The sequence below is a fragment of the Labeo rohita genome, chromosome 17 (genome assembly GCF_022985175.1).
Source record: "Labeo rohita strain BAU-BD-2019 chromosome 17, IGBB_LRoh.1.0, whole genome shotgun sequence".
Classification (NCBI taxonomy): Eukaryota; Metazoa; Chordata; class Actinopteri; order Cypriniformes; family Cyprinidae; genus Labeo; species Labeo rohita.
Genome location: NC_066885.1, coordinates 14,880,968 through 14,998,882, shown reverse-complemented (window position 1 = coordinate 14,998,882; position 117,915 = coordinate 14,880,968). Strand labels below are relative to the sequence as shown.

The 117,915-nt window shown below is 35.8% G+C and overlaps 6 protein-coding genes across 7 annotated transcripts; 3 read left to right on the top strand and 3 right to left on the bottom strand.

Moving 5' to 3' along the window:
- Positions 1-3,345: 3,345 nt before the first annotated feature.
- On the bottom strand, positions 3,346-21,725 carry slc18a2 (solute carrier family 18 member 2). The gene is made up of 16 exons (XM_051132532.1): positions 21,606-21,725; positions 21,168-21,341; positions 19,243-19,579; positions 18,279-18,337; positions 17,990-18,073; positions 16,758-16,850; positions 15,963-16,052; positions 15,710-15,753; positions 12,193-12,253; positions 11,653-11,748; positions 10,838-10,916; positions 9,526-9,577; positions 9,018-9,081; positions 8,571-8,690; positions 7,563-7,696; positions 3,346-4,881 (listed from the first exon to the last, which is right to left on the bottom strand). Exons 2-16 carry the CDS (start codon positions 21,298-21,300, stop codon positions 4,777-4,779), a joined length of 1,551 nt encoding a protein of 516 aa, XP_050988489.1. The 5' UTR covers positions 21,301-21,341; positions 21,606-21,725; the 3' UTR covers positions 3,346-4,776.
- Positions 21,726-22,940: 1,215 nt separating this feature from the next.
- On the bottom strand, positions 22,941-27,699 carry kcnk18 (potassium channel, subfamily K, member 18). The gene is made up of 3 exons (XM_051133929.1): positions 27,296-27,699; positions 26,934-27,059; positions 22,941-24,324 (listed from the first exon to the last, which is right to left on the bottom strand). The coding sequence occupies exons 1-3, from the start codon at positions 27,516-27,518 to the stop codon at positions 23,492-23,494; spliced, it is 1,182 nt and encodes a 393-aa protein (XP_050989886.1). The 5' UTR covers positions 27,519-27,699; the 3' UTR covers positions 22,941-23,491.
- Positions 27,700-32,216: 4,517 nt separating this feature from the next.
- Positions 32,217-55,201, bottom strand: sgms1a (sphingomyelin synthase 1a). The gene is made up of 6 exons (XM_051133431.1): positions 54,967-55,201; positions 39,290-40,156; positions 37,550-37,667; positions 36,825-36,978; positions 36,471-36,637; positions 32,217-34,621 (listed from the first exon to the last, which is right to left on the bottom strand). The coding sequence occupies exons 2-6, from the start codon at positions 39,928-39,930 to the stop codon at positions 34,442-34,444; spliced, it is 1,260 nt and encodes a 419-aa protein (XP_050989388.1). The 5' UTR covers positions 39,931-40,156; positions 54,967-55,201; the 3' UTR covers positions 32,217-34,441.
- A 2,799-nt stretch (positions 55,202-58,000) lies between these two features.
- Positions 58,001-72,969, top strand: minpp1a (multiple inositol-polyphosphate phosphatase 1a). The gene is made up of 5 exons (XM_051133426.1): positions 58,001-58,677; positions 58,935-59,135; positions 60,246-60,343; positions 66,264-66,394; positions 71,769-72,969. Exons 1-5 carry the CDS (start codon positions 58,089-58,091, stop codon positions 72,127-72,129), a joined length of 1,380 nt encoding a protein of 459 aa, XP_050989383.1. The 5' UTR covers positions 58,001-58,088; the 3' UTR covers positions 72,130-72,969.
- Positions 72,970-73,267: 298 nt separating this feature from the next.
- papss2a (3'-phosphoadenosine 5'-phosphosulfate synthase 2a) lies at positions 73,268-88,759 on the top strand. The gene is made up of 12 exons (XM_051133422.1): positions 73,268-73,510; positions 76,805-76,919; positions 77,534-77,769; positions 78,056-78,194; positions 78,282-78,400; positions 80,675-80,788; positions 81,084-81,195; positions 83,302-83,507; positions 83,766-83,901; positions 84,477-84,745; positions 85,764-85,993; positions 87,554-88,759. The coding sequence occupies exons 1-12, from the start codon at positions 73,484-73,486 to the stop codon at positions 87,693-87,695; spliced, it is 1,845 nt and encodes a 614-aa protein (XP_050989379.1). The 5' UTR covers positions 73,268-73,483; the 3' UTR covers positions 87,696-88,759.
- Positions 88,760-92,404: 3,645 nt separating this feature from the next.
- ptena (phosphatase and tensin homolog A) lies at positions 92,405-109,168 on the top strand. Of its 2 annotated transcripts, XM_051133424.1 has the most exons (10): positions 92,405-93,151; positions 96,444-96,528; positions 97,210-97,254; positions 97,340-97,383; positions 99,433-99,672; positions 99,805-99,945; positions 100,686-100,754; positions 104,454-104,620; positions 105,019-105,342; positions 108,060-109,168. In XM_051133424.1, exons 1-10 carry the CDS (start codon positions 93,067-93,069, stop codon positions 108,243-108,245), a joined length of 1,386 nt encoding a protein of 461 aa, XP_050989381.1. In that variant the 5' UTR covers positions 92,405-93,066; the 3' UTR covers positions 108,246-109,168. The 2 variants fall into 2 exon arrangements, with proteins under 2 accessions (XP_050989381.1, XP_050989382.1); XM_051133425.1 differs by lacking the exon at positions 100,686-100,754 and having other exon boundaries at positions 92,406-93,151.
- The last annotated feature ends 8,747 nt before the right edge of the window (positions 109,169-117,915 follow it).

Below are 117,915 nucleotides of genomic sequence, written 5' to 3'. Positions count from 1 at the left end.
AAGGAGTAACATTTAAATGGTAAGCTTTCTAAATTAGTCATAAAAATGACTACACTTTTTATGTTTTTGTTTTTTTTTTTTGGCTTCTTGTCTAGTTGCTGCTGCTGTTGTAAACCTGTGCTTCTCAAATACAATGCCACAATCATATGCGCTTGAAATATTTCTCCAATTATCACAGTAAAAAAAAAACAGTAAAATAAAACCCATCACATTCTCTTTGGCAAACTGTGGTTAAGCTTTTCTGGGAAAGCTGTTGTTGTTCTTGAAAGCTGTGTCATGTTTTAAGGCGCTATTGTAAATAGCCTAGTAATGTAGGTGACTTTAAACCCTGTTCTTTCTCCCTGAACTTATATAGTGCTCAACATGTGGGTTCATCCTTTCTTTTTGTTGTTGTTGTTGTTTTTGCTTCATGTAAATATGATTTCGTTTGTGGGTTTTATTTATGGTGGAGGGCATCTTCCGACAAAGTGCACAGCTTTTAAACTTGCTGCAAGACCTTTACGCACTGACATATCATATTTGCTTATGCACTTGAGATAAATAAATTATTAGAATTAAAAAAAGTTCCTCTGTAATTTTTGCACCTTCACATTTACTCTGCTCTGCTGTAGGCTAGATATTTATCACAGTGAGTGTAGAAACAAGATGAATACTGGAACAATATTAATTTTTGTTTCAGTCATCTGTGATTTTCACTACACTTTATAAGCAAGAAACCAGTTGCGATGGTATGAAACCAGAGAGTGAGTGATATTTCAAAAGATGTGATTGCAACAATCAAATACGTCTGTCTTGCCTGTCTTTAATGGAAAAGTAGCGGATTAGTTCACTTCCAGAATAAAAAATTCCTGATAATTTACTCACCCACATGTCATCCAAGATGTTCATGTCTTTCTTCAGTCGAGAAGAAATTAAGGTTTTTTGAGGAAAACATTCTAGGATTTTTCTCCATATTGTGGACTTCAGTGGTGGCCAGTGGTTTAAAGGTCCAAATTGCAGTTTAAATGCAGCTTCAAAAGGTTCTGCACGATCCCAGCTGAAAAATATGAGTCTTATCTAACGAAACAAAAAAATTAAATAAAATTCTATACTTTTTACCACAAATGCTCATCTTGCACTAGCTCTGCGATGCGCATGCACGTCTACACACATTACGTAATCGATTTGGAAAAGTCATGTGCGGTTAGTTCTTCGTCTGTTTACTTCAGTTCAAAAAGGTAGGGTGGGGCGAAAAACTCTTTGTAGTGTCATTTTCTTCTCCAACTTCAAAATCATCTGACATCATTGTTTTGCCACGTGTGCGTCATTACATATTGTGTTAGTTCAAGCTAATGCAAATTGAGCATTTGTGGTTAAAAGGTTTTTTTTTTTTTTTTTTGGAAAATTACCAATCGTTTCGCTAGATAAGACCCCTATTCCTTAACTGGGATCGTGTAGAGCCCTTTGAAACTGCAGTTTGGGCCTTCAATCCGTTGATCCCCATTGAAGTCCACTATATGGAGAAAAATCCTAGAATGTTTTCCTTAAAACGCTAATTTCTTTTTGACTGAAGAAAAAAAGACATGAACATCTTTGATGACACAGGGGTGAGTAAATTATCAGGAAATTTTCATTCTGGAAATGAACTGATCCTTTAATAAGACATTGGGAGCAGGTGGCATTTTGTTAGTGGTGAACCCGTTAACGAGATTGCCACACTGAAGAATCAATAACAGGAAATAACACTCTTAAACCTTGATCCAATTGAGTAAAGCAAAACACATTTTTTAAATCAATAGAACAACATATTAAAGTTCGATTTGATTGGATTTTCATTGGATAACGCAGTCTTTACCATTACTGTATGAACTCAAATGATTTGACAATCATGTAAAGTCTGTTTCGTTTGCAAAATGATGGAGATCATTGGGGGAAAACAAGCATTATGTCTTTCAAACATTTATTTTCTCTTGTGGTCACACACATTACTTTCAGAGCTCTAAAGCTGATGTAAAACCTAACCACCAGATCAAACACTGGATATAAAACCATCAACCCAACCTTCCAGTTGATATAGTTTAACACAAACAAGACATACCAGTCTGAAGGCACACACTGACATTGGCACATACACTAATTTCTGGAAACAGTTTGAAAATAAATGACATAATACTCTAAACCCTTACTGGGTAAACAGGCTAAAAAACGACATTGATGTTAAAGGACACTGCTGCAACTCAAACACTGGCATTTACCAATCTGATTAAACCTGTGTAGTTAAGATACCTTGTTTTAGATCACTGTGGAACCAACCTGTGGAGCGTCACACCGTGTTTACACCGGATGCTACAGTTGATTTCGTTGCAAATCATTCAAACTTTCTGTCAGTATGTCATGAACAGAACGCGGCATTAGCTTACTGTCGAGTGTGGACAGCATCACTTATTATAATAGGTTTAATAGTATTTTGCCGCGCCGCACCGATCGTGTCCGGTGTAGACACGGTGTCATTGGCAAATTTTGTCTGCTGACTCACCCACGTTTGTTCTGTCCACAACTGCAGTTGTAATAAAAGCAGATTGGGAGCAGGGTACCGTTCCTCTCATCCAACACAAACATCCTCCAGTTGTGCAGATACTTAAAGCTGAGCTAACATGATTTTTCTCAAAGGCTAGTTCTGTTGCGTTAAACTGATTGTAGCTTCAGAGAAAAACATGCAGTGTATCAAATCTTTGACTTTATTTTCCTGGATGTATCCTGCAATAAAAGAACGTTTCTCTCGTACAATGATGCCAAGAAAATAAAGGAGAATCAAGCTATATTGAAGACTTATTTAAAAACTGTTTTACCTGTACTAATCAGATAATTTACCACAGAAACCAACTTGTTCAGCCCATATGAAAATGCCTGATATAATCTATTGGATAAATCAACGATGGGAATTAGCCATGTTTTTAATATTACATTAAGCTGTCATTTAGCATATGAACAATCCACCTTATTCCTCAACGCGAAGTAAGCTTATGAGCGAGATTTCCAGTTCATTATTCGCTATAGGGAAATAACGAAATATAACAACGTGCGGTAAACGGTAGAACCAGTGTGTTCATAATTAAGATAATACATTAAAATAATATGGTAAGACACACTAGTTTGTAATATCAAGCAGCAAAACGAGCTGTTTTGTACAGCTAAAAATAGCTGGACGCGGATGAGACCGGAAGCCAGACCAATAAAATTTACAAATGGCCAGTATTACGGAAAAATAAGGTGGATAGGGTTTGTGTACTGTAGGACTGTTTGCGATTTCTGTTTTTCAAAAACATTTATAGATACGCCATTAAAAGGTGTTTGCAGCAGGATGTCTGATTTTAAGGCATAGAATGCGTCTTTATTTAATAATAAATAAATAAATATACAAATAGCTAAAAAGACCTGCACAGACCTCTGACTTGATAAGTAAGCTCACTGCCTCACACAAATAAATAAACTAAATGGATACGAATTTATAGACTTGATAAACCCTAGTAATTTTGTATATGGCTTTAAGATTTAAGGAGCTCAATTTAAGGCTATGTTTTATTTCACAGCCAGTTTTCAAAATGAAGATCAATAACATTTCCTAGAAGCAAAAAACAGATAAATGAAAAGTCTAAAATGGGAAAGAGCAGTATTGAGGCATTCTTTACAAATGAACGTAGTAGCATTACAGCACATTCAAAGGACTTACTAAAATATATAAATATATATATATATATATACTATATACACTTTAAAAGCAAAATATAATCTAAAGTACCTAAAGCATCTGGATGCTTTACAGCAATAATTTACTTGTATTTAACTAAACTGAAACAGTTTGTCACCATGTGTAATCAAAAACTTAGCTGTGGCTCATCTTTGTAGTACAGTACATCATTTTTAGCGGACATCACACAAGTCACACAAACAGAACGGGACAGGAGGACTTGTTGACATCCTGCTTGATTATCTGATGCTGTCAGACCTTTTGCTTTTTCATGACAAAACAAAAACATGGCACATATTTTGAAAAGGACAAACTGCACACTTCAGTGCAAAGTAACACTAAAAACTCTTCTCAAAAGCCTAAATTAAAACAGCAGTGGAATCAAATAATGTACCAGATTGAAGAAATTAATCTGAAATGTCGAAATTCAAGTTTTAATTTGCCTAAAAAGTTCTTCAGCTGTTCTCTATAATATATGATGTAGTTTGAACTGATTACGATACGAATAGCAACATTTTAAGGCCCATTTCAAGGTGTTATAATCCATTTATCTGACTCGAATGCACCTTCACTGACATTTACGCCTATGAAAAGACTGATAGATACATATATGAAGACCATACTTTCCTACCACCACATACAAACGATAAATATCCACTACATATCTGTCCATTAAGTCTTACTACCCTGTCTGACTTTTAAATGAGAACATATGAATATCATTATATCGAATAAAACTGTAGTTAATGTTTTTCTTTTATCCTCTCTCAAATCCCGCATTTTGAATTGCACACAAATGTTATCCATATCGATAAGGCTGTTGGTTAGATATTTCCCCTCTCCCACATTGAGAACAAACAGCAACGAGAACAACTTTGGTTTGCTTCAGAAGAACATGACCGTCACGACCACAGGACAGTGTGGGACAGATATGGGACATTCTCACAAATTAGCATTGTTGGTTTTCCTTTAAAGTCTGTTGTTTTCCTCTTTCATACAACAAAATAGATACTCTGGGTGACATACATGGCCGAGGGCTTTGATGAGGACTATTCAGGGCTCTCGGGATCAAAATCGTCGCCCATTTGGTAGCTGGAGCCCTGGGTGGAGTAGGAACGGGTCTTCATTGAACAGTTAGAGTCCATTAAAATGGCCTGGGAAAGACACAGAGATAAGAAACAATTATTGGTGTGCGGGACACCTAACAGCCTATGCCGTCACATTTATTTGCAGTGATTTAATGTCACATACAAACCACATCAAAACAAATATACTGTGTGTTTACACAGACTCAGCTTGTATGTATTTACACAACACCCTTAAAAAGGAGGTGTTAAAAACAACACAATATTTGTTGTTCTTAACACACCTTTATGTCTAGTTCAGGACAACACATTCTGTGATACTTATAACTCAACCATGTGCTAATCCTGCAATTAACGCAACTAATTTTCTACACACTGATTTGTTATAGTTTCACAATTTTTGTCAGTTATGTACACAAAATAACACAAAATGTGTTAAAATAGTCAACGCAAAAAAAGGTGTTCAAACTTAGTTCATCCTTTTTGAGAGTGCCTATGCCGGAAACAAAGTATCACACGCTCCGATGTTGATTATAGATTTGTTTGTGCTAATGATTGCGTGAAAGATTGATATGAAATAGCAGTGTTAAGACGGAACGGAAGAAAACTGTTGAAACTTTATTCTGGAATTGCAAAATTACTTGTCTCATTTATATAAATGTAAAATTTTAGAAATGTTCATTCTTTGACGCTAATAATCCTCTGTAAGACCTGAAGTTATGAAAGACCAGCAGTGACAAACAAAAACAATATTAATAATGATTAATGTTTTTTTAAACAAATGTAAACAAATACTTATCAAATTAATAACCTGTCAAATTGACAAACAGATGTACTTATAAATAAAATATTACCATGGAACATTATGCAAATGCGATTTATTTATAAATTATATAAATTATATTTATATTATATACAAATTAATAAATTGCATTTCAAATTTACAAAATAAATAAATGATGAATCAAATAAATAACATTTAAATTCATGTTTAGAATGTTAGATACCTATGTAGTAATCTATTTTGCAATCTAGTCTATTCTATTTATATGTCAATTTGTATGTACATACAAATCAATTTGTATGTATTTCTTTAGTTTATTTTTAGATGGTACTCTGTTAGGATTAGTTCACTTCCAGAATAAAAATGAAAACTAGTTTTGAGATGCACGTCTGCAACTTCACACATTATGCAATCACGTTGGAAAGGTCACCCGAGGTTAGTTCTTTGTTCTTTGGTTAAAAAGTATAGAAATTTGTACTTTTCTTAGAAAGTAACTGATCGTTCAGTTCAGTGTAGAGCCTTTGAAGCTGCATTGAAACTGCAATTTGGACCTTCAACCCAATGACCACCATTAAAGTCCACTATATGGAGAAAAATCCTGGAATGTTTTCCTCAAAAACTTATTTTCTTTTCGACTGACATGAACATCTTGGATGACATGGGGGGTGAGTAAATTACCAGGAAATTTTCATTCTGTAAGTGAACTAATCCTTAAATCCAGTTGGCTACTGCTGTGGACAGAATTTTTTATTTAGGTATCGAAGTATTGAACAAGAGGGCTAAATTCAAAATTCTCAATTAGTGATTTGATTTCGCACCCGAAATGGCCATTTGTGACATCATCAGTTGTGGGCGGAGCTGGTCTCATTAACAGTACGCCACTGCTAGTGAGAGATGGTTGGTTTATTGCACTGCAAATGAGGCTTTGATAAAGAGTGTGTAAGCACAGAGGCGTACAGATCTGGCTTGTGTGCGTGTGCATGTTAGTGCTCTTCAGGAACAGTGTAGTGCTCCTCTTGAGAAAGAAAGACCATGATGCTTGGCTTTGATCACGCAGCATTTGAGGGCAAACGCACGAGTCTGTTCAGATCAACATCACTCTTTGATCTTAGCTTAAGGGCATCCTGCGCAGTTTTTATTTGTATCTATTATGTAACATAATTTCCTATTGCAGTCATATTCTATCATGTCAGTGACTTGAAGTTAGAGATGCAATCAAAAGGATAGTGTGTGTGAATGGCAGGTGGAGAGTGAACATATGGTTATTGAAGAGAATATGAAGAGTTCAGATGCAAAAGCCTCTAAGTGCCGTTTGAAATGTTCTTCTAAAAACAGTATTTTTTACAGGCTCACTTTAATAGCAATAAATAGGTTCTTTTCATTGCCATTAAAGTGAAATAACCAAACATAAACATTGGAGCCTGAGAAAAATGCAAATTTTAGAAGAAAATTTCAGATGGCACTTAGAGGCTTTTGCATCTGAACTCTTCATATGGATACAGTCATCTTTTTTGCATCAAAGTGCAAAAATCACAAATTAAAACTCTCCATGTTGAAGACAACATGAAATCAAAATGGAAACTTTTTCCTTTAACATGGTTATTTTTGTAAATGATTGGTGCATGTTATTATAAAAAAGTTGTTCTTTCACTGAAATGACTAAGCATTATTTCAAACATGACTTTTTATCAAAACATGCATTTGGCCTGGCTGTATTCTGGTTTGTAACAGCTATCATCCGATCCATTTCTTATTCATAAAATCAAGTCTCTACAGTTTTTCTCATTGAATATCTTGTTTTGGGTGGAAACTGTCACATTTTGGAAGTAAAATGGATTTTGAATGAATTGTAAATATATGCAATTGAGCTATAACACTGCTTTAAGATTTGTGTTTGAGAGTGAGTAGACATTACATAAAATGATTGTATGTTGAAAGTGATGAATGACATATTGTGGAGTCTGACCATCTTTTCCTCGTTGGCTGGAGGATTTCGCAGGAAATAACAGAGAGGAGCAAACAGGATGTCTACTACACCGATGATGGTCATGAGCCAGGGAAAGCCGATGCTCCTTGCGATCGCCCCGCCTGCTGATGGACCTACAAGACACACATGAGTGTTAAATGCTGCTAATACATTCCTCTAAAAAACTTCCAAGTAGAGATTCAAATGAATGAAAATTAAAGTATTTGTTCACTTCCAGAATAAAAGTTTCCTGATGATTTGCTCACCCCAGTGTGACGCAAGATGTTCATGTCTTTCTTTCTTCAGTCGCAAAAAATCAAGTTTTTGGAGGAAAACATTTCAGGATTTTCCTCCATATAGTGGACTTCAATGATGGCCAACGGGTTGAAGGTCCAAACTGCAGTTTCAATGTAGCTTCAAAGGGCTCTACATGATCCCAGAGTCTTATCTAGCAAAAAAATCCCTCATTTTCTTAAAAAAATAAAAATGTATATACTTTTTAACCACAAATGCTCATCTTGCACTAGCTCAAGCTCATGCATTACATAGTCAGGTTGGAAAGGTCAAGCATGATGTAGGTGGAAGTACTGACCCAGTGTTTACAAAGCAAATGTGCAAAGAAAATCAAAAAAGGTTAAGCAACAATGCTGGACAATTTTGAAATTGGAGGAGAAAATTAGATGGAGATCTTCACTGTACCCTATATTTTTGAACCGGAGTACACAGACAAAGAGCTAACCGCGCATGACTTTCCAGCGTGATTATGTAATGTGTGCAAGTGCAAGTCAGCATTTGTGGTTAAAAGGTATATAAATTTTCATTTTTTTTTAGAAACTGACATTGCTTCGTTAGATAAGACCCTTATTTCTCGGCTGGGATTGTCTAGAGCCCTTTGAAGCTGCGTTGAAACTGCAATTTGGACTTTCAAACTGTTGGCTGAGTAAATTTTCAGGAAAGTTTTATTCTGGAAGTGAACTAAATTTTTAATAACAGAATTGGAAAAATTACCAAATGCAAAGCCCATGCAGAAGGCAACGTCAGCAATGGCGTACACACTTCCGTACACAGACACGTGCCTCAGATCTACCAGGTAACCCATGATAGGCATCATAGAGGAGTCCACCATACCTGCAGACCACAAAATATGGACTATTTCATACTCTGATGCCACAAGTGAAAATACATCAGTTTTGCATTTTCTGAATGTAGCACACACACATATATATATATATATATATATATATATATAGTGTTATTAGCATATCAATTTACATTTCATTTCAGGTTTAAATTATTTATTTAAAATGAGAAGCATCTCTACAATAAGTATGTTACGCTAAATTGAATCTGTTTTATAATTAATGAATTGAACTAAACTGATCAGCTTGACTTGACATTAACATACTACAATAATATTTTAGAAACTTCTAATATAGATAAAGGAGTGTAGCTCACCTATTGCAAATCCAACACCAAAGTTTGGCACAATAAGTCCGTATATGTCTTTTGCAAGAGGCACCTGTTGGACAATTAGAAGACCTCAATACAGGAAGCTGGTGCATATACATCTTATTAATTGTAAAATGTAAAAAACACAAATACAGTAAAACATTCTATAAAACAGAACATTGTTTTTGTGCCTTTTCATAACCTTTTTAACCCTGATGTTTCTTTCCATAAGCAAAATTCCAAATGTGTACTTGACTCTCATCTGAACTTGTTTTCCAGTCTAATCTGATAAGCGTCTATAAGAGAACAGACTGTCTGCCTGCTAAGCAGGATATGTTCAGGGCAAAGAGAGTCAGAGATTTCAAAATAAACTTTCTTTCCAGCCCTCAAACACACTACACATATTAGGCCACAACAGTACTGAAGTGACAGAAAGATAAGGTGTTGAAATATTCACGGGTGTGGTGTGGAGAGAGGTTAATCTCTGACAGGGATTTAGTGGAAAAGAACTTACACAGAGAATGCTGATTCCAACCAGAAGCATCCCTATAAGTGAGCACAGCCATCTACAGAAAGAGAGAAAGAGAAAAAAACAACTGAAGTTGAAGCCAACAAATGTCTGCTGTTCTGAAGCAGAGGTTGCTGGGGACTGAGACATTCAGTAACAAACCTAGGTCACAAAGCTTGAACAACAGCACCAGTTCTAATAGAGACGCATAAAGTTCGTAAAATGTCACAGTGCAAAACCGCAGTCCCTGCTGAGTTTTTTCATTGACAATTTAAAAGCCTTGCCAGCCTGTCTTTTCTTAGAAACATCTCCAGGCATTTTTAAGAGAATTTCATATGTGATATAGGAATGCAGACAAACACACATCCAAGGTCCAAAATTAACACTCAAAGTGCCAAGTAATAAATATTTGGTCTGTACCTTAATTAGAAATAATACCATAATAAATAGCCTACCGGTTAAATTGTATAAAATGACATTTTGACCCTGTATGGCTGATGGAAGTAACCCAGAAAAGTATGTATAAATTACATACTTTATAAAAAACATATTAAAAAAGTTTGGGGCCAAAAAGATTTTTTGAATTAATTTGATCAATTCATTCAACATGGATGCACTAAATTCATATTATTAAATGTGATAATATTTTATAAATAATATTTTTAAAAATAAGACATTTTATAATGTGACGTAAGATTTCTATTTTAACATAAATGCCTGTTTTATCTATCTATCTATCTGTATTAAAAAAAATATATATATATTTAATAATTTTAAAGAAAAAAATGCACTTTACTTAAAGCCTTTATGTATAATGCATTAAAAAAAGGCTATTAAAGGGTATGACGCATTATAATTCATAATTTGTGTTGTAATCTTATTGTGAATAATTATAACCATATTTAAAATGCATAGCGTAACAATGAATTAATAAGTGTTGTAATGTATTAACTGTGGTTACAATTATTCATGAGATTGTACAATGCATTATAAGGTGCATTACAGGGCATAATTAATGCATTAAAACTACTTTTATAATGCATTATACATAAAGGGTTTTCGAAGGTATGACACGGTTAATTTCAGACCCTTTCGGCATATGCCTCTTACAAGTGCTTATGGTTCATTTTAAGTAGTGTGTATACTATAAGCAAACAAATAAACAGCATGCTGAGGGTTATTTTTAAAAACACAATTACAAAACCTGGCGACAGAAACTCATTTAGAGCTGTTTCAAAACAGAGGATGCTGATAGCAAAGCGGAGGAAGATAAGGCAAGAGAAGTACAGAAAAAAACACATTAATTTCCCTCTCCTACCTCCCCATTTTGTGAGCCAAAACGGCAAAGATGTTGGTCCCTATTAGATATGAGATGCTGGCTGGCACGAACGCAACCCCTAAAAGGAGAGAGGAGAAAGAGAGAAAGAGAGGGGAGAGCTCAGATAAGACGACACATTATCAGTTTGATCTCAAAGCTGCTGTTCGTCTCACAGACGCTGTTATGAAGCTGCTTCTCTCATTCTCCCGCTCCTTCTCTTTCATTAGCTCTCTTGCTTTCCTTTGCCTGCCAATGACACCTCAATATCCTGCCAGACCAAAGACACTCCCTTTCCCACCCTCACTCTCCCTGTTTCCCTGCTTTCCTTTCTCTCTCTTTCTCTTTATTATCTGTCACAGCTTTGTAAACAGCAGGAAAACCATGGAGAAACCCAGAAAACACTAACTGTTTAAATTGTGTTTATAGTCTGGATTGTAAATCTGTTCTGAAATTGTACTTTACAAATATATTTTACAATTTACAAAGAAGGTCAAATTAAAATAAATTAACAATTCTATTAAAAACTAAATATATACATATATATATATTTTTTTTCTTCATGCCAAATTTTATTTCCTTTTAATTTTGCTGTAAATACAACCTAGATGTTTTTATTGATAGTCTTTAGCTTTTTACTAATATTCAATAAATAAATCATACTTTTTAGGCTTTATTAGCTGTTTTTTCCCTGGTCCATAACTTCACTGTAAATTCTGACCTATTTCCCATCTGTCCCACAGTAACAGTTTCTGTGAAAATATGGGAATTGAAGAAACGTGTAAGTGTGCACATTAACAAGAAGTACATTCTCCAACCTAGTTGCCATTTCCTGGGACACATAGTCTCCATCATCCAGATGGGCAGAGCTGGCTCCAGCATAGCAATGGCCATGTTAGCAAAACAAATGGAACCTGAAAAAGAAAATAAGGAGGGTAAGTGGATTCATCCTCTGAAGAATTCTTTCTTTCTGTCCATCTCTCCCCCCTCCCTCAGCGCCCATTCTTTTCCTTTCTCAGATATAATAAACAGCATCATCTTGCCCGTGCACTCAAGCCACTGTAATTGGAGAGGAGGGGAGGCAGAGACAAACACAGATGTGTTTCTTGACCACTTCACTCTCTCTCTCTTTCTCACATACACACACACACACTCACAGAGAGATGACCCTATTAAATGTGTCACATCACCTAGTGTCACACATAATTGACTAAACCATTAGTTCAGCATTCAAAAACACACAATTCTGAATCTATTCTTATCAAAAACATCTGCCTTTAAAAAGATAATACGGTTTGCAGTTTTATTTTTGTTAGAACAGCAGAAATGAACAGTTAATTTGTGTTTACTGGTCTGACCTGCTGCGATGAGGATGTATGGATCCTTCATGAGGGTAATTAGTGATGTTCCTTTTTGGCTCTGGGAAAAAAAATTTCAAACATGAGTTAATTAAAAAAAGATTTTCAGTTTTTTTTTTTTTTTTAAATAGCAAACAATTTAGTCTGAACATCAATATTACAGTGGGAAAACAACAGCAGACACTTGCCAGTCAAAATTTATCATACACTCTTAAAAATAAAGCTTCCAAAAGGGTGTTTTTGCAGTGATGCCATAGAAGAACCATTTTTGGGTCCCTAAAGAACCTTTCAGTGAACAGTTCTTAAAAGAACGATTTTGAGGAACATTTTAAAAATGTAAAGAACCTTCCTTCATTTGAAAGGTTCCATGAATGTTCAAGGTTCTTCATAGAACCATTGATGCCAATAAAGAACTTTTGTTTTTAAGAGTGTATACTGGGATCATTGTCTTGTGTCAAAGCAAACAAATCCTGGATACCACAGTTATCCATTCATTCCTAAAATCAAAAGAAATGTTCAAAAGATTTTTCATCTGAAGTGAATGCCACAGCTTTCTGAAATTTTCAGAGTACTTTACTTATTAGGATATAATTATTTAATTCCATTAACAATCCTGGCGTCACTCAGGTCAGGCATGTTTTTCTAAAAGGATGTACGTCAGGGCGTATAATTCTATTTGAAAAATCTTGCCCTAGTCACCACAACGGCTCCCATGGAGATGGGCTCTTTGAGAGTCACACAAAACAATATATATCATGCCCTGTACGCAGTCTGTTCCCTTTATGACACCTCTAAGCGATCAGTGCAAAGAAGATCGCAGACAACTTTGTGAGTAACAAAATATACCAGTTTTAACTCTCCATATTGATGTGGGAATTGTGGCATCTCTAGTGCAAATGCCTAGGCTACATACTGAAGGATTCAGAAACATTCTTTTTCATATGCCTTTAGGTATGACTGTATTGCCAAAAGAAAGGTAAAGCATATTAGATTACGCTTATACTTTTTATAATGTTAAAGGGGACATCAGATGTCCATTTTCCACAAGTTTGTATGATTCTTTAGGGTCTTCATGAAATGTCTGTAACATAATTTGGTTAAAATTCCTCAATGGTCATGTAAAACAACGCCCTTTTACTTTCTCAAAAACAGCTTTGTTCACAGCGAGCCGTTTTAGTGCATGTCTCTTTAAATGATAATGAGCTACAGGTCACCCGGCCCCTTTCTCTTGCCATCAGAAACAAAACAAATCAACTGCGTCCTCTTATGTTCACTTTTACATTCAACTACAAAACACCCGCATTGCTTACCAGACACTGTTGTTGCTACAGCTGCTTAAATGCGGAGAAAATAGCAGACAGCGCACAGCTTGCTGAGGGCGAAAATATGCTAATATGGGAAAGTATGTCAGTGGTTGTGGGCGGAGCTTGAACAGTATGATGTCATATTGCTTAGAAAATCAAAACGGCTAAATAATTGAGACTGTTTAGGTTTTTGGAGATTAAAAAAAGGAGTGAATTGATTTTTGTATCATTGTAGGGTGGTTTTGTCCGCACACTGCTAAGACACATTTATATGCAAACACTATGTAAAAGTGAATTTTGCATGCTTTTGCATGAATGGAAACCTATTTGAAAACAATCATTCTTTAACATTTCATCAATCGATTAATGATATTTCTATCATAACAATGTGTTGGAAGAAATGCCCGTACTGATGCTCTCTCAGTGGATTTCTTTTTTGGAGCAGTCACCAGGCAACGACTGAAAATTACCCCCCCTCATTAAATCAGCACTTCTTTACTCCACTTCACTGCACATACTGCTCCTCTGCAGACATGTTATCCCACTCAAAACACCCTGTCACATTGCCAACACCCTGCCCTAACCAGGTTAATTAATTCTGCGAATGGTCTCATTGAAGATCACAGCCCCCAAACAATTAGTTGTCACTCGCGGCCATTCTTGCCCATAATCCTGTTGGATATTGACACTCTGGGGGCCTTGTGAATGAAGAACCTGTCTGAGCATAACTACGACCTGATGTCCAAGCATTATTGATCTGATTGATTATTGATTTCAGATGACAGGTCCATCACCTTCTGGTCTTAATTGTGGTATGATGACAAAAGAAACTAACGTTTTAACCAATGTACTCGGATCTATTGAAAATATCATCTTTATGTCACATAATTGATCATGTGAGAGCTTTTTGTGGTTTCTTTCATAATCGTAGCTGACAGTCTGCAGAAAGTGCAGAAGGATATTTGAGGTCAAATTTTTGTTACTGTCTTAAAATGTTAGGTTTACTTGACTTACTCTTTCACATCATTAGGCTACATTCACACTGTCAGTTTTTGGGATTGACAACCGCATTTATTTACAGGTGTGAGTCTCGAAATGTCCCGTTCACACAGCATCTTACAGAAACGTCTCGAATACTGTCTGTATGATTTGTAGTTATGCCACAGAAGAGTCATTTTTGTTTTTTTGTAAACAGGTCTTAACAGAACCTTCTTTATTCATTTTGTACAATACAAAGGTTTTGTTGATGTCAAAGTTTCTTCATGGAACCATAAATTCCAATAAAGAACTTTTCATTTTAAGAGCGTAGCAACATTTACCATTAGATCTCTTTTTAAGATTATTTATTGCTGGAAAACAGAGGGTTAAATGCTTCCTTCCTCATGAAAGATGGCAAAATCTCACATATCACCCAAAAACAAATAGCTACATAAATACACACTCAGTCCGTAGGGGCACTTGGGGTCTCTGTAATAACTGATACCCATCAACCCCATTGATCAAAGTCAGACATGCTTTGATTGGATCAGCCACTCCACTGTACACTTCCTATTACTGTGACACAAACCAAAGCATTATTCCAAATACACTGTCCCTCTACAAACACTGCTATCAACATGCACTTCAATCTACACATACGTACAGTGTAATCCATAAAACATTTTTTAAATCCCAAATACATATTGAGGTTTAAAAGCACCCAGTGTGAGAGACCCAAACTCCCCTTGCAAATCATTCTAGCCCTGTTACTGATAAGACAAGACCAATCGTAGTACGAACTAAACACACGTCATCCCCAAAGCTGATTCTCTCAGTTTTTACCCACAAGAGAAATACCAAGTAAAGATTTATTGTAATGTGAAGCTTGTTGGACTTACATTTTCCCATTAAATTACAAAAATGAGCAAAGCAATTACAAAAGTGAGCCTAAATCATGATTAACAGGCTGTGCAAATCTATTGCTAGGTCATAGTAAGCCTTTTGATCAGAATATTATGACATTTTAAATCCCAAATATGATTGTAAATAACAGTGATCTATAAAACCCAAGTATTCACACCTAAACACACATTCTTTGTCAAAATCCTCACACAAATGCTTTCAAATGTAGAGCTTGACCTTTAGGTGAGCCTTTACCTAATGCTATACATCGCTACTAACTAGTATCAGACAGTTAGATCAGATCAGATCAGGAAGGAAAGGACTGTACTCACCTCTGGTTCAACCTTAGAAGGCTGAAGTACAAATAGCTGCAGAGCTGCTCATGAAAATGAAAAAAAATAAAAACAATCAGATATGAAGCCATATTCTTCAGCATCAGAAATTCAGTTATAATGAGTTTCTGTCACCAGCGTTCAATACCACATTTGTATCACAATAACATGAAGCTTTGCTGAATCTGTCATTCACATTGTTTTGATTGGTAAAATGTTGGGAAGTTTAAACAACAGAGATTGATGAACTCACCTCCATCAAGCACCGCCAGTACAGCCAGGATAAGGAAAGGAGCCGTCTTGCCGACAAACTCATACATGACGCTGCCAAACGGAGGGCCAACTGCACAACACACACACATATACAGTATACTGCATACTGATACATTTCAAAGTATCTTTACTTTGAAAACTCTTGACATTGTCAATATGCTTTGAATTAATACAGGGCATAAATCCAATACTAATTGCCCTGCAGAACAGTTTACACAACCAAGGTTGCCAAACCACAGTTAAACAATAAAGAGTTCTGAAAGAACAAACCCATTACAAGTCGGAAACTATCCAGACTAATATTTATAGGTTTTAACTGAAATCATTGTGCTCCATTTTTCTGCTGCTCTTCACTTGATTAACAAGTACAGTATTTGTGCGCTTTAATGACGACAGCAAAATGTAATCACTTAGGATGCACTGTTTTGCAAGATAGCTCTTATCCAGTGGATCAAACATTTTTAATGCTTTATTGCAATTATGAATAAAATAATGGACTATCAAGGATTAAACATCCTGCAACAGTGGTTAAAGCATGATATCATTAACAGGAAGCACTAGGTTCAGGCCCCACTTAGGGAATTTCTTCTGACCACTGCTCTTGGGTTTTAAAGATGCCACTTAAAGTTATCTCCCAAACCTTAAACTTAAAGGCACTTAATGCATAACCCCCAACTTAATGTTTCTTTCTTCGCCTGGTGTGCATTTGTACCTGTGCAAACCAAGTTCTGCAGATCAAAATGTTAAAAAAACATCCTAAACATACAGTACACACCCAAAACTCCCATGGCTAGTCCTCCCAGGGCAATTCCTATAGCATTTCCTCTTTCCTCATCATCTGTGTAAACACTTGCCAGCATCCCCATACCTGCATAGTGATACATAAAAATAGTTAGTTACAGAGGGTAAAGGTTTTTTCTTGTCTGTTGTCTGTATTAGTAGACATACACTACCAGTCAAAAGTTTTTGAACAGTAAGATTTTTAATGTTTTTTTTTAAAGAAGTCTCTTCTTCACAACAAGCCTGCATTTATTTGATACAAAGTACAGCAAAAACAGTAAAGCACTTTTGATTAATAGCAATCCTTGCTAAATAAAAATATTAATAATGTTACAAAAGCTTTTTTATTCCAGGCAAATGCTGATCTTTTGATCTTTCTATTCATCTAAGAATTCTGAAAACATGTATTCAACTTTTATTGTATAATAATAATAATAATAATAATAAATGTTTCTTGGTCAGAATATTAGAAAGAATTCTGTAGAATCATGTGACACTGAATAAGTAATGATGAAAATGTATGTTTGATCACAGGAATAAATTACATTTTAAAATATATTCAAATAGAAAATATTTATTTTAAATAGCAAAAAATATTTCAAAATATACTGTGTTTGCTGCTTTGGATCAAATAAATGAGCAGAAGAGACATTAAAAAACATTAAAAATCTTTTTTTCTCAAAAACTTTTGACTGGTAGTGTATGTCTGCTTCTATTATTATTTTGTGCAATATTTTACAATAAAATATTTAAGCATTTATTTTTAGCATTCATCAGTGTGACATCACAAAAAAATATTTTTATGCTCCTTTTGGGATGTACATTTAATTTTGCTTTCAGTCTCTTTCAAAAGACTGAGCCAAATGTGATTGCTCACAATATTAGCCCTCAAAATTCTAGCAATAAACCAAAAAACAAACTCAATAAAATATGATTTTTACAATTAAATAACTAATCAGGATTTTCAGGAGCCAGTTTTGTAGTCTAGATTCAAGGCTGCATACATTTTTGAATGGAAAACAGGGTGCATTTTACACAAGCATTTGAACACCATTAACATTACAGTGGCTTTATGCATGCAGAGTTTTTAGAACATCAAAGTCAAATGCGTTTTAGTGCACTCAGGTTTACAAATTGTGCTCTAAATAAGGCATCATATAGCATTACACTGCAGTTTTTGATAGTATCCTTTTGTGTTCTAACATAAGGTTGCACAAAATCTGTTACCCGCCACAGAAGAACAGGAAGAGCCGACACCTTGTAGAGATCTGGCCAAAAACAGCAACGTATAGCTTGATGAAAATGCAAACACTTCCCATAGAGTAAAACGCAGACAGGAGAAAAAGAAAAAATAGACAGATTTATACATAGAAATACACAGTTTGTAGCTAGTTGTCATTCTTTAAAATCTTATATTGTATAAATATATATGCCATCTTCTCCACCACTTCCTATAAAGACGCTTAAAAATTAGATTAATGAAAAAAGTGTTAGATATTATGCTTTATGTACTCACTTAGGGTTGACACAAACATGATGCAGAAACCAGCAAACATCGGGATCTGGTATCCTATTCTGCAATTATAAATGAGAAATGAATCAGGAATGTCTCAGCTATGGAACTTCACTTACATTTGACCACAAACATTGAACTTGTATTGCTGGCATTGCTCTCATAAGTAAAATTAAGTTGTTATTTTTCTATCGTAATTAAAAGATCATATACATAATGTGTTTTTGTTCAGTTCTGCTTTACATTTTGTAAATTACACTTTGTCTATCACTAACAGTGATGCACATTGCTACCAAATAGGTGACCCTGGACCACAAAACCAGTCATAAGGGTCAATTTTTTTAAATTGAGATTTATACATCATACATTATACATCAAATCTGAAATCTGAGGCTGCAAAAAAATCAAAATATTGAGAAAATCGCCTTTAAAGTTGTCCAAATTAAGTTCTTAGCAATGCATATAACTAATCAAAAATTAAGTTTTGTTTATTTATGGTAGGACATTTACAAAATATATTCATGGAACATGATCTTTACTTAATATCCTAATGATTTTGGCATAAAAGCAAATAATCAATAATTTTGCCCCACACAATGTATTTTTAGCTGTTGCTACAAATATACTCATGCGACTCATGACTGGTTTTGTGGTTCAGGGTCACATATTATAGCTGACCTGTCCCAAGATTTTGCCACGCTCTAGTGGGATCCGTTCAATGCAGCGGTGCTGAATTAAACTGGACTGGCCAATACGGAACATGTAGAGCGGTGACTCCACATGCACGAGTGATCACACTACTGCTGATCACTCACCAGACAGACGCAGAAAGAGAATTGCACTGCAATATTCACCTTACTTACACTCCATTTACACACACAAACACATCATGCAATCTCATGCTCTTTCTGAGAGAAATGCTAGTTGCTGTGCTCTCAAAGTTAAACGTCTGACTTTACCAACCAACCTGTTGGTGAGGGGTCCTATGAAAGGGTTAGTAATGAGCTGTACCGTTGCTTTAGAAGCAAACAACAGACCCACTTTCACATTCTCATTCAGAAGCTGGTCATCTGCTTTGGGGCAGTCTGACTTATTTTGAGGGGGCGCAACAGAAGTAGGAGCTGGGATCATTGGGCCAGCCGTGCTCATCTGTGGGCTGAAGCCGGTTAGGCGTGTCGTGTTATCGTACAGAGACACAATGCTCTGAAATGTTCCAGATGGGGTCAGAGGGGACATGGAGTGATTCCGGACAGACTGAGCAGCCTCGTCGTCTACTGAGTACAGGTAGCTTGGAATAATAGGCACTGCGGAGGAAAGAGAAGATATAATAACCATGAGACAGAGATAGTGATATCATTAATTTGTTTATACATGGTCTCCAAGGTTTCACAGTAAGCAACCTTTGTTCTACTATCAGAACATATTCAGAAACTCACAAATCAGTCTTAAACAACTAGAAACACTGTTCTATCATTTTCCATAGAAACGGAAGTTCAAAGATTTATCTAGCTTTGTAAGACCACATTTGACCTTTCTCGTGAACAATTGGGTTTGTTAGATGCGTTTGACATTATCATGCGTAAATAACCCACAGGGACACCGTGTGCGATAACGCTCAAAAGACTCTTCATTCAACACTTGAGCCAGAGAACGACAGGTTCAGTTTTCGCCTGGTTCCATCTGTATGTACACACAGGCCACATTCATCGTGTGTATTATTTCCAGCTTAATTACGGTGCCCGTTTCTTGGCTCCAGCCACTGGAGCAGTGTTTACACGGGGAAACAATTGTTTAGGACAGTTTAATGTATTTTATTTACTACCGTAGGCATATTAAGCAGATTTATCAGATATCAGAAGACTGCAACGGACTGTTAGGACAGCAGAAAGAATCATTGGTGTGCACCTGCCCAACCTTCAGGACTTATACATCTCCAGAGTGAAGAAACGGGCAGGAAACATCATCCAAGACCCTTCTCACCCCGGACACAACCTGTTTGCACTTCTCCCCTCAGGCAGACGCTACAGATCCCTGAGCACTAAAACATCTAGACATAAAAACAGCTTTTTCCCAAATGCCATCTCCAGTTTAAACAGATAAACATGAACATTACCTGGGTTCTATATTTCATTTCTGTATTTCTTTCTCCATTTCGTGTCTCTTTCTGTAGTTTTATTATGTAAATACTCATGCACATCTCTTATTTATATAGCTGTATATAGAGAAAATAATGCACAAATCTGTACATAAATCATCTGTTCCAGATTCATACATTATTATTTATTTTTAAGTTTTTTATTTTATTTAAATGTTGTATGTATGTATGTATGTATGTATGTACCAGGAGCACCTTAAAAAACCACAACAAATTCCTTGTGTGTTTACGCACACTTGACGAATAAAGGCTAATTCTGATTCTGATTCTGATTATAATTGTACTTTTAAAGCACGTTTTTTTAACTAAAACTAAGTTTTAGAAATAAGTACAAAACTGCTTTAAATCCGATTATTAAATGGATAAATCATTATAACATATATGCAAAATCATTTTTTTTCCAATAATAATAAAGATCCGCCCTGTTAATTATTTACGTGCAGTAATTAGCATTTGTATGCGTTTGAATTTCGTTTGAATTCACATTGTTATAACGCATACATAATGCCAAAATATATCAAATATGAAAATATAGGCTATGAATATATAAAATGGTATGTTTTGTGACTATTACATGTATTTTAGATTATGACAAGATAATATATCAAAATATATTTTATCATAAAAATGCATCTTGTTTGCATGAACAGTTTATCATTGGTCGCCGTGAGGGATATGTGCTCTCGGCATCATATGTGCCTGCCCATGTAACAGGTGTGAACAACAGTAGCACTTACCGACCACCGTCAACAGCATGTTGTCCAACAGCAAAGCTATGAAAACGATCAGCAGAATCAGCCTCCGAGACTGTCGTTCTTCTCTTAGCCATGTTAATAAACTAAAATCTCTAAGAGCATCAAATAGTCCCATTTTAATAAAATCCAATTGCCAGAGAGCGAGTGAAAAAGATCCTGCAACAGAACAAAAATACTGTCAAAGGACGTCAGTGACATCAAAACATTTGAAAATGTTTAATAATACTGTACAGAGAGAAACCTGTGAAGATGATTACTAATATGAGATAAATATGTCAAATAATAAAGTAAATTTACACTTTTATGCAATTATAAATATAAGCACTGAAGCTCTCTGAGAATAATAAACTATCAACAACAGTGATGCTTTTTTCTACGTCTAAATATTTGCGATGAATAATGTAGCCTATCAATTCTTACCTTATAAGCACATTTGCATTGAGCTTTGCTGTCAGATCCCGGGTGAAAGGCACGCTGGATGCGGAGCGTTTTAGTTGCTTGACTGGTGTTTGACGTCACGCTGTTTCACAGAGAACTCAGATGGGGTGTGCTGTGACACGGACGAATGAAGCATCACACAAAAATGAGAAAGGCAGGAGCACTTTATCTACTGATTTTATTTTCATCTGTTTAACCATCTGTTAATGCATTTAACATCAAGTTAAATATAGACTATTATTTTTATATTAAAATGATGCAAGTCGTACGTGTGCTTTAAGATTGTGATGCTTGACTAGTGTATTTTAAAGAGGTAAAGTTGCAATCACTTGCTGAGTTTAACACTGAACACCAGCAGCTTGACATTGGTCAGATATTCAAGTGTTTCAGCGCGTTTTACCAAACGGATGAAATCGGCAGCGCTCGTCTTCAATATAGTTTTACAACAGCGTCATCTTGTGGCGGAGAATGATGTGGGATGTTACATTTATGCATTTGGAAAATGCTTTTATTCAAAGTGTCTTACAGAAAAATCAAGCTTTTGTATTACCATGTGCTTACCTAACAAAAATATGTTCTAAGATCGTTTTGCTAATGTTTCCATTAAGTTATGAAAACATTAGGCTACTTCTGAATGTTCTCTAAACATTCAAAACGTTTAAAAAAATAATTGGTGTTGCGAACGTTAACAGAACGTTCTGTTTGCAAACAGTAAGGAAATGTTACTTTTGAGTGTTCTCTGAACATTCTAAAAACAAGTAGTAACATTGTAACACTGCAAAATTGTTAGACGAACATCCAACTAAAACGTTTTTAAAAAATGATTCAATGATTCAACGTGAAAGACGCCGATGGGCGAGACTTCCGGTTCATTAGCCGCTATTAGGAAAATAACGAGAAGAATAAAAACGTGCAGTAAACGGTAAACCTGTTTGCACTACAAACAAGTGTGTTCTTAATTAAGATAAAACATCAAAATAATATGGTAAGACACAAATTTGCAATATCGAGGAGCAAAATAAGCTGTTTTGTACAGCTAAAAATGGCTAGACGCGGATGAGACCGGAAGCCAGACCCGAACGTTTTGAGAACAATATTAGCCAAAGTTCCGAGAAGGTTCCCTGTTGTGTGTTCCCTGCGAATCAAACTTTTAATTTCAGTGCAGCTACTCTAGCACTAGTTGAGAAAGAAGAAAAGAGACGTGGATACAGATATTTTTGTAAGCATACAAGCTCATCAAATTGCACAGAAGGATTAATTTATTCACATGGTTTCACAGTACATGACAGTTGATAATATTACATTTCACAGCCAAAATATTACAGGTGCTCAATCATATATTTACATGCTAGCTTTTGTATTAGTGGACAAATTAGTTTACATACACACTCAATTTTAATGCCAATAAAAGTGATGCATTGATCAGAAAGTTTATTCTTGGCATTGAATGAAAAAAGAAAAACAAAACTGGTAGTGTTCTTATCTGATATTTTATGAATACCCAGTATGTTAAACAGTACATCTTGCATGAACATAAATGAATGCCAAGAATAAATGGATTTGTTAAGTGACTTGCATTACTGACAAGCTACATGTATAAACAAAAATAAACAATGTCTCATGCAATTCTCTTCAAATTTTCCTTGCAATTTGGCTGATATAGTTAACAGGAGTGTCTCAGCCTTTTTCTCCTACATGTTTAGTGCAGCAGGACTGTGGTTTATTTCCCTTCAACCCACTATATCAAACAGGCAGTGATATAGGTATTAAAACACATTACCATCTTGTGCTGAGAATGCTCATGCTTTCCTGTAGTAATTTTAAGTGCTGTTAGCAAAGCCACAAAAACTAAATGCTTCTTCCCGCCTTCAGTTACTATCTGGGTCGTTGTGTATTCCTACCTTGCCCATGCTAACACACCGTATGCCCCGCCTGTAAAAGCTAACAATTTGCGATTGGCCGAGTTTGAAGGCCATACTCATAATAGCCATGCCCATGATAATGAACAAAAAGGTAACCATGAAGTACTTTGGGTGTTGAGGCACAATGTCACCAAAGCCAATGGTGGTCAAGGTGATGAAGGTGAAATAAAAGGCATCAAAATTGTTCATCTGCTCTTCCCAGCATCTCAAAATTTGACTGCAGACCACCATATATGCAAATACCACCAGCAAGATGACCAGCAGAGGGACTTTAAAGCGTTCCATCTCCTGTCCGATGCCAATGAATAATTTGGAATTGGCTTTTGTGTGTACCATGCGGTTGAGATCTGGGCACGAGCAGGATTTTGTCAGAGTGGCTTTGGGCTTGAAGATCTCTTCAAAAATCATAAGGTCAAAGATCTCTCTGTTGTTACGAATCTGTACGGAAGAGCGTTTGAAGGATGACTGGGTTTTTATTACCTGTTGAATGTTCTTTGTCTCGTGCACCATAACATCCTGGCTGAACGTATAGGTGGCATCAGTATCAGCACCTTGAACTTGTTTTGAAGGCGATGCCTTTTCATGCCTGTGAATGCATAAGCGATGTAACTTCTGCTGCCTGACGAACAGGCTGAGGCGAGTGTACACTTTAGAGAGAAGAACAGCTAAGATATCACCCACATCTGAGATGACTAGCAGCATGAGAGGGATGCCCACCATCGCATACACGATACAAGCCACCTTGCCTTTAAAAGTTACTGGATACATTCTTCCATAACCTGTTAAGCAAAAAAAACAGAACAGAACTGAAAGTTAGAAACTGTATTTCTTACAGAATTTTCATTTTCTTCACCCACTTAACCAATAGGTCTCAGTACTACCACCTGCTGGATGTCGTTATCAGTGCATTAGTAATGCAATGTGCTAAGTACAGTAGAAGTTAAGCAAAAATAAATAAACAAATGAAAAAAGGACCTCTCTCTTAATTGTATATATGCATATATATTACTACCAGTCAAAGCTTTTTGAACAGTAAGATTTTTAATGTTTTTTTTTATTTTCTTCTGCTCACCAAGACTGCATTAATTTGATCCAAAATGCAGCAAAAGCAGTCATATTGCGAAAAGTTTTTACTTTTTAAAATAACTGCTTTTTATTTGAATATATTTTAAAATGTAATTTATTCCTGTGATCAAATCTACATTTTTAACATGATCCTTCAGAAATCATTCTAATATGCTGATTTGCTGTTCAAGAAACATTTTATTATTATTATTATTATCAATATTTAAAACAGCAGAGTACATTCTCTTTCTAGGATTCTTTGATAAATAGAAAGATCCAAAGCTCAGCGTTTATCTGAAATAAAAAGATTTCGAAATATTATAAACTATACCATTCAAAATCTTGGAGTCACTGAAAATAAATTATAGAAATAATACTTTTATTTAGCAAGGATGCTTTAAATGATCGAAAGTGATGATAAAGACATTTATAATGTTGCAAAAGAGTTCTATTTCAGATAAATGCTGTTCTTCTGAACGTACTATTCATCAAAGAAACTTGAAAAAAATCTGCTCAGCTGTTTTCAACATAATAATAATAAATGTTTTTGAGCAGCAAATCAGAATATTAGAATGATTTCTGATTTCTGAAGGATCATGTGACTGGAGTAATGATGCTAAAAATTTTTACTTTGAAATCACAGGAATAAATTACAGTTTAAAATATTTAAATAGAAAACAGTTATTTTAAATAGTAAAAATATTTCAAAATTTTACTGTTTTTGCTGTACTTTAGATCAAATAAATGCAAGCTTGGTAAGCAGAAGACACTTCATTAAAAAACATTAAAAATGCTGTTTAAAACTTTTGCCTGGTAGTGTGTGTGTGTGTGTGTTTATTTTTTCTTTTATCTTTTATTCCTTTTCTTTTATTCATTCCCAAAGCCATGCCCCTTTTTTGCTGTCCCTTTTTGTCCAAGCATGAAAGCCAAATGTGTTATTGTCTGGGTAGGTGATAATATCTTTTTCTCATCAGAGCAAGTGTCAGAAAGGTCGATGTAAAAAAGAATAAGATATAAAAAGAAAGTAAGAGAAAGAAAGATGAACTCATCTCAACTGATCCGCCTCAGCTGCCTCAAAGCCAATGCTCATTAAGGTTAGCTGCTGAGATAATTAAAGATACGCCCTTCCTGAACAACATAATGGACATCCACAGCAATAAACTGCTGTGTTAGCCACTTTTGCATAATGCTTTTCTGTAAGATATCCTGAAAGATTGAAGTTTACATTCAATTACACCCTACACCCTAGTTGAGTGCTTTACTGAATTTCCTTTGCCTCCCTGTTGTTTCCTGTTCCATCTACAGTATACAAGTATACCAACGTCTGCTATGGGACTATGTAAGTTTGGTGAACGGGTTACAAAATAAGAGGGCGGATTGCTTACAGCAGCATCAAATGCACACAGCTATACAAATTACGATACTAAATTCAACTCACTTAACTGTAGACAGGGTTGCCAGGTTTTCACAACAAACCCGCACAATTGCTACTTAAAACTAGGTACGTATCATGTTCTGGGGAGGTAAAATACACTTTTTAGCGGGATTCCCCTGGTAAATATAGCATTCCAGGGGATGAATATTCAATAATCGGGCCGTTTTAACCCACGGACATTAAAAACAACCAGCAGCAACAGTGTTAAAGTAGCCCGATTCCGTGGGAAAACCGCGGACTTAGCAACACTGCTGTAGGGGCTCCAAAGTCTCAAAAATACACAAAACTACAAACAGTTGTGTAAATAACTTGATAATGACAATTTAAACCTTAATATTACTATTTGTTTACTTATAGCTGCCTCGTACTTATAGCTCTTAATCATATATTTCAATATTTGACAAGTACATAACGGTAGAGGACCATAACCATATGATCTACATAATTTATCTCTAGCTTAAACCTAGCTTTTGCCCATTGCATGAACATCACAACACAAACTAAATTTAACTATGTTACATCCTCCATAGAAGTCTTATCCTGTTTACACACACTGATCTTAATGGACATGAAAACGCATGATTCAATTAATAAAGTAAAGGGTAAAAAGCACAAAGTAATTCCTAACATGCTGATGGCAACACCTGTTTTCTGTCTTATCATGGTTAGGCTGGTTACTGTGGGCAACGGTGCAAATGTGTGTGTGCACTGGAGAGAGACTAAAGCCAAAGGTCAGATCTTCTCATGCAAATAACAAACTCAATGGTGCACTAAACGCAACAACACTTTGAGACAAACAGACAGACTTTAAGATATCTTGGTTCAAGTTAAAATACCATAAAACAGACAACTTTACAAACTTTGAAGAAAAATAATAAGACTACTCACCTAAAGTAGTGAACACTGTACAGGAGAAGAAAAGGGAACCGTAGAAGCTCCAGTTTTGATATTTCTCCTTTTCCTCACAGAATTTCTTCAGAATGTCTTCTATTATTTTTTCCTGTTTTGAGGCATCTAATAATGAAAATGCTAGTTTACTAAAACGTAAGCTTAAAATAGAATGTCATTTAAATACATCAGTGTTCACATTACAAGTGTACATTAGTTAAGCTACATTTTACACCATACAGTATTTTATAAAAAAAAAAAAAAAAAATAGAATAATATACGCAGTGAAACTATACATAGCCTATACATAGGCTACAATAGGCTAAATTACAATTTATATATGTATAAGCTCAAAATAAGACCTGTGTGATTCTGCATTGTCTCCACCACTTTTCTCACCACCGCCGTGATGTTCTCCGGCTCCTCGTAAGCATTGCACTCAATGTTTTGAAAAATTACCGCTCCTAAAACCGCATATAAAATGAGTGATAAAATGAGGAAAACATGAGGAAAGAAACGCCAAAACAGTTTCGCGCATCTTCTTTTTGCGTCTGACTTTGGTTCCTCTTCTAGCTCCACGGACATCTCTCAGTTACTCAGAGGCGCGGTAATGGCTGAGGAGATGAGTGTGTCTTCTCATGGCAGTGTGGTCAGGATCCGTGTGGACACCACCCTGCTGCAGAAACAAGCCACAGACATAAACTGCCTGTTCAACTTAATGTTTAATAGTTTAAACAGTGATCTCGCAGCTGTACGCCCTCAAAAAGTATTCGTTAAACTCTTGTAGCCATACAGTTTACCATACAGTTCTACGAAGAGACAACAAGCAGTATATCTTATCTGGGAAGCCCATTGTGAACGCATTGGGAGCGACAGGTGCAGATGTGTGAAATTTTAGCCTGAATGCCAGAGCTGCCCTTGAACCGTGCTTGGATATTTACGAGTCGTTCCCAAAAAAGAAAAAGGGTGTCTTTTTGTCCACATGAACATATGAGCAAACATTGTTTTTGGGTTGACAGCTGTGATGTGTAGCTCTGTAGTTAACTGTTGAATATCACAGTAAGCTACTTGTTGACGTTTCCATAAACGTTTTTTTAAGGCATAGCTATATCCATAGTGTATATATCCGTAGTATATATATACACACTACCAGTCAAAAAAATTTAAACAGTAAGATTTTTAATGTTTTTTTTAAAGAAGTCTCTTTTGCTCACCAAGTCTGTATTGTCTAATTTTGAAATATTTTTACTATTTAAAATAACTTTTTTTCTATTTGAATATATTTTAAAATGTAATTTATTCCTGTGATTTCAAAGCTGAGTTTTTAGTATCATTACTCCAGTCACACGATCCTTCAGAAATCATTCTAATAGGCTTTTCTGATTTGCTGCTCAAAAAACTATTATTATAATATTTATCCTTAAAACAGATGAGTAGAATTTTTCAGGTTTCGATGAATAGAAAGTTCAAAAGAACAACATTTATCTGAAATAGACATCTTTTGATCAATTTAAAACATCCTTGCTAAATAAGTATTTTTTATCACCTCCCCCCTCAAAAAAAATAAAAAAATTACTATATACATATATATATATATATATATATATATATATAAACAAAAGCTTTTAATGTCAAATAAATGCTGATCTTTAGATCTTTCAATTCATCAAAGAATCCTGGAAAAAATACTTAACTGTTATAAATATTGATAATAATAATAATAAAAAATGTTTCTTGAACAGCAAATCGACATATTACAATGATTTCTGAAGGATCATGTGACACTGAAAACTGGAGTGATGGTGCTGAAAATTTAGCTTTGACCACAAATAAATTACATTTTATAATATATTGAAATAGAAAAAAGTTATTTTTAATAGTAAAAAATCCACAATCCATTTTCTATCAAACTTTTGCCTATAATGTATATATAGAAATTGTATTAAACTTGCATGGTAAAATATTACAATGCTCATCACACACCAAAATGATTTTGTTAGTTGTAAGATGATGTTGGTTATGTCTCCTTCAGTATTTCATTGCCTGTGCAGTTTAGGTGTGGTCTTTTACAAGTATCTTCACATGTTTGAATTATTTATGACCATTCTGCCATGCACTTATCTAATACATTTGACTCTTGTGCATCTTCAGGGTTTCGCCTAGCAGGGTCGTATGAAAACTTCAAGATGCACTTGATGGGTCACTTATAACTTATTAACTCGCAATGATTCAGTTAAGGGGAAATGCTGTAAAGTCTGACTCAAATCAGACTACACTTAAGACTATACACATATCTATGTCTGGACACCTCTGCTCTCACTTTCACTTAACATCAGACTGAATCTTAAAACAGAAGTAGTGTGGCAGAAGACTACACCTCCCATATAAAGAAACCCATGTTGTCTCTTTGTATATACCTGGTTTTGGAATGGTATACTAGCAGTCAGATGCTTTGACAGCTTCATTGCCTGGTTAATGTTAAATGACTAAATATTTATGCAGAAAGCCAGAGTGTTGGCCACTCACAGATTCCAGATCAGCTACTGGACAGACGCAGCTTCTTCATGGCCATCCTGGAAAATAATGATGTCATTTTGTTGGTCTCATGAGCTCATGTAAGCAATGGGATTCCTCAGTTTGAGACCAGTGCTCTATACTTGTGTTTGAGTGTTTCCCATCACATGGGTCAGAAACTGTTGAGTTATAAGATAAGGTATTTTCACCAGCTGTCTGAACAGACTAAATTACTGACATATTATTCAAAAATAATATAAACGATATAAAAAAATCATATGCTAATGAGTTTTTTTTTTTTTTTAAATATTGCTTTGAATTAGTCAGCATTTGGACGGCACACAAGTAAACATGAAGGCATGGAAACCCATTTCTCCCACATAATGAAACTTTATTTGATAAAGTCATAATTCTAAACATAATTCTGACATCAAATAGTCAAAATTAAATGATAAAAAGTCATAAATTACATAAAAAGATGTAATTATGGAATTTGTCAAAATTTGAAATTATTACATAAGTCATAATTACACAGTAAAAAAAATGTTGATGTAAAAAATCTGATTATTGGAGTATATTTTACAAGACAATACTATTACATTCTTCAATATTTCATGCTTAAGTGTTACTTGCCTGTTATCTTTGAAATTTACTAGCAAAAACTAGATTAACTAGGTGGAAACTATCACAAATTATGATATAAAAAGTCAAGATTATAAGATAAAAATGTTAAATTATTACATAAGTCAAAATTACGACATTAAAGTAAATTATGACAAAAAGATAATTATTGAATAAAAAGTCAGAATTATTTATTTATTTATTATGTAACTTTTTATGTCATAATTATGCGATATGTGACTCTGGTGTCCCCAGAATGTGTCTGTTAAGTTTCAGCTCAAAATACCTCACAGATCATTTATTATATCATTTTTAAAAAATGCCTGTTTTGCGTGGAAGCAGAAACAGTGTTTTCCTGCATTCGCAATGCAAATGAGCTGCTGCTCCCTGCTCGCTTTGTTTCACAATTACAGTGTATACGTTTTTCGTTATTTACCTCAAAAGAAAGGAAGTGAAAAGTGACAATATGCCCCTATGTAACACTGTAACATTACCATATGAGAGCATGAAATGTTATCTGATCGAATGAAAAAAATATACAAGACAAACTAAAATATTTTGTCAATAAAATAAAACAATTAACTTTTTCAAATTAAAAAATGGCGTTTTTTAAGAATTAAAAAAATTCTAATTTTTGAGGTTCACATCGCACCCAGGCGTGGGACGGCCCTGATGGCAAAACACAGCTATACAGTATAGTTCAAAACAATGTGGGCAAATAGATGAAACACATTCAGACATTAGAGAAACACTCCCCTCCCTCCAAACACAGCTCTCATAGAACACGAGACACATAAACGAGCCAAAATGCTTTACATTTCTTGAAATAATAATTTTTCAACATTAAACATCGATTGTCAGTCTTTATTCACCTGTTTCTTGTGGTTTTTTATTAAAATCCATAAAAGTAAATAGTGAAAACTACATTGCTAATGTCATAGAATAGTATAGTTTAATATGCGCTGGGCAGATTGTAACGCAGTGTTACAACATTCCCCATCAGTGAGACTGGAATATAAAACTGGTTAGTGTCTTTTGCTGGCTTGCCAAGCAAATAAACTATCTAGACTGACAAATAACAAATTGGCGATTAAAATAATAGCATATTTGTCTCATTTTAAATGGATACTAAAAACTGAGATGAAAAACAATCTTCAAAAGGCTTTTGAATTTTGGCACACTTTTTTTCTCTGTATAGTGTTGCTATGGCAAGTAGTAAATACTGTAAATTCGGTTATGCTGGCGTGTGTGGAAATATTTAAACCATGTGTGTTACAATTAACCCCACGCACTCCTAAGTACTAAACAAGTTCTCTTTAATGTCCTATTGCGCTTAAACTGTCCTTACTTCTGTGAAGGCAAACAGCTGGGAAAGAAATCACATGTTTATATTAGATCCATATGTTAGCAGGGTAATATACAGAAAATAAATAAATAAATCCACTGCTCTCTTGTCTCCTCTGAGGCTGGGACTCAAAACAGTGTTCTGTGCTTGTCTGTGCAGCCAACAACAGTTAGCATGCTTTGCTCGAAATTTTACCATGGCGTTAGAACCGGTACACCATTGTTGCTTACAAAAACAAAATGACAGCACTGTGGGTGGAAACAAAATATTATAATAAGTTCCCCTTTCTATGTCGCAGGGGAAGCAAAATCTGAGCGACTTTTACAAGCTTGCAGAGAAAGGCTTACCAAAACAAAGTTACAGAGATGTCCTTTTTCACATTTTCCAGGTTGGTAGGTGCACCGGGGAACCGATCATAGTTGGAAAAAGTCAGATTTTCATGATACGTCCCCTATAAGTAAATCCTGAAGGCAGTTTTGCTGTTAGTAAACCTAGCTGCAAGATAAGGTGGCAAATATGATAAAAAAAAAATACAAAGATAAAGAATCATTAAATGTGTCTGACTTAATGAATATCAAAAATATGATGTACTTGTTATTGTGGAACAGTCAACATCTGTTTAATATACTGCCAGCATGAGTGATGCTATGACTAACCATCTAGATCTAAAAAAAAATTCCTTGTCAGGCAGTATTATTTCAAATTCTAGTATCTAAAATAAGAGCTGATGAAGAACAGCAGTCATCTAATTGATTCTTGAAGTAAAGTAATGGAAAAAAAAAAAAAAAAAACAGAACAATACAGAATATTAAAATTTTTATTCAATATCTGCCCCACTCCTGGTCTCATATTAAGAGATTGTTTAGCACAAATAACCTGGTTTACATTAGACAACATAAAGTAATTTGACAATGCTGGATTTATGATTGACAATAAGGAAACAAAACAACAAAAAACATCAACATGCATTTACAGATATTTTATCAGAAGCCAATGCTCTGTTCACTTCTCTCAGCTAAATTAACAGCTTAACAATCTGGATTTCCCAATTAAATAAACAAACACTTTATTATTTAGAACTTAAAATCTTTTCGAACCCAACACTGGTTATTAATGTTCCATTTTCTCAAAAAAATGAAATTAAACAATAAAACTCTGTGGCAAACAGCAGCCATTCATATCAACACTAAGTGTTACATACATTACAGCTGCATATTGGTACATGTCGCACATTCACAGGTCTGATTCCACTGTCAGTTTCATTTGAAAGAAAGCATACAGTAAAACCATCAATCAGGCTGTTACTTGGGGGAATAATAAAATAGTGTTTTTACGCTCCAGGTCAATGAAGTGCGGTGTGTCGGAGAAGTGTGTATCAATTTAAAGTGCTTCTGATTTTCCTTCCAGTTTTAAACTGTGCAGTCACTGATTGTACATTCACAGTTCAGAGACTCATTCAGTCGTTTTACAGGCCTGTCTTGTCTATCATTCAGTCTACCTGTTAAAAATAACACCAGTTTCTATTTGGTTCTTGCTCTAGGACATGTACAACACTTCTGGCGATTGAGCAAGAGACTTGATGATTCCCTTTGGCTAGCGGAAGCATAATTTGAGCAGACACACTTCACATTAAAAAAAAACAAAATAAAAAAAAACGCCCTCGAATAGCTTCTTTTACTAAACTTTTATCATTTAAAACTACACGTATATTGGGGTCATTTACTTTGACAGATAAACATGTTATGTTGTACAGCATACAACAATACTACATGTTATTTAATGTACAGATTACCTCATTTACATACACTTACATTATTAGTTTCATGTGTAATATTGTAAACATTTAATCTGTATAAATAAATCTTTTCTGTCAATTAGGATGGTTTCCAAAGCCTAGCTTTGAAAACTTTGTTCTCATGGTTCAAACTTTGGTGGATTAAATTAGCTACAAAACACAAAGATGCATTCTGGCACACATCTGCACCGCTTTTAGTTGTTTCGCTATGTAAACAGGCCCTACACAGACATCTTTGACCACAATCACTGTGTTTTGCATGTTAAAAACAATTACACAATACCTTTTTTGAAAGCAAAACACATCCTGTATAAACAGCCCTTTAGTCGTGGCAAAATTTGAGTGTTTTTTTTGACAGATGAACACTATAGCTTCACTATTTTTCATTCATCTGTATTTTGTTTGCTACACCAACTGACAAAAGTGTAAATCTCCAGTAATGAATAACTGAACACAATCATTCAAATTAAAACACTGGGAAGTGTGTGTGCTCAGGGTTTGAATCGAAGGATTGTTGTAATGTGAAAGGCAGAAGTGACCTTCCACATTCAAAGCTTCTATACAAACATACTGCCTCTCTTAATGATTACAGGCCAAACAAAACTTTCAGACATTCAGACAGACAACATAGCAGGTTAACACACTGTAATAAATGTTTAAAGCATCTACATTATGAATGTGTGTGTATATTACATGTGTATGTCCTGTATGTTGAAATATATATCTGTGTATGGAAGAAAGGCACTATAAAACACTGAAGCTGTACGGGTTCCAGCTTTCAGGAAGGTACAAATCTAAAAAAGATATTCTATTTGGACGACACTTGTTTTTGGAAAATAAACCTGCGAAAGATTTAGAAAAAAGTCTTACTCCAGAATTAATAAAATTATTACAAAAAGATGTTTTTTAAAAACAAAATCTGTTTCTATAAGGGTTCCAGTTTATTCAATACAGTTTTGGCAGGTAAATGAACTTTAAACGACATATTCTGCCAGACCAAGTCTGTCGAGGCCTGGCCATTTTTAACTATTATAAAGAGCAGCAAATCAAATCCAGTTGTTAGGTGCTCTGCTCTACATATACATACCTGCTAGGGACACTGAAATGTTTCAAATACTACAAAATGATCGGTGTATATGCGTCACAGTGCTCAACCAGTTTTGCAGGGCTTGACGGGAAGAGAAGTTTCTCTTTTAGAGTCTCACAGAGCTCCAGCCAATCGGGAGCCATGGGTCATGACTCACGGGAGTCCAGCTTACTGTATTTAACCCGGGCGCTCGTCATTGTTCGCAACAAGAACGGCAGCTGATAGTTTCGAGGCACAATGCCACGGACGTTACTCTCAAAGTACTGGAATGGGCCGAACCACCAAACACGAGAGAACAGGTTGCCAGTGGAAATTTCCTTTAGAGCCTATAGAACAATAGAAGAGATTAAGTTAGGACACAAAAGAAACAACAGTTTTCCAGTTCTTCCGAAATATATCAAATGCAGACGTTAAGGTACATTCACACGGGTGTCAGTGTTAAAGCTTGGTGCTGACGCGACTGTCATAGTGACAACAGCCAATCATATTACTTTTCTGGTGTTGCATGAACACGATTGGCTAGCGCCTGCGCTATGGTATTTGAATAAGGTGAACCGATTGGCTAACGCATGCACTGGCGCATGAAAAGTTGATACACAATTCAGTTTGGTAACGCATGACGTCAGCAATTCAAAGTAAATGAGAATCGTTAAAGGGATATTTAACCCAAAAATGAAAATTCTATCATTAATTACTCACTCTCATGTCATTCCTAACTTGTAAGACCTTCGTTTGTCTTTGGAACACAAATTAAGATATTTCTGATGAAATCCAAGAGTTTTCTGACCCTGCATAGACAGCAACGCAAGTACCAAGGCCCAGAAAGGTCCATGTAGCAAGGACATTGTTAAAATAGCCCATGTGACATCAGTGGTTCAACCGTAATTTTATGAAGCTACAAGAATACTTTTTATGAGCTTTCTTTGCACACAAAAGTATTCTTGTAGTTTCATAATGTTATGGTTAAATTTGGAAGCCCATTTCCACCACTGAATTATTTAAAAAAAAAAAAAAAAAGGTTATTGTGTTATAAAGTCAGAACTGCAAAATATAAACTCACAATCGACTTCTTTTTCTCGGAATTGCATAATATAAACTTGCAATTGCGAGTTATAAAGTCCAGTTTTGAGGGTAAAAAAAAAAAAAAAAAAGACTGATATGTTTTCAGAATTGCGAGTTTACAATTCTGCCTTGTAACTCGTGTTACAAAGTCACAACTGAGATATAAACTTGCAATTCTAAAAACATATCAGACTTTTTTTTTCCCCCTCAAAACTGGAATAAAACTCAGAATTAAGTTTATATCTTGCAATTATGACTTTTTTTTTCTCAGAATTGCAAGTTTAAATCCCGCAATTGTGACTTTATAACTCACAATTGCAAGTTTATATCACACAATTCTGAGAAAAAAGTCAGATTTGCAAGTTTATATCTCAATCCTGACTTTATAACTTGTAATTGCAAGTTTATATCACACATTTCTGAGAACAAAAGCTAGAATTAGAGAAAATGTCAAAATTCCAGAAAATGTCAGAACTGTGATACAAAAAGGTCACAATTACCTTCCTGTTTTTTTTTTTTTTTCCAAATTTTTATTCAGTGGCAGAAACTGGCTTCCATAGTTGAACCACTGATGTCACATGGACTATTTTAACAAAGTCCTTACTAGCTTTCTAGGCCTTGAACATGGTAGTTGTGTTGCTGTCTATGCAGGGTCTGAAAACTTTCGGATTTCATCAAAAATATCTTGATTTGCATTACGAAGATGAATTAAGGTCATGCGGGTTTGGAACAATATGAGGGTGGGTAATTAATGACAGAATTTTCATTTTTAGGTGAACTATGCATTTAAATCCGATGCCATGTGTGAATGCACCAATACTTAGTAGTGTAGACAGTTACTTTAGCAATTTTTTTTTTTTACTACTAGCTTGATTAATATAATTAAAGATTATCCATGTATATGTATATGTATATGTATTAAAGTATTTTTGCTTCATAATCTCTTGAATAAACAAATAATGTTTATGGTAATGTATTGATCACAACAAAAATGTTTCATTGCAGTTCTATTGAATTTTCTTTTCAAGAAATGCATATAAATATTGATTACCACTTAAAATATATCCTAGAAAAATGTTGATTTAAAACTGATTAATTTACTACATAAAGTACCTGCTGATTTGCCATTGTATGATACCACCAAAAGAGGCGTGTGGTCATGTAGTAGGCCACCACAACATCAACGGTGTAGTGATCATGAGCCAACAGGATGCAGAAGATACCGATTGCACTCAGGCACCAGCAGATCCAGTGATACCACCAGAACCTCCGTGGAGAATCTGTAAAAAAGCATCACTGATTTTAAGTACTTTTGTGTATTGTATAATAATGTATTTTTCTGTATCCATGTTATTGCCCTTCATGCCCACTAGATGGCCATACCAACAAATCACAACAATATTCAGAGGCTAAAAATTACATTTTAAAGTATGTTTGACATGATTGTTTATAAATACATGTACTCACACTCTTTAATAAAGAGGTATGTTAGTGTTAGCATCACTGTGTGTCCACTGTACAAGTAATCTCCACACAAAGAGTGAGAGCCAGTGATTGACAGGCCACCACCAGCCATCATTTTCATTACCCGCCGTGACTGCGCCTCCCAGTCACCGAACAGCTGAAACACACACAAGCACACGTATAAGCACTTGCAAGCACAAAAACATTTACGTCATCTTTTATTACTTTATCCTCTCTTACAAACTTTGACCGAAAGGAATAGTTTACTCAAAAATAAATATTCTGCCTTCACTGCATTTTCTAGGGTACTGTTAATGCAGACTTAGGAGGGGTTTTTTTATGCAATGAAACCACACGTTGACCAAAACCCCCCCCCTCTATTTAAGAAACTTAAAGTGGTGTACACTACATATGTGCTATACCAAGTTTTACAAGCACTGTGTGAAGAGCAAACCAAAGTATAGATCACTAGCCACAGATACGTTTTGCTGCAGCTCTGAGATATCAGTTGTGCATCTGCATATTTATATTTAGAGGCATGAATGAGATCTGAAACTACAGCAAGATGTTTTTTGATGCCATATGTTTTCACAGCAAATGTGGTTTGAGCACTTGACCCTGTTTACACCTGTATTTACCACTATTAACACATACTAGAACAACATTAACCTGAATAAAGCTCTAGTTTCACTGACAAGCTACAGGCATTGTCGCCCTTCAACAGTTACCTTTGGGGAGCATTTGAAGTGCATGCCTGGCACAGGTAATGTCGTAACGTACATGGTCACGCATCTGTACAAATATAGAGTTCCCACAATGAAAAAGAACCGGCGACCGACTATGGACCTGCAAACGGAGAGAAATCAGGGTCAAAAAACAGACAGATCATAGCATAGGTCACATTGTTTATGGATCTCAATGCTGAAGAAAGCATTCTGAACTGTTTATGAGTCACGACAAGAAATGATTTAAGTTGAATGCTCAGCTGTTTAGAAGATTATGCCATGAAATCAATTTAGCAAGCTGTGATAAGCTTTAGTTGGTGGATAATGCTGTGGTCTTCAACCTGAGGGCCAGGGCTCACTAGGGGGCCTCATCAAACTGCCAAAAAGGAACTCAAGATGACTTAAAGGAATAGTTGACCCAAAAACGAACGCCACTCTCGTGTATGCGCGTATGACAGTTAACAGAAGCTAGAGATTACAGTTTAGAAATTTTTATATATGGATATTTTTCTTAAACAAACACATCGATTTGCTTCAGAAGGCCTTTATTAACCCCCTGGAGCCATGGGGAGCACTTTTATGATGGATGGATGCACTTTATTGGACTTTTGAATCTCAACAGCCATTTACTGTCATTATAAAGCTTGGAAGAGCCAGGAACTGTTTTCATATAACTCAGATTGTATTCGTTTGAAAAGAAGGAAGTCATATACACCTTTCCTAGCTTGAGGGTGAGGAAATCATGGGGTAATTTTCATTTTCAGGTGAACTATCACTTTAAAATGATTTGAAAGAAGAGCTTTAAAATTGCTTTAAAAGCTCTTGAGATATTAAGTAGAAATATTTTCTAATTATGCCAAACTCTAAAATATTTGTAATATAGTATATAATATTTTATAATATATACACTACGAATAAAAAGTGTTTGAGCAGTATTTTTTAATGTCTTTTTAAAGAAGTCTCTTCTGCTCAACAAGCCTGCATTTATTTGATCCAAAGTACAGCAAAAACAGTAAAATGTTAAAAATGTTAAAATATTTTTCATATTTAAAATAACCGTTTTCTGTATGAATATTTTTTAAAAAGTAATTTATTCCTGTGATTTCAAAGCTGAATTTTTAGCTTCATTACTCCAGTCACATGATCCTTCAGAAATCATTCTAATATTCTGATTTGCCGCTGGATCATTCTATTCATCAAAGAATCATGAAAAACTGTACTCAACTGTTTTAAATATTGATAATAATGATAAAAAATGTTTTTTTGAACAGAATCAGCATATTAGTATGATTTCTGAAGGATCATGTGACACTAAAGACTGGAGTAATGATGCTGAAAATTTAGCTTTGATCACAGGAATAAATTACATTTTAAAATATATATTCAAATAAAAAACGGTTATTTTAAATAGTAAAAAAAATTCACAATATTAGTAATTTTGCTGTATTTTGGATCAAATAAATGCAGGCTTGGTGAGCAGAAGAGACTTCTTTATAAAAAAAAAAAAAAATAATAAAATTAAAAATCTTACTGTTCAAACGCTTTTGACTGAAATATTTTATTGGGTAGAAACTGTATATTCAAATATTCTTATCTTTATTGCTTATCCAGTACATAACAATGGCTGGAAACGTCATGCAAGTTTTTTTAAACAATAATTATAATTATTGTACTTTCTTTTTTTAATTAACAGGAACTAGGAGTGTAGGTTAAAACCACTTGCAAAATAATTAAGGAACCAACCTGTGTTTAAGCAGAAGCCACTGTGTAAACCACAGTCCCACAAGCAGCATGCCGTTGATTTCACAGATGGAAAACGCCCACTCCACACGATCGAACAGATCAAAGAATTTATCTGGCAGGGGCGGAGACTCTTCCTTGGGTGGGACACGCTCGTGCACCACTGAGATCACAACTGTTGTGGTGAGGAAGCAGAACAAAGCGTAAAGGAAGGCCACGCCTGTTTTGAACCACTCTGTGGGATACGGCGTACGCTCCTGCTCAGGCAGCGACGGAATCAAGATGCGAATCGGCTCCGGATGCAAGCCGTTCTTTGGAATGCCATTAGGGATCTTGCCGTTGCTCACACTGCCGTTGGCAAGGGCGATGCCAGCGTGGCCGTTGGCATGGTGACTTTTTTCGTGGTTGTTGTTCTTGTGCGCCTTCATGTGGCTGGTGAAGCGCAAAGTCTCTATGCGTTCCAAAAGCTGTCGACCACTGTCTCCTGTGACCAGAGACAAAGGCGAGGCCTTAAAGTCTTCCTCAGAGAGTTTTAAAAGGGCAGGGCCGTCCACATTCTGCAATGCATCCATGTACTCCTGCATGCCTTCGTCGGTCAGCCAATCAGAGACGTCACTGCATGTCCACAGCCTCACCTCCTTCATGTCTGGGTAAAAAAGAGTCAAAGGGCCGTTTTAGGGGTTTTCACTCAGCAGTTTGGTGCCCCGACAGCAGTCATAGTGTCTCTGGGACATTGGAGGATAGTATCTGGGAGGTCCAATTTTTCACCCCCTCCTCATTCGCGGTTGTTAAATTAAGGAAAATTTGAACATTTATTTTAGTCTCAAGGATGCTGAATGTCTTAGTGTCTGTGTGCACCAACGTATGGCCCTGAAAGAGAAAAGCACATACAAATTAGCAAACAGATCATGATTTGTTACTACAGAAAAACTGAGTAATTATTTGCCTTAGCAGCCCTAGAAAACAACTAATTTTTTGCTGACATTTACAAAAACGTGCGCATGTGTCACTAGCACATCCTGTTCGGCAGTGTGGCCCAACGACAATAACTGTGAGCACAGCATGCAGTCTGTGTGTGTCAGAGGAATATATAGATAGTATTCATTCCGTTTGCTAAGAGTGTTTTCCAACCATAGCAACTGTAGTTCAGCAGTCACAGCAGTAAAAAACAAACCAAAACAAACAAACCACATTTGTCTGAATCACCATCTTCATCTACAGCAGTTCTGCAGAAAACATACATATTTGCTTCTCCAGAGATCAGTGCTACTGAAAGTCAGTGTGATTATTACTCAATAAAAATGTATCAAGATTTAAAGGATTAGTTCACTTCCACATAGTGTTGCACAATATACAGGTACTTATAAAGTTTTGTAATACCCTGCTTTTAAAAACGGTACGATTCCGCATTTTACTAGTACTGGTACTTTAAGAATGCTTTTTAATAAGAGCCGTATTTCTGCCTGTCTGTTTTAGTGAATGGTGCAGATGCACAGTTTTGTTTACTACACATACGCCTGACGCTTGCAGTGTTTTCAGGCTCTGCCCACTTAATATATGAGTACATGAACACATTAACATAATCTCTAGAACTGCTCTGAGAGTCACTTCATGAGGAAAACTATCGTCACAGGAATAAAGACCCTAAAGGTCTTTACAGCAACCTGTTAAAAAATAGTTCGGTTTAACTTGACAGTCAGAAATATATTAATATATTACTTAACGTAAAGATAGTAGCACTACTACTACTAATAAAAATATTATTAAAACAATGTTTAAGGAATGTTTACCACAAAAAAAAAAAAATTACCAGAAAATTGTAAATACACAACACAGTACTTCTGAAAAAACAAAATAAATAGCCTATAATAAATTAATTTTTTATCAAATCTAATTATCCTTTATAAATTCATTAGACATGCTTTTGATTATTAGAATGTAATGAAACGATTAAAATAGAATCCAGAAAATGTACAGAAAACAGAGATTCACAAACAAAACTGAATTTGACAAAAATAGGGCCTTAAAAACATGTAATTTTTTGTTAAACTTTGAATAAATTGCTGTTAAGTTCTGCAACTTTCATGATTTCAATTAATTAGACATGCTTTTTGATAAATATGTTTTTAGTGTAATCATTAAAATAGATTCTAAAATAAAACAGATTTCATAGGGCCCTCTTTATTTCATTTGTGTCTTTGTTTTAGTTTGTTTTGTGCATCTAGGTTCTTATTATTAATAACAAAGATAAAATAACAAAAAATGACTATGTCATCATATAAATTCTTGTGAAAAAAAAAAATTACTATATCATGAAATAAGATTTGGCTTTTTAGTCAGGTGCCGTATTGAAGTCAACATTTTGGTATCGTGACAACACTACCCCCATGCCATCAGTGGCGATTTCTTTAAGACTGCAAGGGAAGCTCAGCTTCCCCTATAATGTCACAAAATTAATGGTCAAATTATGTACTATTGTATTAACATTTTATTGACTAAAAATGCGTTAGAAAACGTTCATCTCAAAGACGAGTTCGTTCAGAATCAGTTAGATATAGCAGGTCGGCTGACTTGATTTTCTTCTCATACATTCCCGTAGCGTCACAGTGCATTTCCCCGTTGAAGCCCAGCGTCCATTGACTTCAATGGGGCTGCTTTGAACGTTTTTTTTCAGTGCTTTGAAACTAGACGGTCATTGGATAAACGCTGCGATTATGTCACGCCCACGGACGCTCAGCGTCTCTGGGGGTGAATGAGGAGCAAATGAGGAGTGGGCTGGCCTGGACTCCGAGCTTCTGCATGATGATTGGAGGGTCTGTCGAAAGATTGCATCTCCTTTTGACTGACAGCGATTTTGTACTATAAGGAATCGCTGAAGCTATTCGCGCTCAGTCCCATCGCGGATTTCTCAAGTTCAGTCGAAATAAAACTGCTGCAACCTATTTCTTTATATTTGCTTGGCGAAATTGCTTGATTTTCATCATACATTTCACACAATTATACACCACATTCCTTGTTTCACTTTTACAGAGTTTAATATTTTTTTTAGATCGTTCATTCATTCATTCATGTTAATATTTAATGTAGTAATCAATATATATATATAGATTACTACATTAAATATTAACATGGAGGATGACTATAAATATATATATATATATATATATATAGTAATCTTGAAAAATTTTAACATAACATAATGAAACCTTATATTTCTATTAAAATACTTTAGAAATAAATAAATAAATAAATCTCCATAATAACCTTATTTAAATTGCAAAATATTTATACTATATAGTAGCATCTGACTAAAAGAAAAAATACATCATATTTTGCATAATAAAACTAAAGCTTTTTTTTTTTACGATTGTTTGCATTGTGACTTACTTATGACAATAAGGCACATTCTTGTGAATAAATAAATAGACAATTTTACGATGTAGGCCGAAAATGAGCTTCCCCTATTTGACAGACCAGTAGCCGCCACTGCATGCCATCCAAGATGTTCATGTCTTTCATCAGTCAAAAAGAAATTAAGGTTTTTGAGGAAAACATTCCAGTATTTTTCTCCATATATCAATGGGAACCAACAGGTTGAAGGTCCAAATTGTACTTTCAATGCAGCCTCAAAGGGCTCTACACGATTACAGTTTAGGAATAAGTGTCTTATCTAGTGAAACGATCAGCACATTTTTTTCTTCTTTTTTTAGAAAACTAAAGATTGTTTCTCCATACAAGACCCTTATTCCTTGGATGGGATCGTGTTTGAAGCTGCACTGAAACCCTTTCCCAATTGTAGTCCACTATATGGAGAAAAATCCTTGAATGTTTTCCTCAAAAACCTTAATTTCGTTCAGACTGAAAAAAGAAAGACATGAACATCTTGGATGACACAGGGGTGAGTAAATTATCAGTAAATTATCAGCAAATGATCATAATTATCATTATTCTGTAAGTGAACTAATCCTTTAAATCAATTTAAAATTAAATGGAAAGAAAATTATTTAAACATCTTCCCTTACACTATTAAATTATTATATATTTTTTAAATAAGTCGCTTATATTCACCAAGGCTGTAGTTATTTGATACAGTAAAAACTGTAATAACGTAAACTGTTCTTAAAAATGTAACAAAACCAGTCATAAGGGTCAACTGTTTAAAAATGTATTATACAACTATACATCATCTGAAAGCTGAATAAACAATCTTTCCATTGATGTATGTTTGCTAAGATAGGACAATATTTGGCTGAGTTACAACTATTTGAAAATCTAAAGGTGCAAAAATTAAATAAACAAAAACTATTGAGAAAAATCGCCTTTAAAGTTGTCCAAATTAAGTTATTAGCAATGCATATTACCAAACAAAAAATAATGTGAGATATATTTATGGTACAAACTTACAAAATATCTTCATGGATATGGTGTGTGTGTATATATATATATATATATATATATATATATATAAAAAGAGCAGCATTTAAAAATTAAAATCCTTTGTAATATTATAAATGTCTTTACTGTCACTTTCAATGCTTTTTTCTTTCTGAATTAAAGTATTAAGTTTCTTTCTTTTTTTGCATTTTTTTTCACTTTTTAAATACTTATCAATAGTTCATAATGATTCAAGGGATGAGTCATAAAATACATGACTCATTTTGAGTCATTTCCCCCCCCAATTATCACTTGCTTTTTGTAAAGTTTATAATGTTGCAATTCACCTCATAGCTGTTTGGTTTTGTTTCAAAGCTTGGGAAAATAGGAACATGAATAATACCTGAATAACAGGAAAAATACCTCCTGAAGCAACAGTGGGAGGCCACTGCTATGTTTTATTCTCACACATTTTTAGCTAATTGTAGAGCTGTGCAATCTTTATTTATAAGCTTTGACTGTTGACTGAGGACATACAGATAGACAATATATTACTTGTTACGTAATAATTACGCCACACACACCCTCAATGTTCTGATATGCGGATTACGTCTCCTACTTGCCAAGCTGTAACTTGTCTGTGTGTGTAATTGAGCATGCAGCAGGATACAAAGAGCAAACTTAGACTGAGAGAAAGAGAGAGAGAGACAGAGGGAGATTAAAAGTCTCTGACTCAACACTATGTTTAGAAGACCTTTGGTTATTAAATCAGCTTAGGGGGAAAAATTCACTCACACACATGCACACTCACAAAAAACGAAGACTAAACTAAGCACTGAGAAACAACAAGTAAATAGCAGCTTGGAAATGATGCCAAATAACCACAGGCCATATGTCAGATGACCAGGGAACCATTAGCTTTCATCCTTCAGCAGATCTATGTTGCTCTTAAAGAAATGACCTGTGGGTAAGAAGCAGTTTAGTTTTCCACAACATTTATTCTTGTTTATTTTACGCCCTTTTTGTGTCAGGCCTTAACCCTATGACGTCACTAAACCGGTTTTATTTTTGGCTCTGAGGATCTGAGACACTCACCAGTTCACGTTGTTTCCTTATTGTTTTGTTAGAAGTTATCCCATTATATATCCTTGTGTTTACTAGAAATAAAAGGAGTGTTTGTGATGGAAATAAACAGCGCTGAAACACTTCCTTCCTTGAAATATGTTTTTGCATTTTAAAATGGTAAAAGTTGAATTTTAACTTAGGCAGTTGTTGAATAACAAGAGGTCAAGTTGCAGTCCATGGCTTCTGAATCTTAGTACACATTTAAAAAAAAAAAAAAAAAATGTAGAAGTGAGCAAACAAGGGTCAGCTGAGTAAGTTCAAATGTGTTATATAAACATTCTTAAAATTCAGGACAAACAGCTCATTCTGTTTTAACTTACTGTGTGCAATATACATTAGCCAACATTAATCTATCTATAAAGCCTCTCTACTTGACATTGTCTATTTAATTGTCCTATAACAATGCATTTCTTTTTAAAACGATGAATTATTAACAATGAATGTTCAGATGTTAATTACGCATGCATCATTACAGTTTATACCAGTTTTTCCAGTTAATCATATAAACAATGAACTGAAACTGACAACATGAATCAACAAATCTCACCTTGGCTCAGTAAACCTGCTCAATAAGATTTTCTATAAATCCTCATTTAACATTACGGCTGATACTTCGTATGCAAACCAAAGAAAGGCACAGCCTTTCTTTCCCAAAGTGCGACGACATTTGATACGGGAAAAAAATTAACCAAGCAGATGTTGAAAACACCCACGTGTATAAACACAGGCTTCAGCATACACAGCTGACAGTACAATAATAAAAAAAACAGTGCATGACTGATGAAAACAGGAACACAATATTAAATTATAAAACGCAAAAATCCCTTTGCAAACACAAGGCTTTTATTTCTCACCTGCCTGTGTCCACTGTCTTCCTCTCTTTTATCAACATCAGAGGTTTTCTTCCTCATTCTCTTGTCAGAAAACTCCTTGGATTCAGTTCAAACATATTGTAACACTGTTTTAGCATTTACTGGTTTTCCAAGGTTGTCAGTCATATTTCAGTAAATCTTCTTAATGGCGGGCCCAAGAAAAGCATAAAACAAGGGTGATTCTTCAAAACACCTGATTACTTGAAATCTCATAAATGAAACTGGATTACGGATCTGATAATAATCTGCCTTGTTCACCCAGTTCACTGCTTGATAATTACTACATAAAGGAAATATGAAAACACTGGTGTTTTCACTGTGTTTCAGAAACAATCTCAGTCCACACTACACAATCGAAAATGCATGACCATTCATACAGGTACAACTATGGTCTGTTTACACTGAAATGCAACCCGGAGTTTTCTAACTAAAACGTGTTTTGCAGCGTTTTCAAAAGTCTTAGTTTTCGAGGGTCAAAAATGACCCTCAATGAGTAGTGTAAACTAGAGGCGTAACCGTAGCAAAAGTTAGGCATTTTCAAAGGAAAACACACTAGTTTAAAACCCTGAATGTTATAAACTTCATGGAAATGCCAAGGAAACGCATGACAGCATTCTATAACATTCCACAGAATTCTATGAAATTGAATTTAATTCAACGAAATTCCAAAACATAAAATTTATTATATATGACAGTTGGTATTATGACTATTTTATTACTGAAGGTGAGTATCACTGATACCAACATTACTGATTTGTCTAGGAAATTGTTCTTTTTTTCCTAATATTCAAACACTGACTACAGCCATTCAACTTTACAGTATAATTGAGAGCTATCAGTTTGAACATTTATTAGATTGCTTCAAACAATCCCAAATGCGGTTGCAAACGATCCCAGCCGAGGAAGAAGAATCTGGCGAAACGATCGTTTTATACAAATTATATACTTTTTAATGTCAAACGCTCGTCTTGTCTTGCTCTACCTGAACTCTGTTTTTTTCCCGGTTCATGACAATTAGGGTATGTCGAAAAACTCTCATTTCATGTTCTCCCTCACCTTCAAAATCGTCCTATATTGTGGTTTTACCCTTTTTGTTGAGGGTGTTTTATCTTCTTTGCATGTTCACTTTGCAAAGACTGGTTCGGTACTTCTGCTGCAATGTAGGATGATTTTGAAATTATTTTTAAAGTTGAGGGAGAAAATACAGTTGGAGTTTTTCAACATACCGTAACTGTCCTGAGCCAGAATACACAGAGTTCAGGCAGAGCAAGACAAGACGAGCGTTTGAAATTAAAAAGTATTTAAACTGTATTTTTGTTTTCTTAATGAAAATAACTGATCGTTTCGCTAGATAAGACTCTTCTTCCTCAGCTGGGATCGCTTAAAGCTGCATTTTGGAAGTTCAAACTTGGGGGCACTGTAGCAGTCCATTATATGGAGAAAAGTTTCTCCAACAACATTTCTTTACGACTGAAGAAAGAAACACATGAACATCTTGGATGACAAGGGGGTGAGTACATTATATGTGAATTTTTGTTCTGGAAGTGGACTTCTCCTTTAAAACAATCTTCACATAAGCCCATTAATTACCTGTGCCTTTCAGCAAGTAGGAAATATAAATATAGGAAACAAAAATTGAATAAAGTTATCAAATACTAAATTAAATGTAGACGAATCCTTGAAGCTACAAAAGTGATTGATTTCCTCTTTTTTTCTTTTATTCTTTGATTACCAGACATCATAGCAGCTGGTTTATTAGCTTATTTGGGTGCTATTACTTTAATTTTCTTTTTTTTGATAATCGTATTTGAATGTGCGGCAACTATAATTGCCAGTGGTCGAATAAGTTGTATGTGCCCCTTCAATGTCAAATTTGAATCTAGCCTATCTCTTGAATGTGAAAACGACAACAAACAACATATCTATTTGTCGTAAAGTGGTGGAACTTAGTGCAGAACAAAGTCCAGCCATTAAGTTGCCCCTTAAGTGCATTGTGTATCAAAAAGGTAAATAAAAATAAATTAATAAAAATAAAAAGAATGAAGAAAAAAAATGACATCTATATAACCAAAAACAAATAAAAAGATAAAACAATTAAATACATTAAAAAATAAATTCATACAGACAATTTCTTTCAAAACTGAACTGTGTTTTCAGAATGGGACGTTGTGTCATACGTGTCCTCTCAACTCCCTTTTTCTATCTCTCTTCTCCCAAAAAAGCACTAAACAAGACCAACAACCTTGATTTAATAACCTATTAGCACAGTTGTACCCCATTTGCCCAATATATATGTACTGACAAGTCATTTGCCCACCAGCAACTGTAGGACATTTGACAAAGTAAGATTCTCTTGTAAGATTTGTTTTGTTTGGATGATTCTAGAAACCTTCTAGAGACCATGATTTTGTATTAATATGACAACAAAAAACACTTAGTAACATGAAAATGATCTTTCTTTGGGAGGGTTTGCCCTCGGCATGCTTCCTGGAAGTAGGGGTAGGATCTTGACAGCCTCACGTGACAGGAAGTGAGTGAATATCTTTTTTTCCCTCTTATTTGGTTGTTTGCTTGCATGTCATTGAGAAATAAATCATGGATAACATCTAGAAAAATAATATCAAAAGGAAAATGACAACTATAAACTGTGGCAACTATAGTTGCCGGTGGGTTTAAATGGGTTAATATGAAATAATACAGGCTACAGGGTACAGGCTACATTTGTGCGTGCAATTGAAGAGAATGAGCTCCGACACGGACAGGTAAATTAATTTTTACTGACATATGGCCTGACAACATCTCATCTGACCACAGTTCACTGTTGTTCTACTGAAGCTGCCTCGTCACATGTACCGTTTCCGCACACTAAAAGTCTCCTATCTGATGTGGTCATAAAGACATTCTGCATCTTTACAGAACCCTAGCTCCACCACTGCGTTCACTGCACTAAACTTTTTTAACACCGTTAAACTGGAAAAATTAATCACCTGCGTTAACACGCCGATTTTGACAGCACTAATTTCACCAGCTCTATCCTTCAACATTTTTGCATGATACTGAAAGAACATTATTGTAGAAACTGAATGCTGTATACACAAGAGATATTAATGTAGCTGCTCTGTGAGTTTTGATTACATCTCATTTTACATCATCTTAAAACAAACATGGCCTCTTAACACACCTGGCTCAGTTTCTATTCACAAAAGGAGGCAAATATTTACACAACACACATATACCAGGACACAACTCAGACACACGTGCATGCAAGCAAAGGAGAAAGAGATCACTGGCCACTGAAGTCCATGTCAATAATATTGTCCATTCTTTAGCACATAGTCCAACTCATGGAAAGGTGGAAACAGTGAAACCAATGACACACATGAAATTAATGAAAACACGCCTGCTAACTCAAAAGACAATACATAACCAATATAAAGACCAACGTTTGACCAAACAGCACACACTGACGTCTTTACTAACTGCAGTTAGTCATGCAACACATACACACTTGTGCAGGTCAATACAGATATAGGACAGCCAAGCACTCTCTTGGTTTTCTAATTATCACACTGTGTGTACTGGCAAAGAAGCAGCAGTTCTCTTTAAAGTTACAGCAGGAATAAATAGCTTATTTGCCTTTACTCAGATGAAGCACACTAGTTGGATTTGCTTACAGCTGGACATTCTGGTTAATATTTAAATTTTACAGGCAGTTAAATGAATCATGCACATGGCAGTACAATCCATTTGGAATCTCATTCAATTGTAAATGACTGTCATTTCAGAACTGTAGAACTGCAATATATAGTTTTACATTTGGTTTAGTTAAAACTATATAATTTAAGTCAATACTTTATAACTTGCCCAAAAACTGATAGGTTTTTGCGTTTTGTTACGTAAGGTTAGTTGTGTTCACATCACCATTTTGTAAAAATGCAGAAGTGGACATGCAGTTATAACCAAACTTGCCTTAAGAAGTCATAAACAAGAAGTTTTATCAACTGTGAACGTCTGCCAAAACAGCTGTTTTTACATTTTGTTATCTGAAAACTAAAATCTGCATGGCATTTAAGAATGCTAATTTAACAGATGACATAAGCATTTTTTGAACATAAAGCTGTTTGTAACTTATCTTCCGATTTTGCAAGAGATGGCAAAACCACCAGTTGTGTAAACGATCACTTAGAGATACCGTCCTTAAAAGCTTCAGTTTCTCTACTTTCCCATGCTCTAGCAGCAGCGTTTTTCTCCCATTTGGCAGGTTGTGGGAAAGCAAATGTTTCTTTAGAGAAGGAAAGCAAACCATCTACTAGAATCTCCAACTGTGCTCTGCAGCGTGTATGTGTGTGGATTTTTCCATTAGGAGAAGTTTTCAATGTCCGTCTCTGTGATTCAGAGATGAAATAAATCATTTTAGCTCTACCAGCGCTGCATGAGGAAATGACAGACTTCAGAAGCAAGTAACAACACAGATTAATTCATCAGTGCTTACAAGACTAAGACATCAACACTGTTTTGGTGCTCTCCTTGCTATCCTGCCCTACATCTACAACCCACATCCTCCTCATAGATGTGTACCTTTACCTAGCACAGCAAGCCTGATTCCACCACCGACGCTATTTTTGTTGTGTTTATTTTTTATGTATACATTATACAGGTTTACAATATGCATATTCCCTTGGAATCAAAGCTATGGCCTTAGCGTTGCTCTACCAGATATAGGCTATAAGAACGCAGCTTAAACAGCTGATGCCAGGGGAATTTTTGTATTCTATTTATATGACAGAGAGAGAAAGTGATTTATTTAAAGTTCAGTTCAGTTAAAGGGGCAGTTTACCCAGAAGTGAGGATGACATCATTGTTTAACACCTTCAAGTCATTCCAAACCTGTATGACTTTCTTCTGTGCAACACAAAAAGAGGATATTCTGAAATAATGAAAGCGTTTCAACTGGCTTTGTTGATGCGATGAAAGTCAGTGGGGTTTAAAACAACACTGAACTCCACTGACTTTCATTGTATCGACAGATAAACAAATATCTTCTTTTATGTTCCATAGAAGAAACAAAGTCCTACACTCTTAAAAACAAAGATGCTTTAAAGATTCTCTGGCATTTCTTCAAAGCAATGCCAGAGTAGAACCATTTTTGGTTCCACAAAGAACCATCCAGTCATAGGTTCTTTAAAGAACCATCTCTTTCTTACCTTTTTATAATCTAAATAATCTTCTTTCACCACAAAGAACCTTTGGTGAAACAGAAAGGTTCTTCAGATGTTAAAGGTTCTTTATGGAACCATTTAGACAAAAAAAGGTTCTTCTATGGCATCATGAAGCACCTTTATTTTTAAGAGTAGCAGTGTTTCCCAAACTAGTGTTTGGGGAACCAATGGGGTTTCTTAAGAGAGCTGCAGGGAGTTTGTGAGTTAAACTAAGCCAATCTACTTTTTGCATCTCCTGTTGCAAGTTGTCCATTGTTGCATAAGTCTACTGAAGGTCCTGTGGTTCCCACACCCGCCCTGTGCATGTGGATAATAAAAAGTAGCAGCTGATACTGTTATCACCAAAATACAATACTTTATATTCTGCAAAACTGGTACTCCTTCTTCACTGTGACCTTGACAAGGTCCTCTTTCAACCCAGCTCCTCTAAACACCTGCAACTCCCATAACCTCACCTCTGCCTCTGTTTTGCCTGTTTTTATTAATCAACCTTATTAGTATGCATATTTTCATAACCATCCCCTAAGCAGAAACAATCTGACCTCTACATAACTAGAAAGCACAACTCCTGCAGATCACACGTTTACAATTTAATAACTCAACTGGCAAGCATTTCCTCGAATTTAAATTCACTGCCACACATTCCCAAATTTCTCTTCCTTATTCTCTTTTTCTATTCCACTTTTTCCTCCTACATTTGGTTTCTCTTAATTTGGCTTACAACACCACACAATTTATTTGAATAAACATACAACCAGTAACGGTAATGTAGAGTACTTCTTTGCCCACAATTCTTTGCCCACAGGATACTGAACCACCGAACACAAAAAACACACACTGGCACAACGAAACAAAACTGAAAACCAAATTTGTGTGCAGAGAGTGAAATGTCTCATGAAGTAATCTTTACATTTCAAATTACAAGCACACAGTCTTATGTGGCACAAACAGAGGGGTACTGAGGGTGTTTGGGTGATTTATTCAGATATTAAAAGATCTTTGAGGGCTGTTATTACCTCATTATACTCACTCACCCTCTGCCGGTACTTTAGTCTGCACATGCTGTTAATAAGTCTGATATTTAGCCTCCTTAATATGCATTGAGTACAGTAATCCTGTATTTTTATGCATGCGATGAAGTGAAGTGTGTAATCAGTGCATTAACTGGTTGAAAACACTGCTGGAATACTCTAGAGACTTGCACTTAAAACTACATCAAAACACCACCTGCCATCTAAATGCACTAACAGAAGCCTGACGAACATTCATACAAACACGATTACAAGGTTACAGATAGAAAAAGTGAAACAAACAGATGACTAGAAGACAGAGCCAACACACCTGAAAAGTACTAAAATTTTCCCCATGCATATACACTTTCACTTGGGATCTGTGACAACAAGGGGGACCTACTAATGTCTTCCATGATATATGGTCTACTCATTAAAAAAAAAAAAAAAAAAAAAACTGGGTTCCATGAATTCAAGGCCCTGCTTGTGAATGTTGTTATTAACATACACTGGGATATTGATGATAAAAATACAGACCTCTTCCTATAATTAGCCCACATGACATTTCACTTTAAGTAGGACAAATTGTATGATAGAAAAAAAAAAAAAACAGGGACAAGAGGATGTGTGTCTGAGTAAAAAAAGAAAAACAGAGTGATAGAAAGAGAAACCACTAGAGATAGAGAAGGGTGGAGCGTAAAAGAAACTGAACAGGAATGTCACAATGACTCCACATCCTCATTCAATCATTGCAAAAACCACACAAATCACCGGTTTTAAACTTACATCACATCTGACTATAAAAAATAAATCACTTGGATGTTTAGGATTACATTGATACGTAGAATAACAGATAAATCAAAGACTAAAATGCTTCTTTATGCATAAGCCTATTTGTAAAACACGACTATGTGAGTATGTTATTATCTCCCTCTTTCCTGCTCTCCTTTCCAGTAATTAGAAACACGTTTTTCTCACTATGGCTTCCGTGATGTGGCCTAGTTTCAAGTCATTCCTGAGAAAAAAAAACAAAAAAGCGGTTTAGGCACTCTTGTGCTTCTTTAGACAGAAACAAACTGAAACCTTGGGTCTCAAACTACAGAACTGCGGCCAACATCTGACTCCAGATTTTGTTCACTCCATGCCGTCAAACAAGATCAAGCAATTGTCTAGGTGGCTTAAGACCAACTTTTAACTCTCCTATCAAAATGACGTGGTTTCACAGCCTTTTGGTGGGTCAATATTTCATATATTCCCCACATAAAACAGAGAGTACAAGGTCAAAGTCTTCACTGCTGGCAGTAAACTAAGTATCAACTGTGAAGACACAGCTGTAGTTTTACAGCTCTAGTGGACAAATGTTAATCAGTCAGTGACAAATATCTAGAGATGAGAGTGATAAGGTCTTACTCAACTGTGTCTGGATTCAGAGTGCAAAGAATAAACTGGAAGTCGGGAACAAATAATATTTTGCCTGCCACCGTTTCAACAGTCTTGGAGGTTTACCGGAATCGCCTCAGAATGAATACTCACCCTATTGTTGTTACAAACTCATATGACCATGGACCACAAAACTAGTCTTAAGTAGCATGGGTATACTTGTAGCTATAGCCAAAAATAATTTTTTTCTTTTATGCCAAACATATATTAGGATATTAAGTAAAGATCATGTTCCATGAAGATATTTTGTAAATTTCCTACCGTAAATATATCAAAACTTAATTTTTGATTAGTAATATGCATTTCTAAGATCTTCATTTGGACAGCTTTAAAGGGGATTTTCACAATATTTAAATCTTTGTGCACCCTCTATTTCCAGATTTTAAAATAGTGTTGTGTCTTGGCCAAAAATTCAGTGGAAAGCTTATTCGGCTTTCAGTTGATGTATAAATCTCAATTTCAGAAAATTGACCCTTACAACTGGTTTTGTGGTCAACAGTCACATATGACTTTCTTTTATCCTTAATACAAAATGAGAATTAGTTAGAATAACAGACTGTAAAAAATGTTATGTAAAAATGTAGAAAAGTAGTGAATGTTTTCTAACATCTTCTTTTTTATTCAACACAAAACAGGAAGATGGAAAGTCATACAGGTTTGGAACAACGTTGGAACGATGTTTGGCTTGAAGCCACCTAGGTTCCCTTACGAAAATTAACCATGGTTTTAGTACAAAAACCAAACAACACAAATGGTAACCACAAATTAACCACAGTTTTGATACACGAATCATAGTTTAACCATGGTATTTGTATTAAAACTGCATTTTACTACAATAAACCCATGGTTAATTTTCGTAAGGGTTAATGGAAAATGCAGGCCTATGTGTGTTTGGTTACAAATGAAATGTTGTTTTCAAGTACAAGCATCTCTGTCAATATCTCGGTCAATATTGTTCAAATTTCAATTTGACTTGAGCGCATTGAAAACCGTTTTATTGTGCACAGAATATTACAAACATAAATAATTGTTTAACTTAATATTTCTCAGAGAGAATTTTAGAATTGTAATTTTGGGGTGAACGATCGCCTTAAACGCTCGGTGGCATATTTGGCAACGATTTGTAAATAGGACGTGTTAAATCGGACTACGTAAACAACAACCCCAAAAAGCAACATGTGGGCCACTCAGCCTCTAACAAATTGTATCACCCACTTTTCGCACTATACTCACCAGGCTGTCACCGAGCGCTATGAGTGGAAGAAATTGCTACGGTTTTCGTCAACTGACGCGTCGGACGAGAGAAAAAAACGTTACACTTTATTACGGCCATCGAGATCACGCGCTATTACGACAAATGGTTTAATACGTGGCAAAAGCTGAGATTCCCACCCGTGTGTCGTCTTATAACGGCTGTTTACCTTTAGAAACGTTAGAGATGGTACAGATTAGGCAAGCGATTAAAGAGAGATTACACAGCAAAGGATCACTCGATCTTAACAGAAAATAAATTCCTCTAGTCCACAGTGGGCGGTTATAAGAGACCCATAGATGACTAGTGGACGTCAAAATACAAGAAACGTGCTTTTAGAAAGGCCCCGGGGTAGTGAAGATCAACAGCTCCGTTGAGTCGAACTCACCGCGTTGTTATTTTTTCCAAAGAAGACTTGTAGCTCGTCCGATCCGACGCGATCCTGGTCCAGGCCAAAACAACACGCCTCTCCTGATAATCCCGCTGTCGGGTGATATATCCCCGTCAGAAGAGTGTGACTGTGTTGTGATGGGGTTGGTGGTTTTAGCCGCGTATACCAAGCTGGAGAGGTGCGCGTCAGTGGGCGGTTTTAAAGCGGTCGGTCCTGCGTGAAGAAGAAGAAGGAAGGGGAGGGAGGGGGGATCCCGTCTTATCCCACCGCTCGTGACGTAGTACTCAGCGCCCCGCCCTCTCTTCGAGGTCCAACCAAAACATAACACTGGATTTATTTGTATGTAAGTGTATTAAATTATCTATCTACATATTACACACACCTAGTGATATCACCTATTTTTATATTCAAATTTAATAGCTAATGGATAATTTTTGATTTAAGATTTTTTCCCCTCAATTTATGACACTGGTATGAAGGGTATGAGGATGTATGTTGTTGAAACACCTAGGCACATACTGTCCAGTAGTTTGTTTATTGATATTGTGTTATTTCAGTGACATCAGTAAGTAATCATACTTAACATGCATACGTATTTAAGCCTACTACACCCAAAACCAACCCATACAAGGAACAGACACATTTAAGCATTTTGTGAATTATGGAATAATTTATGGAATTTCTACGTGATTTTATGTGTTTTTAATTATAGTCACTTTGGTACCAATTTACGTCACTTGATTTAATTTTTCTAATGTATTCAGAGCACAGAATATATGAATTTCCACCTATCTAGTCTTAGAAATAACACTTTTAAAGTTTAGTTAATTCTGTAAATTTTGTTAATTCCGTCAGTTACATGAAGTTTTTGAACAGTAAGATTTTTTTTATGTTTTTTAAAACTGCATTTATTTGATCCAAACTACAGCAAAATCAGTAACATTTTTAAATATTTTAACTATTTCAAATAACTGTTTTCTATTTGAATATATTTTAAAATATAATTTATTCTGTGATTTCAAAGCTGAATTTTAGCATCATTACTCCAGTCACGTGATCCTTCGAAAATCATTCTAATATTGACCCATGTCAGCCATTCTGGGTGTCGGCCATACTGAATTTTGGCAAAAAATGCTATATTTTAAAGAGGTCATCGAATGCCCATTGCATGATTGTTTAGGGTCTTAATGAAAAGTCTATAATATACTTTGGTTAAAAATTCTCAAAGGTAGTGTAAAAAAACACCCTTTTTACTATGCCAAAATCAGCTCTGCAAAAATCATCTCATTCTGGTCGAGGCTGCTTTAAATGCAAATGAGCTCTGCTCGCCCCGCCCCTCTCTCCTCTCTGTGGAGTGACGAGCCTGTTTACTTTAGCCGCGTTTAGCCGCTGAACTTGCTAACTAGCACTTTATTAGGAAAGGCGACCACAAAGATTCATAAAAAAACCCTTATAATGCTGTAAGTGAAGCTGGACCATGAATGATTCGCGCGAACATAGATGGATATATGTAGATCGGGAGGCGCATTCCCTTCACAAACAAACGTAATCTACTGCATCTTCAACTGCTCAGATGTCAGGAGTAAATGAGGACCACTACGTTCATAATTACATCCAGCAACACAACACCTCAATCGCTCAATCGGAGATATTCTTGTCTAACTTACATCCCTGCTCCGGCATCAAAACAAAAGAGGACGGACTGTTACAGCTGATCTGAGGTAAGACGCTCATGTCAATCAACTATCGTGGGAGTGGCCTCTGTCGGTGTGACGCCACAACGACGGGCATCTGAGAACGGCTCGATTTGAAAAAGGGGTATTATTTTTACAGATTAATTAAAAACCACTGCATGTATTTTTATCATTATAGGGTAGATTTGTACATACACTGCCAACACACATTAACGTTCAAACAACATGAAAAAGTGAACTTAACATCCGATGACCCCTTTAAGAACGCATTGACGTATCGTTAGGAAACTCGGTATGTGTCTTCGGCACCATGCCCTGACAGTACTCAAAAAGTTTGGGGGCAGCGCCTTTTCAAAAAAACCTACTTTTTTGAACTCCTTCTAGACCGTTGGTCTGATTTTCACCAAATTTGACCATCTTCAGACCATTCTGGCAAAAAGTTATGGATTTCGTGTCGATATATACGAAACGGTTTTTGTTTAGGGCATCAAGGAATTTGATGACCACGCCACATCAATTTGGTAACAGCACCACCTATTGGTCAGAAGTAATACACCATTCATTAAACATTAATAATAAAATTTCCAAAAATGCTAATAACTTCTGATTGCATTAGACTATTGTAATGAAACTGGTCTCAAAACATTCCTTGGGTCATGCCAACAACATACATACCAATTATACCATAGTTAGCCAAACTTCCTTTCTGCCATTTTGACTAATGTACAAAACCTACTTGTTCAAACTCCTCCTAGACCGTTGGTTCGATTTTCACCAAATTTGACTTTTTTCAGGTTTCTTTGACGAATAAAAAGTTCAGAAAAACGGCATTAATCTGAAACAGAAATTCTATTTAAATATTATGCTGAACTTTGGATCTTTCTATACATCAAAAATCCTTAAAAAAATTAACAACTGTTTTATATATTGATAATAATAATTAAAAAAAAATGTCTTTTGAACAGCAAATCAGCATCTTAGAATGATTTCTGAAGGATCATGTGACACTGAAGACTGGAGTAATGATGCTGAAAATTTAGCTTTGATTTTAAAATATATTTAAGTAGAAAACAGTTATTTTAAATAATATTTAAAATATTTCACAATATTACTGCTTTTGCTGTTTTTTATGCAGGCTTTGTAAGCAGAAGAGACTTCTTTAAAAAAAAAAAAACCTTAGTGTTCAAAAACTTTTGACTGGTAGTGTTAATTTAATACATTTTACCACGGTAACTTTTACCATATGACAGGACAAGCACAACCAGTAAAGAATAGCAGTGAAAGCTACTATTTGGCCAACATTTCCAAGGTCCTCATGTAAACATCCGCAAACATCAGCCTGCCAGTACAGTCTCATTGAAATGAGTCACTTTCCTGTTGCGCAAAGGAGAGGAGACGCCGCGCAACGCACCCCAAAACACAAACATGGTCAAACAAGTGGTAACAACAGTATGTTTTGTTCTTTTTCATTGCATTATAAGTTACTGGGCATTTATGTCTTCTTGCAGCATCCACTCATCCACAAAAACCATCATACCAGCGATCGCCAGGTATTTTGGCACCAAAGGTCGCTATGAAGAGGCTAACACGTACTTAATCGACGATATTTTGGCCATAAATAACTCCCTTGTGACGCTGCCTTCATCCAATTGCAGAGAAATTCATTTGACAGCTATAATCCGGCACGGAACGAGGTTCCCGACCACTAAAAATTTTCAGAAAATGCGCGAATTTTATAATTTCGTCGTGCGTGATGTGACCAGCAACAGTTTGTCAGAGATAAAGTCACAGTGGGCGATGTGGTACGGGGAAGATATGGACGGGCGACTGGTGGACAAGGGCCGTGCGGATCACAGGCATCTGGCGCAGAGACTCATCAAGTGGTTCCCTTCTTTGCTGACCCAGGACAATGTGCGTCACGGACGCGTGAAACTGATCACTAGTTCCAAGCACAGGTGTGTGAACAGTACCATCGCTTTCAGGGAGGGACTAATAAACGGACTCAGCATGGAAGGTAATGCATGAGGGCCCAGCCCTGCAGTTACCGCAAGCACTGAATCATCTGCATGCCTTACTGTTAAAATCACTGTTTTCCAAAATGAACATGTGCTTAATTTAGCTTAATGCTGCCTTCACGTTATGTCTTAATTACCGTAGGGCATGGAGTGAATGCAGCATTAGACTATAATCTGGGGTCTGCATACAAGATTTTTAAGAGCCAAAATGCCATGATTATAAACTGACAGTGTTTTATATTTTCTGTCTCACTAGATTCACTAGATGAGTTTAAACCAGTTGTGAACGACGCTTTGATGCGTTACTTTGACCAGTGCGAACGGTTCGTGAAAGAAGTGGAGAACAACAAGAGCGCCTTGGAGGAAGTGAAACATTTTAATGAAGGCCCTGAGATGAAAAGAGTAACGGAAAAAATGGCTGACAGGCTGGAAGTCCCATATGCGAGCATTACCGATGGTCAGTGATGGCTTACTATGATCATGACCTTGATACACAATCACATATGCTGAAATAAAGCAGTAACCAAAATATTACTGTTCAGTTTAGAAGTACGATCATAATTTGTTTACTCTGTGTTGGTTTTGTTTTATGGAAAGCGCTGTTGTATCATCACCAAATTTCAGAATATGTTTGGTAAATTCAGTTCCCTCTAAAGTTTATGCTCTTGCACCCACAACCACAAAACCTTGCTCATCAGTATATTACTACACAAACTTCCTTCTCGATTGCTTGTCAGACTGATAAACATGAGAACATAAAGATGAGAATCTAAGACAGAAAGATAATATGCCCCATAGGTTAAATTATAGAGCCATGGAAAAAAGTTTGCATTTCAGCATACAGACACACATTCATTTAGATTTTTTCAAAAAGAATGTTGAATTCTAGCACCTTTTCTGTTTGAGTCGTTGAAATATGCATCTTAATGAGGTTGAAATACTATTTCCAATCCTTCTGCTATTTTTTTAAAACTTTGAATTAAATAGTGGGATAATATCCATATCATTTCAGGTTTTTTTGGTAAAATAGATGAAAGTTTCTATATGAAATAGTGTAGAAGAATTCTATAGTGGACAGGTTGCTCGTCTTTTTCTCTGGAGAACAGAATTAAGATGAGATCAGTTGGGAATGAGAACCACAAAAGCGAGAAATCCATTCCACAGTTCACAAAGCTGGATTTACTTACTCAAAGTTTAGAGGTCAGGGCTGCTCACTTGATCTGCTGCTGTCAGCAGTTGTATATCTATGCACAAACAGGGAGTGAGAGATTGTGAGAGAGGGAAAGAATATTGCATATTGTAGCTACTGCAGTCTTTAGTATGACCATGAGATGGCAGTGTTGATTTTTTTATTTTATTCCATTTTTATTTTATTATTATTATTATTATTATTTTGCCGCAAGAGCAGAGTGAAATATCAGATTTCCATGTACACAAACACGTTTTCATCAAATATCTAGATTTTACAAAGAAATCTGAAAAAGAACGAAAGTCTAATGGGTTAGCTAATGACTTATAACTTAATGACTCAATAACTAATTGTCCTAGTATTTATTTTGCTTCACAGATTCAGTGGAAGGAGCTTTCTTCCTGTGTGCGTATGAGTTTACTATCCGTGCGCTGAACTCACCCTGGTGCCAGTTGTTTGACGAGGTCGATGCACAGGTACTGGAATAGAGCAGTTTTTCTGTTTGTCCATGGGAAATAGATAGATAGATAGATTGAAAACATATTTATACCCCTTCATTTTTTTTCACGTTTTGTTATGTTGCAGCCTTATGTTAAACTGATTTAAATTACTTGTTTATCATTCTACACTTCATACACCATAATGACAAAGCACAAAACAGACTTGTGACAACTTTTCAAATTTATTAGTCAAGTCAAGTCAAGTTGAGCTTTATTGTCATTCTGCTACATGTGTGGACATATAGTGGAACGAGATGTCGTATCTCGCAGGACCACGGTGCTACATACTAGTTAAACATAATGTAAACATACAACAGTACAAGCAGGCCCGGTTCCAGAACCAAATCACTGAGGGTGCTTCTGAAAATTGTGAGGGTGCTCACAAAAAATATGCATGGAACTGTATGAAAACGGTACCACCAAATAGGACTGAGTAATATAAATCGTCTACACTAGTATCGTAATTGTAGTTTCAACAAATGCCATCTAACATCAAGAATACACTGTGAAGGTTATTACTGCATGCTCATCTAGGAGCAGTTCACATGTCGCGCCTAAAAACGCGTTCTTTCCAAAGCGCTAAGTTACGCTCCCATGGCGTCTGTCGTTACTAGGCAACCATGGCCTACGCTCTCCGTGAAGACAAGTTAGTTTCAGCAAATGATAAATGGCTTTCTAGCACTGCCCTGCTACAAAATGTATTTTAAAAATGTCTATCCCTGTACAGCTATGATCAGCTGTTTCACCGTCTTGGCTGAGTTTTCAATGTTGTTTCTATAAAGGATGAAGCTGATTGGTTGGTTCGTGTCACATGACCCGAGGTGCGCTTTTAACAATTCAGCTTGTGCATTTACAGTATTTTTTACAGAATTTGCAGCGTTAAAACTAGTACACGTTTAACATGATAGCAAGCAAGATATGGAATAAAAAAATGTCCCATTCCATGTATTAATTTTTGTCTAGTCTGCGTGTTCATTATTTAAAAATTAATACGCTATTAATAATTTTATCTGAGGGTGCTTTTGCTTTTGTTTGGGGGTGCTTAGCACCCTCAAGCACCCCCGTAGAACCGGGCCTGAGTACAAGTATAAGAAAAGCAATTATAGACCTATACAACAGTTAACCATCTGACTAAACATATACTATTAATACTATAGCTACAATAAATAGTTGACTACACATACAAAAACTGAGACTAAAAAAACTTTACATAAGTACTGTACATGAAGTTTTACAAAAGAGATATTTGTACATGAGATTGTGCAAAAAAGATAATTTGTGCATTAAATTGTGCAGAAGAGAGATTTTGAGGGAAGCAGCACATAGTGCAAAAAGATCACAAATACACATATATAATCCTATTGTGTCTTTGTAGCAGTGAGTGATTATAGAAAGTGTCTAATGTACAATAATGTACAGTGTTTTATTAAAAATAAAACACTGAAATAAGTCAGGGATGTGATTTTTCCGGATTAATCCGGAATTCCGGATTTTTCGACCTGAAAATGTGACCTATGTGAATCATGCAGATCTGTTAAAAAAAAAAAAAAAAAAAAAGGGGGGGGGGGCGATCTCACAGCCGTCACCATGGTAACCCGGGACGGAACCACAATCGCCGTCCCCGAGCAATAGGGCCACACCGGGCGACACGTCAGATGGCAAAGAGATGCATTTTTCCTTCCTTTCCAAGTATCAACAAGGACGTATTTGCGACCGTTCGCAAATGGCGGATGGCGAAGTATGATTGGTCAGATCACCTGTCAATCAAGCTCCCTGCTGCGCAGTGTAAGTTACCTCAGTCGCTCATTTCGGTTAATTTTCCCAGCCGACAACCGCAAATCATTGTCCGATTATTAACCGTTAACTGATAAGATGGTAAGTTAACACTTTTCAATAAGGTTCATTCAGCGCTGCCGCTCCCACCACGCGCATCACGCACTGTGCGTAGGGTACCGAGTGCTGAGGGGGCACCAAAAAATAGTCTAATGAAAAATCAATAATTATATTTTAATTATTATATTAAATATATAGCTCACTGAATCTGATGGCCGCAAATAGTTTCTCCCGGAATCTAGAGCGAGGGAGTGAGTGCGCCCGCGAGACAGAGACTGTGCTCCAAACCGCGTAGCGCGTGCATGACGAGAGAGAGCAAGAGACCGCGCGTGTGTGCCTCATGAAGCACATGTAAGACAAACTCTACATTATCCCGCTTATTACATGGCTACCTACAAAATAAATCAATAATTTGACACAAAATATTGATTTTAAAAGGAGTTTATTGATTTAAAAACGATTTATATTGCTTCCGCTAAAGAAAATAGTCCGTCTCACTTCTCGTTCTCAAGTAGAAGTACAGATACTTGTGTTAAAAAATACTCTGGTAAAAGTAGAAGTACTGATTTAACTTCTTTACTCAAGTAAAAGTAGCCATGCGAATGATAACCATTTTTTTTTATGCAAAGCTAACGTTACCTGGACCACACAAATGCTAGAGTGCAAGCTGAGAAACCTAAGTGGATATGGAAAAAGTTTCTTTATAAGCCATTGCCTACATTTTAAATGGATGTCTGCAAAATAGGCCTAAAACATCACATAGCCTATATGATTATTGTGACAGAGACTGGGACTCCAGGTTAATGAGATTCTGACTGAGTAGCAAGATATGAATTCAATCGTGAATTCAACTGTGATTCTGTGAGAATTGAATTCACAGACCCAGTTTCTCTTTTTTAATCTTCCCCTTAACATTTAAAGGAATCTACATGTAGACTATGTAGGCCTAATGATTTTTCCGCGAATGAATGCTGCCGAATCTGTCGAGTCGTCTTGTAGTGATAGGTCAAGTGCAACGTATATTCCCATTCAATATTTTATTATATTATGCGTCGCTTGTCGGACATAGCAACAGTAACTAAAGGGAACGAAAGGGAATGGTTTTCTATAGCCGCTAAAGAAAATACTGTTGTACCAGTACTGTAGTTACTACCCACAGAGTGTACAAAAATAAGTTAAAATATGTGTACAAAAATAAGTTAAAATTTATTTGTTGTTATAGAGAGAGGTGGTGATGGAGGGGGGTTGGTTGTCTTAGTATATTTTCCTGCTTTTTTGTCCTTAGCCAATCACATGCCTGATAAGTACATTGCATAAGTATTCATACCCTTAACTCAGTACTTAGCTGAAGCACCTTTACAGCCTTAAGTCTCTTTGTGTATGATGTGACCAGTTTTGCACATCAGCATTTGACAATTATCTAACATTCTTTATCTCACCTCCTCATCTCTCAAGCTCTGTCAGCTTGGATGGGGGCTGGCATTTTCATGTTTCTCCAGAAAGTATTGATTGGGTTCAAGCCCAGGCTGTGGCTGGGCAACTCAAGGACATTTACAGAGTTGTCTATAAGCCACTCTTGCAGTGTGCTTAGGGTCATTGTCCTGTTAGAAGGTGAACCTTCTGCCCAGCCAGATTTTCATCAAGGCTATATCAATATTTTGGTGCACTGAGCTTTTCTTCTACTTTGATGAGTCCCTCAGTCCCTGCTGCTGAAAAACAGCCCCACAGCATGAGGCTGCTACCAGCAAACTTTGCTGTTGGGATGCTACTGTGCAGATGATGAGCAGTGTCTGGTTTCCTTCATATATGATGCTTGGAATTGAGGTTCATCAGTTCAGGAAAACTTGTTTCTCACAATCTGAGAGTTCTTTAGGTGCTTTGTAGTAAATATCAGTGTGTGTTCATGTATCTTCACTGAGGAGAGGATTGAGTATGGCCACACTGCCATAAAGACCGGATTGGTGGTGTGTTGCAGTTGGTGTATGTCCTTCTGTAAGTTTCTCCCATCTGCATATATGATCATGGAGATCAACTAGAGTGACCATCAGCTTCTTGGTCACCAGTCTAACCAAGGCCTTACTCCATCAATTGCACAGTTTGGCCAGGAGGCCAGATCTAGAAAGAAACCTAGTTGTTCCAAACTTCTTCCATTATGAAGAATGGAGGACACATGCTTCTGTGAACCTTCAGTGCAGAAGATTTTTATTTTTTTTTGCAGAAAACAACCTCATATGGCCTCTTGGGCAGGCCTTGGCCATTCAAAGTGGCCAAAGTGCCTAGACCTTCTGCTGTCAGTCTGAAGGTCTGGCTACGCAAGACTAGGGGTACAAATATTTTTGCACTATATATACACACACACACAGAGGCACTTTTTACTACTTTTATTAAGCAAGAATGTATTAAAAAGTAACAGTAAACACTTTTACATTTATACCAAAAATCCTATTTCAAATGAATGCTTTTGAACTTTCTATTAATCTCAGTTTCCACAAAAATATTAAGGAGCACAACGGTTTTCAATATTGATAATAATAAGACAAGTTTCTTGCGCAACAAATTGTCATATTAGAATGATTTCTGAGAATCATGTGACACTGAAGACTAGAGTAATGATGTTGAAAATTCAGCTTTTCGTCACAGGAAAAAAATAAATTTTTATAATATGTTAAAATAAAAAATAGAAATTGTTATAATACTTCACAGTATTAACAAATAAATCAGCCCCGATATGCATAATAGACTACATAAAACAAACAAACCAAAAAAACATCTTAAAAATCTTACCAATCCCGAACTTTTCTACAGTAGTTTATGTTTTAAGCTAAAACAGCAAATATATTTCTGAATGTTAATGTGTACTAGTGAGAAATTAAATGCAAATTCATTGCAGTAGTTTTTTTTTTTAAACTCTCCCATGATCTCTACTTTGAGCTCTACAGACAGTTGTTTTGACTTCAGGACTTGGTTTTTGCTGTGATATGGATTTTCAGCTGTTAGACCTTTTATTGAGAGGTGTGTGGCTTTCCAAATCATAATCATTCAAATGAATTTACCACAGGTTAACTCTACTCAGAGTGTAGTAACATCTACAAGCAATATGAATGCTCCTGAGCTAGTGTCCCAGAGAAGGGTATGAATACTTATGCAATGAAATAATTTCAGTTTTTATTTCTAATAAATTTGCAAAGTTGTTACAAATCTGTTTTGTATGTTGTCATTATGGTGTATGGAGTGTAGATTGATGTGAAAAAAAAGTAATTTAAAGCAGTTTAACATAAGGCTGAAAAAAATGAAGGGGTGTGATAGTCTCAGTGTCAGACATCACACCCATGAAACGTTGGCTGAATGTCTGATGCACATGGCACACAAAAGTGGAAACACTTCAGAAGTTTTGAAGTCATCACTGGATTGTCTAAATTATACAGGATTTCCAGAAAATGTGTGTGATGTGTTCTTTAACGTTCCACCTGGAAACAAAGATGCTGTGATGTCAAACCCCCTCATAGAAGAATAAAGCCATTGTGTTTACAACTGTGACGATGAGTGCTTATCAGGATCAACTAAAAAACTGGATTTTCAAAAGTATGTGAAATATTTAAAGTTTGCAGTTTGAATCTTTAAAATATTTTCAAGAGTTTTACACACCAGTCTGTTATTGTGGGGACATTACCATGCCCCTAAACATGACGCAGCACAAAACGAAATTGGTTGCTTTACCTCATGTGGCCTATTGAGGCCTTGGCCATTCAAAGCTGCCAAGGTTCCCAGACCTTCTGCTATCATTCTGAAGGTCTGACTAAGTGAGACTAGGGGTATGAATACTTTTGCAAGGCACTGTATATATATATACTTTATTTTTTGTTTTTTACAGAAATGAACACTTTTATTAATCAAGAATGTATCAAAAGTTAACAGTAACGACTTCTACATTTGTACCAAAAATCCTATTTCAAATGAATGCTTTTGAACTTTCTATTAATCATAGTTTCCACAAAAATATATCACTGGTGTGAAATCAAATGCATCTGTAGATGTTAAAAAGCACTGTGTTGTGTCTCTTCAGGTGATGGAGTATTCTAGTGACCTGAAACAGTACTGGAAGCGAAGCTACGGACATGATATCAACAGCAAGTCCAGCTGCATCCTCTTCCATGACCTTTTTCATCGTCTTGACCAAGCTGTAGCCCAGATCAAGTAAGAGCACTGTGCTGTCTCCTTTATCTTATAAAATGCATACCTTTTACTTTTGTGTCACAATGGGCTTGAGGGAAAAAAAAACACCTCAAAGTTTTATTCCCACCAAAACAGACGGCGGAAAAATTAAGAGTCTAGTACCTGCTTTCACAGCAGTATCAGTTATTATGGCTGAGAAGTAAATGAATAAGTTCAGCAGGTACAGACTTTAGCTAGTGGAGTCTTAGTTTAGCTGTGAGGGTGTCGAGGGAACATCCGTTTCACCCTTTGTCTTTGTTTAGTCTTTTAACTAAGAAACCAAATCCCAGGAGCAAAAGCGAGAGTTAGTTGAAAATGTCTTTATTACCTACTTTTCAAGGGAATTTTAGGAACAAATTCAGCTGATGTTATATGAGATGTATGAATGAAATCACAGTAGAAATCTTTTCTAATCATGCTCACCAAGGCTGCATGTGTTTGACAAAAATACAGTAAAAACAATAATGTGAAGTATTATTGCAATTCAAAAGAACTGTTTTTTTAATTTTAATATATTAAAAAATGTAATTTTTTCTCTGTTGGCAAAGCTTCATTTTCAGCAGCCACTACTCCAGTCTTCATTGTCACATGATCATTCAGAAATCATTCTAATATGTTGAATTTGGTGCTCAAGAAACATTTCTTATTATTATCAAAACAGTTGTGCTGGTATACATGTAGAAACAATCATACATTCTTAAAAATAAAGGTTCTTTATTGGCATCAATGGTTCCAAGAAGAAACTTAAACATCAATGGAAACTTTCAAATGCAGAAAAGGTTCTTTGTAGTCGAAAAAGGTTCTTTAGATTTTTAAAGTGTTCTTCAAAATGGCTTAAGAACTGTTCACTGAAAGGTTCTAATGGGAACCAAAACATGGTCTCGCAGCAAAAACACCCCTTTTGGAGCCTCAGAAAGTTTAAAAGAATAGCATTTATTTGAAATGGAAATCTTATTAACCTCAGTTTTTTGAGTGGTAGTGTTTGACATGAGACACATGCTTTGGTCTGTCAACCTCTTTTAGATAAAGAAAAATGACAGTAAATGTGGACATTGTGTGATCAAATAAGTGTTTGAGATGAGAAGAAAGAAAAAATACAACCTATATAACCAGAGAAGGCTAAGACAATATTTGCTTGATCATTATCTGTCACTCTGATATCAGGCATTACACAAGGCCATCGAAGGGCATTGACTTTGACTTTGGTTACCTGCCCATTGTTTGATCCATTTCTGCCTACTACTGAACATTAAACCTTATAGCAAACGTGGTCAATCCCAAATATTATGTGTGAATGCAGCCAGAAAGATAGAGTGTTTTTCTAACCAGTAATATCTTTATTTGAGAGCAGTCGCTCATGCATAAAAGTGTTTTTTTGTTAAATTTATAGTCTAACTAGCGTCACACCACAAATACGGCCCACTGCCCACTTGACACACAGAGCCCCAGCACGCCACATTACACAGAATACACAGCTTCTGAACCGGAACTACAGTAATATAATTCTCTTGTGTAATAATCAGCAATCCTTCTATTCATTATTCTCTTGGGTTTGTTAAACATCCTTTTCTGTGTTTGAACGTCATACTGAAAGTTAAGCAAACCTAGGTGTGGGGGAGATGTGTGTGTGTCGTAAAACTAGATGGTTGAGGGTATCCACAAATAAGTATACGTGTCCTTGTATTTACATGTATACATTTAGCCATTCTTTGGGAGTCAAACCTGTCTGAGAATAATCATTTGCTCTTTTACTTTATAAATATCATTTGTAATTATTGAGATACTTTCGCCATAATTCAGAATGTATGACTTACTGTACCTTCTAGTCATAATATCATATCTTATAAACCTTTTAGAGGTTAAAAGCTTGTAGCCACTGTTTGGTTTCCCAGACAGAAAAAAGAGCAGCTTGAACATTGTGCTTAACTTCTCCTTTCGTGATTGACGGATGAAAAATGGCATACAGATTTAGAACAGCATGACGATGAGTAAATGTTGGAAATTTCAAATGAGGTAATTTAGTCAACTATTCCTCTAGCCATTTCCAGAAATCCAAACAAACAGGTTTTGCATTCACTTCTTGATGCTTCTTGATGCTTTTTTTAACCATTCCGTTCATTATGAATAAGCAAATATTAAAGTATAGCATCAGAAGAGATGCAAATAAGACAAATATACTCCATTAGACTGGCTAAATTCTTGGCTATGAAATTCACTCAGGTCCTGTCTAGTAACTCTGATCATCAGTCATGATGATCAGTCATTTTAAGATGTGTTTTAATGCAAAAAAAGTGGTTGCAGGTAGTTTAGTTGTCACCATGTTTGATAAGATTAGCATCTATCATTGTCCATGGTACCAGTTATTTAAAAACTCACTGCTTGATGTCAAAATGATGTTGCAATATTAGATCAGGTGAGTATATTCTACAACTGTTCATTTTTGACTAAACATGCCCTTGTGAGACATCCTGTATGTAACAAACAAACAAAATCTCAGCCTTGGCATCTACAAGTATTACTTCACAGTTTGTGAAGTGTGATTTAAACTTTTTGGGCAGTGGAATCAATCAAATTACATTTACTTCAGCGTCATGTTTGTAAACTGCTGTGTCATGCACAAGTTGCAAGATGTGAGCACAAGAGTCAAACATGTCTGTCCAGTTTATATTTAAGTAGTGTAAATTTTTAATAATATGACTTTGTATTGACATTACCACCAAAAAGTTTTTGGTTATTTAGCATTCATCAGCTTTTAATTGGCTTTGCCAAATGTTTATGAAGTAATAACTTTAATAATAACCATAATTCACATAGTCTACACATTCAGAAAACCACGCACAAGGCCCATTTATGATGTGTGTTTTATGAATCATTATATAGCAGGTAGTGCGTATTGCTGTTTTTCTTCTGAGGATGTTCAATTTTAGTGGTGAGCTCCCTGTTCACAATCCCTTTGTGTTTGTTTCATTGTTCTCAGTGTAAGCACATTGATGTGCATATATGTATATATTTTATGTATATATTTAATGTATATATTTTATTATAATCTTTTTTTTTTCTTTTTAAAGATTACCTTTAGTCATGTTCAAAGGTTATGGATGACTCCTTCACAATCAGTCGTGGCAAACAGAAGAAAGGGAGAAATCTAGTACCTAGACAACGTGACTCATGTCATCTGTCAAAAAAAAATTCCAAATTACAAGTTGTAATTCAAGTCTTTTGGGCTTTGTAATGAAAGGCCAAGTGCAATGTGAGAAAACTGTAATTAAACTTTAAGGAAATGACATCAGAGCTATTTATGGTAGATTATGTAAACTATTATATTGCATTTCTTTAGTGGCCCTTATATAAGGTTGCAAATCAATCTGACGCTTTTAGATTTTGTGTTGTCTGAATTTGACCCACCATACTCTTCAGTTTAATATATATATATATATATATATACACAGACACACACAGTGTTGGGGGTAACGCCAGTTACGTAATCAGATTACTTTTTTCAAGTAACTAGTAAAGTAACGCATTACTTTTTATTTAACAAGATATATTTTTCAAATAACGTTTTTTGCTTTGTTTTTCCATTTATTGATTGACAAGTCTCCTGCCCCATGTTGAGAGAAATTGGGAATAAGTGCAGAGGCGTTGTGTGTGCTGTGTAAACATGATAGCTCTAGAATAAATGTGAACATGCATTTATCTCACAAAATAAACATTCAGTATTTCTCAAAATGAATAAAAACAGAGAAATGCAAATTCAGAATATGACGCAAACCTGCAATAATTAAATGTTAAATAACACAAATATCCTTTATGCATTTAATGCCATTTTATTAACCAGTGTCTTTGCTGCTGACCTTCGATGATCCAATTCAACCATACTTATAAGCAAAAATGATGTTAGCGTTACGCTAACTAACATTTATGCTTATTTTTTTTTATTGCTGAAGAGTGTTGAACTAACTTCCTCCTACAGTTCCACTGTACAGATGTGATTTTACTTTTTCTTCAGCCTGAGGCTTATTCATTTCACGTTTTGTTGTGAAAGGGCTTTTACGTTTGCTAAATATAATATTTCTTTATATTAAAAACAAACAAGCAAGCCCTACCCAGATTTAAAAAATATTGTGAAAGTAATGCAAAAGTATCGTGACCTATTATTTTCCATTAAAAGTAACTAGTTGTAGTTGCTAGCTGTAATTAGTTACTTTTTAGGGAGTAATGCAATACTGTGATTCATTACTTTTAAAAGTAATTTTCCCCAACACTGTATATATACAGTTGACATCAAAAGTTTACATCCCCCTTTCAGAATCTGCAAAATGATAATTATTTTCCCAAAATAAGAGGGATCATACAAAATGTATGGTATTGTTTATTTAGTACTGACCTGAAAAAGATATTTCACATAAAAGATGTTTACGTACAGTATAGTCCACAAGAGAAAATAATAGGTGAATTTATAAAAAATGACCCGGGTCAAAAGTTTACATCCCCTTGATTCTTAATACTGTGTTGTTACCTGAGTGATCCACAGCTGTGTTTTTTGTTTAGTGATAGTTGTTCATGAGTCCCTTGTTTATCCTAAACAGTTAAACTGCCTGCTGTTCTTCAGAAAAATCCTTAACTTTTGAGTTAACTTTTAAGTTAACTTTTGAAAAGAATGGAGAGGTGTACATTTTTCTTATTTTGCCTAAATATCATATTTTTTTTCATTCCTTTTGGAGCATCAGTGAGTGTTTAAACCTTCTGTAATAGTTGCATATGAATCCCTCAGTTGTCCTCAGTGTGAAAAGATGGATCTCAAAACCATACAGTCATTGCTGGAAAGGGTTTAAATACTCAAAAATGCTGAAAACCCAAAGAATTTGTAGGAACAACTATCACTAAACAAAACAACAAAGCTGTGGATCATTCAGGTAACAATGTAAACTTTTAAACAGGGTCATGTTTACAAATTCAACTATTATTTTCTTGTGGACTATATGTAAACATCATTTATGTGAAATATCTTATTCAGGTCAGTACTAAAAAAAAATATCATGCATTTTGTATGATTCCTCTTATTTTGGTAAAATTATTAACATTTTGCAGATTCTGAAAGGGGGATGTAAACCTTTTACCTCAACTGTATGTATGTTCAAAACTTAATAGTTAAATACAGTATATACTGTTTATGTATGAGGACTAATAATATTTATTGTTTACTGTTTTTATATGATTCTTTTCTGCTTTTGCTGAATGGAATCCAATTACACTCAATTTATCCCAATATTTTTTACCAGAATACAGGGGGTCAAGGTGTTCTAGCTTTTCCCTGTTTAATTCTGTATTATTGTTTGTGTTCTCTCTCTCTCAGCTTTAATGGTACTGTTTCCGAGGCTGTAACAGTGCAGGTTGGCCATGCTGAGACACTGTTACCCCTCCTCACCCTGCTGGAAATGTTCAAGGATGACACCCCTCTCAGCTCAACTAACTTTGCAAACCAGCAAAACAGAATATTTAGAAGTGGGAACATTGTGCCGTATACTGCCAACCTGCTGGTAGTGCTGTATCAGTGCCCTGAAGGCATTAGAATGGGTGTGCGACTCAATGAGAAATCTTTGACCCTGCCTGGACTCACCGAACCAGTCCCATTGTATGAAGATGTGAAGAATCGCTACCGTGCTCTGCTGGAGGGCTGCGACCAAGAGACTGTGTGTAAAATGAACAATTCATGAACATAAAAGTACAACACAAGGCCTGCAAACTGAGATTTGCAGAAACAAGTAAACAGAATGAAATAGGTTACACAATATTTTACTGCTGATAGAACAGTAAATGAAAGAAGAAGTATATATTTTTTATATATATATATATAAATATATCCAAATTTAAACCCGCAGTATTACTTTCTAATATGATGGACCAGTAAGAGAGCTAAAATTCCAAAGCTGACAAATCAGCTATGACCAAACATCCATCCAAATATCTTGATTATGGGCACACCGGTTTGTAGTGCAAACAGTGTTACCGTTTACTGCACCTTGTTATACATTATATGCATTATATTATCTCCAATGCATATATTTATGTATGTATGTATATGTAAATACATTCCAGTTACACTTTATTTTAAGGTGTCCTTTTTACAGTATAATTACATTTAAGTATTGAGTAATATTAATTAAATACATGAATTTACTGTATGGTTAGGTTTAGGATTATGGTTGGCTTAGGGTTACTTGCATGTAATTATGCATAATTAATTCTTATTATATTAGTAAGTATATGTAACGTGTAACAAGGACACCTTAAAATAATGTGTTACCAACATTTCTAATTAAGCAGATTGAATTTCCATGCAGTTTTACAAAATGAATGAAGGTTAATAAAATGTAGACTACAGTATTATATGGTGAAAGTGAATATGTTAGAAATGTCTAGACTATAATTACCTTGTGAATGCAATTGCTTGTTAAAGATTACTTTTTTTTTTTTTTTTTTTAATCTGTTAATCAGGAAGGACTGGAAATGTTATTTGTTGTATGATTTGTCAGTACAATAAACTGGACCTTGGGAGCAAACGTGTGTCCAAGTTTAAAGTTTCTTATGATAGAGAAGAAATGGCATTTTATTTTTCATATAAGCCTGTAATACAAAAAAAGGTTTTGTTTAAAGAGTATTTTAGGTAGTTGACGAGCGTTTTTAAAAATTCCCTCAAAAAGCATTAAATCATTTTGACTCTCCCCAAAAATCATTTCAATTTTACACATGAACGCAGAACAAGGGGTTCTTTTTCTCTTTACATCCTTCTCCCCGCCCCCTCTCTATCCAGTAGCTCATGATCCCACCTCCTCACTGCCTTACAGTCTCATACCGGCACACTGCTCTCCATTCAGCCGTATGCAGATTGCGGGTCTGGGGAGGTGGGACGAGGGCAGGGCCGCTGGAATGCGACGTGTCTCGCGACGCTCTTAAAAACACTTCTCTTTCCGCCTCTCCACAAACTACCTTCAAGAAGTTCACCTGCGAGTTGAGTCCGCCCCGCCTCCGAGCGAAAGTCCAAACCCGAGCGCACTGCACCGGAGCGAGATGCCTGGAAACGCAACACCAACACCGGTGAGATTAGACAGGAAGCCCCTAGCACAACTACTCTGTAGTGGGTTGTTTATTTTGTCAGGGCTGTATTTTCTTCTTTGGCGTTCCTCAGGCATTCGGCGTGTTCTGCAGGGGATGTCGGAGATTAATAGACATGGGGTTCTTCGGAATGTCAGCTAACTTTTTTTTTTTTTTTTCTTCATGTGTTATATAACTGCCTGCGACCATTTGGGAAGATATTGAGCAAGCGCTCAGCTGCAAGTCAATGTAAAGCTAGGCTTTAAAAATCGTAAAAGCAAGTTAAATTATAGGGCATAACACTGAAATACGAGAACTACTTAAAAAAAGAAATAATAAAATAATTGTGAATGCTAAACAGAAATGTGAATAGTTTTCACACGTTGTGACTACTAAAGCTCTACTACACGTTTTGACTACTAAAGCTCTACTGCCCTGTTGAACTTTATGGAGATACAGTTCATTGAACGCAGTTGTCCTTGGTGCACATTGTCACAATGTAAGCTTGCCAGAAAACTGGCTCTTGTAACTGAATGTAAAGAAACGCTTTTATTAATTATTCGTTTCATTCCTTCATAATTGTTTTAAGTGATAAAAAATGTCATATTGCACAAAATAATTGTTTGATATTAGTATTGAAATTAATCCATTTATCTATACATTTACACCATTTAAAACGTTATGAAAAATATCTGTCAACTTTCAATTTTTAGTCAAATCTGCTGTCACTATATAGTTGATTCTTGTCTAAACGTATGGAAGTGTGGTGTGATTGTTCACTTTTTCATCAAACTGCTATATCACTGAATTATGATAACAGTGGAATAGTTTGGAGGACAAAATGATGTGAAACTGATGTGAAACTGATGTGAAACCAACATACAAAACCACTGCTATAGTGGTTAAAAAAAACTTGTGTGTATATAGTCCAAGTCATGGATCAGAGTTCAACTAGAGAGGCACCCAGAACTCGAGAGGAAGTATTATGCTTGATTGTTTTGGTTGTTTTGTGCATGCAAGCTGTATAACAGATAAATGTTTAACTTTATATTAAACTTTATGTAAAATGTCATTCTCAGAGATAAGAGTAAAACACCAGGGTGGAGTTTTTCCAATGTGCTTTCAATAAAATGTTATTTTAAAATTTTAGAAATCACTTCAAATGATAACTAAATTAATAACACCACTCTGAAGCACTGATTTCACTGATAAAAGCAGTGAACTTTTAAAATGGCTGCCTCCTCTGTCACGTATTATTCAGAAGGACAAAGAAGCCCCTCCACATTCCTTTTTGTTATGGACAGCCAGATGTCTGTTTAAAAAAAAAAACATCTTATAAAACAAACCTACAAAAACGTTAGAAGATTCTACCCAGATCTGTTGTCTTAGAAAACACCGAAATATGACACCTGCAGCCTGTAAGACAGGCGTACAAAGATTCAGAGTCTGTTAGACCCTGTTCAGAGGTTAGAGTTTATTAAGCTGATTTAATGCCTTTCATTCATATATTCAGGCTGTTATCTTTGACTTCTACAGTTTTCATTCTTAAAAAGGTCTGTACTAGACTGCATGCCTTTAGCACAAAAAATAAAAAGAAAGAAAGCGTGTATTTAAGAGAGGTGGTCTGTCAGTGCGATTCACTAGAAATCATTAGGGTGTGTAATGAATGAATCTATTTGTTTTTCAAGCACTCCGCGAGTAAATTCGAGACAGGGGTATGAAGAAAAGGCTGAGCGTATAGCTAAAATACGTCATTGACTTGAGTTGTAAGTGCATGATTTATCCTTTTCTTTTATCTGACTTGTAACAGCCAGCAAGAATTTCATATCTGACCCTGTGTGAGGGTGTGTGTCCTGTCCAAAGTTGATGCATTCCTAGTTAATGAATATAATGGTCTGTTTATGAAGCAGCGTTGGTTTTCCTGTAGCTCGTGCTGCACAAACCCAGTATTTTTCCACCTTGGTTCTCAGTGAGAAGCTCTGCAGGGAACTGAGGTTGAGGCAATACAGCGTATGAGTGTTTGTGAGAGCGAGAGATGCGAGTTAGCCACATCATTAAGGCTACAACAGCTGCACACTGACCACACTGTATTTATGACACCCAATCTGAGGCAAATAGCTGTAACACACAATGATATATTAAGTACTTATTTATCCTTCATACCACAAACACTTTGTACATTTCACAGCATGCATACTATGGATTTTCCAAACTAAGAAAAGTGAAGTAAAGTAATTTGCGTCTTTATGATTTGGTTAATATCATTTTAATCTATGGAATACTAAAGACATATTGGAAAACTTATGTCCATTGCTTTGATTTATTATTTATACACACACTCTTCAAATTTTTGGGGTTAGTAAGATTTTTTTGAAGTTTATTATGTTCAGAAAGACTTAAAATAAAAAATACAATAAAACAGTAAACTTATTGAAATAAATTGAAAGTTAATTTTGATTTGATTAATGAATCCTTGATAAATATTTAATAAAAAAAAAAAAAAAAAAAAAAAAAAAAAAAATAAATATATATATATATATATATATATATATACACACACACACACACACACACACACACACACACATACACACAGTATATACTGGATCCATTAAAGAAACAGAATCATCGAACTCTGTGATTCCCATTTCTATTTATTAAATTTGAAATGTAGTTGAATCTAAGGGTAGAATATTTAAACCGTTGTTGTTTATCATTCTGTGTGTCTTTATAAGTCATAAACTGCAGACAGTAAATGAATTATATTACTGTAATTAGAAGAAAGTACATGAAAGGTTAATGCACTGTAGGTCAAACAGTAGAGAGTGGTGCCATCAATGCCAGTGTCATGGGTTTGATTGCCAGGTAAAGCACGAACTGATGAAATGTATCCCTTGAATGCAGTGCGCCTGTAAACTCAGATAATCGCTCAGATAGGTCAAACTCAGTCTGACATGATGACATCATTATCACATGGCACAGCTGATTGGTTTTCTTTTGTATCAGCAGCCAATGAGTTTGCTGCTCAACAATCAAATATCTGACCCTCCACCTTCCCCAGCTCCACCTGTAGATCTGCTATGGGGTGATTCATGCATGCTATATAGGGGGTATTTCATATGTTATATGTGCAGCAGCAGTATTTCTTACATGCTCACAGCAGCATGTTGTGAATGCATGGACGGTAACAAGTCGAAACCAAAAAGAGTAGCACATTACCATGCTAAACCCTCAGAGAGTTGTCGTGATAGAAATAAAATTCTAATACTACATAACAATATGCATATGTGTTTGTAGGATCTGCAAAAGTCCACTAATGTGGTTTACCAGGCCCATCATGTCAGCCGCAGCAAGAGAGGGCAGGTCGTGGGAACCAGAGGAGGTTTCAGAGGATGTACAGTCTGGCTCACAGGTAATGCATGAACACACAAACCAGTTAAAATAAATACATAATGCAAAACCTGCAACATGTTTGAATAAAGAAATCCAAAACATGCTTCTGTTTAAAAATAGCAATGACACAAGATGTCAGACTAACCAGATTGAAATGGGGAAATAATTTCATGAACCCGTGACACCTGTAAAGCAAGTTTGTCAGAACTTGAAACCTCATGCGCTGATGATAACGTTTTTCAACACAATGGGTTTTTCAATACAGTTTCTTTGCTTTCTGTACCTCCGCTGCTCCCTCAAGTGTGATTCAAGTTTCATGTCATGAAAGTGAAACAGATGCATGTTCCTTGTTAATGGAAATAACTTGCAAACATTTTTTTTCTTTACTTAAAAGGAAGTCATCATGAGATTAATCACAATTTGTAATTTTAATTGCACACTATTTTTTTTATAATTTTATAAAGTATTGTTTAAAAGTTTGGGGTTTTCTCTCTTATGCACTTGATCAAAAATACAGTAAAAATGTCATGTGAATAACATTACAATCTAATCTGGCAATCTGACCTTTGAATGGTAGTGTAGCCATATCAAATAATCTCCAGGTGTAAGGAATAACTTTGTGTGTGTGCGCAGGTCTGTCAGGGGCTGGTAAGACAACGGTGGGATTCGCTTTAGAAGAGTATCTGGTCTCTCACGCCATTCCCTGCTACTCCTTGGATGGTGATAACATCCGTCACGGCCTGAATAAGAACCTGGGCTTTACTTCTGAGGATCGAGAGGAGAATATTCGGCGTATTGCTGAAGTGGCCAAACTGTTTGCAGATGCTGGGCTTGTTTGCATTACAAGTTTCATCTCTCCGTTTACCAAAGTGAGCTATCTAACCAACGACTGGGATTGTTTTATCAGTAATACTGTGAAATTAGATTTTAAGTCAAAGAATCAAATCAAAATCACAACTCTAAGATGTTTTGAGAGGTTTTAAATCCACTGCAGTATTAATGGCCACCAGTTGTTTGTTTTAGAAAATACTGTCATTCAAAGTGAGTTACAAATGAAAATTACCAAAGTAGCCAAAACCGACTGCTGTGTTTTCATTTTCTTTAACCATTTTTAACCATAGAAAATGTGTAATGCTCAACATCTTACCTCTGCAGGACCGTGATGAGGCCCGGAAGATTCATGACAAATCAGGTTTACCATTTTTTGAGGTGTATGTGAACGCTCCTTTGGAAGTGTGTGAGAGCAGAGACGTTAAAGGACTCTACAAAAAAGCAAGAGCTGGAGAGATTAAAGGTGATATTAAAAAGCGAACCTTTAAAACTGTGCATTTCCAAAAAGCATTTTGTAAAAACTAATCATTTATTTGCCTTTTTTACTCAGGCTTCACCGGTATAGATTCTGAGTATGAGTCTCCAGATGCTCCTGAGCTGATTCTGAAGACCGGAGAGCTCACAGTGAATGAATGCATTCAGCAGCTGGTTGACCTTTTGAAGGAGCAGGTTAGTCAGGAGCTGAACACAAGGTTGGGAATACCCTTCATTTGCCATTTCCCAGTTGGTGCACGTACCTTTATTGTTTAAGTACCTCAAGGTCAAAAGTCCAAGGTTAAACTACCTGCAAAGCCTCTGGTACCATATCTGTTTGAAGAACACAACCTTAATAGATAGGGTAGGATTGTTTTACTCCAGTTCACTTGCAGTAAAAATTAAGGAATAGAGGGATAGTTTAACAAACAATAAAACTCATTATTTATTTACTTAGCCTCATGTCATTCCAAACCCATTGTCATTTTCCTCTGTCGAAGGCAAAATACATTAGCATTTAAAAGTTTGAGGTCAGATTTTTCTTCTTTTTAAGAAATGAAAAGAGATCTATTATGCCCCTTTTTATAATATGTAATATGTGACCATGGATCACAAAACCAGTAATAAGGGTCAATTTTTCAAAATTGAGATTTATACATAATCTGAAAGCTGAATAAATAAGCTTTCCATTGATGTATGGTTTGTTAGGGTAGGACAATATTTGGTCAAGATACAACTATTTGAATACCTGTAATCTGAGGATCCAAAAAAATCTAAATATTGAGAAATTTGCCTTTAAAGTTGTCCAAATAAAGTTCCTAACAATGTATATTACTAATCAAAAATACGTTTTGATATATTTACAGTAGGAATTTTACAAAATATCTTCATGGAACATGATCTTTACTTAATTTCCTAATGATTTTTTGCCATAAAAGAAAAATCAATAATTTTGACTCCTACAATGTATTTTTGGCTATTGCTACAAAATATACTCCAGCAACTTAAGACTGGTTTTGTGGTCCAGGGTCACATATAAGCCTCAGGTGTCCCCAGAATGTTTTTGTGAAGTTCAAGCTTAAAATACCCCACAGATAATTTATTATATCATTTTGAAAAAATGCCTATTTTGAGTGGAAGAAGAAACATTTTGTGCATGTCTCTTTAAATGCAAATGAGCTGCTGCTCCCCGCCCTCTTTTCCAGAGCAGAGCTGAGCTTTTACTTTTACAGCTCGTACCTCAGATATTCTGCCCAAAAAACATGTTTGGCCTTGATTATCATGTCTATCGAGCTGAAATCATGCATTTTAAAGCCATATTAGTTTAAACTTCTGATTTTCTGAGTGCACACATCCAAAGCACACGTGCAGAAAACGATATGTGAGTAATAAATTAAGTTCTCTTTCATGTCTTATTGCACTTAAACTTCAAATACACATTTAGTTTATGTTAAAAACACGTGAGTTACAAAACAGTCGGTTATGTCTGTGAAGGGGAACAGCTGGAAATGAAATCGCATGTTTATATTAGATGTCTGTTGCACAGTAAATAAATTAGTCCTCTGAAGCTGAGACTCTAAATAATGTTCTGTGCTCGTCTGTGTAGCCAAAGTAGTGTTGCCAAGTCTGTGGTTTTACTTTAACACTGTTGCTGCGAGTTGTTTTTGATGTCCGCGAGTTGAAGCAACCCCAATAACATCATATTTAGCCCCTAAAATACGAATGTACCAGGGGAACCCCGACAAAAAAACGTGTATTTTATCCCCCGAAATGTGATTTTTAATAGGGGACTCCCTCAAAATCTGATTAGGCTAGTTTTGAGTAGCAATTAGGCGGGTTTTGTTGTGAAAACCTGGCAACCCTGAGCGAAAGACAGAACAGTTAGCATGCTTTGCTTGAACTTTTGCCATGGTTTTAGAATTGGTACACCACTGTTCATTGCGCAAAAACAAAACTGAAGGCAACGTGGGTGGAAACGTGCAGATTAATGGGCGGTAATATTATAAGATCTCCTTTGTACATCACAGGAGGAGTGAAATCTGTGCTCGTTTTTTCACAAGCTTGCAGAGAAAGGCTTACCAAAACAAAGTTACTGGGTTGTTCTTTTTTTCACATTTTCTGTGATGGTTATAGCACTTAAACACAGAAAAAGTCTGATTTTTCGTAATATGTCACCTTCACTTGTATTCAGCAAAGACGTATTAAGCTGATCGAAATTGACAGATCTTACTTAGATACTGTAATAAAAAGTTTCACACATGTTATAAGCAATAGTCTTATTCACATCAAGGAATTCACATCTACTATAATTGAACAAACCTGACAAAATTGCAATTACAGCAATGAAAGTCATTTTTAAGGGTCAGATCAGATAAAAATAGCTCCCTAGAGTATCAGCTGCACATGCCATTTATTAGAAGGTTTTCTTTTTTTTTTTCATTCAACCCTTTGATGATTTCTCTTTTGCAGAGCATCGTTCCCGCTGGAGCTGTAGAGGAGATTAATGAACTCTTTGTGCCTGAGAACAGACTGACGCTGGCAAAGACAGACGCCGCCACCCTGTCCTCTATCAGCATCACCAAGGTAACCAGTAGCATTCGTCCTCAAGGCCAGGGACCAGTTCATGTGTTCATAAATATGAGTAAACTATTGGCAGGATGACACACAACTGCTTTTTCAGCCTGTGGACAGTGTGCAATTTTCAATTCAGATTTATTCCAGAAACCACAACAATGCTGTTCGTTAAACTTATTCTCAGCTATTATTCCATGATGTTATATAATACTACAGACAATCAGTCAGAACAGACATTTGGAAGAATATGATATTAGCAAACTGTTCCGTTTGTAAACACAGCTCTTTGTATTTGTGTGTGTAGTTGGACCTACAATGGGTGCAGGTGTTGGCTGAAGGATGGGCTAGTCCTCTAAAGGGCTTCATGAGGGAGAGAGAATACCTACAAGTCATTCACTTCAACACCCTACTGGATGGTAACGTACATGCTCACTTTTGTTACCACACTAGATACCTCCCTTCATCTTCCTCCATTTATTAGTACTACTAGTTTTTAATCTTTAGTACACACTGGTGTGTGGAAGTGTTCCAATGAGGAAGTCCTCAAAGTTTTTTGTTTTGTTTTAAATCAAACCTTAATTCATGTCCCAATCGCATTTTTGTGGTTAAATAAACATTACTTACACTATCAGAAAAAGAAAATTCTATTTTAGATTTTTACATTAATGTAATCAGTATTTTATTTATTAAAGCCAAGTATGAATCTCATCAAGGTAGTGTTTTTTAACATTTTAAATTCATTCCAAAATAATACCTCAAGGCAGTAACAATTTAAACAATATATTTTATCTGCGAACTTACATTCAGCTATTCTTTTTTAATAGTTAACTTTTTGACTAGTTTTGAATTTTTGGGATCATCAGTCATCAAAGCTCGGTAAATATTGTTCACAGACACATTTACTTTAAGGCGTTTTCAGCCAAAAACAGGAAACTTTTTATGCATTTTGCTTGTTTGTTTACATGACAATAGCATTTTGGGGTCTGACAATGCATAATTTTGAAAACCGGTTTTAAAGTGCAAGTTTTTGAAAACGCCACAGTTTCTGTGTAAACAGCCAATATGGGAATCTTTGAATCTTGGACGTTATGCGTGTGCGTAGTACATGTTAGGTATGTAGACGTGCAGTACGTGTCGATTTTAAAGACAAGCACCAACAAACACAGCGCTAACTACTGGCCTGGCATACGTAATACAGCATTTTTGGCAGTTTTCACAGATATGTGTAAAGGTCATTGCACACTGAGTCTGAAATTTTTGCACATTAAAAAATAAATACAACCTCACGTTGTGTCAATCACGTTTACACACTGCCTCTGAAAATTCAGATCCGTAGCAAGCATTTTGATAGGATAGAATGACGAATACGAAAAAAAAACGGAAAAACGCACACAAAAATTTCGGACTCCATGTGCAATGACCTTAAACGCGAATAGTTTTTGAAAACATGTATATGTCATGTATACATAAAACATTTTAAAAAACTACATCGTTGTCGTGTAAACGTAGCCTAAATTTCACCATGCTGATTATTCACTAAAAACTCCCACCGATCATGTTTTCATGCCATTTTAAGTGTTATTTTGATGTAACAAATTGTTTATATTTAGGTGTATGAGTTGTTTACTTACTTTTTTAAATTAGTCTTCCCATCAACCCTATTATATTGTTAATTCAGGCTGATTCACAAATGTGGAATGTGCATTAACACGTGAGTCGGGATTTATCGCATTAACCAATCATAGCTAAACATAACCAGTCATATCCAATCATATCGTGATGGAGACTTTCCCCCATTCATTCGCAATTACCCCCCATCAAACTCACTGCATGCTTTGGGGGGCGGGGTGGTAAAACTCAATGGGCTCATGGGAGGTGAGAAAGATGCAGACTGCTGCTGTAACGTTACCTCCTGGTGTCGCTGTTGGACACGTTTCTTTCGAAAAACAAGTGATTTATACACTTTATAATGTTATATTGCAGTTGATTTATTTTTGCACTACAATTTTTTTTCTCATCCAATATTTTGAGGAGACACTGCATCCCTTGCCTCCTCAGAGGAAACGCCCCTGACACACAACAATCAGACTTAGTCAGATTGGTCGTCTTTATGCTGGCGATGGTGCTTATACCAGCAGCAGAAGGCTGATTTAAGCTCTGCACTGTTATTTAGAAGATGTTTCATGCATAAAATAGCAGTTGCCAGAGCTGAAACTGCTTTCAGGAGACAGGATGATGCAATGATCTGGCTTCCTGTGAAACCCACAGGCTTTGTTTGGTTTAATTGGGTTGGTCAGCGAACATCGGTCAGGGGAGGGGGCTGTATTTTTAACAGTAGAAGCATAACATTTAAAGTGTACTGATTTACATTGTTAGTGGCATTGTTAAGGGGTATTTGCGGAGGCTTTTTCTATAATTAAAAAAAACGAAATAATTATAAAGAAACAGTTTCTGTTATTTCAGTCATCTCTTTATAATTATTTCTAATATATGCAGATTAACTTGCCTATTTCTGAATACAGGTGGTACCATCAACCTTTCAGTACCCATTGTTCTTCCTGTTGCAACGGAGATTAAAGAACGTCTACAAGGCAGTGAGGCTGTGGCTCTGGAGTACCAGGGAAAACGTGTTGCCATCTTACGCAACCCAGAGTTCTTTGAGCATCGAAAGGAAGAGAGATGTGCTCGCCAGTGGGGGACAACCTGCCCCAAACACCCTTACATAAAGGTATTAATCATTTTCCGCAAATGCCTTGATAATTAATGTATAACAAATCACCAAAGTATTGAAGAAAACTTTCAGAAGTCTCAGTTTAATACAGTTAGTACCAGAAAAAGAAACTCAGAAAGAGCAGAAAATTGTCTTTTAAATAAAAACTTTAAAAATAATTGGATTTCTGAAATTTGTAATATTTGCTTTTATAAAAAATTTAAATACAGCTAGATATAACTTACAAATGCACACTAACTATGTGCCTGTGAACAGATGGTTTTGGAAAGCGGTGATTGGCTGGTAGGAGGTGAGCTAGAGGTACTGGAGCGAATCAAGTGGAACGATGGGCTGGATCAGTACCGTCTCACTCCACGGGAGCTGAAGCAGAGATTTAAAGAGATGAAAGCAGGTAAAAGCAAATGGGTTAAAGAGGACTGTTAAGAGTTAACAAGTAACTAGGTTTACAGAGTGATCTTCTGGAGACACTTTAAACTTAATTAAGTTTTACAGTAGCCATGCATCTTCAATAAAAATCACTGTCATTCAGAATCTAGGATGTGATTTTGTAAAACCACGTGGTCAAACAGGTTCTTGGCGGCCAAAAATATGGCAGCAAGATTGCATTGGGGTGGTATCAGCTATATATGAAGCAAGGAATCCAAATGCTCATGTAGGGCACAATGTTAAAAATGTAATAATGTAACAATCCATTTTAAAACCCACAACTGTCACTTTCCTGGCTTGAAAAAGCATATGGATTGCAGGAAAAATACTATTAGATAGGGTGTGGCTAAAAGATGTCACATGTTTACCACATCTCAAGTATTCACTGGCTGGTGTCAATTTGAAAAAGTCAAATAAGATTCTCCACTTGAGCCTTGGATTTTTGTTTTCTTAGCGCCCTCTTGAGAAACTAATGATATTCTGTACTTTATGCAACAATTAATTAAAATAATGGAATTGATCGTTCCATTGTTTTCCCAGACGCCGTGTTTGCTTTTCAGCTCAGGAACCCGGTGCACAATGGCCATGCCCTGCTTATGACCGACACGCGTCGACGACTGGAGGAGCGTGGGTATCGAAGGCCAGTGCTGCTTTTGCATCCTTTGGGCGGCTGGACCAAAGATGATGACGTGTCTCTGGACTGGAGGATGAAACAGCATGCGGCCGTGCTGGAGGATGGCGTTCTAGACCCAAAATCCACCGTTGTGGCCATCTTTCCATCCCCTATGTTGTACGCTGGGCCTACAGAGGTATGAAGACTGTTGTCTTACATACATAGCATCTTAACAACCCTAAACCTTTTGAATGGCATTGTAAATAAAGTAATGTTAGGAACTTCTTTTGAATAAGTTATTACTTTGCAACCGTTGGGTTAGAAATTACCTTTTCCATTAAGGGGGAATATTTGCCCCCGGAATTGATTTTCCAGGCAATTTTTATAATCACCTTATTATTACAAAAAACATGTGTTGTCTTTAGTGTCAAATACTTACATTTACCCAGTTACGTTACAACTAACTATTGTCAATAACAATAGACTGTTTAAAAAAATTATACAGGTAGAAAACAGGAGCTCTTAGGGCTGCAAAATTATGACCAAAATTTTTTATATTGTAATAATGATTATTAATATCGATATAGAAAACAATATAAAACATTTTTTTTCCATTTCGTCACATTCTAGCTTCATAGACAAACATGTCGGTCCACAACATGAAAAACTCCCTTTATAATCACTGAAGCTATGAAATTAATCTTTTATTTACATCGTATCTGCACTCTTTATGATGAGTGTATTCGCTAGCGTGCACACTCATCAACATTCAGCGCTGACTTATCTAAGCACGTCTGATTGGCCAGTGCATTCCTATATTCAACAGGAACGCGCTTGATTGGTCATAAGGCTCAACACTGCACAAATTAGTGCGTAAACGTAATCTGATGCAGTGTGAGCTAATCTAAATTGACACTTTTAATTCATTTTCACATTTCATTTTAATTATGACAGCCGTAATACATTGTTTCATTTTTGCCCCTTTGTCTTGAATTTATGTTTTTGTTTTTTTGTTTTTTTGGGTGGCATTTTTGCCACAAGCCCTCGTTAGTTTCCGACCCTGGAACACTCTTATATAGTATATGTGTTTTATGAATGTATCACCATGTTGTTGGAAAGTATGTGATTTCAGATGCAGCCAAAAATTCCCATTAACTCTTCTCATTTTAGCCAAAACATACCCTTGTGGCTAACCTTGTCCATGTGTCTATCAGGTCCAGTGGCACTGCCGTGCAAGGATGGTAGCAGGTTCTAATTTCTACATTGTGGGTCGTGATCCTGCTGGGATGCCCCATCCAGAGTCAGGACAGGACCTGTATGATCCATCTCATGGAGGTAAAGTTCTGTCCATGGCTCCTGGACTTACCTCTGTGGAAATTATCCCCTTCAGAGTGGCTGCATACAATAATACCAAGAAAGCTATGGACTTCTATGATAAAGAAAGGTGAGTGCAAACAGTATTTAAAATACAGTTGAAGTCAAAAGTTTACATACATACTGTGTTGTTACCTGAATGATCCACAGCTGTGTTTTTTGTTTAGTGATTCATGTGTCCCTTGTTTGTCCTGAACAGTTAAACTGCCCGCTGTTCTTCTGAAAAATCCTTCAGGTCCCACAAATTCTTTGTTTTTTCAGCATTTTTGTGTATTTGAACCCTTTCCAACAATGACTGTATGATTTTGAGATCCTTCTTTTCACACTGAGGAAAACTGAGGGACTCATATGCAACCATTACAGAAGGTTAAAACGCTCACTGATGCCTCAGAAGGAAAAACGATGCATTAAGAGTCAGGGGGTGTAAATTTTTGAACAGAATGGAGATGTGTACATTTTTTTTTTTATTTTGCTTAAATACCATATATTTTTTTCATTTAGTACTGCCCTTCAGAAGCTACAGAAGATACTTACATGTTTCCCAGAAAACAAAATAAGTTAAATTTACCCTAATCTTTAAATTCAAAAAGTTTTCACCCCCTGGCTCTTAATGCATAATTTTTCCTTCTGAAGCATCAGTGAGCGTTTGAACCTTCTGTAATAGTTGCATATGAGTCCCTCAGTTGTCCTCAGTGTGAAAAGATGGATCTCAAAATCATACAGTCACCATACAGGCAATTTAACTATAAAGGACAAACAAGGGACTCATGAACAACTATCACTAAACAAAAAAAAACACAGCTGAGGATCATTCAGGTAACAACACAGGGTTAACAATCGAGTGTACATAAACTTTCGAACAGGGTCATTTTTATAAATTCAACTATTATTTTCTCTTGTGGACTATATGTAAATGTCTTTTATGTGAAATGTCTTATTCAGGTCAGTACTAAATAAAAATTAACATGCATTTTGTATGATCCCTCTTATTTTGGTAAAATAACTTTTTGCAGATTCTGCAAGGTGTACGTAAACTTTTGACTTCAACTGTAGGTTAAAGCATACTGGTTATAACGCTCTGTTATTGGTATAATTTAATTGAATAGTTTACTCAAAAAAACTAAAAATATACTGAAAACTGACTGAAAGTTCACAGAACAGAGCTGGTTAAATTTAGCATGTATCACTTGCACACCAGTGGATCCTCTGCAGTGAATGGGTGGCGTCTGAATCAGAGTTCAAGTTAATAAAAACATCGCAAGAATTCACAAGTAATCCACAAAACTCATGATAGTTTTGTTAATTATAAACACACAGCTTTTTGCTTCACAAAACGTTATTTGATAGACTGCAGTCATGTGGATTACTTGTGGCTTATTGTGATGTTTTATCAGCAGTTTGGACTTTTGGTGAAGTTATGTGATGCTAAATTTTTTTTCCCAAATCTGTTTCAATGCAGAACCAAACACATTTACATCTTGGTTGACCTGAGGAGTAAATAAGATTTTTTACAGACATCAAAATAAACGAATGTGATTGTAAAAGTGGTTCCGTTATGATCCTGAAACAGGAAAGGTAGTCTGCTTTTAGCTCTTTTTTTTTTTTTTTTCTTCCCCCCCAAACAATTCAGACATGCTGATTTTGAGTTCATCTCCGGGACCAGGATGCGCAAGCTGGCCCGCAGTGGAGAGAACCCTCCTGATGGCTTCATGGCCCCTAAAGCCTGGAAGGTCCTCACAGAGTATTACAATTCTATACAAAAAGACCAGTGATGACACAGACACACAGAAAACCTCAGAAGATCAAAGCACATGTGATCCACACTAAGAACAACTCAGTACACTAAACTACTTCAAGGCATTGAAAAATGAAGGCGCATTATTACGAGCTGGTAGCAAAGGTGGTAATAATTTCCTGTGAAGAATTATTTTACTACAACATTGTTTTTAAATGAAAATATGAACAGGCTTTTCAACTGTGAAATTTAAACTGATGTGCCTTGATTAACAGATTGTCAGTCCCAAAGAGATTATGAGATCTTGTTTTTAAATGGTATTTAGAAATGTGTCTTGTATGGCATTTAAAAGAAAAAAATATATCAGTTGTAATCTAAATTAAGCAATTACTGTACTGTTCAAAAGTTTGAGGTTGGTCATTTTTTTTTTTTAAGTTTTTTTAAAGTTTCTAATGATTAACAAAGTTGTCATTTGATTACAAATGCAGTTAAAACAGTAATATTATAAAAATAACTTTTTAAATTGTCATTTTTTGCTGTGATGGCAAAGATGAATTTAAGCATCCATTACTCCAGTCTTCAGTGTCACATGATTGTTCAGAAATCATTCTAATATGCTAATTTGGTGCTCAAGAAACATTTATTATTATTATCAAAGATGAAAACAGTGCTGCTGAATATTTTTGTAGATACTGTGATACTTTTTACAGGATTCTCTGATGAAATGTTCTGTAACAATATAAACATTGTTTCTGTATCTTGCTAAATATAAGTATTATTTTCTTTTTAAAAAACTATTACTGACCCCAAACTTATAGTTGACATGTGAAAGCAGTGTTCATGCAACTGCAAAAGCAGTCAGATTTTACCTTGAAACCAGAATAATTTTGTTTACATTTTCCAATTTTTGTTTTCTATTATCTGGGGACCATATTGGGAAAAGCAAAGTAGGGAAAATAATAATATTTATTTTAAAGACAATAATGAATAACACTGTTTTTTAGAAAAAAAAAAAAAAAGATTTAACAGTGAATGCAATATAATGTCATCTGGATATCTGAATATCTCTTTTAATTAAATCTTTTTACTCTGATTACATAATTTTGACCATGTGGTTGCTTTTTAGGTGTTCACAGCGTGTGACTGTATGTACAGCTTGCTTTCTGTTTTCTGAAACAAGGGCAAAAGTTACATTTAACAGATGGATGGCGTAACTGGGTGCATCCACAGAATTATTGACCCTCTGTTGCCATCTGGTGGTCACCAGTGTACAGAAACCACATAAAATAGCTGATTATGCAAATATAACTTAAGCTAACAGTTACACTGCACATTCAAACTGTTTTGTGGAACCTTTAATTCCCGTATGATGCAAAAACCCATTCATAATCGGTTTATAGGAGGTCACAGCCTGAACGCAGGCGTAATGCGCCCTAGAAAATAGTCCCAGAATCTGTTACGGGTGAATAACTCCTAAGATGATGGATGGATGGATTTAGGGAGCAGGGCTGTGAAGGTGCTCCGCTAGACCCTAGGCATTCCCAAATGGATTTAGGGGATTCCCAATTAGACTTAGTGTGGATGAGAGCATTAGATCCAATATGTTCTAGGTAACCCTATTTAAATCTGCTAACTGCAGTTGCAGTGCTGTGCAGTTCTGAAAGGTTACAGTGAGTATGTACAGGATGTGTGGCATGGATTTTCCCAGGGAACAAGCATCTATAAAATAAGCCACTGGAGGCATGGAGACCTACTTTGGGTTGGGGACAGGACATACTCACCCATTTCCCTAAATCTAGTGCCTTGTGTTAATACAGTGTTTCCCAACCCTTGTTCCTGGAGCCCCCCCCCAACACATTTTGGATATCTCCCTTTGCTATTTTAGATCTTGGAGTACTGACAAGTTGAATCGGGTGAGTTTGATTAGAGAGAGTGTGTAGAGGTGTTCTAGGAAAAAAGTTGTGCAACACTAAAAGCTGAATGGGTTTAAAGACCCCATGAAATTGTCACCTATTTCATGTTGAAACAGCCACATCTTTATATCAGGGTTATTTATAGTTTTTATATTCTTTTAGAATCTTTATAATCTAGTATTTATATACTCTTATAATATTTAGCTTTTATTTGATAGATTTTTAAAATATTGCTATTTAGGTTTAATTTATTTTTATTGAAGCTTTTATTTATTTCCAGTTAGTAAATTTATAAATAAGTGTTGCAACTTAATTTTATTTCACTTCAGTGCCAGGGCAATTTTTTTTTCTAATTTTTATTTGAAGTTTTATTTTATTTCAGCTTTATTTAAATTAAAAATCATTTTAATAATTTCCTTTTAACGATAACACTTCAGCTATAAACGCGCTAAAGGTGAATTTTGTCAGTATTTAGGAATTAATACTGACGCACACAGACAAAACCGAGATTTCAATTTCATTTAACGTGTCAAATTACCTTTTTTATTCCCTCGTTCTTCAAGGCACTTTTTTTCAAGGTTTTGCTTAGCTTTTTTTTTTCATAAAACATAGTGTTATTATTTAAACAGCAAGGAGTACTTTAATGTAGTGTACAACAGGTGGCGCAAGGTCAATTATTATAGTGTCAATGCTTTAACCAGCTTCTAAAAATTTCCATCAGAAACAAATAGTTTAATTGGAAACTATAAATATATGCATACATTTACTATAATAAAGTCTAATATTACGAATATAGGCCAACACACGTCTAAAACAACAGTGATTTAATCTTTAATTTGCAAAGTATGCATGAACCAGCATACAGATCAAAAGGCTGATAAGTCACAGTCATATTTCTCAAAATGCTTCTGAAGATGTTTCATGCTGTAGTTTTTGTTGTTGTTGTTGTTGTAAGTAGGCCTACTAACTCTAATACACTAAAAAATGATATAGCTTTTTAAGGAATTCTCTTCTGCTCACCATGCCTGCATTTATTTGATCAAAAGTACAAAAGTATTTAAAATAACTGTTTTCTATTTGAATATATTTAAAAATGCAATTTATTCCTGTGATTTCAAAGCTGAATTTTTAGCATCATTACTCATGATCCTTCAGAAATAATTTTAATATTCTGATTTGCTGCTCAAAAAACATTTATTATTATTACACTGCAAAAAAAAGGCTTATCCTACCTAGTATTTTTGTCTTGTTTCTAGTCAAAATATCTAAAAATTAAGATGCATTTACTAAATAAGCAAAATCACATAAGGTATTTAGTCTTGTCATTTTGCTTATCTAGTAAATGCATCTTAATTTAAGAATTTGTAGATATTTTGACTAGAAACAAGACAAAATACTAAGTAAGATAAGCCCTATTTCTAGTGTATGTTGAAAACAGCTAAGTAGATTTTTTTTTCAGGTTTCTTTGATGAATAGAAAGTTCAGAAGAACAGCATTGATCAGAAACAGAAATCTTTTGTAACATGATAAATGTCTTTATCATCACTTTTGATGAATTTAAAGCATCCTTGCTCAATAAAAGTATTAATTTCTATAATTTCTTTCCCAATAAACAAATAAATAACTCCATGCTTTTGAATGGCATAGTGTACAATGTTACAAAAGCTTTGAATCTTTATATTCATCCAAGAATCCTGAAAAAAAAAAAAAAATACTCACCTGTTTTAAATATTGATGATAATATTAATAATATTAAAATGTTTCTTGAACAGCAAATCAGCATATTAGAATGTGACACTGAAGGAGAAATGATGCTAAAAATTAAGCTTTGATCACAGGAATAAATTACATTTTAAAATAAATTCAAATAGAAAGCAGTTATTTTAATAGTAAACATATTTCACAATATTACTGCTTTTGCTGTACTGTGGATAAAAAATAAATGCAGGCTTGGTGTGCAGAAAAACATTAAAAATCGTTTGACTGCTAGTGTAAAAAGCAACATTTTCTCAGTAACAATTTGTAACTAACTAGAAACATTTACATAACTATTTTTTATGTTATTTAATAATATAAACAAGCATATGGTAATGATTGCTTAACAGATCATTAGTTCAGTGGTTCTTAGAAAATCTGGCCTCGAGATCACTTAAAATGTTTACAATTTTAATTTATTTTCTACGTGTGATTTCAAGAAGCAGAAATACATGTAAATTAAATCTTAATTTTATAATGAATACATTTTAACACCATTTTTTATTGTGTAAAAATTGTTAATAAAACATTCATTTTAAAAATCCATATCCTTAAAAAGGATTGAGAACCACTGCATTAGGTTAGAAATGAGCTCATAGTTATAAATTAAATGAGAATGCAATAAAATTATATGTTTTATATATATCTTCTCCGTGGACCCCTGGAGTACCATCAGGGACCCCGGAGGCCCACAGACTCCGCTGTAAAATCATCTAGGAAAATATAGGTTACTCACTCTATTGGATGTATGTGGGGGTGAGACCAGCGCTCTGCACGGAACGAAACAATGTACCGACACCGTGCGCGCACGTGACCGCTCTGACAGGGAGAAGCACTGCGTACATCCTCACATTCATATCCTTCCGCCCTTCAACTCGAATGTCGCTTTATCACCGCTGCGCTTTGAAACTCAGCTCGTTTCGCTTCCACACAGCGTGTTGTGGTTTTTAACTTTTTTTCTTCAGCTGATATTTTTCAAAGCGACTGCTCGTTTGGCTTATTTCAAAGACTAAACGGCACGCGTCCGCGCACTAGTTCTCCTCCTGGCGGCGAGATATGTTTTTTCTCTCTGGGTAAAGGTGCCGGATTTACGTTCTTTTTTCCTCCGTGGGAAGCCATGATGGCAGTTTGAGAGCGGAGCTGCGGAGCGCCCTGAGGAGAGATGAGTCCCGCCGATAAACCGCACTTCTTCACGCTTCTCCAAAGGCTACCGTCGCATATCTAACACACAGCTCAGGTGGAGACTGTCAGTTGTCGTTTTTCACGGAACCAACTTGGCCATCCAGCGACGACGATGATCATTCGTTAGGAGGGTTTTGAGGGGGGGGTTTAGCAGTGGTGGCTAGCGGGCGATGCTAGTCGGGAAAGGCTCGCCTGTGTGTTTTCTTCTTCCCGCGGAGATGGAGAGGATTCGCTCCTCTCTCTGGACCTGATCACGGCGCGCACGCCGGACACACAGACTTCTGCCTTGCTATTGTTGTTATTATATCGAATGCGTTCCGGTTTGACCGGGCCGCGGGATCGGAGGACCTTTTCACCAGCTCGGAGGACTGAGCGATCGGGACCGGGAGAGTCGGGCCTGCTGCGCCGGAGCGGATAGAGGCCCGTCTGCGAGAAGCTGTAATCCGGCCCGCTGCGCATACACATACACAAACAGAGAGGCACAGAGCCATTCCGAGCAAACACAACCCCCTTTCTAACAAAAAACGGAATAAAACCGAAGTGTTTTGAACTGCTGTCATGGCAATGACTGCAAAAATTAAAGAAATAGTCAGTCGGAATAAGAGGCGCTATCAAGAGGATGGGTTCGATTTGGACTTAACTTGTATCCTTACTCATATTTACTGTCTAAGCTACTTTCTATTTTCTTTCTATACGTTTTGTGTTATATATGTGTGTCATATCCATGTAAACGACAAGGCTTTGTGAGAATGATGGTATGCTTTCCCGACATGGCTTCCTCCTTTTAATGTCTTTGTATATGTTAGGCAAAACCTTTTTCGAAATGCTTAGTCATGACGCTCTTACTGCCTTAATAATGAAATATCGTTTTTAACCTATCTTGTAGGATGCAGATATATGGTTTGACAGCTACATGGCTGTAATGGCTGACAGTCTTTTTCCAGACTGCCAGTTTTTAAATACAGTATGGGATGGCCTGTCATTTTGTTGAGCATCCGTGTGTTTTGCTGTTTGACAGCTTCTATAATGACAGCAGTTTGCTGAAGAGATTGAGCAAATCGGTGTGCATTGACAAATCCGTGATTTCTTCTACTAGCTAATGACAGTACTATTGATCACGTAAAGACATGAGAGGTCTATTCAGTGAACTTAATGGATAATGCAGTGTAGAGTGTGTTCTAACCTGGCTATTCTTAGAAATCTTTGAATCAATTGATTTCCAAACACACTTGTGGAGAGATGAGCTGGCTGGGACGCCCTGTGACTCTATAGAAGTTCCAGCTTCGTACATGTTGCAAGGAAACATCAAACCTCTTTAGCCTATCAAAATGGTAATTATTTAATCATGTCAAGTTCAAACGCTTTGGGCAAATGATAAATTGTATTAATGATTCTGATGTCCGAAAGATGAACATTTTATGTATTGTATCTTTAATAGTGGTTGACCAATATCAGCTATTGAAAACACTATATTGAGAGCACATTGGTTAGTGGCTGATGTATATTGATAAGGCGCACATGAACTAATTTCACACATAATTCATTAAAACTTTGAAAACAGAAATGATTATCATTTGACATTCGAATTATGATCTGACAAAACTGAACTGACTCAAAATGTCCAAATGTCATCTGATTAATCAGCTTGGCCTAGACGTCGATGTATTATTAATCCATAAAACAAAAGGAATATTTTATTGTTCATACGCGTTCACATGCACAGAAAAACAGAAGTTTGGTGGAAATTCCCTGTTGATTGTGAACTCATTGTGACTGTTAGAGGAATTATGATAGATCTTCATTTGCTCTCAGCATTTAGACCTCTTCCTCATTTTCATCTGGCCAAAATCAGACAGCCTTTTGTTTTAACAATCTAGCCTTGTGTGCAAACAGTGTTAGTGCAGGGGAATGTAGGTAAGTTTTGAGGACTTTCTAACTTTAACGATTCGGAGAATAAAACAGATGTGATTGTTCTCGTGCAGTTTTTTGCACCGACAAGCGGTTCGACTTTGCTGCTAAGCCTTGTAGATTTGAGGAAGTGTGTCAGGTCAGGTGTTTGACAGTAAATGAACTGCTATTGTCTTGGACAGGAATGTTTAAATGGAATGAGATGTCAAGTAAAAGAGTAATCTGTCGCATTTAAAATCTCCAGCTGATCGTTGTTAAACTCTGTGATGGTCATGGTTGCCCACCATTGCCTTTTCCCCCGCTGCAGTAAATCTCACTATTGGCGTGCTGAGCATGCTGGGAAAGGTCAAATGTCATACAAGCTGTCAGAGCGGCATATTTTTATTGCCTCAGTCGTTTCATCAGAGCTATTTATTTAAATGAGCGTATTCTCTGTTGCTTCTGTATCATTTGTGTTTTCAAAAGTCGCAGCTTCGCTTTCTTTCGCCTCTGCTTGATTTCTGAGATTTTTTTTTAGACTGTGTGTGTGGTTTAAGTGTCATTTTAATATGCTTTTATACTGCTGTGTTCGGAAGGGTGGAGGGTGTTGTAGCATTCTGGGTGGAAATGGTTTACATGTTGAAACCGCTGGCTCTATCAGTGTGACTTTGTGTGTACATTGCACGGCTGACATTAAGATATTGCTTTAGCAGCTCATGAAGGAGAAGGATGCAATGCAGATGCCTTGTTCTCTTGTCTGTGCTACATGTTACTTGCACGTGAAGAACGTGCCTTGATTGATTGTACATTTTATTCACATTGACATTCCATCTTTACTTACATAAAACGTGCATGAGACAGTAAACGTCATTGCTGAAACACATGCAACCTTACTATGGTTATGTAGGGATGCACAATATATTAGTACTATAATTTTTTTGCATCTTTTATTTTGTGTTTTTAGCTGTGGAATTCACCTTTTTGGAGGTGTTTCCAAAGCTTGTTAAACATAAGAATCTGTTGCAGTTACCTGTTAGACAATCTTGTAAACGCTTTGCTCGCCATCAGTCTTATTTTGAGATGCGATAACCTTAAAACGTGACACTTTCCATTTCCTTGTACAATACACTCACCTTGTACGTGTACAGTACAGTTCACCCATCTTTTGCTTCTTTTTTCTGTTCCAGTGTGGTTTGTATATTGGTTTGAACTCCAACTATTTTAGTGTTTTAGTTTTTCTTTAACAGTAGTTATGATGTATGAGTCGCTAACCGTTTTAAAGGAATTGGGCTAAAAATAAGCGTGACTCATCCAATTAAAAAGCTTCTGGCTTTCTATTCTGACAGCGTACGACAGGAAATGAACAGAACAGAGAAGCCCTGCTTCTCTCCTTATTTCTCCACCGTGTTGTGGTCGAGGTGTGAACCTCCCCCAGAGTCTGCTCACATCATGGGAGCGTGAGCGTACAGTAGAAATGCCTGGAGATGCACAGCGAGTGAGGGAAGTGAGAAATTAAAGAACAGACGAGAATGAGACTGCATTGTCTTGCCGTGTCAGAAAGCTGCATGATTAAGTGCGAGTTGCATTTGAGCACAGTGGCTGCTTGGTGACCTTTGACCTGGTTGGTGTAGGTAAGGATTGTGAAGCTGTTTGACCTGGTTTGCGTAGGTGGAAAGTGCAGACACTCCTGTGCCTACGGTCTGATGGTTTGCTAAAAGGTCAATGCATAATGATGGTGAGACTGTGACATTTATACTTTACAGACAGCTGAGCTTTGGTATCACAAGTTTTGCTTTTGTTTTCTCCTTGTTGATTTTGAAGTTTTGAGTAAACTATAAGCTTTCTGAACTACAGACCGACTGCATTAATACAGCATTTTTTCCCCCTTGTTTCTGTTGCTGTGAAATGTGTTGACATCTTTTTGATATTCATCATCTTTTTCTTTCGTGTCACTTTTGGGTGAACTGTTCCTTGAGATTATAATTTTAACTTAAGTCTTGTGAAGTGTTGTACAGTCACCTTTTTTTTTTCCTTAACAAGCATATCAGACATCTATCCAAATATAATTGCCATGGGCTTCCCAGCAGAGCGCTTAGAGGGCGTATACAGAAATAATATAGATGATGTAGTTCGGTAAGTCCAGTTTAAAAAAAAACCTAGTTCATTCCACTGTTTTCTTAATGGGTTAGTTCACCCAAAAATGAAAATTCTGTCATAATTACTCACCCTCATGTTGTTCCAAGCCAGTAAGACCTTTGTTCATCTCCAGAATACAAATTAAGACATTTTGATGAAATCCGAGAGCTTTTTGACCCTGCATAGACAGCAATGTAACTACCACGTTCAGGGACCAGAAAGGTAGAAAGTACATTGTTAAAATAGTCCATGTGACATCAGTGTTATGAATGATACTTTTTGTGTGCAAAGAAAACAAAAGGACTTTAACAATTTCTTCTCTTTTATGTCAGTCTTCAACGTGCACAAAAAATATTCTCCTGGCTTCGTAAAATTAAGGTTGAACCGTTGATGTCACGTGGACTATTTTATCGATGTCCTTACTACCTTTCTAGGCCTTGAACGTGGTAGTTGTGTTGCTGTCTATGCAGTGCCAGAAAGCTCTCTGATTTCACCAAAAACATCGTAATTTGTGTTGTGAAGATGAACAAAGGTCTTATGGGCTTATTAATTAATGGCAGAATTTTCATTTTTGGGTGAACTGTCCACTTCTGTTAGAAATAAATGTTGTCAATCACAGTCTCCAAAAGAAATTGCTGTAATTTCAGTCTTTCTCACATGTTTTTGTTTTCTTTCCAGGTTTCTCGATTCCAAGCATAAAAATCATTATAAAATATATAATCTGTAAGTATTTGGTTATATTTAAGCACACGTTATAAGTGAGTATTGTAAGAATATTGGGTGCTCACAGCTGTGCTTTTCCTTTCAGATGTGCTGAACGACACTACGACGCATCCAAATTCAATTGTAGGGGTAAGTACATCAAATTTCATTTTATAATATTACATTTTAATTTTTGAACTGGAGCCCTCAGGGTTTTTTTTTTTTTTTTTTCTTTGAATAGTAGTGATAACATAAGCACTTTATGCAATCTCTCCTTAATTTGAATGAAAGATATACGCTTTTTTCTTTTAGCTGACGTAAAGCGATTCCGTTTTTAAGGCTGTGATATGCTACACAACTTTTGCCCAGATTTGCATTCTAGAGGAGTCGATGCTAGTTGCTAATCATAGCCAGTCTACAGATTATGGGTGGTCAGAGTTGATTGAAAATAGCCTTGTGTATGATAGCACAGATTTTTTTTTTTTAAATTAGACTATGATGCAGGATTTTAAAAGAGCTGAAGGGTGGCACATGTTAACATTTGCTTTGTTAACAGCACACATTGTGTATAACTGATTTGAGTGTCTGCTTCAGTTGTTCGATGAGATGGTTTGTTGTTGATGATTATTGATGGGAAATTGTTGTTCAGCTTTAGCTTCTAGTAATGAGTTTTGTGCTCATCACAGTTTTTTTTTTTTTTTTTTTTTTTTTTTTTTTTTTTTTTTGAATTGCGGGAACTTTTCTGCTGTTTATTTAAAAACACAAAAAGCAACTTTTTTGATGTCCATTTCAGTTAGTGATCAGCGCTGTCACAATACCAGATTTTCATGACATGATTATTGTTGCAAAAAGAATTCACAATAACGGTATTATTTTAATATGTATTGAAAGTTAATATTTTTAACCTTTTTTTTTTTTTTTACCCTATGGATCACCTTTAAAGTATGAGTGAAACAAGGCTACAAAAAGCATACCAAATAATTGTTCATCAACACCTACTTCAAAACAAGTTGTCTAACATCTTGTCCCAACCCCGCAACGGCGAGCAAAATTTTTCAGATGCCAGCAGAGTGTCTTGCTTTCTTGTTTGTTTGCCTATTTATATGTGTAGTATTACATGTCAGTTAGGGGTGGGACTGATACGTCCAAAATATTAATTCATGATATGAGTAATTTTTTTTCACGCTAATGATGTGTCATGCTATATTTAGTTTTGCTTCTCTTGTCATTATTTCCTGTATTTGGTTAGTTTAGAAGTCTTTGGTCTGTGTCGTGTTCATATTTAATTCAAACCGCACCAGAGTTCATTTGGAAGCGGAACGAGACCCATCTTATTAGCATTCTCGGTCCGCTTGTTTGGTGTGCACCAGGGTTCAGATGGCAGCGTTCACACTTACTCAAATGAACCACACTAACAGAGCAACTGCACCAGAGAACATTTTAATCGATCCAAACATGACAAGTGTGAGCACACCCTAGAATAAGAAACTAATTACAAGCAGTAGAACGAAACCACTACACTAGAACAAATTAGAAATGCTACATACATTGTATGAAGTAACCAAGTGTATAAAAACACTGCATATACTTAACCGTGTAAATTAAATATTTCTTATTAAAGTTACGAAAGTGATTTAGTCAAGAGCAGTGAGAGATTTTCTTTTTTGTTGTTTGATTAATATGAATGACAGACAGCAGGAATATTAGACAGTCACTTTAAGAGCTACCTGGATCCAGTATACTGTTACACGTGTGTTTTCTTTCTCAGCTGTTTGCTTTCACTTAAGACCTAAATTACTGTTTAAGAAGATACTTGCAAAGATGGGCTTTTTGACACAAAAAGTTTGTGTGTAACACTGACTCTGATTATAACGGGCTCTCGTACAGTGAAATGAGTTTGCTTTCGCTGCTGATTGCATTTCAGTGGCTTAAAATCACTTGTTTTTAAACCACAGAGCTTAAAAATACATGCAAACAATGCGTTTTCATGACCGCATAGCAATGACACGTGAGCGTGTAACTGTGATATACACATTTTGACTGGTTAGTCTACTGGTATACCACCAACCCCTAATGACAGTATTTCATAATGTCAATTTGGGTGTATTCTTGATCACATTCTCTGTCCTACTTAGAAGCACTGTATAGGTGATTTTTAAAATCCCCTCAGTACTAAATCGTAAATCTTTTTGTCTTTAGTGGCTCAGTATCCCTTCGAGGACCATAACCCGCCACAGTTGGAATTAATAAAGCCCTTCTGCGAGGATCTCGACCAGTGGCTGTCCGAGGACGAGAACCATGTGGCGGCCATCCACTGCAAGGCAGGGAAAGGCCGCACGGGGGTCATGATATGCGCCTACCTGTTGCATCGCAAGAAGTTTTCAGAGGCACAAGAAGCACTGGACTTTTATGGGGAAGTCAGGACCAGGGATAAAAAGGTACGACTGTTTGGTTCTGCATTCTATTTCTGATTTGGAACTTCTGTTGTTTCGAAGAAGAGGTATCGCGGCTATTTTAAATTTCTCAAGTTTTAATGGATCACTAAGCCATTTTCTGTTTTCTTTTTCAGGGGGGTTACCATTCCCAGCCAGCGCAGGTATGTGTATTACTACAGCTACCTGCTGAAGAACAAGCTGGAATATAAACCCATCGCTCTCTTGTTCCATAAAATGGTGTTCCAAACTCTGCCCATGTTCAGTGGGGGCACCTGCAGTAAGTTTTACTCTCCTTTAACCTTGTTTTTAACCTGACGATGTGTTGCAGTTCAGCTTTTTGGAATCATGTTGTGTAGCAGAATGGTTGTAAAAGCATGTTTGTATGTGTGTTCTACATATAAATGCCTGTGATGTTTTGAAAGTGTTACGCTGTCATGTGGGGTTGTGGTCACACTCACAAGGAGCTGCTGTTGTGTTTGTCATTTTAACCCTGTACCACATCTTTTGGCTATGTCCCTAACACTCTAACACTCATGGGTACACTGTCTTTCTCTGTTCCTGTTTTCTTTTCTTTAAAAATTTCCCTTGAGGGCTCTGTTCTGACATATCAGCTCCTGCAGCCCACAACACAGTCTCGCGTATAATGACATCACCAATCGCGCCCTCTGTCCTCCCCTCCCCCCATTCGTGCATAGTGTGCTAGTTCATGTTTTGTTCACGTTCGTGGATCTGTGCGCCACAGCCAGGCTGAACGCCAACCCGAACTGCACCCTACATCACTCCCGTTTTTGGGAAGTTCTTCATGTATCGAAATTGGAACTAAAAGTGCAGAGTCAGTCTCAGAAACTCCCATGATTCAGAGGTAGACTCCAGAGCTCCAGACCATGTGTGTGTGTGTGTGTGTGTGTGTGTGTGTGGTTGTGTGAGGTAGCTGTCATGCCAGGGCCAGTGCGGTGCAGCCGAGCTCTTGGCCAGGCTGATGGTGGTGGTGTTTTAACTTCCTTCTCTCTCTCTAAGGGGACAATACTGTTAAAAACAGGAGTGAGGTGAATCCCCAGGGCTTCAAGAAAGGCAACTGGCACTGGGGTAAAACGGCATTACTTTACTACTACTGTTAAGGGAATCGTCTTCAAATGTCAGAGAGGCCCTGCCCTGTACTGCATTCAGTGCAGTTCAGTACAGCATTTGTTGCTTCTAGTCTCTTTCAGGCAGGAGCCCAGAAACATGAAGTTAAAAACAACTCCTAAATATTTTATCTGCTCTAAAACCCTTAGAGATTCTTCTGTTCTTTTTTCAGCAAGAACAAAAAATGGCAGTTAATTATAATGATAGAATTCTAAATGAATCAAGTCACTGAATAAATTTGCTGTGCATTAAGTGGGCGGTATGACCTAAATTTCATATCATGGTATAAATAATGTTATGGTAATGGTGTGTACTTAAATATTATTGGTGAAGTAAGTATTTCAAGCTGTCAAATGTATTACAGCCTTAAAAAAAATATTAGTGCTGTCAAATCGATTAATCGTGATTAACTGCATCCAAATGAAAAGTTTGTTTACAGTATGTGTGTGTGTGTACTGTGTATATTCACTTGTATATATGAGTACACATACATACGTTGATATAGTTAAGAAATATATGCAATTTATATATAATATAAATCATATTTATATATGAGTGTGTATATATACATGTAAATATTTCTTAAATATACATGTGTTTACATATATGAATGTACACATTATGCAAACAGATTCATTTTGGTTGCAGTTAATTGCGATTTAATCAGTTTGACAGCACTAGTCAATATAGTATTTTATAATTACATTTATTATTAATTTAATTTCTTACAATGTTATATATGTACTACTGGTTAGTTACCTAGTTAAAAGTTTGTGAAAATTCTCTTGTGCTCACCACGGCTGCATTTATTTAAAAAAATAAATTTAAAAATGTTATTCAAAAATACAGTAAGAACAGTAATATTGTGAAATATTATAACATTTCAAGTAGTTTTTTGTTTATTATTGTAATGGCAAAGCTGAATTTTCAGCAACCATTACTCCAGTTAGGGATGCACAATATAAAATTTCTGCCGATATGCTGATAATTTTGGCCGATGTCAATGCTGATATATTTCCTTTTGTTTTGAAACAACACCAATTCACTCCTGTGCAGAGATTATAAACAAATTATTTTTAATTTGGCTTATTTTTAACAAAAACTTACTTTTACTTACAAAATTGTTTTAGAATGAGAGTACATTAAAAGCTTTGAAAATAACCCTAAATCAACTATAAAATCAATCACTGCATTTTTCTTTTTCCTCAGACAGATGAAGTGGTAACCTTAACAATTTATTTCTTGGATTTAACATTTGTATATGGTCTAAAGCAAAAAAGCTGTGTAAATAAATCCTTTATATCTCCTTGTATTTGTTTTCATAATCCAGTTGAAAAAAACCCTCAACATATTACACATTAATGAATAATTTTATATATACAGATTTATTTGATTTACAAGTGTCATGTTTTTTTTGTTTTTGTTTTTTTCCATTCATGTAAGCTATAGCTTCTGACCTATAAATCAAATCATAGTCATGATTTTATGACACCAGTTACTGCTTTATTTAATCATAAACACAATCTTATTGTTATTTGTGTATTTTACTTTAATTTTATTACAAGTAGGCCTATAGCGCCTCTAAAATAAAAAGTAGGGTGATCTTACCACTAACACACCACAAGTATGTGATATGAGCTATTCATTGTATTGGCAAGGCTTATCAGTATTTTTTTTTCATATCGGGCTAGGGCTGCAACAATTCCTTATTTCTGTTAGAGTATTTGATTTTTAAAAATCCTCGATTTTGCCCATGTCGAGTAATCGGCAAAGTACCGGAAGTGGCGCATTCCACACATTAAGCCCATTTTAAAATCATAATAAAGCATAATGCTATTAAGAATTTGCAAACGTTACAATTCAATTAAATATATGTGATGCAGATTACATATATGCACTTTAATTATTTACATGCGTGTAGGTTATGCACGTGCATCTCAGAGCGGCTCTGTTCACGGTAAATGCTTCTCCATACAAACTGTTATCATTTACATGTGTGGAGCATCTCGAACTCCATCTATGCATATTGTTGTGAGTTTGGGTTTATTATAACGTTCATCTGAGAACGCAACACACACTTTCATCATACTTGTAAGGTAAATAATTTATAAACCTATGCAAACACAGGAGAATACATCAAGATCTTTCTCAATATGCTAACTGTTCATCGCAATTTTAAAATACATTTACATGTTTTGATGTCCACATATTCAAAAAATTACAGTGGCTGTAGTTTTTCTATCATAAAGAAATGACCAAATATTAAAGATTAATTGGACATTTGTCTTAAATGTTTAGTCAGTAGGAGGAGATTGCGCAGTTAAGTGTAAAAACAATTGTCTGGCCGTTGGCGCCCTCTGCAGTCATTTGTTATAGTGCGTAATGTACTCTGTTGTTTATAGTACATAATGTATTATGTAAATAAAACTATAGGATTACTTGCTTTTGGTACTTTATTTGAATGGATTATTACTGCCTCATTGCTATTATACATGTAATTTAAGTCATTTTAAAGGCTATTGTTCACTTAGGTCTGTTTTTATTACTACAAGAATATTAATTATAATTATCCGATTACTCAATTAATCATCAGAATAATCGACAGATTACTAAATTACTATAATAATCATCAGTGACCGTCCTATATTGGGCAGATGCCGATATTTACATTTTAAGCCATTATCGGCCAATTCCAATCGGTTGATATTGTGCATCACTAACTCCAGTGTCACGTAAAGCTGCAAAACGATTAGTTGCAATTAATCAATTTAAAGTAAGTTTGTTTATATACTATATGTGTGCGTGTGTACTGTATTTATGTATATATAAATACACAAACATACATGTGTATATATTAAGGGAAAAATATGTTAGATTTATATGTAAAATATAAATTATATACAAGTGTTTACATACACATACAGATATTTAAAAATGTGTACATATGTGTGTGTGTATTTACATAATACATATATACGGTACACAGACACATAGTATGTAAACACTTTTATTTTGAATCGATTAATCGCGACTAATTGTTTTGCAGTGATCTTTCAGAAATCATTCTAAAATGTTGGTTTGGTGCTCAAGAAACATTTATTAATGTTGAAAACCGTTGTTCTGCTTAATATTTTTGTGGAAATCAAGATACTTTTTTGAAATTAAATTAGTCAGAGTATGAAACCTAGTCTTTACCTAATCAGTTTAATGCATACTTGAATAACAATTTTTTTGAAACATTTGAACAGTAGTGTGTGTATATGGAAAAACAAACTATAGGGTGACAACGTAGTGTCATACCGCACACCTAGTGTACTTGTTAAAAAGAAGAACCTCCCAGTGTTCCATGCTGACTGTGCTGGGTGCATGCAGGGGTTGGGCAGCTGGGTGCTTGTTCTTGGATGCATCGCTCCCTTTGCATCAGCCCCTTTCCTAATCACTGACATTGCCTTGACTGATGATGTCAGAGCTGGGGGTGGAGTCTTTTCACTCAGCGTGGGCTCCTTTATAATTAACATCTTTCTTTATTTCCTCTATGCTGAATACAGTGCTTTTGCTTACCTTTTATATTCTCTTTCTGAATTTATTTCCACCATTCTTCACTTCCACCCCATCTCCCTCTCTTTCTCACTCTCCCCATCTCTCTTTTCTATCAAACAGACCCTCAGTTCGTCGTGTATCAGTTGAAGGTAAAGATCCACACGTCAAACCCAGCCCACACGCGGCGGGAAGAGAAGCACATGATCTTTGAGTTCCCTCAGCCTCTTCCGGTTTGTGGCGACATCAAAGTGGAATTCTTCCACAAACAGAGCAAGATGATGAAGAAGGTAAGTTCTCATGTGTACTTCGACCTCTGACCCGTTTCTCAAAGCCATAATCTCGCAGATACGCCGTATCGCAGGATCTTGACCCCGTTACCAAGGCTGCAGGGAGACGTTGCCTTTAGGCGGTTTGTGGTTTTCCTATTGTTCTGTGTCTTTGGTCTTTACTTCAGCAGCTACTACGTCCATTTGCGTGTGTTCTAAATACGTTTGCTTCCTCATTTTAGTTTTTTCTTCTTCCAACAGAGCATGTCTGTTCTGTGTGTGTTTGTGTTTCTGCTCTATGTAAATGTGTTTATAAGTGCAGTTGTTGGAATGTGTATTTGTGTTTGTAAACACTTGCTATTTATGGCCATCCAATGCCCAAATGTAAACCGTTCCTGTGTGCTCATGTGTGTTCGCAGGATAAAATGTTCCATTTCTGGGTAAACACGTTCTTCATCCCGGGTCCCGAGGAAGCTGGGGAGAAAGTGGAGAATGGGTCGGTGGTCAATGACGTGGACAGCCTATCTTCTCAGAGCCAGAGCTCTCCGGCAGAGAGGGAAAGAGAGAAGGAGAGAGGGATCGCAGCGGCAGGACTCGAAAGAGAAAAGGGTGCAGAAAGGGGTGGAGAGCGAGCTGGAGTAGCGGATGGAGATAAAGACTACTTGATTCTGACCTTAACGAAGAACGACTTAGATAAGGCCAACAAGGACAAAGCTAACCGATATTTCTCTCCCAACTTCAAGGTGAGGCACACCGTTCGGCACTGAACAATGGATTTATATATAACATAAATATGCAAAACACTCCAGCTTGGCGTTTTTACATTTGCATAATTTCATATTTGGTGGTTATGGGTTATACAAATCTAATGACGTGAAACCATGTCTCAGAAAAGACAGCAGCATTCTACCGGTTTTTGAATGAAGAACATATTAAAATATTAGGGTTCAAGGATTTTAACTGTCTAGGAATAAGGGTTGTGTGGAAGTGAAAACATTGACAGAAATGTATTACTATTGTATTGTACTCTTCTAATATTCTACATATATATGAATAAGTTAATAACTCATTCTCCTGGCAGCAAAACATGACTTGATTTGGAGACAGGAGATAAGATTACAGAAATATGAGAACTCAGCAGTATGGGTTTAAATCACAATTCTAATCAATAATGTTTGTCAAAATGTAATTGAATGTGTTTTTGATTTCAATCGTGCAGCTTCAGTACTTTTGTTTAAACTGATGTACATGCACAGCATAGTCAGGTTTTATATTTCCTCTTAGGTTTAGGGTGTTGATCACTGATCCAGATATTACTGGCCAGATATTACTCTCAGTATCTTATTTTGTACTGAATGACTCATGGTTGACTGCAATATATGTGTATATATAAACACTATTAAGGTTTTGTAGTGTGACAACAGTTTGGGGTCAATAGGTAGCAACAGACTTCCGTATTCTGCTAAATAGGTCTCGTTGCTTCCGGGTCATGTGTTTTGCATTTGCCTCGTTAAATGTAAACCTGTGTTACTCTAGATGCCTTCAAAGTAGACACTAAAGATGATCATAACCAATGTCCATCACATATGAGGATTGATATATAAAAGTTTATTAGTTTTAAAATGTCAACAATAAAAACATCTAATTTAACTGATTACCTTAAAAGTCCATTGATATTGGCATTATTTAATACTGCTATTAATACGTTCTCTGACTAGCGGAAGCGATGAGACCTGTTTTTCCAGGTTTGGTCAGGTGACGTTCGACATATAACACTTTTTATAGAACAGTGTTTTAGTAGCAAGGCTGCATTAACTTAATGAAAAGTGATAGTTAAGACATTTGCGTTGTTATATAAAAATTCTTTCTTTTTTTTAAAAAAAACCTTGATATTCATCCAAGGATCCTAAAAAAAAGTTTCCATGAAAGTATTAAGCAGCACAGCTGTTTTCAACATTGACACAAAGAAAAAAAAAAATTTCTGGCACTAGATCAGCTTATTAGATTAGAATAACTTCAAGAATAAATTACACTTTTAAATATATTTGAACAGAAAACAGTTATTTGAGATTTTAATGTTTCACAGTGTTATTGATTTTACCAAATTGGATCAAACAAATGCAGTCTTGGAGAGCGTAAGAGACCTCTTTCAGAAACATTGAAGCAACCCCAAACTTGATTATAATTAATTTAAGGCTAAGTGAACAGTAGCCTTTAAAAAAAAAATTCTTTAATGCCAAAAATCATTAGGATATTTAGTAAAGATCACGTACCATGTAAATATATCGAAATTTAATTTTTGATTAGTAATATGCATTGCTAGGAACTTCATTTGGACAACTTTAAAGGTGATTTTTCTCAATATTTAGATTTTGCACCCTCAGATTCCAGACTTTCAAATAGATGCATCTCAACCAAATATTGTCCTATGCTGACATTATACATACATCAATGGAAAGCTTATTTATTCAGCTTTCAAAAGATGTATAAACCTCCATTTCAAAAAAATTACCCTTATGACTGGTTTTATGGTCCAGGGTCACATGTATATTAGCAATGTATTAGTTCAAATAAAGTATCAAATGCAAGTAATAATATGGTTTTATTGAACAAAACTGTTAAAATACATAATGGATTAGAAACAATAGAGCTAACGTACATTACACAACAAATGCCTGCAGAGGGCGCCAACCGCCTGATGATTGTTTTTATATTTTGCTGCATGATCTAATCAGTGTTTAATATTGACCCAACAACATTTAATTCAAATTTCCACTTATTCTTTAATATTTGGCTATTTCTTTATGACGCAAATGATACAGCCACTGTAATTTCTTGAATATGTGGATATCAAGACGTGTAAACGCAAGAGTGAGGGTTTGAGCTTTTATTTTAAAATCGCGATGAACAGTTGAGAAAGATTTTGATGTATTCTCCTGTGTTTGCATAGGGTTATAAATAATTTACCTTACAAATCTGATAAAATGGCACACGTTGCGTTCCCAGATGAACGTTATAATAAATCTAAACTCTCAACAATATGCAGAGATGGAGTTTGAGACACTTCACACATGTAAATGATAAGAGTTTGTGTAGCAGCATTTACTTTGAACTGAGCCGCTCTGAGACTCCGATACGTAACCTACAAGCATATATTAAATCTGCATTGCATATTTATTTAATCGAGTCATAGTGTTTGTGAATTCATAGCATTGTTTTATTATAATTTTGAAATGGGTTTAATATTTGTAAAACGGTCTAATAATGCATTTTATGGATTCTCATCCATGGAAAGTGCCACTTACGGTATTTTCCTGGTTACTCAACACGGGGAAAATGCAATCAATGATTTTTTAAAATAGTCTACTCTGAGTGAATTGAGGAATCATTAAGAATCTGTCTGATTTTGCGTTCTGCAAAGCACTTATTTATGCTACCTTCTGTCTTTTGTCTCTGTCAGGTTAAGTTGTACTTCACCAAGACCGTGGAGGAACCCTCAAACTCGGAAGCGAGCACTTCAACTTCTGTCACTCCGGATGTGAGTGATAATGAACCCGATCACTACCGCTATTCAGACACCACTGATTCCGACCCGGAAAACGAACCTTTTGACGAGGAACAGCACGCACAGATTACAAAAGTCTGAACACTTTTTGGCATCTACACACACATACATACATACACAAACAAATACGTGCCGGACAAAAACAAGACAAACCAACCAACACCAGTGAAATAAAAAAAAAGGAGAAAACTTGAAAATAAACTGAAGAGAAAAGGACCCTTCCTCCCCTACCCCTCCAAGAGCTCGAGGACAGTTGTGTCGAACGCCATCGATCGCAGACGAGGAAAATATCCTGACCAATATATTGTTTTCCTACATTTTGATTATGATGAATTTCTCGTGTGGATAACAACACCGTTGCCTGAGGTGGGAGGGAGGGTCCTGTAGCTATTCTGTGTATATAAAATCCCTTTTTTGTGTCAAAGACGTTAAAATCTAGGCAATCAGGCGAGGAGAGGGGAGGGGAGGGGAGGAGAGGTAGAGCAGACCACACAACTCTCCTTCTCCCTGTCTTCACCCAGGCCAGTGCTGCAATCACCCTCTCCCCCTCTCCCTCGCTCTTCCCCTCCTTACTGTGAATGCTTCTCGTGCTGTCCGCAGGCGCTAAGACCTTTGACCCCTTCCTGCGCGGTGTGTGCTGGTGTACGTAGTCCTTCAGGCTGTTGTACAAAGACTACGGCGTGCCAGCGTTCCTTTTTCCCAGCCTCACAACCTACCCCGCCCCCCCTCACCCCCACCCCACTGTGTATAACGATAAATTATGCAGAAAAACACGACATCCCATGTAATTGTCGATGTTTTTTTTCTTTATTTTTTTTCTTTTTTATCCTAAGATAATAAAAAATATAATACATGAAAGCGCAGGGAACCAGTGTTTGCAATAATGTTAACACTCAACATTTAAAGGACAAATTGGTGTGCATGTCATTGGAGTCAGTGTCCATGTTTAATAAATGCTATATGATGTGTTTTTATTAAAACAGAAGTGTCAGAACTCTCTTAAACCGTCGTCTGAGATCAATTCACAAAGGTAAATTGGTATCAAGACTTCAAGCTATAATTGTTTGTATTGCATTATACCATTTTTATATATATACACAAATAAACACATGCACTACCAGTCAAAAGTTTATGAACAGTAGGATTTGTAATGTTTTTTCTTAAAGAAGTCTCTTCTCACCAAGCCTGTATTTATTTGATTTAAAGCAAAGTAAAAGCAGTAATATTATGAAATATTTTTACTATTCCTGTGATCAAAGCTAAATTATAGAAATGAATACTTTTTAGCAAGGATGCTTTAAATTGATCAAAAGTGAAGACATTTATAATGTTACAAAAGATTTCAGATAAATGCTGTTCTTCTGAACTTTCTATTCTTCAAAGAAACCTGAAACAATTCTACTCTGCTGTTTTCAACATAATAATAATAAATGTTTTTGAGCAGCAAATCAGAATATTAGAATGATTTCTGGAGGACCATGTGACTGGAGTAATGATGATAAAAATTCAGCTTTGAAATCACAGGAGTAAATAAAAATTTAAAAATGTATTCAAATAGGAAAGTTATTTTAAATAGTAAAAATATTTCACAATTTTACTGTTTTTGCTCTACTTTGAGCAAATAAATGCAGGCTTGGTGAGTAGAAGAGACTAGTTAAAAAAAACAACAACTTACTGTTCAAAAACTTTTAACTGGCACACACACCTACAATTTTAGTATTAGATATTTAGTTAATGCTCACTCCCTTATTTTACATTGCAAGCTTTGCCATCTAACAAGTTGAGCCTTAAAACGCTAAAATTGTTTTTGTTATATGGAGATTATACTGTACGTTATAATGTTGTCATGCCTAAATTGCAGAATTTAAAATGACTTGTTAATGTTTACAAAAATCTCACTGCCATTTGGGGTCGGTAAGACTTTTAAATGTTTTTGAAATCTCTTATGCTCACCAAGGCTGTGTCTATTTGATTAAAAATACAGTAAAACAGAAATACTGCGAAATATTACTATACCTATTTTATGTTAATACATTTTAAATGTGATATATTTTAAATACTTTAAGTCATGGCAAAGCTGAATTTTCAGTGGCCATTACACCAGTCTTTGGTGTCACATGATCCTTCAGAAATCTTTCTAACATTTTTAATAATCATGTTGAAAACAGTAGTGCTATTTAAGATTATGCAAACTGTTTTTTTGTTTTTTTTTGCATTTATTTGAAATGCTATTTTGTAACAATGTGAAAGTATTAACTGTTACTTTTGGTCAATTTAATGCAATAAAAGTATTAATTAAAAAAAAAAAAAATCTTACTGACCCCAAATATTTTAACTATTTAAAATACATTAGATATTTTAATATTTTCTACCTATTAGTTAACATCATATATTCTTGCTTATCAAGAATTGGGCAGAAATTGTCATTATATGAGGATTTCATCTTTTTGAGAGTCTTTCCTTAATTTGAAGCTTTCTTTTCACAAAGGTCTTTGCTGGATGCTCTCTCTCCCTTTGTCTTACTGATTGTGCTGTTAAACTTTCTTCAGTTGGGAATGTAGAATGCGTTTCACTATATAATTATTACTATAATTCCTATTTTACATATTTGAAATAGGCGACTTCTATCGGATTTCCAGGTTGATGAGGATATTTTTAGATTGACACAAATGATGCAAATCCCTCTGATGGGTTTAGGCACAGCACTTCAGTAGTCTGAAGCAGATGTTGGTTCAAGCAGCTATTTAGGGCTTAGTGCTTCATAGGAAGTCATGAAAATTGAGTCTTCTAATTACGATGATAAAAAAAATCTTGATAGTTGCTGTGGGAATTGGTAATCTGACTAGTCTGTTCTGCAGTTGTCCAGTCGTAATGCTGTCTCTGCATATCTGTAGCTTTCTGCAGTCATTAGATTAGAGCGCCTAGACATGGAGGAAAATATTAATCTTATAACAAAGAGGAGAGGACACGGATATATAATCCATCTTCCCTATTGCTTTTGATTCTCCTCCCGGTCAGTTTTACGCCCCTTTGTCTGATGATAAAAACATCAAACTAGACTCACACCAGCTAATGATGAAGACGGGAACTGTTCCGCTACACTGTAATTGGTTGCCCATCCGGGAGTCATAGAAACCAGCCCTGAATGACCAATGAGGTGCTTGCCCTCCTCTGTCGGCAAGCACCGCTTCTTTCATCAGGAAGAGGTTCAGTCACCAATAACGGCTGCGCCTCTGGTTTACATCTTAGAACTTGTCGCTGATGCAATGCTGTGACAATCTGGCAACCGCTATGCCTTCTTATACATGTTTTTGGAGATTTAAAGAGCAGCTTTATACAGCAGTGTGATTTGATTAGAGTCTGGAAATCCATTAGTTCTGACTCACTTAAGTTATTTAGTATTTCATCTAATTGCTGCATTAGCGTGTTCATGTTTTTCTTATTTTCTTTCACAGTTCGGAAAGTATTTACTCAACCTGGCAACCCTTCATCTACACTCTTGGACGGTATGAAACTAATCTGGCAAAAACTTGCAGTTAGAGCACAGCTGTGCTATGTTTGGATTAGGCCCAAAATGAAACAGGAAGTGAGGATTAACTGGCCTGGGTGGCAGGTTCTGCATTTCTTTAAAAGAGCTAAACAGCCCTGAGAGAAGTATGGGGGCTGCACTGTTTTTTCTTTTTTAGCAAATAAAACTGTGGTCTAAGATAAAATCAGAAAGTGTAGGCTAGTTTCAGAATTAACGATTACCTCTGTAATCGTTGGGGCCAAACTGTAAAACCTGCATTGTTTTATGAACATATTGGGTGTCATGGTAAGTTGTACAATTTATAACTACAGAAAAGGTTAATAGCCATTTTTCACACTAAAATCATCTTATTGATCTTATTAATGATTTATCTGTTTACATGTGTTAGAGTATTGAGTATATTCAGTGTTGCCAAGTCCATGGCTTCTCTGTGGAGATGGGATACTTTTACACTGTTGCCGAAGGTTGAAACGACCCCAAAAATGATATTTAGCCCCCTGGAACATGATTTTTACAGGGGGTAAGACCCCTGTGAAACACCACTGGGCTAGTTTTTAGTAACAATTCAGCAGGTTTTGTTGTGAAAACCTGGCAACCCTGAGTATATTGCGAAAACCGAACAAAACCACACCCGGAAAGCATGCGCATACACTACATGATGTAGGTTTGACTACTGCTCTAGAGTTCACTGTAGAGTTTAGTCTATTAAAATACATTTAGAATTCTCCCAAGATTCAAGATAAGGGGACAAAAATGCCCCAGTATGACTTTATTTATATCATCTGATTCAGTTAATATCACACAAAGAGTAATGTTTATCTTAAAATATCAGCATGGCTGCAAATGTGATATTGATTTCATGAACAAGCTAAATAAACAAAGTTAATATTAAGTGACGTACATTTTAGACACAAGAGTTCATATTTTTGCTGTATTTTTACAACTAAAATAGTTCTAAACATAGCCACTGCAGGACTGTTTAGCTTCTGTCTCTTTACTGAATCAATCAGCTGTTTGAACAATCAGTTAAAGGAATGACTCAATGACTCACTCATGCAGTGATTTGCCGCCACCTACTGGCGGTTTTAGGTTTATATTTAAAGTATGTTTTCCCTTTTTACCCCCCAAATCATTTGAAATATCAGTATTCAGCATTTTTTTAAACATCAAAACAATAATTATGCATTTGTGAGTGCAGGTTAACTGCATTCATGGCCTGCTTTAAACAGTAAATGCATCTACGCTATAAAAAAATGTGGGTTTAAAAACAACCATTTGTGGGTTATTTGGCAAACCAGCATTGGGTGAATATTGAACAGAACACAAGCTGGGTTATTTTGACCTAGCTTGTTTTTGTTTTTTTTGTTTTTTTTTTGCATTAACCCAGTTGCTGGGTTGTTTGGTGGCGTTGTGCTGGGTCAGTTAATCTATCTAAGGTTTTTCATATGAAATAAAAATGTACTCTAAAATCTGTTTTATATATATATATATACACACACACACACACACGTATATACATGTATATGTATATGTGTGTATATATATATATATATATACATATACTGGTCACGCATTCATTTTGGTGGGAGGTGAAACTTCCATGGTGGCGCCGACACGTCGTTCGTTTTGAGTGTAGGTCCGGTGGATGCTATGTTTGTAAAAGGTTAGTGTTACAAGCAGATGGTAGCTGCGACGTACATTTAAACAAAAAAAGGACAAATGACACTACTGATGGTTTTCTATGTATACAGTGATAATTTGAAATGAAGTACAATGTAATACAAAGGTTAATTTAAGTTTCTCATCGGTCAGGTTTTCTCTCAGGACAGAACACATGACTGCTGACAAATTTAACCAGTTTTAACCGGTTTGGCACAGACTACCCAGCATTGGGTTACCCTGGCCCAGCGCATGTGAAGGGGTTTCATCATTTGTTTCATACCCAGCGCCTGAGCCAAAATATTAAAAATAACCCAATAAAATGACCCAACAGGCTGAACCCAGCATTTTTTAGAGTGCAGAAAAACTACCCAGCACGAGTTTAAAAAAAAAAAAAAAAAAAAAAAATATATATATATATATATAATAACCCAATAAAATGATTTAACAACCTTGATAGTACACATACATCATGAAGACATCTGACTGACGTCTGCATTTACATCTGGAAGACGTATTTTTTAGAGTGTTTGCTCATATGCAATACGTCTGTAGAATGTTTCCTATCTGATGTCAAATAGACGTCTATTAGATGACTTTAAGATGTTTAGGGTTTAGAATGGATGTTAAACGAACATCTTACAGACGTCTATCAGATGTTTTTACAGAGCAGATGCTTTCCAGATCAAGTGATCTTTAACAGACATCTTGCAGATGTACGTGTGCTATCTGGGAAGTTGAACCCAGCCTTTTTTCAGATGCAGATTCTGTCTCTGATAGCACGCACATCTGGGAGACGTCTATTTGACATCTGCATTTACATCTGGAAGACGTAATTTTTAGAGTGTTTGCTCATCTGCAATATGTCTATAGGAAGCTTCCTATCAGATGTCAAATAGATGTCTACTAGAAGTCTTTACGATGTTCGTGATTTAGAATATATGTAAAACTGAAATTGTACAGATGTCACCTCTGCATTGCAAACATTTTCATCTGATTGGTAAACTGTCCATGGCAGTCCTAAACCTGTCAAATTACCAGCACAGTAACACACTCAGCAAAATTATGTCTAATTATTATTGACAAATTTCCAAAAAATACACCTTGTGTAAAGTTCTACTTGTGCATATACTATTGAAACATGTTATATTTTAACATTTATGTCTTGGCTCACTTTCACTGTGCCTTTTTTAATAAAGAAAAGGATGGACAAGTGGAAATTAATTTTAGTGGTAATCAACATTATGCCACAAGTGCTGTGGATTGAGCTTAACTTGTGTTGAACCAGAAATAATCCTTTAAGGTCTGTCATGCTCAAACATTACGGTTGTCTGTTTGTGGACAGCACGCTCGCTCCAGTGTTAATAAATAAACACCATCTCTTCAAGTTTCTATCATTAAATCAAGTAGGTTACCTTTATAAATGCTGATGCTGAACTGATGTCTCAAAGTTTTTGAAGCAAAAGCTCAGCACTGTACTTACAGAAGAGCTGTGGCAGATACCAAGTGACAAAAATTTGCAATGTATGGGCGTTAGTATTCAGATTGTGTGCGCGCTTTCATTTTAAAGAGCGCTTGATTAGACAGAATCCCAAGGGGAAAGGATTAGAGGATTATGGCGTGTTTTCCCCAGAGACGATCGGCCACGCTAGACCAGGCTAACATCCGTCACAGCCAAATTAATATGGGGCTCAGATAACAGACACCAACACTTCTCATATCAGCGCCGAGGAGTGTGTCCTCTCCGTGAACCCGGCTTACTGTCACACATCTCATATGTGCACAAAGGCGATCATAAAGAGGTCTGAAATGACTTCGAGTCGACCCCAGATTATGAAAACCTCAGAAACCTTCTCAGTCTTTGTTGATGTGACACATTAACACGTCATGATATAAACACACGCGCTCTAATACCCAACGGCAAACACACAAGGATAAAGATAACGAGTGAATGTGCAACCGTTCCCAGCTTATACGTTTTTTAAGGCCATAAAAACATCCATAGTAGCCGATAGCTAAAGAAAAGTGATCATGAAGACACAGACAAAGCATAAAAACAAGAATTTAAGTTAGGGATGTAATGGTCCCTGGTGAAAAAAACAGCATATGCTGGTAGGTATGTTTTGATGCTGGAATGCTGGTTAGGTATGCTGGTCCTTAGCTGGTTTATGCTGGTTCATGCTGGTCCTTGACCAGCAACATGACCAGCAAAAACCAGCAAAGGACCAGCTTAAACCAGCATCAAAACCTACCTAACCAGCATTCCAGCATCAAAACATAACTACCAGCATATGCTGTTTTTTTCACCAGGGGTATTATCAATATAGTGGTATATATAAGTGGTTTTTAAAATATATTTAAACTTCTTATTGTAATATAAAAGGTCTTTAAAGATGTGTTTTGGGCCATTATGCTTTGGCACAATATGGCTTAATCCCTTCATCAAGTCTGATTTCGCTGCACGTTTCAAAGCGAAGCACGCACTTCATTCAGACAATCAGCTCATGATCCAGTGTTTTCCACGCCTCAGAACGGCTCAGTTCACAGTGAATGCAGTGAACTCGTTTATTGCATATGCTGTGAGTTTAGCACATGTTTGGGAATGCAGTGGCCACCAGTTATGCTTTATTTTCACGGCAGATGATTACAGCATTTCACTAGATTTAAAGTGAGGCACATTTTTGTAAGCCTGTTTTCACTGAAGCTGGAGTTTTCCATCTAAATAAAAGCTTAAAAGTGCAGTATGAACTGCTGACACCTAGCGGTTCAAATGGGTAATGTTACTGCAGTCCAAATTCAAAATATCTCTTTCAATTGTAGAAATTAGGAAAGTATTGTACTTTTCCTACTGTACTGCAAAGCAAAAATAATATACTTATGAAATATTAATTTTCACTTATTTTACAGTGCAGTTGTTTTACAATATATGGCTATGATGTCACATGGATAACAATAATTTAAAATTGTTGTTATTTCTATTATTATATACTAATTTGTCTGGCTTTCTAAAACACCATTGTGAACATAATTGAGGGCCTTGAATTCTTAGAAAATAATGCACACCCGAGGCGGTGATGCATTGTACACCTCGGGTGTGCTTTATTTTCTAAGAATTCAACGGCCTGAAGTCAATTATTCCGCTTGTACTATGGTTACTACACCTCAAGACATCAATCAGATGACATACAGGTGCATCTCAATAAATTAGAATGTCGTGGAAAAGTTAATTTAAGTAATTCAACTCAAAATTTGAAACTTGTGTATTAAATAAATTCAATGCAAACAGACTGAAGTAGTTTAAGTTTCTTTTAATTGTGATGATTTTGGTTCACATTTAAGAAAAACCCACCAATTCACTATCTCAGCAAATTAAAATACTTCATAAGACCAATAAAAAAAACATTTTTTGTGAATTGTTGGCCTTCTGGAAAGTATGTTCATTTACAGTATATGTACTCAATACGTGGTAGGGGCTCCTTTTGCTTTAATTGCTGCCTCAATTTGGCGTGGCATGGAGGTGATCAGTCTGTGGCACTGCTGAGGTGGTATGGAAGCCCAGGTTTCTTTGACAGTGGCCTTCAGCTCATCTGCATTTTTGGTCTCTTGTTTCTAATTTTCCTCTTGACAATACCCCATAGATTCTCTGTGGGGTTCAGGTCTGGTGAGTTTGCTGGCCAGTCAAGCACACCAACACCATGGTCATTTAACCAACTTTTGGTGTTTTTGGCAGTGTGGGCAGGTGCCAAATCCTGCTGGAATATGAAATCAGCATCTAAATCAGCTCTAAAATTTCTTGGTAAACGGGTGCAGTGACTTTGGTTTTCAAAAAACATTGGATGTCATTTGTCAAAATGTTATTTGCATATTACAAGAGCTTGTCACCCAGCCATAAGCACTGTTATTCAATGAAATTGACAGATAGTGGGATAGTCTTACAGATCCGAAACAGGGATGACGTTTTTTGTGGGCGGTTCAAGTGGCAGTCTATGGAGCCATGGAATAAAAGAATAAAAAAAGGTAAATTTGGTTTTATATTTAAAAATTCTGACTTTACTTTCGCAATTACACTTCTGGTATTTTTCCCTCAGAATGAACAAACTCACTAGTTTTGTTAAATCAAGTTATAAAGTCTGAATTAGAAGATATAAACTTGCATTAGTGAGAAAAAAGTCAGAATTGTGAGATAAAATAAAAAAATGTTATGTAAAAATGTTAGTAAAAGGGTAAAAAAATATTTCATGCTGTAACTGTAGGGCTAATACAATACATCCCCTAGGAACAGCATATGTGAATATTATGTAGATCTATTGTTTAAATCAAATGTATGCTTTAAAAGTAGAGTAATCATAGCAGCTTTCATCCATAGTATGTGACGTCTACTCAAAATTGGTCTATACTACAAATGAAAAAAGGGTTGAGTCCCCTTTAAAGTTTAGGTACTGACTTTTTGAAGTTTTCTTAGTTAAGAACAGGGGTTGGAGCTCTTCATTTTGAAGTGCATTAGATAAAAGAGTTTAACTTTAAAACATTTTTTTTTTTAGAATTTTTTTAGAATTTTTTTAA

Excerpts from the sequence above, each read along its gene's own strand:
- papss2a (XM_051133422.1), top strand. The coding sequence starts at position 73,484 with ATGCCTGGAAACGCAACACCAACACCG. Across the intron at positions 73,511-76,804 it reads GAAACGCAACACCAACACCG|GATCTGCAAAAGTCCACTAA; the intron begins GTGAGATTAGAC and ends ATGTGTTTGTAG. Across the intron at positions 83,902-84,476 it reads ATTTAAAGAGATGAAAGCAG|ACGCCGTGTTTGCTTTTCAG; the intron begins GTAAAAGCAAAT and ends TTGTTTTCCCAG.
- kcnk18 (XM_051133929.1), bottom strand. The coding sequence starts at position 27,518 with ATGTCCGTGGAGCTAGAAGAGGAACCAAAGTCAGACGCAAAAAGAAGA. Across the intron at positions 27,060-27,295 it reads GACAATGCAGAATCACACAG|ATGCCTCAAAACAGGAAAAA; the intron begins GTCTTATTTTGA and ends TTTCATTATTAG. Across the intron at positions 24,325-26,933 it reads TACAGTGTTCACTACTTTAG|GTTATGGAAGAATGTATCCA; the intron begins GTGAGTAGTCTT and ends TTTGCTTAACAG.
- minpp1a (XM_051133426.1), top strand. The coding sequence starts at position 58,089 with ATGGTCAAACAAGTGGTAACAACAGTATGTTTTGTTCTTTTTCATTGC. Across the intron at positions 59,136-60,245 it reads ATATGCGAGCATTACCGATG|ATTCAGTGGAAGGAGCTTTC; the intron begins GTCAGTGATGGC and ends TTTGCTTCACAG. Across the intron at positions 66,395-71,768 it reads CAAGCTGTAGCCCAGATCAA|CTTTAATGGTACTGTTTCCG; the intron begins GTAAGAGCACTG and ends TCTCTCTCTCAG.
- slc18a2 (XM_051132532.1), bottom strand. The coding sequence starts at position 21,300 with ATGGGACTATTTGATGCTCTTAGAGATTTTAGTTTATTAACATGGCTA. Across the intron at positions 18,074-18,278 it reads CATGTTTGTGTCAACCCTAA|TGTTTGCATTTTCATCAAGC; the intron begins GTGAGTACATAA and ends CTCTATGGGAAG. Across the intron at positions 8,691-9,017 it reads TGGTGTTGGATTTGCAATAG|GTATGGTGGACTCCTCTATG; the intron begins GTGAGCTACACT and ends TGTGGTCTGCAG.
- ptena (XM_051133424.1), top strand. The coding sequence starts at position 93,067 with ATGGCAATGACTGCAAAAATTAAAGAAATAGTCAGTCGGAATAAGAGG. Across the intron at positions 99,946-100,685 it reads GTTCAGTGGGGGCACCTGCA|GGGACAATACTGTTAAAAAC; the intron begins GTAAGTTTTACT and ends TCTCTCTCTAAG. Across the intron at positions 100,755-104,453 it reads GAAAGGCAACTGGCACTGGG|ACCCTCAGTTCGTCGTGTAT; the intron begins GTAAAACGGCAT and ends TCTATCAAACAG.
- sgms1a (XM_051133431.1), bottom strand. The coding sequence starts at position 39,930 with ATGAAGGAGGTGAGGCTGTGGACATGCAGTGACGTCTCTGATTGGCTG. Across the intron at positions 37,668-39,289 it reads TGGCTTCTGCTTAAACACAG|GTCCATAGTCGGTCGCCGGT; the intron begins GTTGGTTCCTTA and ends CTCCGTTTGCAG. Across the intron at positions 36,979-37,549 it reads ACTTCAAATGCTCCCCAAAG|CTGTTCGGTGACTGGGAGGC; the intron begins GTAACTGTTGAA and ends TGTGTGTTTCAG.